Source organism: Lactuca serriola, chromosome 6 (assembly GCF_051521515.1).
Source record: "Lactuca serriola cultivar US96UC23 chromosome 6, Lser_US96UC23_V15, whole genome shotgun sequence".
Classification (NCBI taxonomy): domain Eukaryota; kingdom Viridiplantae; phylum Streptophyta; class Magnoliopsida; order Asterales; family Asteraceae; genus Lactuca; species Lactuca serriola.
Genome location: NC_136413.1, coordinates 192,952,059 through 193,096,237, shown reverse-complemented (window position 1 = coordinate 193,096,237; position 144,179 = coordinate 192,952,059). Strand labels below are relative to the sequence as shown.

General features: G+C 36.7%; 8 protein-coding genes, 1 long non-coding RNA gene and 2 pseudogenes across 11 annotated transcripts; 4 read left to right on the top strand and 7 right to left on the bottom strand.

The window, feature by feature from the left end:
- Nucleotides 1-3,371: 3,371 nt before the first annotated feature.
- On the bottom strand, nt 3,372-7,039 carry LOC145057676 (protein DA1-like). Of its 2 annotated transcripts, none has more exons than XM_079005545.1 (12): nt 6,786-7,039; nt 5,979-6,137; nt 5,698-5,785; nt 5,423-5,582; nt 5,226-5,346; nt 5,047-5,130; nt 4,854-4,973; nt 4,557-4,769; nt 4,267-4,329; nt 4,061-4,179; nt 3,916-3,974; nt 3,372-3,830 (listed from the first exon to the last, which is right to left on the bottom strand). In XM_079005545.1, the coding sequence occupies exons 2-12, from the start codon at nt 6,093-6,095 to the stop codon at nt 3,502-3,504; spliced, it is 1,473 nt and encodes a 490-aa protein (XP_078861671.1). In that variant the 5' UTR covers nt 6,096-6,137; nt 6,786-7,039; the 3' UTR covers nt 3,372-3,501. The 2 variants fall into 2 exon arrangements, with proteins under 2 accessions (XP_078861671.1, XP_078861670.1); XM_079005544.1 differs by having other exon boundaries at nt 5,698-5,788; nt 6,786-7,038.
- A 34,909-nt stretch (nt 7,040-41,948) lies between these two features.
- LOC145057675 (ESCRT-related protein CHMP1B pseudogene) lies at nt 41,949-42,988 on the top strand (annotated as a pseudogene).
- A 3,424-nt stretch (nt 42,989-46,412) lies between these two features.
- Nucleotides 46,413-48,337, top strand: LOC145057674 (cytochrome P450 CYP82D47-like). The gene is made up of 2 exons (XM_079005542.1): nt 46,413-47,481; nt 47,557-48,337. The coding sequence occupies exons 1-2, from the start codon at nt 46,516-46,518 to the stop codon at nt 48,187-48,189; spliced, it is 1,599 nt and encodes a 532-aa protein (XP_078861668.1). The 5' UTR covers nt 46,413-46,515; the 3' UTR covers nt 48,190-48,337.
- A 15,812-nt stretch (nt 48,338-64,149) lies between these two features.
- On the top strand, nt 64,150-66,079 carry LOC145057673 (cytochrome P450 CYP82D47-like). Its single transcript, XM_079005541.1, has 2 exons — nt 64,150-65,220; nt 65,291-66,079. Exons 1-2 carry the CDS (start codon nt 64,255-64,257, stop codon nt 65,921-65,923), a joined length of 1,599 nt encoding a protein of 532 aa, XP_078861667.1. The 5' UTR covers nt 64,150-64,254; the 3' UTR covers nt 65,924-66,079.
- Nucleotides 66,080-79,585: 13,506 nt separating this feature from the next.
- On the bottom strand, nt 79,586-81,598 carry LOC145057672 (cytochrome P450 CYP82D47-like). The gene is made up of 2 exons (XM_079005540.1): nt 80,562-81,598; nt 79,586-80,466 (listed from the first exon to the last, which is right to left on the bottom strand). The coding sequence occupies exons 1-2, from the start codon at nt 81,525-81,527 to the stop codon at nt 79,834-79,836; spliced, it is 1,599 nt and encodes a 532-aa protein (XP_078861666.1). The 5' UTR covers nt 81,528-81,598; the 3' UTR covers nt 79,586-79,833.
- Nucleotides 81,599-91,759: 10,161 nt separating this feature from the next.
- Nucleotides 91,760-93,611, bottom strand: LOC145059328 (protein JINGUBANG pseudogene; annotated as a pseudogene).
- A 7,387-nt stretch (nt 93,612-100,998) lies between these two features.
- Nucleotides 100,999-103,345, top strand: LOC145057670 (uncharacterized). The gene is made up of 3 exons (XR_013686159.1): nt 100,999-101,324; nt 102,223-102,284; nt 103,122-103,345. It is a non-coding gene; the product is annotated as an uncharacterized LOC145057670 (long non-coding RNA).
- Nucleotides 103,346-109,291: 5,946 nt separating this feature from the next.
- On the bottom strand, nt 109,292-112,896 carry LOC145057669 (putative E3 ubiquitin-protein ligase ARI2). The gene is made up of 6 exons (XM_079005539.1): nt 112,423-112,896; nt 111,682-111,714; nt 111,315-111,594; nt 110,767-111,247; nt 110,129-110,677; nt 109,292-109,601 (listed from the first exon to the last, which is right to left on the bottom strand). The coding sequence occupies exons 1-6, from the start codon at nt 112,558-112,560 to the stop codon at nt 109,496-109,498; spliced, it is 1,587 nt and encodes a 528-aa protein (XP_078861665.1). The 5' UTR covers nt 112,561-112,896; the 3' UTR covers nt 109,292-109,495.
- A 6,421-nt stretch (nt 112,897-119,317) lies between these two features.
- LOC145060518 (uncharacterized) lies at nt 119,318-121,428 on the bottom strand. Its single transcript, XM_079008166.1, has 4 exons — nt 121,290-121,428; nt 119,627-121,212; nt 119,378-119,530; nt 119,318-119,326 (listed from the first exon to the last, which is right to left on the bottom strand). The coding sequence occupies exons 1-4, from the start codon at nt 121,345-121,347 to the stop codon at nt 119,318-119,320; spliced, it is 1,806 nt and encodes a 601-aa protein (XP_078864292.1). The 5' UTR covers nt 121,348-121,428.
- A 1,340-nt stretch (nt 121,429-122,768) lies between these two features.
- RPS9 (ribosomal protein S9) lies at nt 122,769-124,227 on the bottom strand. The gene is made up of 2 exons (XM_079005538.1): nt 123,805-124,227; nt 122,769-123,314 (listed from the first exon to the last, which is right to left on the bottom strand). Exons 1-2 carry the CDS (start codon nt 124,153-124,155, stop codon nt 123,027-123,029), a joined length of 639 nt encoding a protein of 212 aa, XP_078861664.1. The 5' UTR covers nt 124,156-124,227; the 3' UTR covers nt 122,769-123,026.
- An 874-nt stretch (nt 124,228-125,101) lies between these two features.
- Nucleotides 125,102-128,044, bottom strand: LOC145057667 (F-box/FBD/LRR-repeat protein At1g13570-like). Of its 2 annotated transcripts, none has more exons than XM_079005537.1 (5): nt 127,849-128,044; nt 127,164-127,236; nt 126,225-127,067; nt 125,645-125,800; nt 125,102-125,525 (listed from the first exon to the last, which is right to left on the bottom strand). In XM_079005537.1, exons 2-5 carry the CDS (start codon nt 127,173-127,175, stop codon nt 125,241-125,243), a joined length of 1,296 nt encoding a protein of 431 aa, XP_078861663.1. In that variant the 5' UTR covers nt 127,176-127,236; nt 127,849-128,044; the 3' UTR covers nt 125,102-125,240. The 2 variants fall into 2 exon arrangements, with proteins under 2 accessions (XP_078861663.1, XP_078861661.1); XM_079005535.1 differs by having other exon boundaries at nt 126,225-127,070; nt 127,849-128,041.
- Nucleotides 128,045-144,179: the final 16,135 nt, after the last annotated feature.

Below are 144,179 nucleotides of genomic sequence, written 5' to 3'. Positions count from 1 at the left end.
AAAATATGCATGAAAATTAACTAGATTATGGATGAAATATGCTAAAATAAACTATAAAAAGAAGTAAATAAAATGAAACTATCAGCTGTGGATCCTGCATTCTTCTGTTATTAGCTGCTATTCAGAGGTATAAAGCTCTCATCTTGACCTCTTGTTTGTTAGATCCCATTTTTGGGAGCTTTTAGGGTTTTCTCTCAAGCATATTGTGTTCTTGAGCTATTTGGGCATGGTTTGAGGTTAGAACCTCATATCTGGACTAGAAAGGACCTTGAGGGTCCAAAGATTCGAACTTTTTTTGAGTTAGAGGCAAGTCCCCATGCACTTGACCTTCCTTGGAGCTTGTGATGGCATTATGGAGCATTTTATGCCATGCATGGTCATCAAGATCGAACCTTTACGTGACTTTTGGGTATTAGGAGACTAGATCTAGAGGTTGGAGTTGCAGATCTGATCTCAGGCGTCCAAATGAGACATCCAGATGAGTCAACTCGTCGAGTCTATGAGATGACTCGACGAGTCGGATCGGGTTGCCCCAACGATTTGTGACCCAGTGATAACCTATCGAGTTAAGGGTTAACTCGACGGGTTGTGTGAGACCCTTGGAAGAATTCAGAGGATACGAGTGGACTCGGTGAGTCACCTAAGTACACTCGGCGAGTCGGGTCAACTTTGGTTGTTGACTCATATTGACTTTTGTTGACTTGAGAGTGGGTCAATTAGGAACATTGAGACCATGAAGGTGTAAAATAGTCTTTTACCCATCCAAGAGAGTAGAAAGAGAAAAGAGGACTTTAGGTGTAAATGAGAAAATGAAGGATAATTGATTGTAATGTTTGTCTAATGCGTTAGGCGGAGGCTAGTTCGGGATTCTCGAGTACGTGTCTATTTCCTACTAGCTGCGAGGTGAGTCTTCTCACTATACCTTACCTAGAGTGGTGACTATGCATGACCAGAGGGTCTTATGTGCTTACATAAGTTACGTGATATTATGCTTCTGTTTATGTGATTTGTATATGTTATACCCTGAGCTTACAAAGCTAGGACCAGAAGGTCAACAGAGTTGTGACTGGAAGGTCAACAAAGTTAGGATCGAAAGGTCTACAGAGCTAGGACCGAAAGGTCCATCAGAGTTGTGGGACCGGAAGGTCTTACAAAGCTATAGCCTCGAGTGGCTAATTATTTGTGCGTGGTATTTTGGGGAACTTACTAAACATGCGTGCGTACCGTGTTATGCGTTATGTGTTTCAGGTACCTCAGAGGATCGCGGGAAGGCACCGGCATAATTGTACACACGCTATGGAGTTGGAATTATATTTTGTGGATCCTGGATTGTGAATAAATGTTTTTGAAAACTATGTTGAATATTGGTATTTGGAGTTTTTGAGAATTGTTACATGTGTTTTTTGATAATTAAAAAAATGAAAAATTGGTTTAAAATTTACGTCGTTACATTTATACAAAAAAAAACGTATTTTCACATAAAACATTGATTGAAATCCAAGATATCATTTCATTATTATGATCGAGCTTAACTTATTAAATGCCAACCATGTATTACACATCATTAATTATTTTATTAAATTATGCATTATAGATGTTCTCGATAAAATAGATCTCTCAATTGAAAGGTCATTGGTTTAGGTTTTGTCGAAGACATTGATTGTGATATATAGGAGTAGATTAGTTTGTCATTCAATATATATATATATATATATATATATATATATATATATATATATATATATATATATATATATATATATATATATATATATATATATATATATGAGAGAGAGAGAGAGATACAGATGTGTTGAATATTTCAACCAAACCCAACTTTTTTATTTAAATGGGTGGATATTTTCAACCCAACCCAACCTTTTAGATAAATGAGTTGTCACCGGGTTGACCCATTTATGTAATTTTCAAGTCAACCTGTTAAATAAATAGGTTAAACCTGAAACTAAATTAAATAAAGATTACACCACTTAAAATAATTCCAAACTTAAATAAACTTTGAAAATATAATAAAAGCACAATCTCAATTTACAAGTACAAAGAAATTGTTCAAATAACATTAAATATATGTAATTTCGAAGTATTTTTAAATAGTGACTAGTGTTGTTGACGCAAAGAAAAAAGATAAAAATTATGATTGCATTTTAAAAAAATAAATAACAATAGAGCATTGCAATATATAAATTAATACTTAGATTAATATATGGTAATATTCAAATAATTATTAAATTAAGTATATATTAAAGTTAAATAGGTTGTTGTGTTGAAAACAGATTGATAATTTTTACCCAACTCAGCCTATTTAATTAAATGGGTTAGACGGGTTAACTCATTTAACATAAATGGTTGAAATCTCAACCCAACATGTTAATTTTGGGTTGGGTTTGGGTTAGGTTGGTGGGTTGGATTGATTTTTGTCGGCTCTAGCCTTATGGATGCTTAGACATCATTTTCGGCATCATTCAGACTAGGTGGGGAACCCCTGCATTGTGGGTGTCGGATGCGACAGGTCTTTCAGCAAAATTGAAATATGAACAAAATAACTTTACATTTTAAAAATGACTTTTAAAAAAAATTAAATTCCTATTTTTTACGTATTCATTTTCACTATAGGATGTAAAAAGTTTGTTTTTTATATATATATTTGTTTTAAAAAACAAAAATTGCGCCTAAAGACGGATTTGAACACAAAATGACCAGGAAACCGGAACTATTCCCAACACGTGTCCGCACAAAATATGGGTACCGACATAAAATGACCTAAAGGCGGATTTAAACACAAACACATAAACAGAGGACCATTCTTGTCAAAAACAACATAAATTTACTATTCCTAAAAAATGTTCTCCTTTAATATATATATATATATATATATATATATATATATATATATATATATATATATATATATATATATATATATATATATATATATATATGCGCACTTGACGCCATTTTGGCCTTACATTAAGAAAGAATATATTTTCTCTATCTAGTGATTTGCATTCAAAAAAATTCTATCAATGTTGTTTATAAAATTCTACAAGTGAAAGCTTCAAACGATAGTATTATATATGATTTAAAACATGCAAATTCTTACACATAAAGCATGTAAACCACATAGAATTCTTTCAAGAAAACTATATCTACTTATTCATCCTAATTTGTATTTGCAAATTGCAATGAATTTTCTCTTCACACCCAACTTTAATTGAAAAAAAGAGAAACATTATGATCTTTTCACTTGGGTATGTCATATGTGATGAGTTTGGCACCATTCACATCTCTATGTCAAACCTTCAACAAAAGCATCATAAAAAAGCTGAATTGCAGCCAACAACAACAACAACAAATGAAAGAAAAAAAGAATGCGTGATTTTATTATTATAAAGACAAAATCTACACGTGGAAGAAAAAAAAATGCAATTTCAATAGTGGTATACATTCTCTAATCACAAAGAAACAAAAAAAAATGATCGAAATTTAGAAAGGAAAAGTCCCTGTCAATCGAATATGTTCCAAGGTTCTTGGAAGTCCGTACTTAATTACTGCCTGATTCCCAGCTCTAAAACCATTCCCATAAACCGGTGACATGTCAGATTCAATCTGATGCTTGAAAAACTCAGCAAGCTTTTTGTCAAACGGAGACCTTTTCCCTCCTTTCCTTGATGACGTGGCAGATGATGATGATGATGATGATGACGATGATGACGTGGTCCCACTTGATATCAAAGCTATTTGGGATCTTAACCACATGTGAGCCAACACTTGACATATTCCTTCTTCAACATCTTGACTAAGTGTTCGATACCCTTTAAAGGAAAACAAAAAAAAGAAATAATTTATTTGTCAAAAAAAAAAAAAAATAGTTTCAACGAAGAGTGCAAATAAAAAAACCTTGAAGTCGAAGCCACGCGTGCATCATTTCATGAGCTAAGATTGATCCAGTCAGCAACCTATTTACAAATTATGTCAAACTCAGATCTTATAAGGTAGCTAAATTTGACAATTTTATAAAATTAAAAAAGAAAATAAAAAATACCTTGGAAGGCCATATAAAATGAGAATGGCTGTAACCTCACAGCGACGTGTCAATTTATACGGTTCGGTTTTCATATCCGGGACCCGGTTTCCCATCCCCATCCTTGGTCTTCTCAAAACCTGCCACATGTCAAATCATGAATAAACTAATAAATTTTTTAAAAGGGTATTTAAGGAAATAAATAATTAGTAAAAATAAATACATACTGTGCTGACGGTTTGCTCCTCCGAGAGGCATAGTCCACGCGTCTCAGGCATGTGGTAATGACCCTGAAATAAAAAAAATGAGGAGGGTATTTTCGTCTTTTTCTTTTATAGGCGAGAGATTGTGAGTGTTTACGCCGTTCTAGGCGGGATTAAAAAGTTTACTTTTGTCTCAATAGTCTGAGTCATATCTGAGAGACTGACAACAGTGTCAGATTGACAGACTGACAACAGACAGTACAACCTGTCTTGTCCTGTGTAAGATTGAATGATGGAAAGAAATGTTGACTTACATTTCTCTCTCCATCCATGGCTTCATTAAGAGCTTGTCTCTCAACCAAAAGTAAAGGAATTTTTTGTTCCACTTTCATATTTATACTTTCATAAAACACTTGAATATCAAGATAAAGTGGTTGACATTCGCTTGTATCCATCACTGAAGAGTCAAGACACTCAAGGCATAGCTTCCTCCCATCATTAAGAGCAGCATAGCTTGTTTCACGTGGCTATAAAAAATAAATTAAATATTTAATAAAAAGAAAATCAAAGTAATTGTATTCAACTATTCATTATAAGTTTATATAACATACCTCCATTCGCTCACAACTACAACATCTAGGAGTTCCATCATGCTCATGAAATGGGCAATACTTTTGGGCCCAAAATGGATGGGCCCTATACTCGATAAGTCCAGCAGCATTTGTTGGAATCTGTAAACAATTTAAATTTTTTTAAAGAAAAAAAAATGGAAGTTTTAGTTTATAGTTTATTAATACTACTTACAAAGTGTTGGCAAACATCACATTTTGGATGATAGTGCTCCTTGTAGCAAGATTTGTGATAAGGATAATTTCCTGACATTGAAAACTGTAGAGAAAAAAAGTAGGATAAATTATAAATTATAATTTATAAATAAACAAAAGTAAATTACTATTTCTTGAAAATATGTATGAAATGAATACCTCATAATCAGCAATTGGTTGGTTACATGCATGGCATCTAAAACACTCTGGATGCCAAACTGCACCCATGCAACTTAAAAATCTTCCATGCCCAATTTCGTAATTACAACCAGCACATATCCTACAACAAAATGATAATACAATTTATACACATTTTTTTAAGAATGGAATTACAATAAAGAAATAAATAAAGTTACCTAAATCCTGTTGAATATGGGAATGGTATAGGTTGATAAATATTTCCATTTCCATTTCCATTTCCATTTACATGTCTATTTCTGGGTGGTGACTCGACTTTAAGACTTTCCTGTAATGCCCTTGCAAGTTGTTCATCTTCTTTCAGTTGAGAATCATCACCTAGCCAATGAATTTAAGAAACAAACAAACGACTTTTAGTATATATATTTGAATCTATAGTTTTACTATGAAAAAGGACAATATGAGCACAGATGATTATAATTACATCACTTACTAATTACATCATGTTTCCCTCTCCCTTCTTCTTCTGCAAGTGATATTGCAATTGCACGATCAATATCTTCTATCTCAGACTGTGGATCCTGCTAAAGTTTTATTCATGTAAGAAAGTAAGATTAAATTTGGACAAGAAAGATACCAAGGTGAAATGCTTGAAAAAAGGTCAAACATTGCATAGATCAATTTGAAAAGAGAAATGATTATCCTCCAAATTACAATATCAAAGATTGATTACATTGATATGTCTCAAAAAGGGAGTGAAAATATGGATTTTACCCAAGATGTAGAAGGGTAATTTCCTGCTGATGTTGTATTCTCTTCATATCTCCAGTTATATTCCCCTTCTGAAACTTCATGGTTGGAGCCTTTAAAAATTCTGCTAAGCCAACCCATGAATAGTAACTACTATCTGTACAGGTCCAAATAATACTCTACCTGAAGAAAGAAAGAAAAAAAAAAGCATAAAGAATAGGTAAGATCATGATATTCAATTGGGGATTTCTCATAAAGAATAGAAAAATGTGGCTTGACTCCTTAATGATAACAAGTACTATAATGGCTCTTCAGTTATGATAATGAGAAATTGAGATTAACGAGGACAAGTAACATAAATGGATTGAAATGTTCAAATGGGACGAATACTCAGTTACCAATGCGGTTCAGAATGAACTTACTAATGTTCTCTACTGATTATAGAGTAATAGAATCGAATAGCCACAGCTGGAAAGCCAGAGTATAGCTTGATTATAAGTTTAATAACCTTAAGGTTTCAAACAAATCGGATAGTAGAAGAATTGGAAGAATCCAGAGCTGCCGTATTACAACAATCAAGCTCATATAAAACGAACACACAGAGGCATAAATAAGATAAAACGAAATCAATTAGACTAATTACTCATACGTGATAAAACCACATAAAAGACAACATTGTTTCTGCAATTCCGAATTCACAAACATCCGGACTCACCAAAAACTTCTGGTTTTGTGCAGTTCATATGCAGCAACAGTGATGATCATTACGAAAATTAAGAACAATTATAACAACTAAAACACAGTAAAGTAAAGGCAATCGTGTGTTCTTACGATTATAATCAAGTCTTGAGCAAAATCGTTAATCCTCCACCAAAATCGAAAGCGAAAGAGGGTGTACGATTACAAGACGAAGCTTTAACAGGATCACGGACGTGAGAGAGAAATCGAAGATGTGTGAAGGGTTTAGGTTCGTGATTCTGGGAAATTGTTTTGACCTTGAAGAATTTGAGAATCACGAACCCAACACGGCATTAGCTTTCGCTTTAGGAAGATGTTAAGAATTCTACCAGGAAAAGTCAAAATTAAAATAAATACGCGTTCCTTAAATATTAAATAGAAGGATCTTATGTGTTTTATGATCTTATTTATTAGGTAATTTATACCTAGATATAACTCAATAAAGCATGTTATCATTTATGGGTCAATTTAATTTTAAACAAACTTCTAGTAAGTATGAAACTATATAAATATTAAAAATACATAAAAAGTATTATAACAAACTCTGAGAACTCATATTAACTAAAGTATATAAAAATATATAAAATTGAAATTATAAACTTCTTAATAATGAAATGTGTGTACTCTAGAACAAAGTCGACCAAGTCAATTGGTTTAAAACTAAACAATTAAATACATTTGACTTTTGTTTCAAATAATGAGAAATAAAAATAATATATTATGATATTAAAAGATATTATTGATTTTTTAATGTGATAAATAAATGTAGGTTTTGTTAACATCTTCCTATAGAGAAAGCAAAATCCATATTGAGATCTTAGAATTTTCTGCTTAGATGTAAAATCTTATCTTAACCTATTATTATACTTTATTATTTATTTTATACTCAAGTTTTCAAATCTTAGAAAATTTGCTATTTATGCTAAAAAATCTAATGTATTACCACAAAGAATATGCTCTTTCAAGTATAATTAATCAACTCAACATCGAGCATTACAAATCACTCTAAGCCTCGTCGAAAGTACAACTTTATCCATTCATCTTGAATTAGGCAGAAAATCGAGAAATGCATGTTAGTCTTTTTGTGATCATATTATATTTGAGGTTTTAAAAAGCTCGTCATGGAACGTCACGGCTCCAACGCTTGTAGTTGACATCATGATTTAACAAAATGTTGCCATAAGTCATATACGTATATAAAAATGAATAATTATGGAATGTATATATATATATATATATATATATATTATTTATATACAAAATCATTGCATTAAGTCACGCCTTACAAACAACATGGCTCGTCACGACTCGTAAAAGCTTGAAGCTAGACATTATCGCAAAAGTCACGCCTAACTTATTTAAAATCATGATTATATCTTTAAGAATATGCCCTCACTTTGTGTTTTGTTCGCTTTTACCCCTTCCACTCTCAATAAAAAAATATTGGCTCCTTCAAAACTTTAACTAGACCCAACAAAACCTGACACGACATGACAACCTGACATAACCCGACACAAATTTTAGGTAAAAGATTTCGACATCCGTGTTGTTGTTGTGATATTTAGGATTATGTGTGTGGTGGTATTTTGGGGGAACTCACTAAGCTTTGGGCTTACAGTTTTGGATTGTGTTTCAGGTACCTTAAAGGATCGCGGAAAAGTGAAGGCATGATCATGAACCTCCTCATGTTTTGTTTTATGATTTTGGGATTTCTCTGATGTAGAACTTATTTTGAAAAAAAATTGTAAACAATGATGGTTTTGGATTTGTTTAAAAAGTTTAAAATTTTCGAGAATTTTATGAGTGTTATAAGGCCCCGTAAGCAAATCGAACCTCACAAAGTGGTGGATGACATTGAGGTATTATCCAGAAATATACTCAACATCAAATTCTTAGTAGATGACCCAAGGCCACCCAGTTAAGAACCTAAGGATCCACTCTTGATCACTAGCTACATGTGTCGAATGCAAGTTCATCGTGTTTACATAGACAACACTAGCAACACTGACATACTCTATGTACATTGCTTCAGATAACTGCCTACCTCCTGGAAGGAGGTTCTGAAACCTCCGACAGGCGGTCTGCTCAACACACGCTAGAAAAGATAAAATCACATGAACTATCGAATTCTCAATGATACGTCTCCAACATTACATTTTGCATGGGCGACCGACACTTTTCCAACTACATGCCATACCGTCAACAATTCATGGTATTGTTAAGTTCAACACACGAGTCAGGTCAGCCACAATCGTTACCTCTAACTCACGCGTACACCATTGTCGTCAATTCATCGCCATACCAGAGCTGGTATGATCCTCAAAAAAATCAAAGGAAGATCACCATACTAGAAAAGCACATCATCTACCTGGGCACCCATAGCAAACAATACGAATAGGCGCCAACCTATCAGAGGAAGTCAAAGTAAGGTTAGTCACCCTCCTAAAGAAGTACTCTAAGGTCTTTGCTTCGCAACCCACAAATATGACATGATTCGATCGCGAGGTCATCGAGCATAACTTTAATATCATCTCGGGAAGCACCCCCATCATGCAAAAAAAGAGGGGGCAAATGGGTGACAGAAGCAGGGCAATCAATCTGGAAGTGGCAAAGCTGGTGGATGTAGACATTCTTCGGGATCAATTTTCCTTACCTGGATAGCAAATCCATTGATGGTGAAAAAACATGATGGGTCGTGGCAGATGTGTATTAACTACTCCAATCTAAACAATGTCTGCCAAAAGGATGATTATCCTCTCCCGGAGATAGACCCAAAAGTTGAGTCCTTGGAAGGATTTCAATTCAAGTGCTTCTTCGATGCTTATAAGGTTTATCATCAAGTTCATATGAGAAGAGAATATGGAGAGAAAAATGACCTTTAATACCGATCGTGGCACCTTTTGTTATCAGAAGATGCCATTCGGCCTTAAGAATGTCGGGGAAACATACCAACGCCTGATGGACAAAGTGTTTGGAAATCAAATTGTCAGAAATGCCGAAGTCTATGTCTATGAAATGGTTATCAAAAGCCATAATGAAGTCGCATTGCTTCACGACATTGAAGAAACCTTTCAAACTTTGACGAGAGCACAAATGAAGCTCAACCTGGGTAAATGTACTTTAGGGGTAGAGGAAGTCCAATTCTTGGGTTAACAAACAACCAAAGAAGGAAATTCGCCAAACCAAACCAAGATACAAGAATTCCTCGACTCTAAAACCCCTCACAACCTCAAAGGAGTACAAGAAATCAATGGAAGGTTGACGACACTTGGTAGATTCATCGCCAAGTTGGCTGAAAAAGCTCTCCCACTCTTCCAGATTTTGAAAGTTTGTATTTGTAAGAATCAATTCAAATGGATAGCAGAGGCTGATAAGACCCTGCAAAACTTAAAAGAAGTTGTAACACCTTGTTTAATTAAATATGAGTTTTGAGCTTTGGTTCGTAGAGCCTTGAGACTGTGACGAGTTCATAGAAGGGTAGAGCTCTCGTCACCTTTCCGTGGAAATAAGAATCGCTGGAATCGGACTTGGAACGGAGAAGCTATGATAGTTGGAAGATATGGCAAATTTAGTCCTTATTAAGAAATGGGTGGCAAGCGGGTACGCTGAGCATAAATATGGCTACGCTTAGCGTACCTATGAGCGTGGAATGGACACGAGGACTACTTGGTATGCTGGGTGTACCAAGAGGAACGCTTGGCGTACGAGGCTGTGAAAGAAAAACCCTAACATTTTAAATGACCCTATATAAAGAATGAGATGGCCTCATTCTTGGCCACCTTCTTAGAGAGAAAACCCTCTAAAAACCCTAAGTCTTCGTCCTTAAGAGCTTGTGAGTGCATGAGAGCCTTTGGGGGTGACTTTGTGAATCCTTGGAGTGAAGAAGGAGCATTAAAGGGGAAGGAGTTGGAGTCCAAGCTTTGGATCTGAGCTTTTATGAGAATGGAGCATCAATTGAAGGTATAAAGCTCAAAGCTTTCATCTTCCTTTTCATTTGTGCATAGTATGGTCTATTTTAGGGTTTTTGGCCCCAAAGCTTGAAGCTTTATGAGTTATTAAACTTCAGAGCCGATTATCTGTCCTTTTGAGTGTTTTTGATGGAGTGATTCCATAAAAATGAGATGTTGGATGAAAGAATCAATTCATGCATGAGATAAGGGCTTAATGAGAAAAGAGAATGAGTTTTTTGTGTGTTTGAGAACACATCAACCATGTAAAGGCTTAAAGTCCCTGACTTTATGGAATAAAAGCTATTAAGGAGTCTACATCCAAGAGATAAGTTAAGGTCTTAACGGGTTAAGACCAAGAAAAAGGACTAAAGCAAAGTTGGGTGTATGCCCAAGTAAATCCTAGTACGCCTCGCGTACTGGGTTAGTGCCCCGATCAGTCTCATGCATGGGTGTGTACATTGCGCGTACCAAAGGGGGTACACCCCGCGTAACCCCATTGTGGGCTTTTAGGCTAAGGATCGTGTTGGTCCTGGATTTTGGGCTTGATGTAATTAAGTTTTGGACTAGGGAATTGTATATTTATGCTTTGGGCCTTGGGTGGGGCTTGTCATTTAGTTTGAGAATTGGGCCTTATGAGGGCCCATTTATTATTGGGCCTTGGTGGGCCCAATGGGTTTAGGGCATTGATGGGCTGGTTTATGATCAGCATCTAGACCCAATGAGTGAGAGTTTGGACTTAGTTTCTAATTGAGATAACTGTGGGTTTGGCATAGAGTTAGTGGTCGGTGCATAGCAACAACGTTTATAGGGGTTGTTCATCATCCGAGGTGAGTCTTCTCACTATACTTTACCTTGTGTGGTAATTATGTGTGACCGGAAGGTCTTATGTGCTTACATTGAGTATTATGTTATCCTGCTTTACGTGTTATGTTGTGTATCATTTCTTTGTGAATTATGTCATGCGGAGCTTTATAGACCGGACCGGAAGGTCCAACGAGCTAGGGGACTGGAGGGTCCCACCGAGACACATCGACCAGAGGGTCCAATTGAGTTATAGCCTTGAGTGGGTAATGTACTGTGTGTGGTATTTTGGGAAACTCACTAAGCATTTATGCTTACTGTGTTATGTGATATGTGTTTCAGGTACTATCGTGGATCGCGGGAAGGCGCCGACATGATTCGTACACACTGGCAGAAGATTATGTTTTGAGATTATGAGATATGTTTTATTATGATGATATTTGATAAACATGAGATTCTGGGAATATTATATAAGTTTTATTGTGTTTGAAAAGCGAAAAATTGTTTTAAAAGTTTACGTAGTTACAGAAGCTTTCCACTATCTCCCAGCCTTGTCGAGCCCCCTACCAGGCGAAATCTTGAAAATGTATTTGGCAGCATCCGACGGGGACATGTCATCGGTACTATCCACCGAGAAGGATAAGAAACAAGTACCAATACATTTCGTAAGCAGAGCATTATAAGGCCTTGAGCTCAACTACTCGATCTTAGAGAAACTGGTGCTCACATTAATATACGCAACCAGGCATCTTAGGCGTTACTTCCATGCCCACAAGATTGAGGTTATGACCAGTTACCCAGTAATACAAATCCTATTGATACCATAAAAATTGGTACACCTAGAAAAATGGGCGATCGAGCTGGGAGAAAACGACATAAACTATCACTCATGCACCAACATCAAAGCCCAAGCTTTGGCGGACTTCCTATTCGAGATTCCCGACACACATAAAAATGTGCCAAAATCATGCCAATAGATCCCTCAAAGCCAAAGGCAAGCCAAAATATTTCGGAACTACACACTAACAAAGTTGTGAGCAAGGAAGGGTCTGAAGGCAAATCAGTTATGCCTTGGTTCACTCAAACACATCTCGTAATTGGATATTATAAAGGGTTATTCCATGTGTGATTCAATATGTGAATCATATAACTATGTAGTCAAAGTAATTTGTTCATTTTTCTCTAACAGGAAAAGCGATATCATTGGGCCCGTTGATGATATGATGTTGACTATATATAGTGTTGGGCCCAACCAAGACTAATTGATGCGTTCAATTTGAAGTCTAATATAGTCTTTACAAGTCGGGAAATCGAGAAACAAAATCTTGAAAATGAGATTGATTTTGATCCATGTCTCGTGTCCATACAATATCTTGTAGAACGAAGGAGTAGTTAATCACTTATCTTAAGTCCAATACCCGATTTGAATCAGAGTTTGGCAGTGGCTTTGGAAAACACCATTTGCTAGTTACTTCAAGGTTTATACTTGCAATTGTAGTTACAGAATTATCCAAGTGTGAGACTATTGGATTAAGGTATCTAAGCCAATAACTAAATTTGTATATTCTTGAATTAAGAGCAAAGTCTTTTTTGGATTGCCCTCATAATTAGTAACTGAATATAATGACTTTTGGAGAGAGGGGGTGACTTCTAAATTTATTATATGATTAATAATTTAACTAGAAATAAAAATAAATAATTTATTGAAATATTATATGATTAATATATTAATTAGAAATTATTTATTAATTAAGAATTAATCGAAAATTAATTAGAATTAATTTTTTGATTAATTATATTAATTGAAAATACATGGACTAAATGTGACAATGTCAAAAAGTTGAGCAATGAAGGATTCCAGAACCTTCACATATCAGGAGGGATGGTTTTTGGCGATTCCTAGGGTTGATAGGAAGCCTTAGGGGCAAGAAAAGAGTTAAGGGTTATCTTGAGTTACCTGCCTTATACCCTATAAATACCCCCTTAAGGGAGCCTTGATTTCGTACACTCCTAATCCCTCACAAGATCTGATTTTTTGAACTCTTATCCTCTATCATAAAAGAACTTCATGTGGAGGGAGGATCTCTACCAAAGGTACCTCACGGTACTGGAGATCGCCCTTGTACTTGCCCCACAGAACCATCTCAAGGGATAACACCCTTTCATTACCTACGAATACAAACAAGAAATGAATTAGCAACCCCTTTCGTCTTCTTAAAAAAAAGTAAAGGGGGGGAGGATAAGAGCACTTACCATCCTTGTCCACGTAAAACTGGGTCATCTTCCCCCGGGCCCACCAAGTGACACTCATTCTTGCTGATGTGAATATGTAATCCTACCAATCCTCACCGATGATGTAGATACCCTTCAACGCATATGCCATGATAGAATGGATCCCTATAGTTGTGGTGCCCAGTCAGATAAGGTGGACACTCAGGGATAACTAGAACCAACCATGTTTCTATTGACCCACAACCACTTGTCATGCCAGTTCTTCTTGGATTCCTTCTGGTTGATGATGAATGCGTGGATGTTTCATATATGAGAGAAGGTATGAACACCCGCCTATGTGGATGAGCTGAAGTAAGCCTTGAACACCCAGAATTGGGGAAAATGCCAAGGTATCAACAAGCCTGCTTTAAAGATTGGGACCAGGACTCCGCTTTGCCCGACAACGGCTGACTGATAATGACCCTCTTTCTCGGGAACTGCATTCCATGATCCGACATGAAACCGAAACGAAGTTGCAGAGCCTCAAACTCTTCTAGTGTCGGCTTAATTCTAGAACATGGTGTCATCGTTGATTTATTAGTGCAAATACGAGAAGGAAGAGAGAGAGAGAGAGAGAGAGAGAGAGAGAGAGAGAGAGAGCGAGAGAGAGTAAACAAAGAAAAATCGGAAGCAGTTACGAGCGAAAGATTAAAAAGAAAAGCGTTCCTGATAAGGAAGGTTTAAATGAGGAGCGAGAATATCGAACTGTTTCGATGATGAAACCGTCTGTGCTAACGACTCCATTACATCAACAAACGTCCAGACCATCTCCACCGAACATGTGTCCTGATCAAGGCTAGAACAACTCAGTTACGCTATGCCAATGCTGACGTTTGCTAGCCTAAGGGCCTTGTTAACATATCCCTCTAGGAATACGTTAAAGATAACATAACTGTTATCTTTAGGATGACCTAGTTAACAGTCGTTGCCCGACCTAGTGCTAGACCCATGTCCTCGCCCTCGTGGTCTCGCACTAGGACCTTAGTGCTTGGCGCTCTCGCACCAAGGTCCAATTCCAGGCGATAATCTTCGGTCTATAATAAGCCAAAACACAGTTGGTCACTTCCTAGGACAACAAGTGTAATGCTTAGAGTGTTGTCCTCTGTCTCCTATGCACCAATATCATATGACTACTAGTGGTCCACGATCCACCAATGGGACTCCTCCACATCCTGTCAGTCCAGACGGGACAAAGGATATTGTTGGGATCATGCTCAGAAAGAGACATGTATAAAAGAGATCATTCTCCTCCAGAGGAAGGGATCAAATTCTTCTAACCCAAACCTAATCTCCATATTCCCACATAAAAAAATACGAACTAGACCGTTATGAGAGTGAAATAAAAAAAGGTGGGATGTCAAGCATCTCAAGAACACCATTTGTCTAATATTTATGGTAGGATTTTGGTTAATTACGATTTTGGTTTCAAGTTGGGATTTTAGATTTAATTTAAGGTATGATTTTGCTTACTAGCTTTCATTTGACATGGTCATCGGAGGTGATTGTTTATGGTTGGCAGAAGGGACTGATGTAGGTTGTTAGCGAGGATGATATGGATGAGGAGTCACCAAATCTTTCAAAACGGAGGTAAGGAATCAAGGATAAAATGTAGGGGATGTTGAGGCCTCTTTTTAATTACAAATAATACAAAGTTAATAAATAAATAATACCGATAATATCATAATACATTCGTGACAAAGTTGCAAAAATGGTCCCCGTGGTATGCATTTTTTCCAGGTTTTGGTCTAAACCCTAACTTTTTTGGATTGGTGGTCCTTTGAGCTAGTTTGCTTATGGTTTTGGTCTAAACCCAACCTCTTTCTGTCTCTCCCTTTTTCTTTCTCTCTCTCTCTCTCATATACACATACACAAGAACACATATACACACACTTCATTCCCCTTGTTCTTCCCCCATTCAACCCAAACCCGCCAAAAAAACCATTTTTGTTCCATCCTCTGTTTTTTTCCTAAATCCGTGGAAGAATAAAGATATGGAAAAATTGAACATATCTGAGTAAAAAATAGGAGTGAGAACACTGTGCACTTGTTGCACCATGGATGTACATGAGCAATGATGCGTAATGTATATGTAACAACCCAAAAATACGACCCGAAAATTTCATTTTTTTTAAATATAACAAAGATCATAAAACTGAGTATCGCATAAAAATCATACGTAGTGTATCTCAAACCGTAATAAAACATTGTGAGAAAAACTGTATCACAATTGTATCAAAACATATCGAAGAAACTGAATCAACTCCCAGGACAAAAACTGAAGCTGTGGTGTGTGCGATGCCATCAACCTGAGCTCTTCCCTTTGCTTGCAGAAGTACCTGAAACCAAAACTGAAACTGTAAGCACGAAGCTTAGTGAGCTCCCCCAAACTACCACATACCATACAATACATATAAAGCACATACTGGGCCTTGCCCACTGCATCGGACCGAGGTCCGGACTAACTAGGGCCTTGCCCCCTGCATCGGACCGAAGTCCGGAAACTGACTGGGACCCCGTCCCCTGCATCGGACCGAAGTCCGGACTAACTGGGGCCTTGCCTCCTTCATCGGACCGAAGTCCGGACTAACTGGGGCCTTGCCCCCTGCATCGGACCGATGTCCGGAAACTGACTGAACATAGCATAACATAACATATCAACTAGCATAAACACATATATTGCATACTGCATCGGGCCGTTGCCCGGAACACATAACGCATAACACATAAATTCTGTCTGAGCCACGAAGGCATCAAACATACTAACTACTGCATCGGACCGAAGTCCGGAAACTACTGCTAACTGAACGGGCCGGCATTCAAGCCTTCAAGAATCCACACAAAGCACTTTAATCAGTCAAGGAATGGGTTTAGGGTTTCTCACAGCTCTCTGAGGGTGAAGGAGGCGAGTTTGGGGCACATAACACTGCTTAAATAGGGAGCAAACCTGGGGATTTAGGGTTTCTTCCTGGCAGGCAGACTCGCCGAGTCCCGAATATGGTCTCGCCGAGTCGCCGACTAACACGTGCTCGAAATCCCGTCCCTACTCGACGAGTCGGGCTATAGACTCGCCGAGTCCCTCTTGAAAACTTCTAAATAAATGTCATGGAAGCAACATACCAGAGACGGGTCGTTACAATTCTCCCCCACTTGTCTCAGACTTCGTCCTCGAAGTCTGCTACGGCTGAATTTGCAAATAACTCCGGGTAATGCTCTCTCATTTGCTCTTCAGCCTCCCACGTCCACTCAGACCCCTTCCGGTGCTGCCACTGCACCTTCACCAACTGAATTACCTTGTTCCTCAAGGTCTTTGTCTTCCGGTCCAGAATCGCGACCGACCTCTCGATATAATTCAGGCTGCTATCAACCTGAATATCTTCTAAGGGAACAACTGCTGACTCATCCACCAAACACTTCCTCAACTGAGACACATGGAAAGTGTTGTGGATTTGGCTAAGCTTTATTGGAAGATCCAACCGATAAGCAACCCGACCCACTAGGGCCAAAACCCTGAAAGGACCAATGAACCTGGGACCCAGCTTGCCCCTCTTTCGAAACTTGATGACACCCTTCCAAGGTGAGACCTTCAGAAGGACCATATCGCCCACCCGGAACTCCAAGTCTGAACGCCTCCTGTCGACGTAGCTCTTCTGCCGACTCTGCGCAGTCTGCAGTCTACTACGGACCTGCTGAATCAACTCGGTCGTCTTGAGCACCACCTCTGTGCTCCCAACGACCCGCTGACCGACCTCGCCCCAACAAATCGGGGTCCTACACTTCCTCCCATAAAGCATCTCAAAGGGAGGTCGATCAATGCTCGCATGATAACTGTTGTTATACGAAAATTCCGCTAACGGAAGATACGTATCCCAACTGCCACCGAAGTCTAGGACACATGCCCTGAGCATGTCCTCGAGAGTCTGAATCGTCCTCTTGCTCTGCCCGTCCGTCTGAGGGTGGAAAGCGGTGCTGAAATGGAGACGAGTACCCATCTCGTCGTGAAACCGCTTCCAGAATCTGGATGTAAAACGGACGTCTCGGTCTGACACCACCGATACCGGCACTCCATGACGTGCCACTATCTCACGCACATAGATATCGGCTAACTTTTCCGCCGATATGCTCTCTTGGATCGGTATAAAATGAGCACTCTTCGTCAACCGATCCACTACTACCCATATCGAATCTACCCCACGTGCGGTCCTGGGAAGCTTGGTGATAAAATCCATGGTGATGTCCTCCCATTTCCACATGGGGATGTCTAACGGCTGCATCTTGCCGTGAGGCCTCTGGTGCTCCGCCTTGACCTTCCTGCAGGTATGGCACCTCTCTGTTGGAATAGTGTCTAAGGCTGCAACTATATTAGGCAAGTATTTGACCCGGTTGTGCATGGTCCTTTTGGGTTGCCTTCACCATAGCAACTTGATAGGATGATTTATTAAGAGAGAATAAATATTATTAATATATTATGAGAATAATATAAAGAATAATATATTGTTATTTGATTAATATAAGTCATAGAATTAATTGGAATTAATTTGGTGACTTAAAGAGATTAATTAAATAAAGGGGTATAAACTGTCAATTGTTTGATAGTTAAGCTTTAGACTATAAATCCTTATAGATATATAGTGGACCGATTCTAGAAGCTAGGATAGCTTCAAAATCGTCCATGACTTATCTAAGAAAAGGATTTGGATAGCCTTAAGAGAAGATTATCCAATTAGGGTTTAGGTTGTAACCCTTAAGGAGTCTACAAGTATAAATAGACCCCATGGCTAAGGGAAATCGGCATCTCACCTAAAGTAATAGAACCCTGGCCGATTTCCTCCCCTCTCCTCTCTTCTAAATCATCTTCCTTGCTATTGGTGTTTGTAAGCCATTAGAGGAGTGACATTTGTGACTCTAGAAGCTCCAAGACTACAAGATCAACAAGGAATTCAAAGGTATGGTTCTAGATCTGTTTTAATGTTGTTATTTAACCTAATTAGCCATTAGAAGTCTTGGATTCAAAGCACGTTTAATTAGAAAGCCTAGATCCAAGCATTAGGGTTTTGCATGCGCACATAGGAAAGTTCTTATGGCTAAAACCCATCATTGGTATCAGAGCCTAGCTTGGTTTTCATTAAATTGTTGCTTGATTAACTGAAACAAACCTGCAAAATTCGATTTTTTTTGGTTTCTGAGTCATGGACTCGGCGAGTTCCAAAGTGGACTCGGCGAGTCCCTTTGTGCACTCGGCGAGTCCAAGCGTCAGGAATGGCCAGATTTGGGATTTTTTCATAATTATCTTATGGAAACTTACCTTAATCATAATAGATCAACCTAAATCCGATTTTTTGATATATATGACTATTATCTTGATCTAGTTAAAGGTATTTATCAACTAATAAAATATTTAATTTCCTTATATGATAATTAATTAATTATTTTAATTATTTTGGTAATTATCTTTCAAAGAAATCTTGAATAAAATCAAATATAGATAATTAGGATATTAATTGTTAATTGGAATTATTTGTTATTTGATCCTCCATGTTTTAAATGTTTAAAACTTGCCCTCAAGTTTTGAAATTTATATTTGTGATTAAAAGTTTTAATTTAGACAACTTAAATTTCAAACCCTAGATTTTAAAAAGTTTAAAATACAACCCTATACTAATATGATATTACTAGAATAATATATATATATATATATATATATATATATATATATATACTACTGGAAGCACAGGACTCGCACTTGGATCAGGGAAAGTCACAAGGTTACCAAGAAGCTAGTGATCGATTCCATTTTATTCTGGTATGTCATTACCATTGTTTCGGTAATGACTAGTAAGGTGGTTCTTGTTCCGACCCTAGTGGTCATGTTTAAATTGAGTCCGACTACAAGGAGTTTGTTACGTGGTTCATGGAACCAAGTTAGATGTAACATCTGAATTAAGTCAGAAGGTTGAAGTTAATGCGATTGATAGTGTCGCGCTCGTTGTTAAAAGAAGTTTGCAGGTAGAAATGCTACATGCTGAAATGTGATTAAATCACACTAGAATATGAAGGAAGGTATATTCCATTCTGGAATTTAACTTTATTAAAGACCGAGTCTAAGCGTCGCATCGTGCGATGAGAGCTCATTAGAGCACGACCCATCGGTTTGTTACAATAGATAAAGGAAAGTATTTATCCTGAGAAGAAGAAGGAGTCCACAATGAGAACTTATTTGGTAACTTGAAGGTTACGATTGAAAGTACAACATAGTACGGTAAGCAGATGCAAGATTGGGCATCGTCTGCGGTCAAGAAAGCCATAGGGTTAAATACTCTTTCGAGGAAACATAGAATTTAAGGTTATTACCAAGGATGAATAAATAACGTGTGGAATCATTATGCAAGTTCTATTTTCGTTGATGATTCCGGGACGTAATCATCCTAAGGGGGAGATAATTGTAACGCCCGTAGATCAGGGCTAGTCAATTTAGAGATGTTAGGCGTCAAAAATGAAATTTTGATGAAAGATTATTTAGAATGAATAATCTTAACTAAGTTGTAGTATATGTTACAAGGATTCCGTACATATAAAGAACGCCCAAATCTGACTTCGTATGAGGAAGTTATGATTTTTCGAAGTTTCAACTTAGCGATATACAGCGTGAAATACTCGATTTGAGATCGAGGGGTTTTTAGCCGAAGCAATCTAAATGAGAATCGAAGATCTCATTTTTGGTATCGAAGCGATAAAAAGTTAGGCGAGAACGGACGTCAAACGAAGAAGTTATGAATTTATAACGAAAGTTTCTGTCCCGGCCTATTAAAAATAAATAATAAAAAATAAAAGTCAAAATTAGCCGACGGAGTCTAAACGAAAGTTGTAGAGCGTAGTCTCACCTTCGCGTGGATATAAAGAACGTCGAAAACGGAGTTCGTATGAAGAAGATATGAATTTCCGAAGTTTATTAAATAATTTGTATTTATTTTTAATCTTTAATTCGGAAGCATTATCCGAAGGAGTCACCGGTCTGATCCGAGGTACGCGCCGCGTACTCCGAAAGTGTCGACATTCGCAGCAAGTGGCTTCGGATGACGAACGCCGTGACGCATTCGGGCCAGTACGCCCCGCGTACTCCGAGGCTCCAGCCTCCTATAAATGGGATGCGAGGGCAGCCGAGTTCTTTTGCTATTTTCTCTCTTCTCTCTCCCGTTTTGCATCGATTTGCGTGCCAGAAATACCCCGAAGCCCCGGTATTATTCTCTAGCCCCGAGGCAAGTCCCGAGATCCCGAAGATCCCGAGAAGTGCGGTTCCCGAGCCGAATCTCTGCCCGCGAGAAGTTCGATTTTTGAAGAGATCTTCCAGATCTGCTGAGGATTACTACTTCTGCAAGTCGTAGTGTTGTCCGATCATCTTCTGATCAAGTGAGTGTATACAACCTTTCATAAACACGATAATAATACAAGTATGGTTCGAGTGTATTAAATATATTGTTGTTTATATGTGTGAGTGTGTGGTTACTTTCTTCTAAACGCATAAGTATGAAGTATTTGCTACGAAATACGTGCTAAGTGTTTATATATTGTTGTTTATTTGAGGTATTGGAGGAATGGATGAACTATATAGATTTTTAATGAGTTAAACTATATGTGTATTTTATATCTACGAATATGTTGGGTAGGAAATGGGTAGATGAGATCCGTGAGTATGGATCAGATCAAGAGGTTAGTTTTTAGATCCGTGAGTATGGATCAGGTAAAGAGATAAACTTGCTATTAGTCCGGGAGTATGGATTAAGACTAAGTTAATTGTCCTTAGTCCGAGAGTATGGACTGGGTACAATTATTGATCCGGGAGTATGGATCAGATCAGGATTAGGGTATAGATAATTTTCCTTAGTCCGGGAGTATGGATTTGGGTACAATTATTGATCCGGGAGTATGGATCAGATCAGGATTAGGGTATAGATAATTGTCCTTAGTCCGGGAGTATGGATTTGGGTACAATTATTGATCCGGGAGTATGGATCAGATTAGGATTAGGGTATAGATAATTGTCCTTATTCCGGGAGTATGGATTGGGTAAAATTATTGATCCGGGAGTATGGATCGGATCAGGGGTAGTTTTAGATCCGTGAGTATGGATCAGGTAGTTTTAGATCCGTGAGTATGGATCAGGTGAAAAGAATAGTTTTAGATCCATGAGTAGGGATCAGGTAAAGAGGAAAATATTTGATGCGAGAGTTTAGATCGTGTCATTGTGAGGATCGATGGGGTAGGTTAAAGAGTTGCCTCTATATGGCGAAATTGTGCAAGTTTGAATGTTTTATATTTATAAATATATGATATAACATTGTGGGATGAAAACCCTATATGCTCACCAGGCTCCCAAGCCTGACCCACTCAGTTTTCTTTGTATCACAGGTATTAAATACGAAGACATATTTCACAGAGAGATTTAAAGGAGATATAAATCAATTGTGTAATTAAATGTAAGTTCTGCTTATGCTTATATGTCTGTATCGGAACATGACATCCCGAGGTTTTATTATTGAATGAAAATACATTCTTTTTGAGAAATGTTTTGATAAGTTATTATCATATCTTGTTTTGGGAACAAATTCCGCAACCGTATCTTTAAAAGATTACTCTGATTTTATATAAAAAAAAAAGCATAAGTAAAGTCGGTCTTTTCTGGCCGTGAAAATGGGGATGTCACAGATGACCTACCACATGAACAAAGAAGAGGTCACACTAAGCAAACTCCAAGGTCTTTTGAGGGTCGCTGAGAGCAACTTCAAAGACAAGTCTGTTGCACCAACTCCCAATCCGACTGCTGCTCCTGTCTTGGCTATTGGTCAAGGAAAGGGAAAGAAGAGGAAGGCTTCATCGAAGAACTATCACAAGGTTAAAGCCCGAGATGGTGCCTCTTCTAGTGGGACCAAAGTTGATCCCGCTAAGCCCTGTCCTAACCCGAAGGAGGCAGAGTGCCACCACTGCCACAAGATAGGACATTGGAAGAGAAGCTGCCCAGAGTACCTGCAAGCAATCAAAGAAGGAAAGATCATGCCATCTTTCGCAGGTATATACACAATTAAATCTAACGATTCTAATCATGTTATTTCTTGGGTTCTTGATACCGGTTATGGTTACCATATTTGTTCTAATGTGCAGGGACTAAGAAGAAGTAGGGATGTAGAGCAAGGAAGGATCAATCTAATCATGGGGAACAGAAGATCGTCGCCTGTGACCAAGATTGGAGTGTATTCTTTAGTGCTTAGGAATAATTTGGTTTTAGATTTGAACAATTGTTGCTATTTGCCAGAAATGGCTAGAAACATCATTTCATTTCATGGTTTATATAGACAAGGATTTAGATTTTCTTTTAATAATGAGAAAGGTTCTATTTTGGCTTATCTGAATGGTGTCTTTTACTTTGAAGCTATACCATGTAATGGAATATATGAAACTGTTATGATTGTTGATAACTTAGGAAATGATGTTTTGAATATAGATTCTTCCACTAGTATGGATAAAGCATCCTTGTGGCATTGTCGTCTTGGACATGTCAACAAGAAACGCATAGCCCAACTCCAAAAGGATGGAGTGTTGGAGTCATTCGACCTTAGGGAAGATGACACATGCGAGTATTGTTTACTTGGAAAGATGACTAAGTCACCCTTCACGAGTACGTGTGAAAGGGGTGAGGGTCTATTGGACCTAATACATACCGATGTATGTGGACCGTTTAGATCAACCATGAAGGATGGGAACCGTTTATACGTGACTTTTACCGATGATTATAGTAGATATGGGTATTGTTGGGTTTTGAGCATTCTAACACTCCTATGGTGTACATGCAACCCTATAAACCTTGGATCTATGTTTTCTCTATAATACATGCAAATAAGAACTTTCCAAGGCTTTAATCCTAACTAGCATATTATGAAGTTCTTATACTACAAAGTACTAGTTAGATGACATACCTTTTGATGTAGCTTGATGTCTTCAAGCTTTAAGAGCTTAGCCCCAATAGTGTGGAAGCCTCAAATGGAATCACAAATCACCAAAACACCTTGGAAGACTTTAGAGAATATGGATACTTGGTTCTCTCTAGTGAAATTGGCTAGCCCTTCTTAGTGTACCACACACTAGTGCCAATTTCACCAACCAAGGACATATTTATATAGTATGGAGGATTAGGGTTAAACCATAATACCCATGACCTTTCATTTCCTAGGATCCATGGGTTAAACACTCCATGGAATATCCATGAAAGCTTAGCCCAACCTAAATGAACTTGGCCCATTCCATATATATAAGAGTCCATATTTAATTAGTTCCTTTTGATCACTTAATTAATTATAAATTAATTCTTGATCAATACTAATTAAATAATATGATTCCATATTAATATATTAGAACTTATAATATATTAATATTAATCATAAACATACTATTCTCAAAAGATTATCCATATAAATTATGTCGGTGAAGTGTAACCCAAATGGACCATGCCGGGTCGGGTCAAGTACATACCAAATATAGTTATGGACTTAGACATTAATCCAACATGTATATCTATTTAATCAAGCAAAAGTCAGAAACCTTTGAAAAGTTCAAAGAGTTCAAGAATGAAGTGGAGAATCAATTGAACAGGAAAATCAAGATGCTTCGATTCGATCGAGGAGGAGAGTACCTGAGTCTTGAATTCCACGATTATCTCAAGGAGTGTGGAATAGTTTCGCAATTGACGCCTCCTAGGACACCGCAGTTGAATGGTGTGGCAGAAAGGCGTAATCGAACCTTATTGGATATGGTTCGCTCTATGATGAGTCGTGCTTCACTACCTATCTCTTTTTGGGGGTATGCCTTAGAGACTGCCGCCCATATCCTTAACCGAGTCCCTACTAAGAAGGTTGCCAAAACACCTCACGAGATTTGGACAGGGAAAGCTCCCTCGTTGGCACATATCAAGGTTTGGGGTTGCGAGGCTTTCGTAAGACGAGATACTCACGACAAGCTTGAACCTCGAAGTGAGCGATGTATTTTCATCGGCTACCCGCAGACATCCTTTGGATATCTCTTCTATAGACCGAAGGACAATGTTGTCTTCGTTGCGAGGAGAGGAGTTTTCCGAGAGCGAGAACTCATAAGCCAAGGAGACAGTGGGAGGCAAATCGAACTTCGAGAGATTCAAGAGTCGATAGATGAAGGAACCTCTACCGCTGGCACTCAACCCGAGGAGGAAACTCCGGTTGAACCGATTGACGAGTCCTTACCTCTTAGACGTTCCGATAGAGTTAGAGTTCATCCCCAATTTTATGGTTTTCATATTACTACCGAAGGGGACACATATATTAGTGATGGTACACTAGTAAATCTTGATGAACCTCATAGCTATAAGGAAGCCATGGCAGGCCCGGAGTCTGCAAAATGGAAAGAGGCAATGGATAGCGAGATACAATCCATGTATGATAACCAAATTTGGAATTTGGTTGATTATGTGCCCAGACGTAAGACCATTGGGTGCAAATGGATCTTCAAGAAGAAGACCAACGTGGATGGAAACGTGCACACATATAAAGCGCGATTGGTTGCGAAGGGCTTTACTCAAACTCCCGGAGTTGACTATGATGAGACCTTCTCACCAATTGCAAAGATTAAATCTATTAGAGTGATGCTAACAATTGCCGCATTTCATGATTATGAGATTTGTCACACCCCCAAAGGGGTGGAGGACTTCATGTACAGTATCACAACAACATGTATAATAGTGCTCAAAGTAAATACAACCATCATAAATATAATTGAAAAAGTTACACCAAAGTATATGTTTACATGTTTCAAAATCAATTACATTGCGATGATAAAAATAAATTGTTGACGGTTTAACGTCCCATCCTCAAAGCGCTGAAGTTTTCCTGTTTCACTAATTTCCTGAGAATACAAGTAGTTTTGAAAAGTGTCAACAATTAAGTTGGTGAGTTCATAAGAGTTTTGTTTGGAGTAGAAACCGTTTTCCTTTTTAAAAGCGATAGGATATGTATCCAGAAAATCCAATATTTTCTTAGTTAGGTGTAAACAGAATATTCTTATATGATGTGTTGATGAACCCTAGATTGACCCGTAGATTTCCTCTATAATCATCCAGCGTATATAAGTTATAGAAGATTTAAGTTAGATAAAACGTCGAATGTAATGGGTCCGCCCTAGGTCCACAACCAAACGAGGAACAGGAGATGAGGCGGGCACCACCAATTCTAAGCCAATCCAGACTAAATTCTTGTATGACTCAAGCATATACGCTTAATGATTATAGTTGAAGTCTAACAATGCGAACCTTTAATGTGAATATAACCTATACATACCATAGTTCACCGGGGAGTAATAGAGATTAGTGAACCTGAACTATGCATATGATAGCTTATCAAAAGTGATGGTGAATATAACCTATATGATGTGTTGATGTATCCTAGATTGACCCGTAGATTTCCCCTATAATTGTCCAGCGTATATAAGTTATATAAGATTTAGGTTAGATAAAACGTCGAATATAATGGGTCCGCCCCAGGTCCACAACCAAACGAGGAACAGGAGATGAGGCGGGCACCACCAATTCCAAGCCAATCCAGACTAAATTCCTGTATGACTCAAGCATATACGCTCAACGATTATAGTTGAAGTCTAACAATACGAAAATCTATTGTGAATATAACCTATACATATCATAGTTCACCGGGGAGTAATAGGGATTAGGGAACCTGAACTATGCATATGAATAGCTTATCAAAAGTGGTGGTGATGGTGAGTGTAACCTATACATATCATAGTTCACCGGGGAGTGATAGGGATTAGGGAACCTGAACTATGCATATGAATAGCTTATCAAAAGTGGTGGTGATGGTGAGTGTAACCTATACATATCATAGTTCACCGGGGAGTGATAGGGATTAGTGAACCTGAACTATGCATATGAATAGCTTATCAAAAGTGGTGGTGATGGTGAGTGTAACCTATACATATCATACTTCACCGGGGAGTGATAGGGATTAGGGAACCTGAACTATGCATATGAATAGCTTATCAAAAGTGGTGGTGATGGTGAGTGTAACCTATACATATCATAGTTCACCGGGGAGTGATAGGGATTAGTGAACCTGAACTATGCATATGAATAGCTTATCAAAAGTGATGGTGAATTCCTTTCTTGTAATTAAGTTCCTAGGGTAGATGAAACATAAACTATACCTATTATAGTTTATTACTTTGTTTGTAATATGTATTTACCATAACTATACCGATTATAACTAACGCGTTCGTTTGTGGGGGTATAATGGCTTAACTATACTTATTATAGATTATCTTAATCGTCCATAGCGGCAATAACTCTTTTGTAAGGGTAAGACCTTTAATATTGTGTTTGTTATATGAATAACCCTAAACTATACCTATTATAGTTTATCGATTGATTTCGTGGGAAACGAGCATAGGCTTTACTTGTCATAATTTATCAATGTTTATATTTTAATGGATATAGCCTCGTAATATCGTATATATATATATATATATATATATATATATATATATATATATATATATATATATATATATATATTTGTCATACTTGTGAAGGTGTAAATCCATTTGTTTTCTGATGTATGTCTATGTAAGAATACAAAATTTGTCATATATTGCAACTACACACAATCACATAACGATGTATACCTTGCTCAACATGTTACAAGGTGAAATGAAATTTATTGTGTTTTTCTGTTAATAACATTTTCTGTAACTGTTATTGGAAAAATTGAAGAAAAATCATAAAATGTCCAAATCAGGTTCTGTAACTTCTGAGAGTTTGGAAAATGAGTCTAGTTTGTTCATAATTTTATTATAATTTTTAATGACCTCTAACTTGGGTGAAAAAGTCCATAATCACAGACTGGTCCGGATTGATGTTTGAAATGATAGACAGTTTTGTAAAAATCACCATAAATTGTAGAAAAATCGTATGGAGATGTGCAAGTAGTCATTTTAAAGCTGAGAAGTGGAACTACATGCACCTAAAACAGTTTTGAAAACAAAAATATTTAAGATGTCCAAAACAGTCCGTGAATGGAGTGAAACTTTTCTGAAGAAAGCTGTTAGGAAAATGTAGTTATGTTCTAAGTATTTTAACTTGTATTCCCCCCCTAAAAACTTGAGAAAACGTGAAAATGTAGGGGTATGAACTCACCTTAAGTGTTTTCAGTAGGTAAGTGTTGAAGAAGAGAAGTGTTCAACCCAAGAACACTTGATGAATCACTTGAAGATTCGAAGATCTAACACAATTATAATGGAGTTTGTGTAAGATATCCATGATTTGAGTGGAAATAATTGAGATAATCATAAAGAGAATGGATTATTCTTACCAAATGTGGAGGAAATCCAAAGAATCAGCCCTTAAATCTCGAGTTCTAGAGAGGGAAAATGAGAGAGAAAAGAGTTTGCTCTTTTTGGTGAAAAGAGAGGAAATGAGAGAAAATGAGGAGAGAGAGGGTGCATATTCAGCCCTCAAAAACGTGGGGATGGCTTGTGAGGGAGGTAAAAGGTACAAGGTATGGTGGAAAGGAGTGTGGGTGGTCATGGAGTGGGTATGGGGGTTGCTTGCGTCATAAAATAAGGTAAAGTCAACACTCTACCTTTGTACTTTACCTACTCTTATTTGGATAAGATTTTACCCTTAAAATATGATTAAATTATTAATTTAGGGGTCTTATAATTTAAAATAAAGTTTTGGGTGAAAATCCCATGTTAAAATAATTAAAAACGGGCTTAAAACGCAAAATTACTCGAAAACGGGTGAAAAATGAACTTTCCAGCGAGACCCTTCGGATCTCGGCCGAGGTTCGGTCAGGGGAGGTGCTAGTCTTGGAAGCGAAGGCGCGAGCCAGGAGAAGGAGAGAAGGCGAGGTTCGTCCGAAGGCTCGGTCCGATGCGGAGTCAGATGCGAAAGTCAGGGGGTTCGGTCCGAAGTGAGGCTAGAACCGAAGGGACTGTTGTGAACAGTAATGAACAGTACTTTCGGTTCGGATTTTCCTTTCTATGCGAGGTTCGGTTCGGACCTTCCTTCTTTGCGTGGTCTGGTTCGGATGAACAGTAGTCTCGGTTCGGCTCATCAGTCAACACCTCGGTTCGGATAATGAACAGTACTCTCGGTTCGGACCCTCATGAATAGTGCTTTCGGTTCGGTTCATGAATAGTACTTTCGGTTCGGAGGGTTCGTTTCCTTAAGTCCGTTTTTCGCGTAGACTTCCGTTCTTGGGCTATTTTCGCCAAATTCGGGGGTCGGAATGCCCCGAGTGATTATAGAAAGTTGGGGAGAGATTTCGAGAGAGATTTGAGAGACATTCCACATACTCAGAGAGATTTGGGAGAGATTTGACATACTTGGAGAGGTTTCTCATACAAAGAGATATGTGGGAGAGATTTCACATACTTAGAGAGATTTGGGAGAGATTTGACATTCTTGGAGAGATTTCACATACAAAGAGATATGTGGGAGAGATTTCTCATACTTAGAGAGATTGGGGAGAGATTTGACATTCTTGGAGAGATTTCACATATAAAGAGATATGTGGGAGAGATTTCACATACTTAGAGAGATTTGGGAGAGATTTGACATAAGAAGAGATAGAGTGAAAACGATTGAGAGAGGTTTCATGGGTGTCCTTTTTGAGTGTCCGGCTACGCACTGCAAGGTCCGTAAATCCTGTTACGCCTTGTTTAAGGATCTTGCATACTCCCGATGAGTATGCGACATTGTTTTATCGGTTTGGCTCGCCACGTACCTCAGTTTTAGGTTAAGGAGATCTAGGTGTACGCACTTTTTGATTTTAGGATCCCTCGTTAGAATAAAGAGTCGCTTAGGAGTTTCTTATCATAAGCTCTAGCACTTACGGCAAGATGAGTGGACCGGTTTGACTTGTTGACTTTCGTTGACTTTGACTTGACTGAAAATTGACGGTTGTCACAAGATTTGGCAAATGGATGTCAAGACCGCTTTCCTTAACGGAAAGTTGGATGAGGATGTTTACATGGCTCAGCTAGAGGGGTTTGTGGATCCGAAGCATCCGAATAGAGTGTGTAAGCTTGAGAAGTCCATTTATGGACTTAAGCAAGCGTCTCGTAGATGGAATCATTACTTCGATGAGAAAGTCAAAGAGTTTGGATTTGTACGAAGCGAAGACGAATCTTGTGTATATGTCAAAGCCAGTGGGAGTATAGTAAGCTTCCTGGTTCTATATGTCGATGACATATTACTCATAGGAAACGACATCCTGACTCTGCAGGAGGTTAAGTCATGGCTCGGGAAGTGCTTCGCTATGAAGGACCTCGGAGAGGCTTCTTACATTTTGGGAATAAGGATAGTAAGAGAAAGAAGTAAGAGACTAATTGGACTTAGTCAGAATACTTACTTAGAGAAGGTACTAAAACGTTTTAGTATGGAAAACTCGAAGAAGGGAGAATTACCAATACAAAGTAATGCCAAGTTGAGTAAGACTCAAAGTCCGAGTACCGAAGCTGAAATAGCAGAAATGAGCCGAGTACCATACGCTTCCGCCGTTGGCTCAATCATGTACGCTATGACTTGTACTCGCCCTGATGTAGCCTTCGCTTTGAGCATGGTTAGCAGATATCAAGGGAATCCTGGCAGAGCACATTGGATTGCGGTGAAGAATATCCTTAAGTACCTTCGGAGGACGAAGGAATGGTTCTTAGTCCTCGGAGGGAGTGATGACTTGAAGGTGCGAGGGTATAGTGATGCCAGTTTTCAGACCGACAGGGACAACTACCGTTCGCAGTCGGGCTGGGTCTTTACCCTAAATGGGGGAGCAGTGACATGGAAGAGTTCCAAGCAGGAGACCGTAGCTGATTCAACGTGCGAATCAGAGTATATTGCAGCGAGCGAAGCGTCGAAGGAGGCAATATGGCTAAAGAACTTCATCGGTGATCTTGGAGTTGTACCTGCCATAAAGGAGCCCATGGAGATTTTCTGTGATAACGAAGGAACGGTTGCCTTGACTAAGGAACCGAGGCATCATGGTAGATCAAGACATATCGACAGAAAATATCACTTCATTAGACATCGTGTAGAAGAAGGACAACTCGTAGTGAAGAGGATATCATCAGAAGATAACCCAACAAATCTGCTTACGAAGGGACTGAGTAGGGTTAAGCACTTGCAGTATGCTAGGAGTATTGGGCTGAAGGATGATATTAGCATAGATTAGATAGTATTAGAAACATGTAATAGATAAATGTAATTGACATTTGATGATTAAATAAAGGAGTTTTATTTATGAGTAATGTTACTGTCTTATGTTAATTGTTTAACTATTGTTTCACTTTGCATGTTTTGACTTCCAGAATAATTGAGTTTATTAGGAATAATCGAATTGTTCAAATTGTCCACAATCGTTCATATGTTGGGAGTAGATATGAATGAATATTGTCATGAATTGGTGTGTAGATTGTCTAAATAGTGTTAGACATAGCAAAGGGTTGCTGCAACGTTCATGAGTGCTTATGAACTAGTTTTGAGCATTGGAACAAACCCGTGCTTGCTGGAATCACCTTATGGAATACGATATAAAAGGTGATCGCAAGACGATAATATCATATAGTCTTAAAACCTAGATATATGGTTTGTTATTTGTTAATTGATTGTACATTGATAATGCGAAAACGCATCAGTAACTCGGTGTTATAAAACACATTGTTGTGTATAGTTGGTTAATGAATAAGTAAATGCATATAAGTCGAAGTTTATCTGTAACTTTTATCTAAGAAGGTAAAAGTGATATCTCGGCCGCTCGATGATTTGATTTGACTTATGAGTCGGGCCCGGTCAGAACTGAATTGATGTGTTCGATTAAGTTCTATGTCAAATAAATCAGAGATCAAGAAACCTAAATGCTTGACTAACCATTCCATAGGATTGTCAACATGATATCTAATAGAGGACTGTACGTTCCCTTATCTAAAGGAGAAGATTGATTAGATCAGAGTTTGACAGCGTCTTTGAGAGCTACGATTGCAAACCGAATTGTACTTGTGCATATAATTACTAGACTTATCCAAGTGGGAGACTGTTGGAATAGTGTCTAAGCCTGCAACTACATTAGGCAAGTATTTGACCCGGTTGTGCATGGTCCTTTTGGGTTGCCTTCACCATAGCAACTTGATAGGATGATTTATTAAGAGAGAATAAATATTATTAATATATTATGAGAATAATATAAAGAATAATATATTGTTATTTGATTAATATAAGTTATAGAATTAATTTGAATTAATTTGGCGACTTAAAGAGATTAATTAAATAAAGGGGTATAAACTGTCAATTGTTTGATAGTTAAGCTTTAGACTATAAATCCTTATAGATATATAGTGGACCGATTCTAGAAGCTAGGATAGCTTCAAAATCGTCCATGACTTATCTAAGGAAAGGATTTGGATAGCCTTAAGAGAAGATTATCCAATTAGAGTTTAGGTTGTAACCCTTAAGGAGTCTACAAGTATAAATAGACCCCATGGCTAAGGGAAATAGGCATCTCACCTAAAGTAATAGAACCCTGGCTGATTTCCTCCCCTCTCCTCTCTCCTAAATCATCTTCCTTGCTATTGGTGTTTGTAAGCCATTAGAGGAGTGACATTTGTGACTCTAGAAGCTCCAAGACTACAAGATCAACAAGGAATTCAAAGGTACGGTTCTAGATCTGTTTCAATGTTGTTATTTAACCTAATTAGCCATTAGAAGTCTTGGATTCAAAGCATGTTTAATTAGAAAGCCTAGATCCAAGCATTAGGGTTTTGCATGTGCACATAGGAAAGTTCTTATGGCTAAAACCCATCACTCTCAACATACCAGGCGACATCCCGCTTCATGCAGGGCTACCAATAATCGGGTCGAAGATATCTATACATCTTCGTCGCCCCTGGGTGGATAGAAAATCGAGACTTATGAGCCTCGTCCATCAACACCTGTCGTACTCCGCCCCAGTACGGTACCCACACTCTCCCATGAAGGGTCAGCAATCCCCGACTATCATAATCAAACGAAGCTACTCGGTCCACTATCCTCTCACACTTCTGCCTCTCCTCCTTGAGGCCCTCGGCCTGAGCCTCCCTGATCCGTTCCAACAACGGAGTAATCACTGTCATCCTCAGACATAAGTCTCTGATAGGGGCTGCTGTTACCTTGCGGCTTAGGGCGTCGGCCACTACGTTGGCCTTCCCTGGATGGTAAAGGATGTCACAATCATAATCCTTCAGCACATCCAACCACCTCCTCTGTCTCATGTTTAGACTCGGCTGATCCATAAGGTACCTCAAACTCTTGTGATCCGTGTAGATAGTACAACGGACCCCATAAAGATAATGTCTCCAAATCTTGAGGGCAAACACAACCGCCCCCAACTCTAAATCATGGGTAGGATAGTTAGCCTCGTGAGGCTTCAACTGTCTCGAGGCGTAAGCTATCACATGGCCTCGCTGCATCAACACTGCTCCTATACCTATGATTGAGGCATCACAGTAGACTACAAAGTCCTCTACTCCCTCTGGCAAGGTAAGGATCGGAGCCTCGCACAATCTCTGTCTGATGGTCTCAAACGCTGCCTGCTGCTCAGGCCCCCAACGGAACACCACCGACTTCTTGGTCAGTCGGGTGAGCGACACTGCTATCTTGGAGAAATCCTGAATGAACCTCTGGTAATACCCTGCCAACCCTAGGAAGCTCCGAATCTCGGATGGAGACTTCGGGACCTCCCACTACATCACAACCTCTATCTTGGCCGGATCTACCAAAATACCTTTCTGGTTGACGAGGTGACCAAGGAACTGCACCTCGCGCAACCAGAACTCGCACTTGGAGAACTTCGCGAAAAGTCTCTCCTTCCTCAAAACTTCTAGCACCTCCCTCAGGTGCTCCTCGTGCTACTCCTGCGTCTTGGAATACACCAAAATATCATCTATGAATACTATCACTGACCGATCCAACATCGGCCTGCACACGCGATTCATGAGATCCATGAACGCGACTGGAGCATTGGTGAGCCCAAATGGCATCACCACAAACTCATAATGACCATACCTGGAACTGAAAGCAATCTTCTGCACATCCTCATCTCTGACTCACATCTGATGATACCCGGAACGTAGATCGATCTTGGAAAACCAAGACGCTCCCTGAAGCTGGTCAAACAAATCATCTATCATCGGGAGTGGGTAACGGTTCTTCACCGTTACCTTATTCAACTCCCGATAATCTATACACATACGGTGCGACCCATCCTTCTTCCTCACAAACAGGATCGGCGCTCCCCAAGGTGAACTGCTCGGCCGAATGAAACCCTTGTCTAGCAGCTCCTGCAGCTGCGTAGACAACTCCTACATCTCAGGGGGAGCTAGGCGGTACAGTGCCTTGGCTATCGGAGCCGCACCAGGAATTAGGTCGATCCTAAGCTCGACCTGCCTCTCAGGAGGTATTCCCGGTAAATCCTCGGGAAATACATCCGGGAAGTCTCGCACCACCGGAACCTCGTCAGCTGTCGTCTTGCCCTTCTCCCGGGCATCCAAGACATAAGCTACATAACCGGCGCAACTCTGCTGGAAATAGCGCCTCGCTCTCGCGGCGGAACAAAAGGTTGGTCCACGTTGTGGCCTCTCGCCCTGAATCACTAACTCTCCCCCACTGGGAGTACGAACCCTCACTAGTTGCAGCTCACAATCAATCACTGCCCCATTGGGACTCAACCAATCCATGCCTACTATAACCTTATTCCCTCGCAGGGGAATAGGAACCAGGTCCACCGAAAACTGCTCGTCGAACAACTGAAGAGAACACCCTCTATGCACTCTGGCGACCCTCACGGTCCTGTCATCTGCTATCTCAACCTCTAGTGGACAATCCAGCTCCCCTGGAGCTCTACTAAATCTCTTGCTAAGCGCTAGCGATACAAATGATCGGGTAGCCCCCGAATCAAATAATACAGTAACAGAAATGTCGTTCACAGAGAACGACCCTATATAAAACATATAATCATAAGAAATAATCAATCAATAATAATATAGAGATGAAGGGAAGATACATACCCGTCACCACATCAGGAGTCGCTCGGGCCTCCTCTGTTGTCATCTGAAAAGCCCTACTCTTCGCCACTGGCGCCTCGGCTCGGCCCTGCCGGCCATCTGTAATCCTCAAAGTAGCAGGGGCAGGTGCAGCCACCTTCCCTACTGCAGCTAAGCTCAGACACTGGGAATTTTTATGTCCCCTCTGATTGCACTAAAAGAAAATCAGATCTGATGCTGCAATGGCAGTAGCAGGGGTCATACAATCCCTGCTCAAATGCCCATTCCGACTACACTTGAAGCAGCCGGAACTCCCTGCCTTGCACACCCCATCGTGCATTCTCCCACACTTGCCACATCGACCGTGGCTCTGCTGAATCCTGGATCTGAAACCTTGGGATTTTTGCCCGAACCACCTGTACCCGAAACCGCCTCCGGTTTCCTCTTCTTCTCCATCTTAAGATCAATCTCCCTCTCCCGAGCCCTAGCAATCATGTCATCCAGCGTTTTACAGCTGGACCGGCTCACAAACTGGCGGATATCGCTCCGCAACATCTCATGATAACGGGCTTTCTTCATCTCCTCATCATTTGTATACTGAGGAACGAGAAGAGCCCTCTCCCTGAACTTGGCGGTGATCTCCGCCACGGTCTCTATAGTCTGGGTGAGGTCCTGAAACTCTCTGGCTAACTGCTGCACCTCAATAACCGGTGCAAACTCCGCCCTGAACCTGGTAGAGAAATCAGCCCAGGTCATGGCATCTAGCGCTGCATCATCTCCAATGGTATGTCCGACCTCTTCCCACCAATCCCGTGCCCTGTCCTTCAGAAGACAGGATGCCAATCTAACCTTGTCCCCCTCGGGACACCTGCTCGTGCGGAAAGCGTTAGCCACATCCACCAACCACCTAGTACTCGCTATGGGGTCCCGCGCCCCATGATAATCTGGAGCTCCACATGCCCTGAACTCCCTGAACGTAAGTGTGCGCGACCCCATCATGGCCGCCACCTCGGCACGGAAGGTGCCCAACCTCTCATCCATCAGCTCTAGGATACCCTCCTTGATCGAACCGAAGATCACATGAGTCTGCTCCAGTATGATACGAGTAATCTCTGAAGAAAGAAACTCTCTGGTCTGCTCATCCATACGCTTGTCCCCCGAGCCTGATCCTGATCCCTCCCCGGCACCTCCACTGCCGACTGCTGGCCTCGAACGTAAAACCACCATTCTGAAACACATCATAGCAACATCAGAAAACTGAAATATCTCAAGGGATCATTGATGCTACTACTAGCTTCCTGGTCTTGTCTCAGCCTTCCTTGATTCGAGTACGGATCCTCTGCTTTCAGTAGTACGGGCCCATACTACCTTCCACATCTATCCGTACTTTCCTCAAGAACTGCCTTGACTCCACCAAGTCACTTCTACTACTACTGATCTCTGCTACTCTCATCCTAGGCTTGCCCCAGTGAAATCTCCGACTCTACTCAAACCAGTCCTCAGGTGCTGAAGGCCTCCTTGTAATGCTAATTAGCCATCGCCTGAATACCATCACATGTGATGAGGCTCAGATAATCCTTCGAGTAAAAGACTCGTCCCTACAACGGTTAGACTCAAACAAGAGTTGCGCAATAGGGCCAAATCCAACACTCTAAGATTATTCAACCCTGATCACATGTGACGTGACGTATTCACCTAACGGCTAACTCCCATCACCAAGAGTTCTACAAAGCACGAAGCAAGCAACATTCGAACACCGTAAACTACTCAAGCAAATCTATTCTCACAACGAGAAACTGTACTAGCATACAATGCTAAGCTCGCGCTACCAGGCATAACCTAAACAGGCTATCCTACTGCTGTTTAATCAATACTAGCATGCAATTCTCATAAAGCTGAAACATATATAGCAGACACATAAGGCATCCTCCTAGATCCTTAGTCCTATACTAGCATGCTGTTCTACTGAAACTGGAACAATTAATCATAATAAAACTTATATGGGTAACTTGGGAGTACTTACTTGAGCTCGGCTGATCGCATGCACCACACCCTTATCTTGTTTTAAAAAATTCTTTTCTTTCTAAGTGCTTTTCAAAATTTCCTTCGAAAACATTTTTTTTCCTTTTTGAAAATCTTTTTATCTTTCCCTTAGTTCGAGTTCAGATACACCCGGAGGTGTATCCGAATCCCTCAAACCAAGGCTCTGATACCAACTTGTAACAACCCAAAAATACGACCCGAAAATTTTATTTTTTTAAAATATAACAAAGATCATAAAACTGAGTATCGCATAAAAATCATACGTAGTGTATCTCAAACCGTAATAAAACACTGTGAGAAAAATTGTATCACAACTGTATCAAAACATATCGAAGAAACTGAATCAACTCCCAGGACAAAACTGAAGTTGTGGTGTGTGCGATGCAATCAACCTGAGCTCTTCCCTTTGCTTGCGGAAGTACCTGAAACCAAAACTGAAACTGTAAGCACGAAGCTTAGTGAGCTCCCCCAAACTACCACATACCATACAATACATATAAAGCACATACTGGGCCTTGCCCACTGCATCGGACCGAGGTCCGGACTAACTAGGGCCTTGCCCCTGCATCGGATCGAAGTCCGAAAACTGACTGGGACCCCGTCCCCTGCATCGGACCGAAGTCCGGACTAACTGGGGCCTTGCCCCCTGCATCGGACCGAAGTCCGGAAACTGACTGGGACCCCATCCCCTGCATCGGACCGAAGTCGGGACTAACTGGGGCCTTGCCCCCTGCATCGGACCGATGTCCGGAAACTGACTGAACATAGCATAACATAACATATCAACTAGCATAAACACATATACTGCATACTGCATCGGGTCGTTGCCCGGAACACATAACGCATAACACATAAATCTTGTCTGAGCCACGGAGGCATCAAACATACTAACTACTGCATCGGACCGAAGTCCGGAAACTACTGCTAACTGAACGGGCCGGCATTGTGGCCTTAGACCCGTTCCTACTGGAAGGAAACTCACCTCGTGATCTGGCTGCTGAGTGTATGGCTCTGGAAACTATCTGCTGTTGCTCCGGTATCTCCCCGGCTACAATTCCACAAATACACTCAATCAAATACTAATAACTACGTTGGGGTAAAACGACTCTTTTACCCCTGGCTAAAGTCAACTCTCCCGGTCAAAGTCAACCTACAGTTGACCTGACTCGCCGAGTTGGGCCGCCAACTCGCCGAGTCTCTATTCTCACTTATCGACCCTACTCGTGGCTACTCGTCAAGTATGGCATCGACTCGACGAGTACCCTCTCGATTCAAGAACTCAGGCAATCTGCATCCGACTCGCCGAGTCATATGAACAACTCGACGAGTTGTTCTTGAGCAAAGAAGATTGTCTTGGACTCGCCGAGTTGTATGAACAACTCGTCGAGTCCCTCCATCACCGAGTCTGACCTCCAACTCACTGAGTCCACTCTACTACTCACAGGTCCCCACTCGACATCACTCAAAAGGGGGAAAAATCGGGGACTCGCGACTTGACTCGCCGATTCGTTCTTCCGACTCGCCGAGTCGCATCCATGCAGCTACTCTAAACTCGATTCTGCTTGAATCCAGCGTCTAAAACTTATAGATTTGGGCTTCCTTAGATCGATTAACACGTAAAGATTCTATCTTTATGTGTCCATAAGCATCCATGAAGATTATAAGGCTCAAAAAGCCTAATAAATGCTAGATCTAGGGCTCTCATGCAAAGTAACTTCAAAAAGGCAATAGATCCGGGCTCTACAACTCCTAAATGAACAGATCTAGGGATATCTCGACCTATTAAGGCCTCCATACGACTATAAGGTTGGAAAATACATCAAACTAGCCCTAGAAATGTTTTAATGGAGGTTTTAAGCATAACACAGAAGGATTCCGGGAAATACCTCAATGAACTTTGATTTTGACCTTGGATCTTTGCTCTACACCTCTTCTCTTTGGTCCTTTCTTCTTCTTCTTCTTCTTCTTCTTCTTCTTCTTCTTCTTCAAGCCTTCAAGAATCCACACAAAGCACTTTAATCAATCAAGGAATGGGTTTAGGGTTTCTCACAGCTCTCTGAGGGTGAAGGAGGCGAGTTTGGGGCACATAACACTGCTTAAATAGGGAGCAAACCCGGGGATTTAGGGTTTCTTCCTGGCAGGCAGACTCGCCGAGTCCCGAATATGGACTCGCCGAGTTGCCGACTAACACGTGCTCGAAATCCCGTCCCTACTTGACAAGTCGGGCTATAGACTCGCCGAGTCCCTCTTGAAAACTTCTAAATAAATGCCATGGAAGCAACATACCAGAGACGGGTCGTTACAGTATAACAGCCTCCACAAACCGCACTGAGCCATTTTAGTGCCTAAAACATTGAAAATTCATGTTAAAAAACACACACTTTGAAGTATGAACAATTTGGATGCCATTAAAACTGAAAGTTTGATACTAGGAGGAGGAGGAACATAAGTGAATGCATTGCAAACTGCACAACATGCTAAAGTTGCTCAAATAGGGTATAATAGATGATTTCAACATTCTGAACACACTAGCTAACTTTAAGATAATGGTTCATAATTCTTTCTGACATTTAATCTTAGAAAAAAACGTATCTAAAAACTTTAGATTGAAAGAAAAACAGAGCACCCTATGCTATGTTTTTCTGGCATTCTGAGCATTCTTCGTGCGTCAATTTCAGAAATCATTTTGTTATATAGTATATAATCATGGAAAAACATTTGGGGTTCTTTATGAAATTTCAAATCTTGTTGCTTTTGATTCAATTTCTGTTTTTGCTGAACATATTAACTTGTTGTAGTCCATATTTGATGGTTTCAATCTATAAACAAAAAAAGAGAAAATAAAAGAATTTAACCACGAAATTATTGAACTAATGAGGATAATTGATAATCTAGTAAGAACTGTGCAGTTATATCGATGATAGGGGTTGTAAGTGGCCTAGAAGGAGTTGGATATGGAGCTAGAGAAACTGACATCTGTAAATATGTGAAAAAAGTATACTCTTTTCACTTTCAAGATCTAAAGAATATTACAATTCTTGAAGCATGAAGTACAAGTCATTCCCTTCCTTTCTCCTCATATACCTAAGAAAACCAAGAAAAGAAAGACATATGGTTGATTTTCCAGTAGTGATGGTTATTGTTTTGTTGCTTGTTGGGTTCCATTTCCTTCCATTTAATATGTGAACTTGGTGTTAAAGGTCACATAAAAATGATTTTGTATGCTTTATATTACTGGGAAGTTATAGGTATACAATTTCCAGCAACAATCATTTTGTAAGAAATTGTTCTATGTAAAATTTTATAGTTCAATAAAGCATATATTAATTATTTGTTTCTAAAAGTTCATCTCTTTACACTTTTAGTACACTCATTTAGCATATATATGATTTTATTTTGAAACGTTGATTTTAATTTTATAGAATCCAATTTTCTAAATAACAAAAGGGTTAAAATGTAATTATATATAGTCATATGGATCAATAGGTTAATAAAATTAAATGTTTTTTAGCCGTTTTATCGGGTATATCCAAATTCTTTTAAACCCATCTAATACCTGACTTATTTAAATGTTAGGTTAGGTTATCTGATGATCCGAATTTCCGAACCCAATATCTAATTTACCCAACCTAATCAATCTGAATTCAAAATGGATCGGATTGAATAATAGAGTAACAATAGATATTTTCAACAGACCTATTACACGAACCGAATCACAAAAAATATAAGGGATAATGACTTAAAAAGGTAATATATTTTTCGATTTGTACACATTTGGTCAATAAATTTTTTTTTCGTCCACATTTACCCCTTCAACTTGTTAAACTGTACACATCCAGTCATTATGACCGTTTACTTCAGGTTAGCCAGAAAATATGACTTATTAGGGTAATATATTTCTCATTTTGTATACATTTAGTACTTAATATTTTTGTACACATTTAGTCCTTAATTTTTTTTTTGTTTCAACATAAGTCATTTTTTGTTTCTATATCAATTCGGTATTATGAATGATTTATTTAAGGTTTTTCTCACGACATCTAATATGGGACTATCATTGATGACAGGGACGGTTCTCTTTGGGTGCCCGCAGTGGCACCGACAACCTCTGCTTTTTCTGTACGCAGTGTAAATTTTTCGATATTTTTCTTTTTTCTACTTACCGGCAACACCTACTACGGACCGGCAACACCTACTACCAAATCCTACGTCCGTCCCTGATTGATGAGGTGTTTGGGACTGTTGATGTTTATGTTCATCGCGACCTCGACTGCTTGGTTGCATAGGTCTTGTGGTTTGGCTTAGATTTTGTATTCTAAACGTCGTAACTTCTTCATACGATATCTACTTTTAACGATCTTTATGTTTACGTGTTCGTTTTTTAAGTCTGCTATAACTTTCGTTAAGATTACTCCCGTTAAAATATAATATGTTTTTACTTACGATTTTACAAAAATAAACATCCATAAATGCATTCATAAAAAACGTATGGATATAAAGATCGTAATTAAAAAATATATTATTTTTTAACGGAAGTAATGAAAGTTGTAGTAGACTAAAATACAAACACATAGATATAAAGATCGTTAAAATCCGAGATAGAATGAAAAAATTATGATGTTCAAAACACATGACTTAAGCAACCAAGTAGTCGAGATCGCGATGGACATAAGCATCAAAAGTCTAAAACACTTCGTTAATGATTGTTCCATGTAAAATGTTATGAGAAAAACTTAAAGAAAACATTCATAAGTATTGAATGAGTACAAAAATAAAAACAAAAAGTTTATTTTGCAACAAAAAAAAATTAAGGACTAAATATGTACAAAAATATTAAGGACTAAATGTGTATAGAATAAGAAATATATTACCTTATTAAGACATTTTTACCGGTTAACCTGAAATAACTGGTCATAAGGACTGAATGTGTATAGTTTAACAAGTTGAAAGGATAAATATAAAAAAAAAAAAAAACTTAATAAGAATATATTATATTTTTAAGTCATTATTTCAAAATATAAATTAAAAAACCATCCACATAAATTACCATAAACTCCCGAACCACAAGGAGCATTTTGTTCCCTTTACTCTTTTATTCTTGTGAAAAGTGAACTATTCTTTGTTACCTTTTGTACAAAACGCGAAACGCACAAATTCTTCAACCTCATATCACTCTTCTTCCCAAATCGAAAGACCCTTTACTTTCTCAAAACCCTAGATACAACAAAAATGGGAAGCCGACAGGCCGAGAAGCTTATGAACCAGATCATGGAGCTCAAATTCACGGCCAAGAGCCTCCAACGTCAAGCAAGAAAATGCGAAAAAGATGAGAAATCCGAAAAACTCAAAGTAAAAAAGGCAATAGAAAAAGGTAACATGGACGGAGCTCGGATTTACGCCGAAAACGCCATTCGTAAACGCAACGAGCAGATGAATTACCTTCGTTTATCCTCCCGATTGGATGCTGTCGTTGCCAGGCTTGATACTCAGGCGAAAATGACCACGATCAGTAAATCCATGTCGGGGATCGTCAAGTCCTTGGAGTCAACGCTAGCTACAGGGAACTTACAGAAGATGTCGGAAACGATGGATCAGTTCGAGAAACAGTTTGTGAATATGGAGGTGCAGGCTGAGTTTATGGAGAGTTCGATGGCTGGAAGTACTTCGCTTTCGACTCCGGAAGGGGAGGTTAATAGCTTGATGCACCAAGTGGCTGATGATTATGGTCTTGAGGTGTCGGTTGGATTGCCTCAGGCGGCTGGTCATGCTGTGCCGGTGAAGAATACAGAAAAGGTCGACGAGGATGATCTATCCCGGCGTCTTGCGGATCTCAAAGCTCGTGGGTAATTATCTATATTTCAACCATACGTTCCGATGGATCTTCTGCGAGGTAATCATCCAGAATCATGATGTTATGTAAATTTGAGTATATTACTTATTATCTTCAATATTATAAGTGTATGTCCTTTACAGTTTAGAACTTTCAAATCCTTATGATCTTGTTGTCCATGTTCTTGAATTGGTACATCTGAAGTTGATGTATTTGAGTTTGACACTGAATTCGAATTTGGAACTCATATTATGGCTAGTTATCTTTCATGGCTGCCCATTGTCGAATTATGTAACATTTTGTCATTTCATCTCTGTTTTCTGGCCTTCCGTAGTTCCATTAATTTGTTTTACTGCTCAAAAATTTTCCAGTTACTATTCATGTCCCATGATACTGGATAGTGGATAAGTATACTTATCTTCATGGATGGATTCATATACAGGAGGATTCATTAGATATAATCATGTCACTTGTTACAAAAAACTACAAATTTTCATCCACTGTATTGGAATGCCGTGATTCTTCATTCAACCATCTTCTGTAAGAATTGTCTTCTGAGAATTGCAACAGTTGTTATAATCAAGTAACTCATATATTATGTTTTCAATTTAGTTTTTGTAATGTAATCAAAAGGAGGCTTACAATGAAGAAGTTAACAAAAAGAGACAGTGTTCAAAACAAATGCATCAAAGTGGAACGAGTTTTTGAAGACCAGAAAGTAAAAGAGTTATTTAAGTTAATAATCTTCGCATTGTTGGTTATTTTGATAATCAGAACATAATAAGCCGAAGCATAACATTGGATTTTTATCTTGAATCTGGTTAAAAGAAAACTCAACACAAGAAGTGATGCATACCTTGTTCCATTCAGATTTTCAGATCAAAATAACCCTATTCTAGTATATCACATTTAGGGTTATTAATTTATTAATCAAACAATAATAATAAATGATTTCTTTTTTGTTTTTACTACATGTTGCCTACTACAAACACATCAAACACTACCATTTTATCATTTCACTCAATCCTTAAATATGTATCGTAATTCAAGTAATGTATTCATCATTTAAATGAGATGATGAATGTTAAGGGGTCGTTTGATAGTTACTAACTGGGTCAGAGCTGACTGAGTTAACTTTTGATTGAAATTTGCTGTTTGATTTTGCATTTAACTGACTGTACAAAATGACTATTTTACCCTTGTAACATCTGAAGCACAACACATATTGGAATTAGCATAAAACTCTATAACTAATATTAATCACAACATACTTTCATTTATTTGAGAATTATAAAAATAAATACAACATTCAAGATCTTGCTTTTCCACCAACACTTGTATTAGCTATTCCACTGACCTTCAAACTTTTGCTATCAACAAATCGTCATCTTGATATAACAATCCAAAGACCATATCTTCCCAAAAATAAAAAAACAAAGGGATGACAAAAAAACCCAATTAAACTCGATAAAGAACAGAAAATTTGAAACCTTTATGACCAATTGCTTGTACATCTGTGCAAGTCTATCACTTACTAATCGAAAAATATAATTAGAGGTAAAAAACAACACATTTATGAATCAAAATCACAATTCACTGAGAAGAAACAAACCACAAACAACCTCACCAAACTTTCCAAAGCATTGTTTAAGTCCTTCATCGGCTGTATGTTTGCTAAGACCTTCATTTAAAAGCAAAATCATAGTAGAAATACAAATCTCAAAAGGCCTGAAAGTATTAAATCACAAACAGCTTCGAGAACAAGTTTAATTCAAGAACATGTTCTAACGGTAATTCCAAAAATTGAATCAAAAATCAATAATCAAATTCAACCCGCTTTTCAAGTTCAACCCGCTTTTCAAATTCAATCACATTTGGAAAATGAAAGCTTGCCCTGGAAAATCAATTTGACTTTCAAATTTAGTCACATCTGATTTCACCATTAGCCAAGTTCGGGTCGCCAAAAATTTCTATCAAACTAATGAATTCACCAATTCCATCCATAAACAAGAAATAGAAAATCAATCAACGATTTTTCAGATCAAACTTTGAAGCAATTAAAGAAAACTACCACGTTCGATTACAGACCTTACCGGAGGAGATGGAGGACAAGGTCGGCTGATAATCTGTGATGGAGTCGTTAAGGTTGCGTCGCTGGGTAAATGGTGAAGAATGGTTGTGCTGGTGTAAGTGGAGGGGGAGGGATGCACCGACGATGACAGAAGAGGGAGCAAACTCCAGCGAACAGAGAAGCGAGAGAGGAAGAAAAGGTTGGGTCGTTCACGATGGAGCGTTGAAAGCCTGAGGGCAATGTGGGAAATGTTCCAGTCAGCCTCTTTTTTTTCCTAAGACCGAATCAGACATTTTCTCATGACCCAATCAGCTCATTGGACCGGATCAGACATAATTAGCCCTTTATCAAACACGTTGACCGGACCGAGTCAGCAAAAAGAGCTTACTAGACCCAGTCAGCCACACATCAAATAGGCCCTTAGTTAATCACATATTCTATTTGGAATTGTATGTTTGTTGTATGAAATATTATTACTTTAGTGAACATACTCATTATGTAAATAAAAACTTATAAAATAAATGAAGTCGAAAAATTTAATGCTTTCATTTATACATAATGGAATACAAGAAATCATAAACCCCAAACCATAATCGTTAATGGACAAAACCCCACTCAATGGAGTAATTTCCGATGCTTCTTTCTCTTAAATATGTAAGTCATTAACCATGACTCGCCTGACAAGTAACCCCATGCCCTAAGCGCTAAACACTAATTGACTATGGCAAACCCAATGGAGTTAGTGACTTCATCCTTGATGATATACGTAATTAAGGTCTAGAACCAGGATTATTGAAACAAACACCAATTTAAGTACCTTATATTAACAAAACAAAAGATAAACCGACTAAAAGTCATAAACAAAGACGTTGCTTTGATGCATATATTTTTTCAAGAAATCTAAAAAAAAAAACACATCAATAATACTTATTTTGAGGTCAACATCATAAAGCTTAACATATAGACAAACATATATAACATATTTTATTGTGTAAAATTAAATATTTAAATGTGAAAAATATCATAAAACACGGTCGCTGGAACTCGGAATCCGATGTATATGTTCGGAATACGTTTTTCGGAGTTCGATGAACATGCTTGAAATACGTCTTCTGGAGTCCGATATTCTTGTTTTCAATATAAATTAAGCTAATGATATTGAAAAGAAACTTACAAAAACGTAATTAAATCTCGATAAAACATCATAAAAGCCAGGATGTAATTTGTCTAGAAATATTTCGCTGAAGATATAATTTTTGTTCTCTAAAGATTTTTTAGTGAAAGACAGAAAGAGTTGAACTTTATATGCCTAGTTACTTCAAAAATATCTCATTTCCGTAAAAACTTAACTTAACCGTTTTCAATAATATATAAGAAACATTTGGTCTTTTTTATGAATATTCTTCGATAAGTTTTGCTGTAATTAAAAGAAGATAATATAACATCTAACCTCTTTTTTTATACATTTTTTTTTAAAACTTAGTTGTGTTGTGCCCCTAGAAGGTTTTTTTTGACTTATTTCCTTAGTGGCTAGGTAGCACACGTATTTCCTCAAATGTCACTAACATGGTGACACGGTTTTTTTTTTTTTTTTTGAACAGCGGAATCACACGTGTTTGACCATCTTACGATTAAATGTTGAAAAACGAACTAACAAGAATCATTTATCTAGTGGTGTATGATAGGGTCCCCAGCTATCAACTAGCATTACAATCGCCTCAAGTTTCATTACTTCATCCATATCACTCCAAAAAGATAATCATGGATTTACTTCTATCATTCATAACCTTTACAGCAACTATATCTTGTTTCCTGTTTTTTGTTCATCTGGCGTGGATAAGAAGTGGAGCTAATTACACGAGCAGCAAAGGATTAGCAAAGACAGCACCTGAAGCACCAGGCTCATGGCCGATAATTGGTCACCTCTATCTTTTATCTGGTTCTCAAGTTCCTCACAAACTCTTAGGCTCTATGGCCCACAAGTTTGGACCAATATTCACCATCAAACTTGGGGTTAATCGAGTCCTAGTTGTGAGCAATGCAGAAATGGCTAAAGAGTGCCTAACCACAAACGATAGAGTCTTTGCAACCAGACCAAAGTCAATGGCAACTGAGCTGATGGGCTATAATTATGCTAATTTCGCCCTTTCACCACATGTATCATACTGGCGTGAGATACGGAAGATAGTTGTTCTTGAACTTGCCTCTCATCATCGCCTTCAAATGCTTTCACAAATCCGAGCCTCCGAATTGAAGTCATCCATTACAGACTTGTATAAAGATTGGAAGACAAATAAAGGGTCTTCTGAAACGATAAAGGTTGATATGAAACAGTGGTTCGGAAACTTGATTCTAAACATGACTATGAGGGTGATCTTTGGGAACCGATTTTCACATGGCGAACAAAAGGAAGATGAATTTAAGATTTCCATTAGGCGGTTGTCAGAACTATTGGGTGCGTTTGTGCCATCTGATGCCATTCCATGGTTGAGGTGGATGGATATAGGAGGGTATGAGAAGAAGATGAAGAAGACAGCTAAAGAATTGGATGTTGTAATTGAAGGATGGTTAGAAGAGCATAGAAAGAAGATGAACTCAACACAACATGTAGATGAGAGGGAAGAAGAAGAAGAAGCCTTCATGTCCGCTTTGTTGTCTCGTGTTAAAGAAGTTAAAAAGGATCTTCCTGGCTTCAGCACTGATGTGATTGTGAAAGCTACATGTTTGGTACTATTTTTCGGTAATCCTTAAGTTACATATATATCAAAAGATACAGTTGTGAGTTTTTGTTGCTTTTCTCAGGCACTTTTAGCTGCAGCAACCGATACTACAACAATTACTCTAACATGGGGTTTAGCTTTACTAGTCAACAACCCTGTTGTGTTAAAGAAAGCCCAAGAAGAGATCGAGAAGCATGTAGGACGAGATAGAATGGTTGAAGAGTCGGATTTGAAGAACTTGGTCTATCTTCAAGCCATTATCAATGAAACAATGCGACTTTACCCAGCTGCGCCACTTTCTGTTCCTCATGAGTCTACACAAGACTGCATCGTAGGTGGTTACACTGTTCCTAAAGGGACTCGACTTTTGGTAAATATTTGGAAGATTCAACACGATCCTGAAATATGGGAAGATCCATTTGAATTCATACCCGAGAGATTCTTCACAAGCAAAAAGGATATCGATATCAAGGGTCAACATTTTGAGTTGATTCCATTTGGTAGTGGTAGAAGAATGTGCTTGGGAATCTCGTTCGCTGTAAATGCTTTGCAATTGATATTGGCCAATATCATACATGGATTTGAGTTCAAAAATCCATCATCTGAAGCGGTTGACATGACTGAAAGCCCTGGATTGACAAATCTCAAAGCCACTCCACTTGAGCTTTTAATTGCCCCACGGATATTGCCGGATTTTAACTTAGTGCCACCATAGGCCTCCACCACTCCACTGAGCTCTTTGTTGTACAGTGATTTGAGTTGGATGCCTGTCATGTAGCGTTTATCCCTATTGTTTTTATACAACCAACCATATTATAATTGAGGTATGCACAATAATTAAAAAGAATTGCATTTAGCATCAATATACATTTGTAGATTATTTGAAATTAAACTCACTTGAGAACGTTTCGAAGAACAAAAATTTGAGCAAATCCCTCCAATACCTCAAACTACTTTACCTGAAACAAGGAAAAAGAATGGTCAAGGGCATTCAAAGAGAGTGCTATTTTTTGATTTGGTTGCCACAAGAAAACTTGAAAGATGTAAAAGAAAAATACCAAAGGGCCGGGTAGACATTATCGGCGAGTTCCTAGGGAATCCAATGTATGAATCTTTAAACGAACGAATCTTCGATAAATATGGATCGCGAGGTTGTTGGATATGTACAAATTTTACCCTTTGAATTTCTCATGTACTTTTTTTGAAGCTTTTAACCAACAAAAAAAAATATTAGTGAATTAAATCATGCATACCTATTTGATCACTACTTTGTGATTTGTGCACAATAATTTTTAGCCATACATAACAATTTATGCTTTTACACAATTGTACTGTACAACTATATAAAATATAATTTGTTGTGTATGAAAAAATGTTGTGTATGGATAATAACCCTATTTTATGGGTGTTTGATTAACTAATGCAAATTGCAATTCTTAATTGCATGTCTTGTTTGTTAAAGACAAAATACCATTACTTATTAATTATATTATAAAGTAGTAATTCATCTGTATATGTGTCGTTACATTTTTAAACATGGTGAACTGTACTCTAGTTACCATAATGCATGATACAATATTCTTGTTTAATGTCCAATTTTGATAAGAAGTTCTTCAACCAAATAAGCTCTTTGCTAGCATAGCCATTTACTTAACTTTTGTGTTCGATAGAACAAGAATCTTAGTACAGATAAAAACAACAATCTTAGTATGGATATCGAACTAATGGTTGTACTTCCAAGCAAACACATAACATGTGGTGTTTTGCACAACCTCTAAATCTGTGCATTAGGGTGGTGGGAATGGAACCATCCCTTAATACCACATAGGCCCCACATTATTTTTTTCTCAACCCCCATCCTACACTACTTTTTATATTAAAAATATTTTAAGAAAATATTAATTAATTTTAAACATATTTTACATATCCCTCTTTTAGTTTTTATAAAAAACAGACGTTGGCCTCTTTACCTATACAAATACTCATTGATACCTTCATATTTTAACACATCCCTCTAATCTCTTTAGTATTATTATATATATATATATATATATATATATATATATATATATATATATATATATATATATATATATATATATATAATTTTTTAGGTATTTGTTTCTATATTTTATTTGTTTAATTTATGAAAAAAATGTTTTTATTATTTTAAAGACATCCTAACTTCACCTTGATCTCTACCAAACCTCTCACCACCTCAAACACACCTATGATACCCCATACAACCTTGTGTACTAGTGTTTTGGTGAATGCTCCAAACCGTACCCATGCCTGCAACTTTGACCCATGCGATACACTGTCCGATTATCCAAAAAAACCACTAGGTCGCGCCCTTGAGTTTCCTTCAGAAAGCCAGCCATTTGCCTTCTTACGAAAGCATATCCGGATGACAGTTGGCTTTGGCACCGAAGGCTCTCGCACTTAAATTTCAAGGACATCAACAAACTTGTACTTGACGATCTTGCGTGAGGACTTCCTCTTCTGAAGTACGACAAGGAGCATCTGTGTGCAGCTTGTGAACTAGGCAAAAAAGTCGAAAAAGTCACTCCATGATTATAAATACCAAAATCATTGAGCCACTTGAACTTCTACATATTGATCTTTTTGGCCCATCTGCCATTGAGAGTGTTGGTGGTAACATTATATTTTGGTTATTGTAGATGATTTTTCTCGATTTACCTGTGTTTATTTTCTTAAACATAAATCAAATACTACCTTGAGGTTAAAGGATTTTATCAAGCCGGTCAAAATTCAATTGCGAAAGCCAGTCAGGAACGTTCGCAATGATAACAGTTCTGAATTCAAAAACCAAGTGCTTGAAGAATTCTTGACTGAAAAGGGAGTTGCTCACAACTTCTTTGCTCCTTACACTCCTCAGCAGAACTGAGTCATTGAAAGACGAAACCGATCTCTTTGTGAAGCTGCGAGGACCATGCTTTAATTTGCGAACTTACAGCTGTATTTCTGGGTTAATGCAATCCGAACAACCTGTTTTACTCAGAATCGATCCTTAATCAACCAAAGATTTTCAATTACTCCTTACGAGATTCTTTATTAACAAAAACCTAACGTTAAGTTCTTTCATGTTTTTTGGTTCTAAGTGTTTCATTTTCAACTCCAAAGAGCAAAGGAACAAATTTGACGTGAAAGCAGACGAAGGAATTTCCTAGGGTATTCTCTCACTTCGAAGACATATAGGGTTCTAAACAAGAAATCCAAAAAGATAGAAGAAACCTACCACGTCACGTTTGACAACAACTATCTCAAGAAGCATCAGAAGTCTACCAGTCCATCTGAAGAAAATTTCCCATCAACTCCCTCACAAACGATTCATCTGCTGAACTTGTATGAGGAATTCATGAATTTATTTGATGAGTCTGAGAAAGCCATCACTTCCGAATGAAAGGCTAAGGATAACCAAGAGGATGAGTTAAAGAAGATAATAAATGACTCCGTAAAAGATCTCGAATCCGAAAGGGAAAGTCCGAAGGATCCAAATGTTAACAATGATTACGAAGACTTCTGAAGTTCCTCCCCAGATACAACCTTATACTACTACATTCCAGGTGGAGGGTTCAACTTCAACCTCCATATTCGAAACATCTGTTGAGGGGGAGAATTCAAACCCTGAATTCAGTACTATCCAGGGGGAGAATCCTATTCCGAACATCGAGTCACATGCAAACTCCCAAGGGGAGCCTGAGAATGAAAATAATGACTCCGACGCTCAATCAGAATTTGAAGATGTGAATGCCGAATTGGACCCAACTTATAATCCAAACTACCCACCATTAACCAAATGGACCAAAGATCATCCCAAGACTCAAGTTATCGGAGCACCAACTTATGGAGTTGTCACGAGAGCTCAACAAAAAGCGAATCAAACTACATTATTTTCAAAGATGGAATTTTGCATGTTCAATTCATTCATCTCCAAAATTGAGCCCAAGAATGTAAAGATTTCTCTTGATCACTCTGATTGGGTGCAAGCTATGCAGGAAGAGCTTAACGAGTTCGAATGCAACAAAGTATGGAGACTGATTCCAACTCCAAATGATGCTTCTGTGGTTAGTATGAAATAGGTGTTTCGGAACAAGCTTGAAAAGGAAGGAAATGTCATCCGGAACAAAGCTCGGTTGGTTGTTATAGGATACTGCCAAGAAGGCATAGACTATGAATAGACATTCGCTCCGGTTATGAGGCTAGAACCTGTTCGCATTTTCCTCGCCTACGCAGCTCATAAGAACTTTTAAGTCTATCAGATGGATGTAAAATGTGCCTTTCTAAATGGTGAGTTAGAGGAAACGGTCTATGTGGAGCAGCCACCGCGTTTTGTAAATGAGAAGTATCCAAACCATTGCTACATTTTGGATAAGGCTGTGTACGGTTTGAAACAAGCTCCTCGAGCATGGTATGAAACCCTTACCCGATTCTTAAAACAATCAAAGTTTAAACAAGTCTCGGTCGACCCAACCTTCTTTCGTAAGAAAGATGGTGACCATATGATGATCGGCCAAATATATGTTGATGATATCATTTTCGAATCAACCAATCCTAGATTAACTGCTAAATTCCGAAAGTTGACAGAGACTACATTTGAGATGAGCTCAATGGTTCCTATTAATTTTTTCCTTGGTTTAAATATTAGACAGAGTTCGGAGGGGATTTTTATCAACCAGGAAGCCTACACCAAGTCATTATTTGCGAAATTCAGAATGGTAGGAGATTCACGAGTTAAAGTCCCGATGGCATTCGGAACGTGGCAAATCATCCTTGGACAAACCTACAGCGGATATTACTCTATATAGGTAGATGATTGGATCATTAATATATCTAACATCCATTCGACCAGAAATAATGTTTGCTGTTTGTTATTGTGCTAGATTTTAGGTGAATCCTCGTGAACCTCACATGACTGTTGTGAAGAATATTTTGACATATCTGAAAAGATCATCTTCTCTCGGAATATGGTATCCGTCAAACTCTGGATTCTTTGTAAGAGCATTTTCGGATGTTGATCTAGGCGGATGCGGTCTCGATCGTAAAAGCACTTATGGGGGTTGTCAGTTTCTAGATGGCAAACTAGTAAGTTGGCAATCAAAGAAACATACGTGTGTATCCCTATCAACTGCAAAAGCTGAATACATCGCAACTGCATCATGCACTTCGCAAGTGGTCTGGACGCAAAGCCAACTTCAAGACTATAGCATAACAATGAAGATGATTCTACTCTATTGTGATTTAGAAAGTGCAATTCGGATTTGTCAGAACCCAATGCAACATTCCAAGACGAAACATATAACACTTAGGTATCATTTGATAAAGGATCACGTAGAAGATAGTAACGTCGAAGTACATTTTGTAAGATCCTCTGATCAACTTGTTGATATCTTCATGAAAGCCTTGCCTGAAACAACCTTCAATCGTATTCTACAAGGCTTAGGAATGATAGAAGCAGAATCTATGCCAAAACCATCTTCGTAATCGAAATGCATCACTTAAGTTCCAAACCGATCCAAACCCTCGGAGGTACTCGTATCTCATTGTTCACACTTCGAACGGGTTCGAGCGCTCGGAATGACTCGAAGTCTACTGTTCATATGGAACCCGGAACTTCATGTATCCTTGTATAATATGTATTTTCGGTATTTTCTTTTCTGGTTTTATTTTCTTTTAAGAAACTTCAAAATACAAAAATATTTTTCTTTTATGTTTTTGTTTCTTTTTCAAGAAAATCCAAAATCCAAAAATATATTTACTTTCTTGTTTATGTTTTGTCTTTTCAGAAAATCAAAAACTCCAAAATATTTTTTGTTTTGTTTATTTGTGTGCTATTTTTTTTAAATATGTGTTATCTTAGGTACTTTATCGTCACTACAATTCAGAATGATGTATATAACTCCGATTCTATGTAATAGCTAAGTGTCCCTAGAAGCATGCTGTTGCATGTTGACCAAAGCCTCTAAGACTCTATGATTAAGCCTTAATGAAACTTTCACTCCGAATGTTTCTTCACAATCAGGCTAATATTCACATAAGTCGTTGAGCTACCTTACTCTTCTCATATTGAGTTAAGAGTAGACTGCTTAGTCATTCGCAATATAACAGAGGTACATTTTTATCTGTGGAACCACCTTTAACAGTTCTATATATTACATTCGCTTTCACACTAGACTCTCAGAGTTTACCACTGATGTTTATGGTTACATAACTTCTATGTTAATGATCTTCGAATTGTTATTACCACAATTTGAGTGAAACCCAAAATCCGAATCCTATCTATGAATTGACATTGAACATTTAACAAGTTCAATATTATTCACCATGGAATTAACGAATATCAACCTTCATGGTTTTGTACCTTGGAATCTCATTATTTTTATTTTTGTGAGATCTTAATGAAATGTTCTCGTCCTAAGACATTTCTTCCCAATAGATCCAATTTTTATTTTTCCTTGAGATTTCCAAATTATCTAGCCACTCAAATAAATCCAAATCATACTTGTTATTATGGTTACACTGGTCAGACAAGTACTTCTTCCATACTTTCAGACTTATGTTGAGTTTCGGAGTTTGGTTGAAGCTAATCCACCCTTTAAAGTCTAATGAACAAAAGTCTTTCACTATTTCTCAACAAATAGTTGATCGTATTTCAATGGAAAGCCATGCAAGCACTTCCGAGTCTCTATTGACTCCGAAGGAAGAGATCGTTGCCCGGGATCCATATGCTTTTGTGTTAATTTTTAAAACTGACATGACAGAATCCCAAATATATATATTTTTTTATTTCTTTATCTTTGGCACACTTATGCACGAAAATCCTCGTGATTTTTCAACTGTCTTGTTCTAACTTCCGAATGATTCTTTCAAATCCGAGAACCGGTTCTGGTGAATTATGTTGAATTACGAACGTCCAAAACTGAAGCGACGGTTTACAAGGGATAAGCTTTCAAATTAGGCGCGAGAATTTTCGAAAACCCTGACATCATAAACGTGGGATCTAGTTGATCCGGTTCTCGTTTCAGCCGATTGCTAGGGTTTTCTCAAGCTAGGGATCTAGTTGATCCGGGGTCAATATCTTCTTCTGCAATCCTGGAGATGTTCTACCAGATGGGTTATGTGGGAAATCTCTCCATTTTATCCAAGTTCAAGAAGCCCAACCTACTTCCGATGTGGAATGGACTCTTTACCATTCTCTTCAAAAGTTTTTCAGAGCGGTCACAGGCTCGAACTGTGGAAGTAAGCTTTTTTGCACTATAATCTACGAACTTTACCATGGAATCAAACTATATTATGGTTCCATCCTTTGGGCACAACTAGTTTAGAGTACTCTTTCCACAACATGTCACTCAGAGATTTCTTGTGCTTGGTTATGGTCCATCATCGTCCAGAGAGCCATTACTAAGCTCAACATTCTGGTGACTGAGGGGTGTATAATAGTAGCTATTTCGATCTTTCACACTTTGAACTTCATCGTGTCTGATCCTATGAAGTTTTCCTTTATTTGATCTCTTCTAGAGGCAATGCTCAACTGTGTTCCAACAGACAACGAGCTTATCAACAAGTATAAGAAGAAACCTAATCATGTCCTCACCATTTAACACCTGAGATGCACAAGGCTTTGGAGGAAGCGAACAAGGCTAAAAAGGGAGGTAAGCGAAAGACGAAAGTTGGACCTTCCGAACCAACTCAAGTTCCGAAGAAGAAAGTAAAGAAATCGGCTCGCAAGCCAAGGTCTCCTACTCCTGTTGCTGAGGGGATTTGGAGTCTCATACAATTTCAAAAATTTAGCAAATAGTGCAAGTCCAACAAGAAACTGAATATACAACTACTCAATCCAATCCACATGTAACTTTTTTGATTCCCACCTCTGTTCCATTAACAGAAGATCTTTTTACGTGGCTTTACTCCTCTATCTTCTCCTACTACTACATCTACACCCATCTCTACACCAATCACCATTGCTCCATGTACAAATATATCTGTGGGGGTCTCGCAACCACATATCTCCATCACTCAAACCACTCCTCTTTACACCCAATTCACCGCCACAACCACCATAACCACTAGTACACAACCAATAACTGTTAGCGTATCTGATATGAGGGCTGGTGCTTCTGGTGTTACAATCAGTCCTAGTTCTACCCCAATCTCACCTTTACGCGATGATGATCCTGATATGATTTTTGGTGACGATTGGGATGATTTCCAAGACTTCCACTACAACCCATTCAATATTCAACCACCAAAGTGATGACGGAGATGAACCTATGACGAAGGGGCAATTCAAAGCCCTCAATGAGAAGTTGGATACTTTAATTGAGTCTTCCAAATCATCATCTGGAAATGACTACACCTTTGAGTCTGTCAAGGCATTAATCAAGACTCTCACCAAGGAGCATTCCAAAAATCTTGATGCCTCTACAGAAGCTATAGAAAATTCAAAAAAGACCGTTCGTGATGCAACCGAAAAAGTCGAAAAACTAGTGAATGATGTAACTGAGTTTATGGTGGACTTTTGTCGATCCTCGGAAAAAAACACTGAAGCTGCGAATGAAGTCATTACGAGTCTTGGCTCGACTCTTTAAACTGACAAAACTGCTCTCTCAAAGGTTTGCACTGAAATTCAGGCTGATAATGCTGAGCTGCAAACTTCTATTACTTCCCAGCTTGATAAGCTTCAAGAGGACCTTGCTATCGAGTATTCACTTATGGATAAACTTGCGGTGAAAACTAAGAAGATCAAAGTTCTTTCTGTGCAACTGTCGCATGCACAACAACAGAATGATGAGTTCAAGTCTGAAAAGGCTGTGATAAAACGTTGTATTGGAGATGTTAACCAATACTTACTAAATCTCATTGACACTCGTGATTCTTTACTCATGGTCTCCGTTTTCTAACATCTTGCTGATAAACTTAAACCCGTTTTCTCAATGCTCAATCTTTTAGAGGATGTTTCAGAGTCTAGCTCTCTTCTGAAACAAGGGGGAGAAGAAAAGCAGGCATCTGGTGAAGAACTCAAGAAACCAACTGGTGGCTCTGATGAGCATGAGCAAAAACCAAATCCAAACGATCCGAAGGGTAATGAAGCTTCTGGGTCAAAAGGAAAAGGAAATTTGATCGATGACGATGATGAAGAAGAAGATTTATTAGAAGAAGATCAGCTTAAAAAGAAAGAAACATGACCAAGAGCTTGACGAAGCTTAACTTATTGCAACGGAAGTTGAAGCTCATAAAAGAGAGGCTCGTGATGCCCAGGTCACTCTCAAAACTCAGAAGTCTTTATTCCCTCCTTGGTCTATGGAGAGGATTCTGAATGAGGCGATAGACAATTCGAATGTATACTAGTTGGAGCCAATTACTTCGTTTGAATTGGAAAATACTTCGGAGTCTCAACTTGACTTTCCAATAACTCTGAAAGCTTTCCTGTTTAGAAGCTTTGACAGGATTGTGAGAGCACTTGATTCGGACAACGATGTTCATCAGATGCTTATCTCTTTTTATCTCAAGCACGGAAAGCCTCAATACCAATCCTGGAGTTCAAAGAAAATTACAGCTGTGAAAGTCATCGGGCCAATTGAAATGGAAAGCTTTATCAATGCTAAATTCAAAGTTTTCCATGGAGCAAAAAGCTTAGTTTTTGAGTTTTCACTCGCAGACTTGCCGTGCCTTAATCCATATGATTGGATTTACTTGTTCCATCTCTTATTAAAGGATGAACAAAAATTCGAACCCATCTTGGCACATCTAAAAAGGATGCTGATATGCTACATCCAAGAAGTTGGTAAGATTGATGTGGAGATTGCGAACGTGCTCCGAAAGAAACCCATAGTGCTGCCTAAAGAAGCTCCGAAAGACCTTGACAAGATGAAGCTGGGAAGGATTCTAAAGGATAATTGGAGTATGACATTCGAAAAACGAGATAGAGCTAGTGAGAAATTTCAGAAATATTGTTTCTTTCTGCCTGACAAGCATTTGTATTCCACTTCGTGTCTGGAATATGTTTTTGGATTAGCAGAAGCTTACAAAGGGAATGATGTTGCGGATAAGAAGTGCTTCGCTGATATGATTAAATGGTATATTTTGATTCGCAAAACCTTGCGTGGTCTAATGCTGAAACTTTTCAAGGTTCAGAAGCGTATCCAACAGTGAAGAATTTTCCTTCCTTATTGACACAAAGGGGGAGATTGTTGGGATATTTATGGTGTTGTGTCAATATTGATTATGCATGTATATAGTATTTATTATTATTATCGGATTGGGCCTGTCCATCTGTCATTATGATACTAGGGCTAGACCATAAATATAACATGCATGAATCGTTTTAGGGTTAATGTTTTTGTAGCTCTACGTATCCTTACAGAGAAGTTCTATCGAACTTTTCTAAGATATTGATAATTAAGCATTCGGCACTCTTTCAATCACATTCAATCTTTGTTCTTATTGTTTGATTCTTCTAAACTGTTTTGAATCTATTGATCATTGTTTTATTGTTTCAAAACTTTTGAATAACTTGTTTTAGGTTTCAAATTGAAAGGCTTCTTGAAAAACTTTTTCACTTTATTATTTGAATAAAAAGCTATTGCTTCATCACCAACATTCACAATTATTCCTTCATCTTCCGAACTTTCATTCTCAGCAAACTCAATCTCAGCTTCTTTGTTTGTCACCTTAGACATCAATGCTAGGGGACCACCCAAACTGATTCTAGTTTCCTTAACAATCTCATTTACTTCCTGTTCTTGAGTTTTCAACTCAATGTAAAGATCACTAAGAGAAAGATTGTTGAAACATTGTTGAGTTTTTATCATCAGACCAACATTGTGCCACTCCTTACGAAGTCCCATGAGAAAAGTCACATTGTACTGCATTGTTGATCCGTTGACTCCATACCTGCTACACTTGAAGATTAACTCATTCAGACGATCATAATAGAGCTCGATTTTCTCACCTTCTTTTTGCTTGAATTCACCTAACTCAAGCAAACATTGCTTAACAGAACTCTTCTTGGTTTTCTCGCTTCCTTGATACTTTTCCTTTAGTGTATTCCAAATTTCCTTAGCAATAGAACATCCACAGACATAATTGTACACTACAGCTGGAAGCAGCAGATCCAATATTTTGTAACGAACTCGAACATCCGACATCAACAGTGATACATTTCTAGAGTTCTCCATCAATTCCATTCAGACAGTCTTCCATCCTATCCACCCATTGATCATAGGTACTCAGGGATCAACATAAAGATTCTGGTTGAAGAACCAAGGAGATGTGAATAAGAAGTAATTGTTTTCATATTGAAATTCGCCATTGTTGTACGAATGAGTTTTGGAAAAAGCTTTAGAAATTAAGATCTGATGGATGAAATTTGCAGAAATCAAACTCAAAACACTCGATTAACAAATTAAGAACATAATCAAATCAAATTAGATGATCTGAATAGATTTTCAGAATCACAAGTGCGGAAATTTTGAATCTAGAATGAGATTCAAAAACTTTTGAAAACCGGAGAAAATCAGAGATCAACTAAATGCATCCTGCTCTGATACCAAATGTAGTTGTTATTAATTGAATGTATGAAATGAAATCTGAGTATGAATTAAAAGAGAACACAAAATCGTAAATAATTCTAATTTGGCTCAATATATTGCTTTTGAAGATATAGAAAAAATAGAGTACAAGTAGCAGTGACTTTGAAAAATACACCAACTCTAATATCTAACCCCTATTTATAGGGATGACAAAAGTAACCAAAAAAGTACATAAGGGCTTATACATTCACGCTTTGACATTACAATATACCTTTATGCAAATAAACAATACTGACTTTGATACTAACAAAAGACATAAGACACTTTGACACCTTACAACTATTTCGAACCTAACAATATACCTTAATGTACGTGAGAGATGGAAGATATCTTTAGGATCTTGAGTTAAATCGGAAATTCAACCCACATAAAGTAAGTGAATATCTTATAAATCGGTCTATCAACAATTTATATTCTTACCATAATAATCAGATTTAATGATAACATTATATATATTTATGAAGTGGTTCCATATTTATCCAACACACATCTCCTTGGGAACACTCTTCAAATGGAACAAGTTTTTAAAACTACCCTACCATGGCAATATACCACCACCCTTATGGAACACCTTGCAAACACCCTTATGACACTAGACTTGGCAAACAAAATCTACAAACGATTTCTTATATGATATGAGCCGATGTGTTCTTTAAGGCGCAACTTAATTAATGATTTCGTTGTACTACTTGTCTACTTCAGTCTAAATGCACGAATATGGTAAAAATGCGTTGATGAACTGGTTACCGGGGGTATGTAATCGAGCCGAGTACTGCCAAGCTCGAAACTCGACTCGACTAAAAACTTGGCTCGTGTTCGACTCAGCAAGCCTTAATTTTTAAGCTCGAGTTGAAGCTTTATGAAGTAATCTTGACTTTTGCGCTCGACTCGACTCGATTACCTATTAAAAAAACAAAATTATATTAAATTGCAATAAAGATACTATGTTGTTCGACGACTCTATAATATGTAAATAGGTACTTATAAAATAAAGATTAAAAGTCTAAATATAAATATGCTCGATTAAGCTCGCTAATATCACTAGCCGAGTATTCCAATACCCGAGCTTGGCTCGATAATGTACATAGGTAGCTCGACTCGAACCAAATCGATTTCAAGTCGGTCTCGAGTATCTCACGAATTGTCTTGACTCAGTTACAACCCTATCCCTACCGGTTACCAAAGTACACACTAAAGATTTCACAGTATTATATGCTTCAATAGATAAAGTTGGTATCTACTCATTTAAGCGGAATATGCAAGGCAATAAGTACATGGTTATGCTTATATATGAAAGTGAAATATGGCCCTATTCTAGTATATCACATTTAGGGTTATTAATTTATCAGAATTATTTATTTATCAAACAATAATAATAAATGATTTGTTTTTCGTTTTTTCTATATGTTGCCGACTACAAACACATCAAACACTACCATTTTGTCACTTCACTCAATCCTTAAATATGTATCGTAATTCAAGTAATATATTCATCATTTAAATGAGACGATGAATGTTAGTTAATCACATATTGACTAATATTCTATTTGGAATTGTATGTTTATTGTATGAAATATTATTTGATGTTTACAAACCTAACAATGCGGTGTTATTTATTTAAATATGTATGGTACTTTAGTGAACATACTCATCTTAAATATTACTAAAAGAGAAACCTTATGACATCATCTTAAATAATCTGGACCATTGATTGTATTTTAATCTTATTTTTTCTACCTTTAGATCAAATTGCTGACATCATCTTCCCCATATGGAATGTATTTAATTTCAATAAATGCTTTCCAATCATCAATCAATAACATACATTCGTTGAAATGAAATGTATTTAATTCCAATAAAAGCTTTCCATATTTTATATCTTGAATTTTCAGTTATGAAGATTTTAATATGGTCAATTTTAAAAACATATCACTAAAAAATCATTTCAATCCAGGCCTTAATATCAACCATTAATATAAATCTGTTTATATTAGTAAACCATTAATATAAAATCTTTTTTTATTAGAAAATCATTAATACCGGAAAATCATATTCAAATTATCACATACATATACGATTCATCATTGAATCCGCGACTCACATTTATTTTCAATCGTTTGTTTTCTTCAAAACTTCTCCTACAACATCATTAATATTGCTTATAATTTCCATCATCATTCTCTGCTATAAACATTCGCTCTTGTGCGCTAGAAGGTCAGTACCTTCTTTCGCTTTTTGTATTTTTTTTTCGATTATTTTTTGTTCCTATATCAAATATATGTATTCATATATTTCGATTTTCTTTGTCACAAATTACATGAAATCAGTTAACTACTTTTCTGAAACTTTTCAAATAAACATGAAAAGATATTAGGTACTTTTAACAAAACAAAAATTAACTATCTTGGGAATTGACATTAATTACGAAAATGTTATTTTTATATATTAGAGATGATTATGATTTTTTTTTTTAATTTTTATGTCATAAGAATCCAATTAATTTTGGCATGATTTTAAAATATCATTGAAATTATTATGTTTTTGTATATCATATCAACCTACTTTTTTTATCTTTGTATAGTAACAATAAAATTTATTAATTTACACAACAAATATAGATATTTCAAATTTTGTAATATTATTATAACTTACAAAATACAACTCCCTCCAAAATAAATTTTCGTCAGTAATTTCATGCATAATTTCAACAAATTTAAATTTGTATTTTCTTTATATAAATTTTTTTTAATGATCCTAATTTTTTTTTTCTCTAAAAGTATATCAAACATTTACGTCTTAGATAATGCTGCCCTATTATAATTATTATTTTCCAAAAATATATCCGTTTAATGAGGAATTTGATATAATAAAAGAAGTGAATGTTAATTAAAATGATATATATATTCCATAATTATTACATGAGTTTATTCAAAAAATTTATATAAAGGTGTAAACATTAAACATTTTTAAAGTGAAATTTCAGAATACATACAAACGATAATGTTGTACAATGAAATATAAAATTGAATCGACTGAAAAAAAAATTATTAAAACAGTCAATCTTGAAAATAACATAGTTATGAAAAATTATAAAGTAAGATACAAATTATAAGATATTAGGAGATTTGTAAAAAATACATTTAGTAAAAGCGTTACGATTATTATAAAAAATAAGACAGTTAAGATTAGTGACAATACAATATATAAACTAAATTATCACAATAGTAATGAAATGTCATTATTTGATATTTCATATAATTGAAAGATATATCAAATTACATTAATGATATACTAAAATTATTCAAAGTTGCGCCAAAACTAATGCAAAGTTCTTGCGAACACCAAATAAATAAGAGCAAACATAAAAGCTAGCATTTATATTTATAATTAATTTAAAATAAACCAATCATGATTTAGAAAAGAATCTCCATTGATGATATACTAAAATTAAATCTATATAACATTTAACATTTTATAAATTATATTACATAACTTTATTTGAATAAATGAAATAGTTGTCAATATTTAATGCAATAGAAAAAACGGTATATTGGTTGTCAATATATGTTTAAATTAGGTAACATTATTATGCAAGGAACGACTAATTAAAATGCTTATAAATATATAAATATCATAACTATATGAGACGAGGAAAGTCGTTCAACTAATAAAACAAAAAATGATGTCTACAAAGAGATCTTTCAGTGATTATATATATTTATCGTTTTCAATGTATTTTCTATACATTTCAATAATACCAATAACCATATATTTTTTTATAATCATTATACAATATCTATAAACGATTATATGTTTTTTTATGCGTTTCCCGCGTTTAACGCGGACTATAATCTAGTTATTTATTTAAATAAAAACTTATAAAATAAATGAAGACGAAAAATTTAATGCTTTCATTTATACATGATGAAATACAAGAAATCATAAATCCCAAACCATAATCGTTAAACCCCACTCAATGGAGTAATTTCCGATGCTTCTTTCTCTCAAATACGTAAGTCATCAACCATGACTCGCCTGACAAGTAACCCCATACCCTAAAAGGTAAACACTAATCGACTATGGCAAACCCAATGGAGTTAGTGACTTCATCCTTGATGATATACGTAAGGTCTAGAACCAGGATTATTGAAACAAACACCAATGATACCAATTTTTTCAGATCCCTTCATGATAAGCAGTGACTCTTTTAGATCCCTTACGCTTCAACTTTAAGTACCGTATATTAACAAAACAAAAGATAAACCGACTAAAAGTCCTAAACAAAGACGTTGCTTTGATGCATATATTTTTTTCAAGAAATCTAAAAAAAAAACACATCAATATACTTATTTTGAGGTCAACATCATAAAGCTTAACATATAGACAAACATATATAACATATTTTATTGTGTAAAATTAAATGTGAAAAATATCATAAAACACGGTGGCCAGAACTCGGAATCCGATGTATATGTTCGGAATACGTTTTTCGGAGTTCGATGAACATGCTTGAAATACGTTTTCCGGAGTCCGATATTCTTGTTTTCATTATAAATTAAGCTAATGATATTGAAAAGAAACTTACAAAAACGCAATTAAATCTCGATAAAACGTCATAAAAGCCAGGGTGTAATTTGTCTAGAAATGTTTCGCTGAAGATATAATCTTTGTTCTCTAAAGATTTTTTAGTGAAAGACAGAAATAGTTGAACTTTATATAACTAGTTACTTCAAAAATGTCTCATTTCCGTAAAAACTTAACTTAATCGTTTTCAATAATATATAAAAAGCATTTGATATTTTTTATGAATATCCTTCGATAAGTTTTGCTGCAGTAATTAAAAGAAGATAATATAACATCTAACCTCTTTTTTTATACATTTTTTTTTTAACTTAGTTGTGTTGTGCCTCCAGAAGGTTTTTTTGACTTATTTCCTTAGTGGCTAGCTAGCACAGGTATTTCCTCAAATGTCACTAACATGGTGACACGTTTTTTTTTTTTTGAACAGCGGAATCACACGTGTTTGACCATCTTACGATTAAATGTTGAAAAACGAACTAACAAGAATCATTTATCTAGTGGTGTATGATAGGGTCCCCAGCTATCAACTAGCATTACAATCGCCTCAAGTTTCATTACTTCATCCATATCACTCCAAAAAGATAATCATGGATTTACTTCTATCATTCATAACCTTTACAGCAACTATATCTTGTTTCCTGTTTTTTGTTCATCTGGCGTGGATAAGAAGTGGAGCTAATTACACGAGCAGCAAAGGATTAGCAAAGACAGCACCTGAAGCACCAGGCTCATGGCCGATAATTGGTCACCTCTATCTTTTATCTGGTTCTCAAGTTCCTCACAAACTCTTAGGCTCTATGGCCCACAAGTTTGGACCAATATTCACCATCAAACTTGGGGTTAATCGAGTCCTAGTTGTGAGCAACGCAGAGATGGCTAAAGAGTGCCTAACCACAAACGATAGAGTCTTTGCAACTAGACCAAAGTCCATGGCAACTGAGCTGATGGGCTACAACTATGCTAATTTCGCTCTTTCACCACAAGTATCATACTGGCGTGAGATACGGAAGATAGTTGTTCTTGAACTTGCCTCTCATCATCGCCTTCAAATGCTTTCACAAATCCGAGCCTCTGAATTGAAGTCATCCATTACAGATTTGTATAAAGATTGGAAGACAAATAAAGGGTCATCTGAAACGATAAAGGTTGATATGAAACAGTGGTTCAGGAACTTGATTCTAAACATGACTGTGAGGGTGATCTTTGGGAACCGATTTTCACCTGGAGAACAAAAGGAAGTTGAATTTAAGATTTCCATTAGATGGTTTTCAGAACTATTGGGCGCGTTTGTACCTTCTGATGCCATTCCATGGTTGAGGTGGATGGATATAGGAGGGTATGAGAAGAAGATGAAGAAGACAGCTAAAGAATTGGATGTTGTAATTGAAGGATGGTTAGAAGAGCATAGAAAGAAGATGAACTCAACACAACATGTAGATGAGAGGGAAGAAGAAGAAGAAGCCTTCATGTCCGCTTTGTTGTCTCGTGTTAAAGAACTTAAAAAGGATCTTTTTGGCTTCAGCACTGATGCGATTGTGAAAGCTACATGCTTGGTACTATTTATTGGTAATCCTTAAGTTACATATCAAAACAACAGTTGTGAGTTTTTATTGCTTTTATCAGGCACTTTTAGCTGCAGCCAGCGATACCACAACAGCGACTCTAACATGGGGTTTAGCTTTACTAGTCAACAACCCTGTTGTGTTAAAGAAAGCCCAAGAAGAGATCGAGAAGCATGTAGGACGAGATAGAATGGTTGAAGAGTCGGACTTGAAGAACTTGGTCTATCTTCAAGCCATTATCAAAGAAACAATGCGACTTTACCCAGCTGGGCCACTTTCTGTTCCTCATGAGTCTACAGATGACTGCATCATAGGTGGTTACACTGTTCCTAAAGGGACTCGACTTTTCGTAAATATTTGGAAGATTCAACATGATCCTGAAATATGGGAAGATCCATTTGAATTCATACCCGAGAGATTCTTCACAAGCAAAAAGGAAATTGATGTGAAGGGTCAACATTTTGAGTTGATTCCATTTGGTAGTGGTAGAAGAATATGCTTGGGAATGTCTATAGGGCTAAAATCTTTGCAGTTGATATTGGCTAATATCATACATGGATTTGAGTTCAAAAATCCATCATCTGAAGCGGTTGACATGACTGAAAGCCCTGGATTGACAAATCTCAAAGCCACTCCACTTGAGCTTTTAATTGCCCCACGGATATTGCCGGATTTTAACTTAGTGCCACCATAGGCCTCCACCACTCCACTGAGCTCTTTGTTGTACAGTGATTTGAGTTGGATGCCTGTCATGTTATGTAGAGTTTATCCCTATTGTTTTTATACAACCAATAATATTATAATTGAGGTATGTTCAATAAAAAGAATTGCATTTAGCATCAATAGATAAGGTGATTGTTCATGGTTCTTGAAATAAGAAAAAAGTAGAGGTGACTACTATCGACCTAACCCGTAACCCAACACTGACGACCCACCTCGAAAATCGACGGGTTTGGGATGAGGTTTTTGATCCGCCAACCCGTCAACCCGTGTAACGTCCTAAATCAAGTACGAATTGAAACCCTCGAAGAATTTCTATTTTGGCATAAATGGTCCCTTGAGTACGCTGGGCGTACTTATGAGTACGCTTAGCGTACTCTACATGAAGGATCGCGGAGGAGTCTTACGTACACTGGGGTACGCCGGGCGTACGCAACAGAGGGCCAAAACCCTAAATCTCGGACTTGTCCCCTATTTAAACATCTTTTATCCTCTTGGACCAAACCCTATCAGTCTCTTTAGCCTCATTTCGTCTACCTTCAACTGAGATATTGTGTGAGGGGGTTTTGAGCTTAAGGAGTGAGTTTTGTGGCCATTTTATAGTTCTTTCAAGGAGGAATTGCTAAGCAAGCTTGGGACAGTTTGGTGCTTCAAGAATTTGCATCTAACATCTTGGTCATCTTTCAAAGCTTCTGGAGGTAAAAAGCTTGCACCTTTCCACTTAAATCTCTAGATCTAGTTAGGTTTTTCTAGTTTTGTCCCTTTGATTGATTTTGGACCTCCATTTGTGAGTTAAGCAACTCCAGAAGATGGGAATGACAGATCTGAGGTCCCTTGGTCCTTTAGTATCATAAAAATGGAGTCTTGGTGGAAGTTTTGGCCTCATGCATGGGTTAAGGACCTTGGAAAGGTCTTAATGGAGGTGTTGGGTGTATATAAGGCATGCAAAGGCATAAAGTTGCCAACTTTATGCCTTAGGACCTCTTAACAAACTTAGATCTGGCTTTTGGACGCAAAGGAATAAAGTATTAAGCACTTAATGGAGAAAGTGCTTAATTTGGTTGTACGCTGGGCGTAACCCAATGTACGTTGCGAGTAGTCCCAAGACCCCAGTACGTTGTGTGTACCTGGATGGTACACCAAGCGTACGCATCATAGTTGGGCCCGAATCTGTTTTGGGCCTTTGAGCTATTGGGCCTCATTTGGTTATTAGACATGTTTGTATTCTGGGAATTATGAGTCATTTCATCTGTTATGGGCCATGTATATATTGATTGGGCCTTATTGGGCTAAGAGGCCCATTAATAATTTTGGACAGGAACTTTGGGCCCATTAACATGGGAAGGATAATTCGGCCTCATGGAAAGGTTTGAAGTTTGGGGTTTCCCTTCGATTAAGTAAAGTGCTAACATTGATTAATAATATTATTCAGTACGGGAGGCTACAAATTGTTAGGAGAGCAGCTTTCGCGTTCAGCAGATAGAGGTGAGTCTCCTCACCATACAAATGGGTCGAAGGCACCAAGGCCGGCCCATTAATTGTTACGTATATGCTATTTAGATTACTTGATATGCAATGTACTAGTTGTTTCTGTGTATCGTGTATGGAAGACCTCGGGGGGTTCTTGAGGCACTTAGGTATAAGACCGTGGAGGGTTTCTACGGCATCCTAGGTCAAAGACCTCGGGGGGTTCCCGAGGCACTTAGGTGTAAGACCTTGGAGGGTTTCCTTGGCATCCTAGGTCAAAAAACTCGGAGGGGGGGGGGGGGGGCTTCCCGAGGCATTGGGCTAAGACCATGTGGGGGTTCCCATGACACCCGGAGTAATATCCTGGAGGGTTTCCGGGGCTTCCTTATATGTTGGTATGCATGGCTTATGTGTTTTGTATAACTGTTTAGCTAGTATGATATGTTATACGTCTTTGTGTGTGGGTATGCTCTGGGGAACTCACCAAGCTTTCATGCTTACCGTGTGTGGATTTGTTTCAGGTACTTCTGAGCCCAAGGGAAAGGGCAAGGTGTGATGGCGCGATGTGCACTCTATCTCTATTCCATTGATATGCTTTGGGACACTCTGATGTTTTGAAATAAAATTGTAATGATTGTGGATTTGAAAACAATGGTGTTGGGATTTCATGATATATGCAAATGTGTTTGATTAATTAAAAATGAAAAAAAAAATCTTTGAAAATTTGGGTCGTTACAACCCGCCAACCCACCAACCCGTTTATTTCATGGGTTGGGTTGGGTTATCTGTTTGGGTTCGCGGGTCAACCCGCCAACCCGGATATATTTAATTATTAATTAAATTTGATTTCAATCCTTATTCGTAATTTTCCGTATCATTGTATTCCTTCCGTATTCGTATGTGACTAATCTGCATTTGAGGTTCGTTAATAAAAAAAAACACACATGTCGTTATTTCACGAGTGACAAACAAAGAACACATCCACTTTCTATGAATGTTTTCATTTTTCCTTTTTATTTGGATGTTATTGACTTTATGAATTTATGTTGAAAACCTTTTTATTATGTTAATTACTTTAATCATTTTATGAATTTATGTTGAAAAAACCTCATTTTTTAAAATGTGTTGTTTATTTATTAAACGGGTTACATGGGTTGGATTTGACCCATTAACCTGTGAACCCATATACTTAAACAGGTTATATAGGTTGGGTTGGGTTGAGGTTTGCAACTCACCAACCCGTCAACCCATATATTATATGGGTTGGGTTGAGTTTATGTTTTCTGACCCGTCAACCGTGACTTGCCAACCCGAACCCAACCCAATTTCCAGGCCTAGAAAAAAGGCTTCTACTAACACTGAAAATTATACATTTGTAGATTATTTGAAATTAAACTCACTTGAGAACGTTCGAAGAACAAAAATTTGAGCAAATCGTTCCAATACCTCAAACTACTTTACCTGAAACAACGAAAAAGAATAGTCATGTGCATTCAAAGAGAGTGCTATTTTTTTATTCGGTTGCCACATGAAAACTTGAAAAATGTAAAAGAAAAATACCAAAGGGTCGGGTAGACGTTATCGGCGAGTTCCCAAGGGAATCCAATGTATGAATCTTGAAACAAACGAATATTTGATAAATATGGATCGCCACGTTGTTGGATATGTAGAGATTTTACCCAATGATTTTCTCATGTACTTGTTTTGAAGCTGTTAACCAACAATAAAAAAACATTAGTGAATTAAATCATGCATACCTCTATTTTGATCACTACTTCTAGAATAGTGATTTGTACACAACATTTTTTTAGCCATACACAATAATTTATCTTTTACATGATTGTACTGTACAACTATATAAAACATAATTTGTTATGCATGACAAAAAAATGTTGTGTATGAAGAATAACCCTACTTTATGGGTGTTTGAGTAACTAATGCAGATTGCAATCATTAATTGCATGCTGTCTTGTTCGCTAAAGAAAAAATACCATTACTCATTAATTATATTATAAAGCAATAATTCATCTGGATATGTGTTGTTACACTTTTAAACAACTATACTCTAGTTACCATAATGCATGATACAACATTCTTGTTTAATGCCCAATTTTGACACATCTCTTTTTTAAATCTCTTCAGTACTATTATATATATATATATATATATATATATATATATATATATATATATATATATATATATAGGTATTTGTTTCTATATTTTATTTGTTTAATTTATGAAAAAAAAATGTTTTTATTATTTTAAAGACGTCCTAACTTCACCTTGATCTCTACCAAACCTCTCGCCACCTCAAGCTATATAACCTATGTACTCGTGTTTTGGCGAATGCTCCAAACCGTACCTATGCCTGCAACTTTGACCCATGCGATACACCATCTGATTATCCAAAAAAACCACTCGGTCGAGCCCTTGAGTTTCCTTCTACGAGATTACCATGAAGAAACTTCCCCTATCGCACTATGTGTGAAATGTTTTGCTTTGTAATCGATCATAACCGTTGAAATAAACACATAAGCCACAAATCCAACCCACGACCCGTCTACTTTTCCAACCATGTTGCACTTGCAAGCCTGATCTTTCTGACGATTGGAGACTATAATCTTCGTTCTTTTAGCAACACTACACCTTGAACGAAAAACTCAACCCACTATAGATCATTGTTCAATGTAAACATGCCAATTTACCATGTGAAGAACGCCCTCCATGCTGTCAAATAACCAAGACCATTGCAACTTTCTTCCACCAAATTACTTTTGACCTTTGACCTAGTGGCTTCGTTCTTCAACTCCCCTTTCTTGATTAATCAAACCTTGTGAAAACCTTGATCGACTAACATCTGATTTCCTCTAATTCAACCATTTGATCAACCAAGCCCAATAAGAACCAAAACACCACTTTATTGATTGAAAATCCATAGTAGATAACAAATGGATCTCCACCTAATTGAAACCCTTTCACCCTTTAATCGATTCCTTTAAAATGACAGTCATACCCTTGTTTTTGAACCCTAATAACACCACTGGTCCTGTTTGACAACTTTATCGAACATTTGGCGTGCGACCTTTCAGCCACAAATCGAACCCATGACCCGTCTACTTTTCCAACCATGTTGCACTTGTAAGCCTGATCTTTCCGACGATTGGAGACTATAATCGTTGTTCCTTTAGCAACAGTACACCTTGAACAAAAAACTCGACCCGCTATAGATCATTGTTCAATGTAAACATGCCAATTTACCATGTGAAGAACGCCCTCTATGCTGTCATATAACCAAGACCATTGCAACTTTCTTCCACCAAATTTCTTTTGACCTTTGACCTAGTGGATTCGTTCTTCAACTCCCCTTTCTTGATTAATCAAACCTTGTGAAAACCTCGATCGACTAACATCCGATTTCCTCTAATTCACCCATTTGATCAATCAAGCCCAATAAGAACCAAAACATCACTTTATTGATTAAAAATCCATATTAGATAACAAATAGATCTCCACCTAATTGAAACCCTTTAACCCTTTAATCGATTCCTGTAAAATGACAGTTATACCCTTGTTTTTGAACCCTAATAACACCACTGGTCCTCTTTGACAACTTTATCGAACATTTGGCATGCGGCCTTTCAAACTCCACCTCAACACATAATTTCTTTATTTAGGGACCCCATTTTAAATTCAAATCATCAAAACAACTACAACTCAACCAAAATGGAAATGAATGTGCCTATCTTATAAATTAGATTTGTAATTGGAAAATTTTCCAAAATGAGAAAAAAACTGAACACCACTGTCTTTCTTGTTGATCTTTTCTTGATCGAGAATCGCATGTGAAGGCCAATTTGGATCAACATCCAATTACATCTTACACTGACGTAGGTCACATGTAATATGTGTTGGAATAGTGTCTAAGCCCGTAACTATATTTGGTATGTACTTGACCCGGTTATGCATGGTCCTTTTGGGTTGCATTCTCCAAAGCAACTTGACAAGGTAATTTAAGGAGAAAGAGAGAGTATTATGATTTATTAATATATTATAAGAATAATATATTAAAGGAGAAATCATATTTATTCAATTAGTATTGGTCATAAATTAATTAGGAATTAATTTGGTGGTCAAAAGAGATTAATTGAATAAAGGGGTATAAACTGTCAAATGTATGATAGTTGAGTTTTTGGTTAAGGAAACCTAATGGGCTTAAGGGGGAACGAAATTATGATGGGTATCCATCATATTTTCGTCCAAGGGCCTTATTCCAGAAGGTTCCATGGGCTGCTTGGTGATTAAGCTGTCCATTAGGGTTTAGAGTGAAACCCTAGTAACCTGTAAGTATAAATATGACCCCTAGGGCATGAATTCGGCCACCACTTGATTCTAAGAGTACCCTAGGCCGATTTCTAGCCTCTCTCTCCCTCTCTCATATTGCCTTCTTGCTTGTGGGGTTTGTGAACCATTAGAGGAGTTGCATTTGTGACTCTAGGCTCAAAGGAAGAAGATATACAAGATCTAAGCCAACCATTGAAGAGGTAAACATCTAGATCTGATTCTATATGTTATTTCAGTTGTTTATATGCTAGATTAGGGTTTGTAAGTCTTGGAATCAAAGCATGTTCAATACTGAAACCTAGATCCAAGCATTAGGGTTTGTATGAGCACATAGGAATGTTTTTTATGCATAAAACCCATCAATATGGACCCCACTTGCAAGTGTCTTTCACCCTAACTATTATATATATATATATATATATATATATATATATATATATATATATATATATATATATATATATATATATATGAAGTTACTTAGTCTGTACCCCCATTATGTTTGACACAACTTTTTTTGTTGAAAGAACCTTAAGAAAACCTTAAATTTTAGATTTTTTTTTCTTATTTTCAATATTTTTATTATGGACCCCATTAATGTTTCACCTGGATTCACCACTACCCCCTTTTGGCTCTTCACTCGATCACTAGGAAAAAAACCCAACCAATAACTCATGACGTTCGATAAAAAAATACACCCACCAGCTCTAATATCACTTGTGCAAACGGAGAAATATAACCCAATAATTAGGAAATAAATAGAGTAAATCGTCAAAAATTAGCTAAAACCAGAAATTATATCATTGATGGTTTATGTGTATGAAGGAAGAAGTCAGTTATTTCCATATTTACACTAATGGCCCCTGCATTATAGCCTTATTGACACATTAGACCCCATCCTTAGTTTATATTTAGTGAGTTCAATGAGAGAGTTGAATAAGGTGACAAATCCATGTGTCATTCAATGGATGGAACTCTATCACTGTGAGATACCACCTTGGCATTCAATGGATTTGAAGTTTAATGACCATTGAACTCTTCAATCGGAAAAAGGAAAATTTTTAATTCATAAATATTTATTATAAATTACATTTTGTAACATTCTATTGAACTTTGCAGAGTTTAATACATTATAAGAAAAAAATTATAGAGTTGTATGAATTGTAGAAAGGTAAATAGCACAAAAGACACTAAGTTTACACCAAAATTCTAATTTGAAACTGTGTTTTTCTCCTCAAATTTGACAGTGTGTTTTCCAATTTTTTTCAATTCTGACCACTTGACCGGTTAACCCGGTTACCTGCTGATGTGACATGATGACGTGTCAGTTTTGATTATATGACATGCTGAGGTGTCAAAATTTATTTTTTTCCCACAAAAGACACTAAGTTTTCACTTTTTTTAATTTTGACACTAAGTTTAATTTTTTCTTTCAATTTTGATACTTTGTTTTTTGTTCAAAATCGAACTTCATTTTTTCCAATTTTGTTCAATGTTGACCATTTTTCATTTGAAACCGTATAAATATTTTTAATACATTTTAAACTGTATAAATATATTTTTTTCATTTAAAAACCATATTTTTATATAAATACAAAGTTTCTTTTTCTTGTTTTGTTGTTTTTTGTAACGTTCATAAAAATCATGCCAAATTTAAACTTTTAAAAACATTTCAAAACCAATAATTATGACAAACTTTTTTTAAAAATAGTTCAGAGTATCCCATAATCAAATCATGAAACATAAGGAGGTATACGATGACGCCTTCACCTTCCCGCGATCATCAGAGGTACTTGAAACAATAATTGATAAATGTGAGCTCGAAGGCTTAGTGAATTACCCCCAAAATACCAACGTCATACATATATAACCATATCATATAAACAACAACATGCATAGTGAGCCTTCAGCCTGACTGGACCACCTCGCATGCCTTTAGCCTATCTGGACCGCTCTCTAAGCCTTCAGCAGGTCTGGACCGCCTTTCAGGGCCTATAGCCTATCTGGACCGCTCACCGGGCCTTCAGCCTGACTATTATACCCTAACCGGGTCTGCAGTCTATCTGGTCCGCCCTGGGTATCTTGGCCTACAACACAAAACAGTACCTGCCTCAACCCAATCCTCCAAACCAACAAACACGTGCATATAAATATCATATGCTAGCTAGCATGTACAAATCTAACAGATCACTAACATGGAAACCATCCTATAACCAGGATACCGATCTAACCGATCATTAACAAAGCAACCATCCTATACCCAAGATACAGATCTAACATATCACTAACATGGCATAATCCTATAACCAGGATACCGATCTAACATATCACTAACATGGCAACCATCTTATCCCTAGGATACAAATCATAAAGCATAACATGCAATAAACCCGGATACAAATCCGAAAAGGGCCGACATTGGTGCCTTAGACCCTATTGATATAATAACGAGAACTCACCTCACAAGTAATGCAGAACTGGACTGAAAGTCTCCGACCGCTGTCTCACCGAAAATCTCGAAGTATCCAAAATAACGAATACTAAGTCAATAATTGGGATCTCAATATTGCCCAAGGGTCTCGCATAGAGTAATTGTCCACTATTTCCTTTTCTCTAATTTGGGCCAAGGCCCAAAGCCAAATCCATGATCTTAAAAGTCCATATATCAAAAGCCCATTAATAGCCCAATTTTCCCAATTGGGCCCAACTCCCTAATTGGGCCTTATTCTAGGATCCATTATCAAAACTGGCCCAAAACCCAATTATTCAGAACGTCCAGCAAGGCCCAAGTCCAACTAGTCCAAAGGCGGCCCAATCCTGAAGCCCAATTCGTCAAAAGCCCAACAGAGGGCGTACACATGGCATACTCCTCTGGTACGCTCAGTGTTCTAAAAGGTGCGCCATGGCGGGCGCCAAGGCGCGCCATGGCGTGAGGCGCGGCGTCGTCGTTACGAAAAGCTTCATAACGTTGCTATTAGGCATGGCGCGCGACAAGGCGTGATATGGCGTGCCATGGCACGTTATGGAGTGTTATGGCGCATGTTTTTTCGTTTGAGACACGTTTTTTTGCTCTTTTTTGTACCTTTTCTAATCGGACATACAAGTATTGTGTTTTTTTATTAACTTTTGGTTATTAGTTCTTGACATAACACTTCTAAAAACTAGGTATATTTGATATAAATTTATATTTCTGCGGTAATATAATTATAATTAATACAAAATCGCCGCCTTACATCACGCCTTGAAAAACGCCATGGCTTGCCATAACTCGTTAAGCTTGAGGCTTGGCCTTGCCGCCACGCCTCACGCCTTTTAGAACCTTGGGTACGCTAGGCGTACTTCTGGTTTGCATTGACCACTATCGGGGTGGTTGACTCAGTATGTTGGGCGTACAAAAATTACGCGGGATGTATGCGAGTTTTACCAAAACTCTAATAAGTGCTTAATGACTTAAGCACTTAAGCCCAAATTCCAGATCCATCGACCAAATGTGTCTTTGAACCATAAAGTCTCGAGCTTTAAGACTTTGGACATCTAGAAAGTTCTTAATACATGGTCTTAACCCATTAAGACCTTCATTTTAAGCCATTGGGACATCATTTTTATCACTTAGGACCGTTTCTAGGGTCTGAAAGGACAACTTATTATGTTCAAACCATAACATGCACCAACTTGGGACTTTTGGGACAAAAAAGGTTTCATAAAGCTACTAAGGCTAGATCTACATCATACACACATAAAGGTTGGAGCTTTTTACCTTCCGGAGCTTCTAGAGCACAAAGAAACTTAAAATCTACAAGCTTTTCCTCCTTCTCCAACTCCTTGATACAACACCTTCTTCTCCAACTACTCAAAGCACAATCTTTTATCTCATACACTCAAGAAATAGGTTAGGGTTTGGGGAAACGACTCAAATTTATGGAGGCTAAGGTGATGGAGGGGTTTGAGCTCATAAGGATGTTTATATAGCACTCAAACCCTAAATATTATGGTTTCCACCTGACGTGAGTACGCTCAGCGTACACAAGTGTACGCCCAACGTACTAGGGCACACCTAGTACGCTCAACGTACCTTATGTACACTTAGTGTACTCTCTTGATCCCAAAGTTACAACTTTAGCCCTCATTCTTCTAATGACCTCACTCTTCCAACCCCAGGGACTATAAATGACAAAATAAACAGAGAGGATTCGGAATATCTGCAAAATCTCAGGATGTTACACTTTTTATGCTTTTTTTTTACATTCAAACCATAACTTTATGTATAAATATGTATTAGTTATATAAAAACCGTTTTTATGTTAAATACACAACTTCAAAATGAGTTTAGAGGTTTAGAGGTGTGTAGTCGATCAAGGCCAGAGGTCAGGTTTGCAACCCGTGAAATTTTTACATCTTATTCGAAGGTTATGGTTAGTTTGGTTCTCATGATATGACTAATGCACATTTATGCATAACATTATGCTTTGAATGTCAAAAAAACCTTGTATTTATATAAAAATGTGGTTTTTAAACGAAAAAATGTATTTATATGGTTTAAAATGTAATAAAAAAATATATTGCAACACCCCGAGATTCAGGTGCATTTCTTTCACCCTTATTCTTTATCAATTGGTCATGATTAGTCCTTGAGTGGAGGGAATATAGCAAGTGAGTACGCTGGGCGTACCAGAGGGGTACACTGCGCGTACTCATGCGCTTAATTTGGACGCGGAGTCGCCAAGGTACGCTGGGCGTACCCAGAGTTACGCCGGGCGTACCCGGCCCAGGTGCAAAAACCCTAATCCGTCTTGTGCACTATTTAAAGGGTGCTAAGGCTCATTTCTCAGCCTCCATATCAGTGAGTGAAACCCTAAGAGAGAGCCTCCCATCGTCCTTAGTGTGTGAGAGTGTTGTTGGAGCTAATTGTGCTTTGGTGACTTAGTGAAGAAGAAGGAAAGGAGCTCTTGGAAGCTAAAGCTTGAGGTGCCATTTTGGATCTGAGATCTACAGAGAAAAGGGCTACACTTAGAGGTATAAAGTTCAAAACTTTCCTCTTCTTTTGGTTGTTGTTGCATGTGCCATTTCTAGGGCTAAAAACCCAAAGGTGGAGACTTTATGAGTGTAAAGTTCTCCATGGTCCGAGATCTGTCCCTTTTCAGTGGTATTAGTGATTTAGAACCATAAAGTTTCCATCTTGGATGTTAGTTTGAGGTCATGCTTGTGTAATAAGTCTTCTAGAGTTAAAGGATGGAACATTATGGGAGTTGGTGGCTTGTTCAGCCATGCAAAGGCTTAAAGTCATCAACTTTATGGATTAAGAGGCTTAGATGTGGTCAGATCTAGAAATTGGACTTCGGTCTTAACTGTTTAAGACCTCAAGAGCTAAGGGGCTGAAGTTGGGGAGTATGCCGGGCGTAATCCCAGTACGCGCCGCGTACTGGGTGGCGTTCCCCGATTCTGAGATGCAGCCGGGTACGCTCAGCATACACATCTGGTACGCGCAACGTAACCCGAAAAGTTGACTTTTGGTTGACTTTTAGGTTATGGTCTATTGTGGGGCCTTTTGAGTTATGAGAGGGGTAAAATGGTCTTTTACCCTTCTGAGAGTGTCATAAGAGGACATAGTCTAGCCTTTGAGAGTTATATTAAATAGAGTATTTATTTCATATGATTAGGCGGAGGCTAGGCCAGCGTTTACCGAGTCATAGATTTACCGAGATACCAGAGGTGAGTCTTCTCATTATACTTTACCCGGTGTGGTAACAGAGTTATGTGACAGAGTACTATAAAGTTATATGCTAGTGTATTTGCGATATGTGATATGCATGATTTAGAGTTACAGAGTTGGGACTTTTGGGTCCCTAGAGTTAGGGCCAGAGGGCCCACAGAGAGTTGGGGCTGGAGGGCCCCACCGAGACACATTGACCAGAGGGTCGACAGAGTTACAGCCTCGAGTGGCTATTATGTGTTAGAGTGGTATTTTGGGGAACTCACTAAACTTATGCTTACAGTGTTACGTGTTATGTGTTTCAGGTACCAGTGATGACCGCGGGAAGGCGCCGACTTGATTCGTACACACACATGGGATTTTATGTATTTTGATCTTGTGAGATATTTTGTGAAACAAAGACATGATACTATGACATTTTATGAATGAATGAGTTTGTAAAAAAATGTGTTTGAAAATGCGAAAAATTGTTTTAATTTTTACGGTGTTACATATATTTATACGGTTTGGAATGGAAAATGGTCAACATTGAACAAAGTTGAAAAAAATGATGTTCGATTTGAAACAAAAAAATAGAGTGACAAAATTGAAAAAAAATTAATTAGTGTTAAAATTGAAAAAAAAATAAAAACTTAGTGTCTTTTGTGGGAAAAAAATTCTATTTCGACACGTCAACATGTCATGTCAGCATGCCACATCATCAAAACTGACATGGCATCAGACCACGTCAACAGGTAACCGGGTTGACCGGTCAAGTGGTCAGAATTGTAAAAAATTGGAAAACCCAATATCAAATTTGAGACAAAAAAACACAGTGTCAAATTATAATTTTGGTGTAAATTTAGGTGTTGTTTGTTTTTTGTCTGCAGATCTTCTTGGCATTTTCTGTTTGCGTCGTGCAGACCACACGCAAACATTAGGCTTCGCAGACTGTTTTTTTTTTTTCTGAAGACTGCTGATCTAGAAAGTCTGCGTGTCCTCTTCAAACATCTTCTAGCCTAAAAAACAAGTATATCTTAGTTTTTTTTTTTTTTTTTTTTTTTTTTTTTTTTTTTTTTTTAACTTAGATTTATTTTAACTTTATCTATGATAAACAGTTTGAAAGAAGAAGTTGCAATACTTAAGGAAAAAATGTTCGATGACACAATCATGACTTTTATGACAAATTTACAAATACAAATTTAATTACAATAATGGTCATTAGAGCTGTTTATATAGATCCCGAAAAAACCAAAAAAAAAAAAAAAAAAAAAAAACTGTAATATCGTTTTATATTTTTTGTGTCAAATTTCATAAAACATTATTTAATGCAATATCAATCATTTTTTGGATAAATATTTATAGATAGTTTTTAATTGATTTAATTGAAAAGGTAAATTGAAAACTTTGAAATTTTCATTTAAAATCAAAGTTTATTTTCATCTATTTTACGTGTTAAATTCTTTTATCCTTAATTACAATGTTTAGGTATATCTTTGCGACTAAAATTTGTTGGTTTTTATCAAATATATACGTTAATTCGTACTATTTATTTTCGTATTTTATACAATAATACATAAAAGTCGATCTACATTTGTTAATTATCTATAATAAAGTAATAAAGTTATTGAAAAACTCTTTTAAATTAAAAAAAGAAAATTGGTTTAATTAGATTTTAGTTTATTATAATAGTCTGCAAATGTTAAAAAACAAACAATCTTTTTCTTTCTGACTACAGAGGTTTGGTCCATGCTATACCGACGACACCTTTACCGACGACATTTTCGACTTTTAGCGACGGAGCTATACCGACAACTTTGTACAGACCACATGTCGTCGGTAGAGGCTTTAGCGACGACAAGTCGTTTGGACAGGGTTTAAAGTTGTCGTCTGCATAGTGTACGATCCTTGTAGTGAATGCAGAGGTCTGTAGTTATGGTCTGCAGACTGCAGACATTTTGCCTCTGGAAAAACAAACAACACTTTAGTGTCTTTTGTGCTATTTATCCATTGTAGAAAGATGATACGACAATTTATTAAACTTTATGAAGTTGAATGCATTATGGATGGCTAAGCCAATTTTTCCTATATAGTCTACAAAATCCTATCAGTAAAAAATTGAAATCTCTATCGCTATTATAGACAAGTAGGCTTGATATTTAAATTTTATAAAACATACATGATACATGATCATAATGATCGTTTTACATGCCATATCCATCCTGTTTATTATGTTGATAGTTAAATAATAACAAGGCTAAAGGCCAACCAAATCACGATAAGGATCTAACTTAACGCATAGCATAACATAGTGAACAGAAGTCTGTCGGAGGCTTACAACTTGCAAACTAAGTTACTAAGGGCAGCCAATCAGGGTTGGAGGACTAAGGTGACACACGGTAAAAATCTGTCAAAAAGCGCGGCGCAACAAAGAGCTCAAGGGGAGTGGCTTTGTGATTTGTCAATCCAAAGCTTTCAGTCATGTCGATCTTCTCAGACAATGGATTGTGGAAATTATATGCATGTATTACGTTTGCTAATATCATCTGCATAGCTTTTAGAGCAAAAGAGATTCCCAAGCATATTCTTCTACCACTTCCAAATGGAATCAACTCAAAATGTTGACCCTTCACATCAATTTCCTTTTTGCTTGTCAAGAATCTCTCGGGTTGGAATTCAAATGGATCTTCCCATATTTCAGGATCATGTTGAATCCTCCAAATATTTACCAAAAGGCGAGTCCCTTTATCGACAGTGTAACCACCTACGATGCAGTCTTGTGTAGACTCATGAGGAACAGAAAGTGGCACAGCTGGGTAAAGTCGCATTGTTTCTTTGATAATGGCTTGAAGATAGACCAAGTTCTTCAAATCCGACTCTTCAACCATTCTATCTCGTCCTACATGCTTCTCGATCTCTTCTTGGGCTTTCTTTAACACAACAGGGTTGCTGACCAGTAAAGCTAAACCCCATGTTAAAGTCGCTGTTGTAGTATCAGTGGCAGCAACAAAAATTGCCTTAAAAAATCACAAATTAAGTTAATTCTCAACTGTTTATGAATGACGCACAACAACAGGGACTAAGAACATAGGGATTAATTACAAAGTAATACCAAGCATGTAGCTTTCACAATCGCATCAGTGCTGAAGCCATAAACATTCTCTTTGAATTCTTCTTTAATTCGGGACAACAATGCAGCCATTAGAACTTGGTGTTCCTCCTCATCTTCCTGTTGCGTACAACTCATCTTCTTTCTGTGCTCTTCTAACCATCCATCAATTACAACATCAAATGCTTTTGCTGTCTGCTTCATCCGCTTTTCATAGCCTCCTAAATCTAGCCATCTCAAGGCTGGAATGGCATCAGATGGCACAAATGCACCGAATAGTTGTAAAATGCTTCTGATAGTATTCTTAAGTTCATCTTCTTTTTGTTCACCAAGTGACAAGCAATTCCCAAATGCCACCCTCAAAGTCATGTTTAGACTTAAGTTCCCAAACCAGTGCTTCATGTCAACCTTTACCGTTTCAGAAGACCCTTTATTATTTCTCATCCAATTTTTGTATATGTCTATTATGGATGCCTTCACTTCAGAGGTTCGGATATGTTCTAGCATTTGAACGCGACGTTGAGACCCCAATTCAAGAACAATTATCTTCCGCATCTCACGCCAGTATGATACATGTGGTGAAAGGGCGAAATTAGCATAGTTGTGGCCCATCAGCTCACTTGCCATGGATTTTGGTCGGCTTGCAAAGACTCTGTCGTTTGTTGCTAAGCACTCTTTAGCCATCTCTGCATTGCTCACAACCAGGACTCGATTAACCCCAAGTTTGATGCTGAATATTGGTCCAAACTTTTCTGCCATAGAGCCCAACAGTTTGTGAGGAACTTGAGAATTACCAGATAAAAGATACAGGTGACCAATTATTGGCAATGAGCCTGATGCTTCTGGTACTGTCTTTCCTGTTGCATTTCTGCTCCTGTGAACTCCAGTTCGAATCCATGCAAGACGAGCAAAGAGCAGAAAAGAAAACATACTAGCTATTAAGGTTATGAATAGTAGAAGTAAATCCATGATAATCTTTGTGGTGCGAATTGCGATGGATTGTTTACGGAATCTAAAGATCTAGTATAGAGGGGATTGAAGGGTTTTATATTTATCATAGACGTACACCACTAAATTATTAAGTACTGTTGATAAATTGACCAATCAAGTTTTTGGTTGTTTTCCTTAATTTTTCAAGATTTTATGATGGCCAAACACGTGTGGATATGTTACCCTACTAAACAATAAGTCAAAAGAATCTTGTACAACTACAAATATTATTTGATCCTTACTTTTTTAACTTTGTGCAAAAATTTATAGAAACCACACTATACACTCGGAGAAAGAGAAATTAAATATCTTCTTACTTTTAGTTCTTATAAATCATTCTAACCAATTAAATCATGACATATGTAACATTTAATTCTTATTTAATGAAATTTAAAGATATTTTAGGATACTAATATCTAACATATTATTATTTTTATTGTTGTTTAGTTCGCCGTTCAATCAACCCTCCCCTTCGGTTGCTCTAGCTGGCAACCAACGTAACCAGAAACCCATGAAACACCTATGGTGAACTCTACTCTCTTACTACCTTTTAGCACCACCTTCATCTTGTTGTATTTCCGACTTGGTACACAAACAATTTGGTAACTTGTATTGCATGCTTACTTCAAATTGAGTTAGTGAAATCCAAAGCAATTGACAAATAATATTGTGAATTATATGTGGATTAGTCGCAAACAATAAGTTCAGTTATTTTCATCTAAAAATTAATTTAATCGTTTGTGATTAAATCTGATTGTAAAAATGTATAAAAAGATTATCTCGTTGTCAGGCAAATTAAAAATGTGACACAAAAATCAAAACCATCCTTGATTTTTTCTTATCGCTAGTCTCTAGTATAATAGTTGAAATTGCACATAATGACTCCTATCCTTAAAGGTTTCTACGTCGCTCTAGAGATGTATGTTTCAGAGTAAAACCTTAGGATTTAATACATATTATCGCTCTTTCCAACATCTATGGAAGAACTGATAAACACAAAACAAATACTCAGAAATGTGGAATTGCTGAAATCATTGAGAGAAGAGAGTAGATCTCTATATTGGGGGTGAGGTATATAACTCTTACGAGAGTTGTATTTAAAGTCGCGGAATCCCTAAGAAACTCCAAACAATCCAAAATTTTGACGACGACAGACCTTTCACATCTCGCCACGTGGAACACAAAGTATATCCATATATGCGGTAGCTTGCTCTCACAGAAAAGCGTTTCTGGAGGCTTCTAGAAGTTTCCACAAAGTCAACACTAGTCAACATGCCGACTAGGTCAGTCCAACCCGATATGATCTGATATGTTTTTTTGTGCCTAAATAGCACCATTTCGCGAACCTCACGTCTCACATCCTCGACATGTGTGTCAGATTTGCCCATCCCTTATCCTTCACTAATGACTTTGAAGGCTTACTAAGAATAATATTCTCATGAAGACACTTTATGTTCTTCCCCAATAATGTGGTTCAGTGGGAAACTTGCTTACTTGCAAATAACCCATTAATTTCCAAAAACCCCTTTTGGATCGGAAGGTTTTTTTTTTTTTTTTTCATTCAGACATATGATCTCATATGGGTGTCACTGAATTTAAACACATGTTTAATAAGAATAGACAAGAAGAGACTGATTCAATGGTATCTTATACATTTAAACCAAGAACCTAGTAATGATATGATCATGCACTATAAACCATTTTCATGACCCTCTAGAAGATAGGTCTGAAAATTCTTGACGCGATCCGTGACACGAAATAAACGAGTTTAGATTGAGTTTTTCAACCCGTCAACCCGTTTATTAAACAGGTCATATATGGGTTTCTCAAAAAATATACGAGTTGACCCACCAACCCGTTTAGAGATTTAATAAAAAAAATATTTTTTAAATGTATTAAGTATTATACACTATAAACTTTATACTTTATACTTGGATAGAATACCCGATACCTATGACCTTTTGACGTTTAGTGTTTTCCCTAAATAATCTCTGTATCTTACAAAAAAATTGAATAACCCCTCTCTCGCTCTCCCCTCTGTGATGAACGACAGAACGAACTCATGAAGAACGACAACATGAATGAACGACGTCGACGCCTGGATGTGAACGACGAACGCACAATGTAGTAAACAATTAATTTGTTGCGATCCAACCCACGAACACACGAACCCAAATCTGATGTAACATCCATAAAATTTCATTAAAATCTAAACTTTCCAAAACAATCCTTTATCAATAGAAGTGTTTACAAAACCGTTGTTTCCAAGACATTTATTTAAAACCGGAATCATAAAACATTCATATTATCAGAGTTTCCAAGAAATCATAAGTCCAAAGCACGAGGATGTGTACGGTCACACCTTCTCCTTGCCAAAACATATGAAGCACCTGAAATAATAAACTGAAACCGTAAGCATAAAGCTTAGTGACTTCCCCCAAAATACCAACACCATACAAACCATAACCATATCATAACAAATAAAACATCATGCATATAGAGTCTACAATATGACTGGATTGCCCTCACCGGGCCTGTAGTCTATCTGGCCCACTCTCAGAACATTCAGCATGTCTGGTCTGCCCACTCGGGCCTTCAGCCTGTCTGGACCGTTCTCCGGGTCTTCGGCCTAACTGGTATGCCCTAATGGGTCTGCAGTCTATCCGGTCCGCCCTAGGTCTGTTGGCCTTCAGCACAAAGCAGGTCCCACCTCAACCCAACCACACATATATAATCAACATACATATATCATACACTAGCTAGCATGTACAAACAGTCAAACCGATCTAACATATCACTCATCATAACATCATCCTATATACCAGGATGCCGACCTAACCGGTCACTAACATATCATTATCCTATATACCAGGATACCGACCTAACAGGTCACTAACATAGCATTATCCTATATACCAGGATACCGAACTAATAGGTCCCTAACATAACATCAACATGCAATAACTAGGATAACAATCCAAAAAGGGTCGGCATTGGTGCCTTCGACCCTGTTAGTATATTGAGGACAACTCACCTCACAAGTAGTGTTGAACTAGACTGAAAGTCTCTGACTTTTTTCTTACCGAAAATCTCAAACTATCCAAAATAACGAATACTAAGTCAACAATTGGAATATCAATCTTGACCAAGGGTCCCACATAGGGTAATAGTCCATTTTGCTCTTTCTTGAATTTGGGCCAAGGCCCAATTCTATATCCATAATCTAAAAGTCAAAATATAAAAGCCAATCATTGGCCCGATTTTCCCAATTGGGCCCAACTCTTTAATTAGGCCTCATTCTACGATCCATATCCAAAACTGGCCCAAAACTCATTTATTCAGAAAATCCAGCAAGGTCCAAGACAAACTGGCCCAAAAGTGGCCCAATCTTGAAGCCCAAATCGCCAAAAGCCCAACAGTAGACGTATGTTGGGCGTACTCCGAAGCTACGCGGGGGGTATGCGGCCTCGTGTTGACTGGAAAGCGGGAACGTTGACTACGTACGGAGGGCGCACTGATTTTATGTGGGGCGTACGCAAGCTTTACCAAAACCCTAACAAGTACTTAATGGTTTAAGCACTTAAGCTCAAATTCCAGATCCACCGACCAAATGTGTCTTAGAACCATAATATCTCAAACTTTAAGACTTTGGTCGTCCAGAAAGTTTTTAATGCAAGGTCTTAATCCATTAAGACCTCTCTACCACTTGCATGAGACACTTCTAGCCATTGGGACCTCATTTTTATCACTTAGGACCCTTCGTAGGGTCTGAAAGGACAACTTATCACGTCCAAAACACAACATGCATAATATTGGGACAAGAAAGGTGTCATAAAGCTATTAAGGCAAGATCTACATCATACAAGCATAAAGGTTTAAGCCTTTTACCTCCTGAAGCTTCTAGAGAACAAGATAACCTCAGATCTTCAAGCTTGCCTCACTTCTCCTACACCTTGATGCAATACCTTTTTCTTCTACTCAAAACACACACTTTTAGCTCACACACTCAAGAGAGGGGTTAGGGTTTGGGGAAAACAGCTCAAAGCTATGGAGGCTGAAATGATAGAGGGTTATGAGCTCATAAGGACACTTATATAGCACCCAAACCCTAAATATTAGGGTTTTCTCCTGACGTGAGTATGCCCAACGTACACAAGTGTACGCCCAACGTACTAGGGCATGCCTAGTACTATTAACGTACCCTTATGTATACGCAACGTACTCCTCCTTGCCCAAAATTGTGTTATTTGCCATTAGGGAATCCCTTTGCCACTTCTTTCCAAACCAAGGGCCAAAAATGACATAACTCAAAGTCCAAGGGACGAATTTGAAGTTACTTAAAAGATGAGGTGTTACAACTCTCCTCCAATTAATTTCAATTTCGTCCTCAAAATCATTTTTTACCATCCCCAGCAGTCCAACATCTTGAGGGGCACATCCACAACCATGACATACGACGATCTTCTAGGGCGACTAAACTCAACATAAAATTCCAATCCGAAGCAAATAAATCCATAATCCCACGCAGCCAATCCACCCTACATCACCTGAAAATCTGCAATCCAGAAACTTGAAATTTGTCTGACTCCCCAACAAACCGCCCATACTAACCATCACTAATTCTATTCCCTTTATTCCATAAACGGACTACTCAACCCTCGAACCTGAGGTTCCTACCAAAAAACAGAACCAGGGATCATACTCTGCTGCCGACAACTCTTTACTGGACAAAATAGATTCGATAAACCTTCCAGGGAAAGCTAATTCTGATGATAGAATTTCCTAGGATATGATGAACAATGAGAGACAACTAGGAGATGAACCTTTTTGTTCCGACTGGCAATGCTTCTTTTAATTCCCGAACCAATATATCCATCATTTCCAGCTCATAACCACCAACACCCATGACTGGCGTGATCAGCCTCGGACTGGAATACCAATATGTCGAATCCAATCAACCATCGAGTTGTAATTCTCAGGGTTTGTAGGCTTACCGCCTCAACCCTACCGCTCCCCCCTGAGCCTCCGTGCCTACGACTTACAGTCGGTCCACACTGGGTATCTTGGCCTACTGCATAGAGCAGGACCGCCTCAACCCTCACAACACAATGTGTCGCCATAGACAATAAGGAGAAAGATCTAACTCGGTTCCCAAAACCTGAAAGACGGGGACATTCTAACCCAACAACCCTCGATTCCACCATTGACGACATCACACCTTTCTCTTGAAATCCACGACTCGCACCGCCAATCAAAAGATTCCCTAATTACCATACTGACTTCCAGGATGCATGCCTCACACAGATATACTCACGATTTCCAATGCGATTTTCCACTATAAGATATCTCGAAATGGCCATCCATGAATCCACCCTAAGTTTCCGATTGGAGATACCACAAATCATACTAAAAAGATCCTCAAACAGGTTGATAGTGAACTTCACCTAGAACCAAATCGTATGATGTACTAATACCTAAATAATCCTTGACTCTTGGTTTTTCCATTACTATCCACTACTGTGACGAGCAAAGATGATCAACCAAAAATTTCCGCGTTACAACCATTTCTATCAGCTCAGGTTTACCCCCACCAAAATAACCACTCGGGACATCATAAAGAGCTCTATGACTTGTGACCTCATAAGCAATTTCCAATATTGAAAGTCAAAATCCTAACAACAACTTGCGAACCAATAGAAATACGGAGCAATCATTCCACAGATTCATTCTGATACCTGACTGGCACTCACAACGGCCCTTGACTGTTTCCTATCCATGCCAACTGATTTATGGGTTCTCCGACCCATCCACGCATCACTACCGTGAGTATCACAAATAGATTAAATGAATAATCCTGACCATGTACGATTCACTTATAGAACAAGTTGTTACCCAAGCAAAACCTTACGAACCCATGGTTGCACCTAACCTGAGGATAGGATAATGGTCGAAATCTTGACCTAATTCGAAAGCTATAACCTAACATAACCATGCATATTCTTAGGGAAACCCAGCCCTCATCCAAAAGGAAAGGTTTCCCGAGATAAAGCAACACACCACATCCATCAATAACAGAAGACGTCCACATCATCGATCGAAACAAGATCCCATACTTGATCGAGACTTCATGGATCCTACCCCCACGAAACTTAGCCCGAGAAGACTTACAAGGCAATCTCAAAGGTTGCCAAACCCGAGTCTGCTATGAATAGAAAATCTAGTCTACCACTGAGGGCGAACTTGCCTAAGGACCAAGGGAAACATAAACACACTGTATTGGAAGGTGGGTGACACGTTCCTTGCTTTTAACTATTGCCTCTTGAATCCTTCGAGGAATTCCCACTAAAATACGACTCAATGACCAATGGTTGATGACATCCTAGCACCTAAACTAGAGAATCACAAACCCGCCAGGAGCTGAACATACCCGCTTTTAGAGAGGTTCACTGATCAATATCTGCCCAATAATCTGAAAACAACAGTCCGAACAACAACCGAAAAATCCTTCAATGCCTGACACTCAACTTGAGAATTCCCAAATCTTCCCCACTCAGGGTTCTAACTACCACTCAATGGCTGACAACTCAAACCTGCTCACCAGGTACGATCATTCCTAACCATGGAATGAATAACGTACGCAAAATGATCCTCCCATTACAAATCAATCGGAACCCAAGAGAAACCTGAATTTCTACTGAAGACTTTCGTTATACATAATGGCACATAATAACCTCCACTCACTCAAAAATAGCAGGAAGTCAACTTACCCAATCCAGCAAACCTCCAACACAATACATGTAACATCCCAAAATTCTTGACCAAAAATTTCATTTTTAAATAAGTTGTTATAAAGACCAATAGTATAAAAACGTTCATAATATCATCCCATGTCAAAATCAGTATATAAATAATCAAAACATGTTATCATAAAACAATATCAAAGTGTAATCCCAAAGATCTCATATGTGGAAAACATAGTGTGATGCGCTGCGATCGAGCCGGCTCCTTTCCTTTGAAAACTTGAAACCAAAATTGAAAACTGTAAGCACGAAGCTTAGTAAGTTCCTCCATCATACCACATACTATACAATAAACATACTGCCAAACATATCTGGGTGCCCGACCTACCCTGCTGAACATATTTGGGTGCTCAACCTACCCTCGTCAGGCATACTAGGGTGCCCGACCTACCCCTGTCAAGCATTGCTCGACCTACCCTGCCAGGCATATCTGAGTGCCCGAACTACCCTCCGGTTTATTTTAATTGGTTGCAGGGACTATTTCACCCCTACCACTACCATATAATAACATAGCATAACATACTTTCAAGCATATCTGGGTGCCTGACCTACCCTGTCGATTTATCTCAACCGGATCCGGGGACTAGTCCCCTTCCTACCACTATCACATAATATCATAACATACTAGCACAAATAGCATAACAGATTGTGGCATGCGATATAATTATCACAAAGAAAATCATCTCTACTATAATCAACTAGTAGTGGGTCGACATTGGTGCCTTCGACCCACTCCTACTGGAAGATAACTCACTTCACACTGCTGCAGTCCCGCAGACAAAACTCTAGCTGTTGGATGACAGATTCCCGAACTGCCAACATCAAAATAACACCCAATTAATAATTAGTCATGTTTGGGATAAAGGACTACTTTACCCCCAACTTAGCTTGATTCAAGCCCAAGGCCCAATCTAAAGGCCCAAAAGTCAAACAATGAAACAAAGCCCAACATGTGGCCCAATTTTCCAAATTGGACACAAACCCTTACATGGTCTTACCCTAAGGCCCAACCATTTATTCTAGTCCAAACATTTGGCATTCCAATGGTCCAACATCTCATAATCATCAAGGCCCAGTTATGGCCCATCTATGGCCTAATTTTCTATATTGGGCCCAAACCCCTCACATGGGCCTTACCCTAAAGCCTATATAATTATTCTAGTCCATATGCTTGTTCTTGGATGGCCCATCATTAGCCCAATCACTAAAACCTAATAGTAAGGCCCAACTCAAGGCCCATGCAAAATTAAGGTTTTCACATAAAATAACGATTAGGGTTAAGTGTTTCTTACTTAACCCATTAAGGACTTAATCCATTAAGTCCATCACTCAACTAGATAAATCATATGGTGTGATCGGGTGTAATTCATAATTCAATTCCAATGGCCCAAAACATGGGTCCCGATAAGTCCAAATTAAAATCTCCAAGATTAGTGTTTTCTAAACCCTAATTAGGGTTTCCAACCCAAAACACACCAATTAGGCCCAAAGGGTAAGTCTATAGACCACTTAGGGTTTCATTAGGTCAACTAGGGTTAAATGAGTCGGGCACCACCCACTACCACCTCGGGTAGTGGTGGTCAACGACGGCTTATGGCGGCGGCCACCACCTCACGGTGGTGGTTATCGTTCTAGTCTAATTATGTCCAAGCATCACAAAAGCAAACTAAACACAAGCAAAAGCACACCGCCACCCAACATAGCGGCAGAAGGCGGTAACCACCACATTACAGTGGTGGTTATGAATTTCTTGATTATTCTGGTCACCAATTACAATAATACAACATAATTTCCATAAAATAAACACACCCAATAAGTTAACCCCCCCCCCCCACACACACACACACACAACCACCCTTGTGGTGGCCGGTAGTGGTACAAGGCGGCAGCCACCACCTCACGGTGGTGGTGGTGGCTTTTCTCGCGAATTCCGGCCAAATAACCCTACACACCACACACACTCATAGTAGAAACACACACACACGTTTTTTGTTTGCAAAATGGACCTAGCCACCCACCTGGTGGCGTTTAGCGATGGCAGTAGCATGAATGACGGCAATATCAGTGACAAATGGTGGTGTTGATGGCGACAGCCACCATGGCCGGCTGCCATGGTGGTTATTCACGACTCCTAATCGACAGAAAGCCTACACATACGCACATCCACATCGCAAGCCACGAACACTACCACCATTTCACAGAAAACACAATGAGCTCGTTAACCCACGAGACGGCAGGCGGCGGACGCCGGTTACCTGCTGTAGAGAAGAAACAGAAGGGAAAAGGCGAACGGAACAAGAGCAGCAGCGCTGCCATGCGCGGCTGAGAACGGCGACAGAAGAAGAAGAAGATTACGTTATTTAGAACCTTGGTTGAATAAGATGATGATTATGATTAAATATGAGTTGAATAAGTTATATATGATTACATAGAGTAAAGTTGAATGGATAGAAGGAATAAAATGATAACTATGATTAAATTGGTGTTTAATACGTTGTGGGTATTGTTGAATGTAATTGATTTTCTAAAAATTAGGATTAAATATGATTAAATAGCTCCCGTTATCTATGAATTGATTTTCTAGTGCGACAACTTGTTTCCGACGTACCGTGTTACATTACAAGTTAGCAATAGGGGTGTTCAAATGCGGATATCCGAAAATTCGGATACTAGATATTGATATCCGTATCCGTATCCGAAATTTCGGATACGGATTCGGATAGGTGTACGGATATCCGAAAATTTTATCTTGCTATTATTTCTCAACCAATAAACCAACTATAAATAAACCTTTTAGCATAAAGTAGACTAATTGTATGAACTTAAACAGTATATAAACTCAAAAATACTATACACATAAAATGTTAATGTTTTTCTTCATCATTAATGCATAGTATCCAAAGATCCATTTATCACTACAAAGCTTCCAATCGTTTCCAAACAATTTTGGTTAATTTTCAAACATTTCCTACCTTTCACTAAATAAACTTCATGTAGTCAATGAAAAACCACTTTTAAAATGCTTACAAATAAATTGAATATATAACAAAGCTACGATTTGTGAATTAAAACTTACTTTTAAAATATGTGTAGTGAATTGAAAATGATAAGAGGTAGTAATGGATTCAGTATGAATTTTTGCACCGAAGCTCTAGTCTATTTAGTCCCTCCTTTTTAAATATTACTTTAAATTAAATTAAAAATATATATAATTAAAAAATAATTTTCGGATATCGGATATCCGAACTATCCGAAATTTATTGAAATCAATATCCGTATCCGAATCCGAATTTCGGATATCCGAAATTTTCAGATAATATCATATCGGAGTTTTAAATTTTCGGATCGGATATCGGATATCGGATTTTTTTGAACAGCCTTAGTTAGCAAGGCATGGGGTTATATGGTTGAGCTAGTTTTCTATTATTGTTCACATTATAATAATACATATTGTATATAGATACAAGTCCAAGCTATACGTTTTTAATTCATGAGAAATAGAATACATTCACTCTTGCTAAAGCTTTCTACTCTCTAATTTGTAATTCTTTTCACCAGCAAAGAATCCAAAATCCTCGATTAATCATTTTGTTTCCTCCTTGCATATAACCCCAGGGTATTCTCTTACGTTGAAATTCATGTATGGAGATTAACCACTTAAACACTTAATGACTTAACACAACGGAACCCCATGAAAACAAAAAATACAACACTCAATACTTTGCCGATGGTATATGATCCAATGAAACGTCTCCATTCATGAGAGCCAATGTTTGCATGTCAGGTGCAAGCTCTGACACACTCCAAACTTTGACCGATTTATCCAAACTGCCACTATAAACCTTCCATCTTCCCTTACCGCCGTCTGACTCCGCCTCCCGCACCACCGCCAGACACTTCACCGGTCCAGAATGGCCAGTCAGCACCGACAAGCATGTATGGATAATCCCCTCACTCCTCCATACACATATCATTTTATCAGCTGATCCACTGAACACCAGATTACCAGCAGCCGAAAGACACAGAACCGCTAACTTGTGTCCATTGAGGACGCCACCATGAGCCAACTCGTTTCCTCCTTCCCAGAAGTTCACTATTCCGTCCGATGTCCCGCAATACACAAACGAGCCTGTACTAGACGCTGTCAATGCCGTCACAGCACTATCTTGATTAAATAGAGTCTTCACGAAGATATGCTTCATCGATCTTCCTTTCCCTTCACGTTTCCAGACCTTCACGGACCCATCTGCAGATCCCGTGAACACATACCCTTCTACGGTGGAGATAACAGAGTTCACTGCATCATCATGCGCCTTCACGGTCTGTAAACATCTTGAGTTTGACGTTTTCCATACTTTAAAGGTCCTATCCCATGACCCTGAATAAAGCAACCCTGCTTCTTCATTCATGCTAAGACACGAAATGGCATCACAGTGTTTGACCCAAACTGCAGTGTGCCATGGGTTTACTGAACTTTTAAGGATCGCAAAGAACGATGGGTAGGTGCCTACACGATTGTAAAGGGTTGGCTTCCTACGGCTTGGTTTCCATACACGAACTTTTCCATCTTGATGTCCGGTGAAAATCTTTCCATTGGATATGATAATCGCCTTCACCAATCCACTGTTGGATTTAAAAGCTGCAAACTCGTTCATGTTCTTCCATACACGGACATTCTTGCTGTCGGAACCTGTGTAAAGAAGATCATCACAGGCTGCGAGTGAATAAATATGGCCTTCTTCACGTACCAAGGAGCCAACAAGACCATTTTTAGGACAATTTGGATCATCAATGTTAGAGCTTGACCATGCAGATGGAAGGAAAGGAGTACCCTGGTTCCAGGGTGACTTCATCATTGGTGAGCCCTCAATGCTTGTTCGCTGGGCATCATAGCCGGAAAAGTCGCTACGCCGGCTGTTGAGTTCTTCATCCGTGTCTGAAAATGAGAACGAGAGGTTTGGATCAGAAAGCGTCCTTTGTTTAGGTAACCCTCCCGTACCTCCAACTCCATAACTTGTTTTCTGTTCTTTCATTATCTGTGAATTATGACTATGATTTCTTTTATCGATTTATGAAGATTCAGGTTTTTGAATTCTAACAATGGAAATCGAAACGATGAACAAAACTGAACAAATGCAATAGGAAAGATGGAACCGGTGGCCAGGAAAGAGATGGAAGGTTTTTTTGGCATGTATACGTACGTACACTTGCTTCTTACAATGGATGGGAATATGATGACATGTGATAATTTTAGGAGCTAAAACATTATCTAACGTTTGGTGAATAGAGAATTCCGGGGCTCCTTGAATTTGAGAAAAGAATCTAATGAAATAGAAATTGTTAGATACAACTTATATACATTTGTATTAAGGGTTAATGAAAATATCGTCCATTGAACTTTTTGAAATCGGTTTAAAAAGTATTTTTTTCTATAAAGTGGATGTTGACCCGACATGTTTTTTTTTCACCTTTATCTAAAACAACCGACATAGTATGTCATAACTATATTTGAAGCACATTGCATATGACACTCATATCATAGTTGATGTGGTGGTAATTGAATATGTGGTTGCCCATGTGTAATCATAAGATAATCCCTGCACGATCTTGGTATCGAAGGTGTTTGATGGAATAGGCTTTGCGGCATGGAAGAGAATCTCTCACTCTTAATTTCATGTAAGAACAAAATCGGTTTTTATTAACGGTTCTATGAAAAAGCCTACTATGATTCTAATCTATTTCAAAATTGGAACAGAGAAACACTATTGTTATTAATTAGTTGGTTACTGAATTCAATGTCCATAGACATTGTCGAGAGTATCTTGTTTCTATCAACAACCAAAGAAATCTTGTCTAAAAAAAATCAAAGGTATGAACAAGCTAAAGGAGCCTTGATTTATCAATTTCAGAAACAATCGTTTTCCATTAATCAAGGATTGGAAAATTTCCCCACTTACACCAAAATAAAGAAACTATGTGATGGATAAGAATGATTCAAGAAATACCTAACTATCCATGTCTTCTCTTCCTTTTAACGTGTTCTGCACCTAAGACGACAGTAACATTTCGTTCTATGACATCGGCCCTTTCATTCACATAAAGACATTGAAGATACATAAAAAGGATGTTAACGATATGTTTGTTCATCCATCTGGGAAGTTGGTGTTGACAGCGGGGAGAGATTCGTGTTTAACTATGGTGAATTTGGTAAGAGGAAGGAGTAGTTTCTGTTGTTGGTTGGGGAAAGAAGCTTCCTTTTGAAAATTTGAAATTTGATTGTAATGGTGACAAGTTCTTTATGGAATAGATGAGAAAATATACATGCATGAAGTAGAGGATGCAACCTCGTTTCTTGAATTGGAATCTAAGAAAAAAGTTATTGGCATGTGGCTTATGACATGGAAAGGATAACTTATTTACCCCTTCAAAATCTCCATGGATCTTTTAAACCCCACAAATTGCACCTTATACTGCTAGAGCCAGAAAACAATAACTCGAGGAGTTTTTAGAGAAATGAATTATGAGGCCAACGAAGTTTCCAAACAGTTCAAAAAACCACAATCATGCTATGTTTGTTCAGAAAAACCCAACAAATTTAAGATTTGTCTAAAAAAAACTCAACTATGTTACATTTTTATTCAATTCTATGGAAGTTATCATATTGGGAAAATGACTTATAAGACCAACGAAGTTTTAAAACCGTTCAAGAAACCTCAATCATATTTTGTCTGTTCAAAAAAACTCAAAGAATTTAACATTTTGAACAGACAAAAAATGATTTGTATTTTTTGAACGGTTTGAAAACTTCGTTGGGTTTTTGTAGACAAAAGGTTATGTTCATTAGGGTTTCTTGAACAGACAAAATATGATTAAGGTTTTTTGAACGTTTTGAAAACTTAGTTGGGCTTGTAAGTCATTTTCTGGGAGTTTTTAAACCAATTTGAGACAGTATGACGGGCAACAGTGACATTAATTATGGTTTTCCTTGGCTCTAACTAGTATCATGTGATTCAAAACTCATCGATGTATTTCTTGTTCTGAGTGTGTTTTCCTTGGTTGAGAAACTATTTTGAAGAACATTTTAGGGTTTTCCACTACTAAATAAAGAGCTCATTTCCAATGAATATTTTCATCAGAAATCTGTCAATAAATGGTTTTTTCAATGAATTTTCTTAGGAACTACAGACAAAATTTTTCGTCAAAAATTTACCGACATACATAGATCACCAGTGGACTTATTATCAATAGATTACCAAAGAACCTGATTTGGCTACATTTGACCATTTACAACTGAGTTATTTAGATCGCCTTTGACTATCTCCATCATGTGTAATCTAGGTTGACAAATATTGAATTTTCCTACAGATTTTTGAAGGACTTTTTTCAGTTTTTAGTGTCGGATTTCAACCAGTTTAGCAACTAAACTGACTTTTTAACAATAGTTTTTTTTTAAGAAAATATATCCGAAGTTTTCTACTCAAAATGCAGAAAAAAAAAACTCAATACGTTAAACATATAATAATATTCATTTTCAACCACAAAACTAATAGAAAATACAATAAAAGTTGTCTAATAGATTATAAATGCCAAATTCAATGAAAAATGTTTAACTAAGTGTTTAAAAACATAAAACTAAGAATTATTTGGTGGATTACCAGATGAGTTGAATTATCGCATAAAGGTCATCAATTGTTCTCTAATTTGAGTAAGACTCTTATCTAGTTGAGCTTGTTATTGGTGCATTTGCAAATTTTGCTGAGTTTGTCTGCATTCTATCTCATTTTCCATACCAAGTTGAGTTTGTTGGATGGTTTGTTCCAAGCTTGGAACTTGTTCTCACAACTTTGTACGTAAAAAATGGTTAGGTAAATATAAATAGTTAGTAAATCTACCTCACTTTTAAACCAAAATAGGGGTATAATTTGCTTTATTATAAAAAAAATATTACCAATCGATCCATAATGACAACATCTATTACCAATCGAACCATAATGACAACATCTTTACTTCTTATCAATTATATAAATCAATTGTACTTTTTTACATAATAAAAACATAATTTACTTTTTATCCATTATAGCATCGTACTTTACATTTACGATTCATGATAGCAATATTATACTTTATTTTTCATCCATATTAGTAATGCTCCTTACTTTTACTATATATATTAGCAACACACTTTACCATTTATCTATTATAACACTATATGTTATATTTATAATACATATTAGCAATGTACTTTAACCTTACTATCCATAATAGCAAGTTAGCAACATAAGTTAATTTTCAATCATAATACCAATGTACTTTTCCTTTAATATCCATAATATCAACATAATTTATTTTTCATCCATATTAGCAATGTACCTTACTTTTACTGTCTATAATAGCAACATATTTTTGTTTTTATCCTTATTATTGCATTATATTTTCATTTGCAATCCATATTAGCAATGCACTTTACCTTGTTTTCTATAATTGTAAATAATTTAATTTTCATCCATAATAGTAATGTACTTTCCCTTAGTATCTCTAATACTAACATACTTTAATTTTCAACCATAATAGCAATGTACTTTGCCTATAATATCTTCAATAGCAACATACTTTATTTTTCATCCATATTCGCAATATACTTTACTTTTACTATCTATAATCTTAGAACCCCTAACCCTAGCATCCCTATTTTTCATCCATATTCGCTTTCATCGATATTCATGATCATTATGCCTCCATCACCCTCCCAAGCTCAGAACCCCTAACCCTAGCATTCATTGTTGAGTGATGAGCTCTTTGTGGTGTTTTGTTGCATTTTGAAGGAACAAGAAAAAGGTGTTAGCCCAAGGATCAAGCAACAACTCATCTCCATCTTCGGAATCACCCTCTGGACCATTTGTAAGTCCTCATGTTTCCATCTTGATAATTGTTTGGTTGTAGATCTAGTTTCTTAGCATATTTTGGTCCAGAAGAAATGGTTGTTGGGTTTGAAGTGATAAAGGTTGCAACTTTATAACTCTCGTGAGTCCTATGAACAATATATCTTGTAGATCTAGAGTTTGGTTAAGGTTCTTGATCTTACATGAGTTTTTGGTCACTTTTAGCTAATTTTGACCTAAAATGGATTCTAGACATGCATTGGACATGCATGTCTATAAAGCACCCACTTTTATGCTAGATCTGGTACTCGAAACTCTTCTAGAGTGGTTTGGTTATGGGCTTTTCGAATTAAGGGATTAATGGTTAAGTCCTTGTTGTATTTTGCTTTATTTCGACCTAAGGTTTGAGATCTTTATCTCTTTGGGTGTCCTAATGGATAAAGTTGGAAAGTTTATCCATCTAGAGCATGGGAATCACCAAATATGAGCTTCGGAGCTCCTGGGATTGAAGGAACAACTTAACCCATTAAGTTGTTAGAAACCCAGTGCTCACGGCATGGCCTTAGTTCGCTATGTCATGATGATTGGGAGATGCCACATGTTTTATTGAATGAGGGCCATGGTGTAGTCATGGATGGCCACGACATGGCAGTTGATTAAAGTCAATGTTTACCATTAACTTTGACCATTGACTTTTTGACTTGAGTTGACTTTTGGTGAAACTCCTAGATTTGGAAGAAAAGCTAAGGACTTACCTAGTATATATGTATATGTGGCACATAGCATCGGGGGTCGAAGGCACCAATGTCGGCTCACTGGATTATGTTTGTAGGATGCTAGCTATCTTTGAGACTCTTACATGTTATGTATTTCGGGTGGCGCCTGTTAGTAGGGGGCCCGATGAATACAAGGCAGGGACCGATGAATATCGGGCGGGGCCCGATCAATGTCGAGCGGGGCTCAATGTATGTATGGTATGTGGTATTTTGAGGAAATTACTATGTTTTGTGCTTATCATTTCATGTTTATTTTTTCAGGTACTTCTGGTTCTAGAGGGAAGGGCATAACGTGATCGCACTGCATCCACTAGAGTTTATTCTGCATTGACTATTTGTGATTTTTACTCTGATGTTTGAGAAAACTCTTACTTGAGTAACTTTTAAAGAAAATGAATGAACGGTCTGATTAAATAAAAATGAAATTTTATTATGAATTTTTAGGACGTTACAAGTTGGTATCAAAGCCTTGGTTTGAGGGATTTTGGACACACCCTCAGGTGTGGTTGGATGCAAATTGAGGAATTAGTAAATTTTCAAAAGAAAATGACTTCCAAAAAGGTTTTTTTATAAAAGAAAAGGGTGTGTGATGCATGTAATTAGCCGAGCTCAAGTAAGGGGTGAAGAATCGTTATCCACTCCCGAGGATCGGTGATTTGTTTGACCAGCTTCAGGGCGCATTGTGTTTTCCAAGATTGATCTGCGTTTAGGTTATCATCAGATGAGGTTCAGAGACGAGGATATGCAGAAAACGGCCTTCCGAACTTGTTATGGTCATTACGAGTTCATGGTGATGTGTAACACCCGCAGATTTGGGCTAGTCATTTTAGAGACAATAACAATCAAAAATGACTTTTTGATAGAAGTTTATTTAGAGTAAATCATCTTAACTAAGTTATAGTATATGTCACAGGGGTTCGATAAATATAAAGAACGTCGAAATCCGAGTTATAACGAAGAAGTTATGGCTCGTCGAAGTTTTACGGCAAAACCAACATGACACCGTGAATCGTAAAAAGTGAATTTGGGATAAAATACTTTTTGGCCTTATAGATCTAAAAAAATTTAGTGTATGCTAAACCGAGAACGTACACAAAAAGAACGTCTAAATATGACTTCGTATGAGGAAGTTATGATTTTTCTAAGATTTAGCATAGCAGTGCACAGCCCGGAAATCGAATTTTAGATCGATCGATTTTTAGCCGACACAACCTAAATGAGAAACGAATATCTCTTTAATAAGAGCTCAACTACATAAAGACAGTCAAAAACGGGTGTCGGATGAAAAAGTTATGAATTTTTGACGGATTTTTAACTGTCTAAGTCTATTAAAATATAACTTTAAAAATAAATTCAAAATTAGCTGATGGAGTCTAAACGAAAGTTATAGATGCCATTGATACCTATGCGTTGATGTAAAGAACATCAAAAAAAGTGCTCGTATGCAAAAGTTACGAATTTTAGAAGATAATTAGTTTTTTGGGTAACCAGCAAGCGACACGTAACGCGATCTGAGCCACTGCTTCCTCACCATGGCTTGAAACGAGATTGCGACACCTAGACGGAGTACGCCCAGGGTAACTCGAAGTATGCCCAACGTATTAATGTTTTGGCCATTACACCCAACTTAATTCTTGAGTACGCCCGCGTACTCGATGCTGACAACCGATAAATAGAGCTCGTTTTTCACTCGTTTCTCCACACTTTCTCAACCAACTCTCTCCCAAACACACCCAAAGCCGCAAGGATTTTCTCTAGCCTTTCCTAGGAGTTAGTAATGAGTCTCTAAGCACCAGAAGGATCCAATAAGAAGAGCTTTCAGCTCAAAAGTTCTGTCCACGCAGAGCTCGATTCTTCGCTAAACTCCATTGTAAGTGAGTTATGCTTACACTTCTTTAAGTATAGCTTATGTTTAAGTTCAATATCGTTATTAGGAAATTATAAACAATATAAAATATAATATACAAATTGTTATTATAATATCTTTTAACTACTTGCGGTATGGGGAATCCGGTTTGAAGGGCCGCATATGGTTGTTGGATTTCAAAAGCGCTATAATGCCAAAATGGTCCTTCCCTCCGGTGTTTCATGTATGGCCTGTGTCTATACATAGTGGTTGAAAAGTATTGTTTTAACACTTATAAAACAATATGGCTCATAAATAGTCGCGATAAATTTTAGATTAAAATCTAGTGGTAATAATACTAGGTTTTGTCGAAGGAAAATACAATCGTTAGAAGCGAAGCGCTACCCGAGTTGGGAATCATCACTTTAATAGGCGAGTGCATAGTCCCTTTCATGAACATGATTTTAATACAAGTATTGATTAAGGTATTAAATATATGTTTGTGTGTGAAATATTTGTTATTGCCTGAAATACGTGTTAAGAACATATCTGATAATATATGATGATTTAGGATACATAGTAAACCTAAATTAATTAAGAGGAATATTGGGTAGTATCTCCTTATGAGTACGAGTGAGATATACACGAAGGGTAGAACTTTAAAACTTGTCATTGATCCGATAGCATAGATTAGACTTAGTCATTCGTCCTTAGTCCAAGAGTATGGAGAGGACATGGTTATTTGTCATTAATCTGGGAGCATGGATTGAGACATAGTCAATTGTCCCTAGTCGGAGTGTATGGAATGGGCACAGTTATTGATATGAGAGTATGGATTAGACATACTTAATCCGGGAGTATGGATTAAGTAAAGAGGTTAATTTTAGATCTAAGAGTATGGATCGTGTCGTTGTAAGGATCGACGGGGTGGGATAAGAGTTGCTTATATAAGATGAAATTGTATATTTTGTGAGTTCATATATATATATATATATATATATATATATATATATATATATATATATATATATATATATATATATATATATATATATATATATATATATATATATATATATACCTTAATAAGCATTTAGCCTCAAATGCTGAATTTTAAGAGGTATGCCCCTTAAAGCACCATTTAAAACAACTTTATGCAGAAAAATCAGATGTTATCTGGTCAATAAGTGAGTCAGTTAAAGTTGAGCCCGCATTCCTCAAATTCAACCAATTGAATTGGTCAAAACTAATTGAATCAGTTAAATCCATATTATATAGCATCTCAGTCTTCTTCAATCTTTGTGTGTGTGTGTTTGTTTGTTTGTTTTGTGTTTACAGGTTCGAAGCAGCCATGTGTTCTGGCTTGAATCAGTCACCGCTCTCAATCATCCACCACTACAAACAACCCACTATTCTTCTCTTTCCCCACTATTTTATATCGCCGCCTTTTTATCTCAAGAATATAGCATTTGAAGGTAAAAAATACATGCGCTTTTTCTCTTATTGTTCAAATTTTCATATTTGTAAGAAGTATTCAAGTTTCTCTCTGCTCCTTTATCTTTTATCTTGGTCTCTACTTCATTCACTTCTCTAATTTTAACTTTCTTTCTTTTTCCAACTTCCGGGAACGAGGGTTTGGAACGATGGTATTATATTAATCAATTTTTATGTTCTTGGGTTATGTCATCATCGTGTTGTGTTTCTGATTGGCTCTCCTTCATTTTATATGGTTATCCTCGTATTTAATTTTTGTTTTTGAATAGCTTGAAGAAAAGGGGGATTTTCGTGTTCCTCAATCATCACAAGTTGAAATCCATTTACCCTTTGCCGGTTTAGTCGCAATCCCTCCTCTCCCTTTTTGATTTATATGTTCTTTTGTGTTTATCTAATCTAATTGAATTGAAATTCATCTCAACATAAATATGCGTAATCGACAGTCACATCTCCTCTACTATCAATAATATTTGCAGTTTTCTGTTATACTGAATAAACCATCTAAACAAGGTTAAGAACTTGTTTAATAACAAGTCTTTTGATAAGTTGGATATCCTTGCTTATCAAAACCATTTAAAGGAATTGACCAATATACCCCTTAACCTGATAAACATTTTACAGTAACACATATCACATACACCTCTATTCTATCAATTGTTGTTGCTCCTGTCATTGCCTCCTATATAAGTTAATAAGCTATAACTTAAAAAGTTAAAAGCATTTTTAAATAAGCTTAGCCAAACACCCTCTAAATAATCATCCCTCTCTCTGAAAATCCCTACACCCACCAGTTTACCCTTTCATTTTTATTAACAGAATATGGTTCAAGATAATTTCGATGAGCTAATTTGTTAATTCTTTATCTCATTTAATTTTCAGGGGTGTCATTTTTGTTGTTGTCTAAGCCGACCTTCTCCTCACTGGTAGAAAGGCTTTCCAAGGTAAAAAAAAAAATATATCCATCTCTTTCTTTTTGTTTAACCACCACCACTGCCACTTTGGTTCTTTCTTTATATCTGTGTGTATGCTATATATTTGTGTGTATATTTTTTCACCATTTATGTTTGTTTTCAAAGATCGTTTCATACATTTTTTTAATTGATTAAGATGATATGGAAAATAAAAAGATTTTTTATTGGTGAGAAAAGTTTGAATTTGTTTATCAACATTCGAAAGTGATCAACTAACAAGACAAGTTTGGTGAAGATTATCCTTATCCACACATACATAATGTAATATCTCACTTCCTTTTTGCTTACATTATATTTCCATCTGCCCATCACGAAAATTTTATGGGTCACCCTGCTTGTATCTTAATTTATTTCTCATGTAGAATACTATGCCAGTGTAGAGATATAGCAACCAAGTGCTTAAAATACATAGATATATAACCTTTGTGGGGGTGAAAAAATGAACATGTCTTCTTTTCTTACTTTCTAGGGTGAAAAATATGGTCGTGTACCAAGTAGAGTTCGAGTCTGTGTTATAATTGTATAAAAAAATATAAAATTGTAAATATTTTTTTAGTTAAAAGCCTGACTACATGTTGCATCAAGTTTATGTTTCATTTTTTTCTTATATATAGATATCTTATGGAAGTTAAACGGTAAGAACTTTAATATAAGGCACTTCAAAGAAAAGAAAGCTAAAGAAGAAAAAAAAGACCAATATGTCCCTAAGAGAGTAATAAGTGGTGTTTTGCTCTTCTCAACTTAATAATTTTACCATACGGCCCTTACATGTATCATGCTTACTCACTCATTTGTTTTCAATTGCAGAATTTTTGGAAGGACATCCCTAGTATTGCATTTTAATAAATTCGAAGGCTTTTAGGGAATGATTGAACAAGTTATAGGGGTTAAATGCATAATTATTTTAGTTTTATTCATAAATTGTATATTATGTTTCTTACTGGTGTTTTAGTTTTTAACCCACAAATTTTGGTTGAAATTCAAAAGTATTTGCATTATTATAGCATATCAATGGAAGGTTACAACTTTAATTGTTTTGCTTCTTGCATTTCCCATTTCCTTTTCTTAAGTGCTTTTAAAATTCACTTTAAAAAGCTGAAGCAAATCTTCATTTTGTTTTAAAAAAAATATATTTTGAAATTCAAATATAATTTTAAATCCCATTTGACATAAATAGATGAAGTAATGCCAATATACTAATTTTAATATTTGATCATGCAATGTATCTTTGCTTAAATTGTAATGAGTCCAAGTTAGGCTTCTTCATCCATTAATACAAGCTTAATAACAATCATTCAATAAAGAGTTACAAGGCAACTAAATTCATATGACGATCTAAATGTAAATATAAGAATTAATGTGTAGTTTATAAAAACAGTTTACCATGCATATGGAACATGAAAAAACAATTTTTTATAGAAATGATATTAATTTAAAATTTGAGTAGTTTGATATTTAAAAGAATAATAATTGTTTTGAAACGTCCCAAAAATACAACCCAAAAATTTTGTTTTTAAAACATTATCAAATCATAAAATCATCTAACGTTTAATAAAACTACGAATCACATATCTCAAAATGTAAAAGCGAATGTATCAATTCCACTGTTGTCAAAACATATCAAAAAATATCAAAATAAACTCCCAGGATAAACTGAAGCTGTGGTGGGTGTCATGCCATCATCCCGAGCTCTTCCCCTTACTAGCGGAAGTACCTGAAACCAAAAACTGAAACCGTAAGCACAAAGCTTAGTGAGCTCCCCCAAGCTACCACATACCATACAATAACATATAAAGCAACTATCGGGCCTTACCCACTATATCAGACCGGAGTCCGGAAACTGCATTGGACCGAAGTCCGGAACTAACCAGGGCCTTGCCCTCTGCATCGGACTGAAGTCCGAAAACTATATCGGAACGAAGTCCGGAACTAACCAAGGTCTTGTCCTCTGCATCAGACCGAAGTTCGGAAACTGACTGAACATAGCATAGCATAATCATAACTACTATCATAAACACATATACTGCATACTACATTGGACCGAAGTCCGGAACACATAATACAAAGACATGCTTGAATCACCAAGACATAAAGAACACTGAACTACTACATCGGACTGAAGTCTGGAATTACTGCTAACTAAACGGGCCGACATTGTGGCAGTAAACCCGTTCCTACTGGGAGGAAACTCACCTCGTAACGCTAGCTGTTGAGATGTTATATCTGAAACTGGCTGACTGCTGCTCCGGAACTCCCTGGCTACAAATCCCATAAACACTAAATCAGATACTGATAACTACTCTCAGGGTAAAATGACTATTTTACCCCTGGTCAAAGTCAACTTTCAGTTAACCTGACTCGCCGAGTTGGGCCGCCAACTCGCCAAATCCCTAACATCCTTTCTAATACTCTACCCGCTTCAACTCGTCGAGTCTGGCAAAGACTCGACGAGTTCTTCTCTGATACTAACATTGAGTCTAACTTCATCTGACTCGCCGAGTTGTATGAACAACTCGTCGAGTTCTCCTTCATCGTATGAACACGTCCAAATTGTGACTCGCCGAGTTGTATGAACAAATCGTCGAGTCTGTTCTTGAGGCAAGCAGATTGCCTTGGACTCGCCAAGTCTCATGCATGCCATTACTATACAGTTGATTCTAGTCGATTTCAGTGCATCCAGTTCATAGATCTGGGCTTCTAGGGTTGGTTTTACACGTAAAGTTTCCAAATTTACGTGCATGCACAAGAGAATGGGGGCTTAAACACCAAAATCATCCAACAATAAGCACTTAGGGTTTGGAACAAGGCTATATCTGCATAAAGGTAGCTACATTGAGCTCCTAGAGCTCAATAACATCCAGATCTATGGTTTCCATCCTAAGGAGAGTTCAGTTCTTGATTTTGAATCATATAAAGTTCCAAGAGAACCATAAACAAGCATAAAAGAGGGTTTAATGGAAGAATGAGCAATGTAATAACTTTATTACCAGAATATGTAGCAAATGGAAGCTAGATTATGGATCTCCTTTTCTCTTCTATTGATCTTCTTTCCTTTCTTTTCTTCTACAACTTCCAAGCTAGCACAAAACACTCAAGCTCAACAATGGGGACTAGGGTTTACAGAGAAATGCTCTGGAGGTGCTGGAGGCTGGGATGGGAGGCTATAATGACGTTTAAATAGGGTACAAAACCTGGGATTTAGGCTTTCATCCAGACTGGCGGACTCGCCGAGTTCGGGAAACGGACTCGTCGAGTCGCCCACCAAAAACACGTGCAAATCCCTTCTCTACTCGTCGAGTCGGGCTGCAGACTCGTCGAGTTCCTCTTACGAAAGGAAAATACTATATTTAAATTACATACCAGAAATGGGGCGTTACATGGTTACTTAAACTATTAATTAAAGGACAACTCGTAAAACAAAAAGAAAGCTTAAATTGGGTTATAGTCAATGATATCCAAACTTATAAGAGCGACACAACACGTTAATAATCATAATTTTGTAAACATTGAAATTGAATTTTACAAATATGATCATCCTACAACCCTTTTAATGGGTTACAAAAAATCTATAAGGTTTACAAATTGTGAATTTGATATGGTATGACAAAACCAATGAAAATATAAAATAGTATAAATATTAATTTACAATTTTATAGGTCTCAACTCACAATTTTATAGGTCTCAACTCAGGATGGTGGTGCGACCAATTATTCAGAAATCCATTATATGTTATGTTATCGAAATAAAATCAATTCACCGACAAAAAAATTATTTGATGTTAGCTGAAAAAATAAATTGTCGAATATAACATATGCAGTGACATAAACAACTCTTTATGTCACGTGCAACTTTTAGGCCATTCATCGGTTTCATTTTTTAACTAAGGATATTAATATTACCAGTTTTATCCCTTAAAAATTATGAGAGTGGTAATCAATCATGGTTCTCAGACTTTCTATTATGTGTCGGTGATGGAGTTGAAGTAACAGTGTACGGAAATTTTATTCGCATCCCTGATGATATGGTGATTCCCTTCACTGTAAAAGAAAAGTCATTGAATGCTTTGATTGATGCAATCTTTCCATCCTTGGAAATTTATAGATTTGAATCAAGTTATATTATTCCACATGCAATCTTATCCACAAGAAATGATAGTGTCGATGAGATTAATAACTATTTGATCGGTCGATTCAATGGAAAAGAGAGAATTTACTATAAGTTTTGATGAAGCCATAGACGATATAAATAAATTCTCTCTTGTGGAATTCTTGAATACACATAGTGTTACTGATTTACCTCCATAGTAACCTACGACTTAAATTTGGATGCCTGATAATACTATTGTATAATGGCACTCGATCGATATGTAAAAGTTTTCACCACAATGTTATTGATGCATGAAATAGTTGTTGGTAAACATGTTAGAAAGAGGGTATTTTTGCCAATGATCCCTCTATTTCCATCTGAAGATGACATGTTTCTCTTCTAGCTGAAGCGAAAACAATTTCCAATTCAATTATGATTCACAATGACAATCAATAAAGCTCATGGACAAACAATTCCAAGTGTATATATCTATACTACAAAATTGGTTTTCTTGCATTGACAACTTTATCTGGCATTATCCAGAGGGATATCACGTACCAATACAAAAATATTAGTGAAGTCTAACAATCAATTCAATGGTAGTGAAGTTTATAAATCAAATCTGGTGTATAAAGAAGTGTTATACGATTAATAATATACAATCAATCATGTACTCGTACACATTTGTAAACAGTCTGAACTCTTCTTTTTTTATTCTTACTGATTTCGTAGTTACTAACATAACTCTTATTGATAATTGTTCAGTAGTAGTAAAGTATTTGCGCAAAAAAAAAAAAAAAAAAAAAAACGAATCGCCTTTAGAAACTAATTTTTGAAAAAACTATTTACACTCGTCGCTTAACACGGGTAAACGGCTAGTATGTTTGTGTGTGTGTGTGTGTCTATATATATATATATATATATATATATATATATATATATATATATATATATATATATATATATATAATATATATATATATACATACAGGAAAAGTGAATATGTAGTTGTTATATACCTAATCTTAGGTATAGAACCTTTTAAACAAAGTAACTTTAAACAAAACAAAACAAATTTCATTTTCTCTTACTTTTGTTTTAATAGAATATCATTGAATTAAGTTCAATTATGAAATGAAAAAGATCAATTAAATATATTTTTATTGCAAATAATTATTGAAGTTTATAGAGAAAATAAAAAACCAATATTTTTTTTAATATAAATGAAGCATTTTGTCTTTCAATTGAAAACTATATCCAATAATTTTGTGAAAAGCTTGATTAAGTTATGACATGTTCTTTTATCTTTTATTCTATTAGTTTTCATTTACAATTTAGTAGAGTTGATTAAATGGTCACCACTTTTAATGCTTTAAGTTCTTAGACACAATGAAAAAAAAACATAAATTTGATGAATTTAGTAAGTCACATGATTATGTAATAATACCAAAAGATATATCATGATTACTTTGGATATAAATGGATCAAAACTACATTGTTTGGAAGGTTCTATATATAAGCTTAGGTACATAACAGTCACATATTCCTTAAGCCCATATATATATATATATATATATATATATATATATATATATATATATATATATATATATATATATATATATATATATGTTCAGGTTCATTTGAGACCATTCTAATTTTGTGATACCGTGAGACCAAATCTAAAAATAATTTTAAAATGCAAAATAAATAGAAAAATCCGAAAATTCTTTTTCTAAATATTATTTTCGGAACTTGAATTAACTAAAATAAAATAAAATAAATTCCGTTTTTTTTTTTGAAAAATATGTGAAATATTCTAATAGAATATTACACTGATATATTCTAAAAAATAATTTTAAAATACAGAATAAATGGAAAAATCTAAAAATTCTTTTTTTAAATATTATTTTCGGAACTTGAATTAACTAAAAAAAATAAAAATAAATAAAAAAATAAAATAAAAATAAATTCCATTTTTTTGAAAAATACGTGAAATATTCTAATAGAATATTATACTGACATATTCTAAAAAATAATTTTAAAATTCAGAATAAATGGAAAAATTTAAAAATTCTTTTTTTAAATATTATTTTCGGAACTTGAATTAACTAAAAAAATAAAAATAAATAAAAAAATAAAAATAAAAATAAATTCCATTTTTTTTGAAAAATACGTGAAATATTCTAATAGAATATTATACTGACATGTTCTAAAAAATAATTTTAAAATGCAGAATAAATGGAAAAATCTAAAAATTCTTTTTTTAAATATTATTTTCGGAACTTGAATTAACTAAAAGAAATAAAAAAAATAAAAATAAATTCCATTTTTTTTGAAAAAACCGTGAAATATTCTAATAGAATATTAGACTCTACATATTCTAAAAAATAATTTTAAAATGCAAAATAAATGGAAAAATCCAAAAAAAAAATTTTAATATTATTTTCGGAACTTGAATTAACTAAACAAAAATTAAAAAATAAAATAAAATAAAAAAATACGTCTCACGGTCTCACAAAATTAGGCCGTCTCACATGAACCTAACCTTTTATATATATATATATATATATATATATATATATATATATATATATATATATATATATATATATATATATATATATATATATATATATATAATCTTCAACAAACATTGTTTACACCACTATAACTGCATACAAAAAACCGTGTATAATTTCTATAATTGTTGGTAGATAAATAGAGTGAAAGATTCTAACCTCTACATGTTTATTTATTGAAATATATATTCTGAGAGGAAAGGATATATATAAATTATAAAGTTCATTTTATTCCTCTATGCATGTCATAACCACAAATAGATATTGCAGGGGACCCAAATATAAACTGTGATATAAAAGCTTACGATATAAATAGATATACCCTATCTTCATTCATCTTATATAATTAAAGCAAAACTAGATTCAAAACCATATAACATCTTAAATAACTGTATGCAGTCATGATCATATGAGCGATAAAGAATATAACTTGTAAAAAATAAAACCTTATTCTCCTAAAATTAGCTTCCAAAGTAGTTATGAACAAAAAGTTTGGATGAAGTAAATATCAAGTCATTTATCAAGCTCCACAGCCTTATCTGCACCCATCGATCTATAAGGCGCTATGTTGATCGTTGTTCTCAGATGAAGCAGTATCTCATTGTCAATGCAATCGTACCTGAAGTCAACAAACCAAAAGTCAAAACATGACACATCAGGTTATACTGTGTTTGACACGCACCGGACTAACACAAGACAATGAGACAAAAATTGCAATTTTTGTCCCCCCCCCCCCAAAAAAAAAAAAAAAAAAAAAAAAAAAAGGTAGAAACAAGGTGGAGCATGGACTCACTCTCGATCTCTGGTGTGTGCAAAAGACATAAATGCCCCTGTCATCCTCCTCATCGAAATAGTCGTAGAAAACTTGTCTGGTTTTGTCCACTCGGGTCTTTATTAACAAATGCGGTACGCTGCATTTGTTACAAGATGACCGGACCGGACAGGACAAAACCAGACAAGCTTTCTACGGCTATTTCGATGATGAGGAAAACAGGGGCATTTACGTCTTTTGCACATACGAGAGATCGAGAGTGAGTCCATGCTCCACCTTATTCTACCTTTTTTTCTAGGGGGAGGGGGGACAAAAATTGTAATTTTTATCTAATTCACATCAGTAGACAGTAGATAGTAGACAAATGTACTCACAAATTCTTGCAAAGGGCATCAGTAACCTTGGAAAGCGCAATAATCCGCATTCTCGAATCCATAACTTTGTCCTCGGAAAACTCCTCAAACTCTTGTTCCAAAAAATGTGATAATTTCTCAACATGCCCTTCAAGTTGCTGCTGCTGATCTTCAAACAAGTTCTGTTTAATATTCCTTTCCAAATTTGTCAATTCATCGCTAAGAAACGTGTCACTAAACATGTAAAACGCAAACGGATACGAATAAGAAAGAATCCGCCTTGATCTAAACAGCCTTTTAGCCCCATTTCTCACCCAATCATAATCCTTTATTTCCAATTCCCTGGCTTCCATTTTCACTATTTTCCTCTCTAACTTTTCCTTCATAATGATTTCAGCCTTTAAGGAATCTGTATGTGCTTTGAATCGACTATGATAATGAGAATAACGCACGATTTCTATTTTTGCACGTTTTGTGTTTGCTATTTGCTCTTCATTGAACCTTCCACATGTGTGGTTTGCTATACTATCCCATGTGTGTTGTATACCCGTTGCTCCACCACATAGCCAGCTACAAAATCAAAATCAAGCTTCTCTTGTTACTTATTTTTTTTTTTAGGGTTTAAATGTAAAAAAAAAAAAAAAGGAAAAGATTCTCACCAAAATGGTTGACCACATATACATCGAACAAGGTTGCATCCACCATTTTTTTCAACTGGTTTATGACATTTTGGACAAGTTTTTGTATTAACTGTGATCCAATTACATGTCTCTGACTCATCTTGACATTTTTTTGACCAAAGTTCCCACATTTGACATGAACATGGAGAATGTGCTTCTGAAGAACAACTAAAACAAAACTGAACACCACAAGCACATTCAACCTCACAATACTCATCATCTTCAACACGAATGGCATTTCCACAATGTGGGACACTCGGACACCATTTTACCCTTTTGTTATCTTCAATATATGACTCCAAAAGGTATCTTTCAAACTTTTCAGCCAATTTAGGATCCTTTTTGCTCACATAATTTCTGATTTTATCCTCATCACAAACCACACTGCATCTAGAAGCCATGCAACTAATTCGCCTACTCTGCCCCTCGTTTATCTTCACAACAAAATGCTCTGTCCAACCTTAAAAAGAAAAAGTAAATGTTACTTCCCTATTAAATTCTTTTGGGAAAGAAAAATTTGTACTTACAAGTGTTGCAAAAATAATGGCCACAATCCATTGTTGTCATTTTATAGAAGGGGACTTCCTCCAAGCATATTTCACAAAGTACAATGGAAGATCGATTCTTTGAAGAAACATTGGAATCATTGGATACCATTACACATGCTTCATTATAAAGCCTATCTTTTCCATTTTCTACAAGCACTTGAAAGACTTTATCAACATCCCATCTATGATGTATAAGTAGAGTTCTTGCTTGATGTTCCCTTAAAGATAACAAGTCCATTACTCTTTGTAGATCTTCCCTCTACACAATGTAAACAACAGAATCACAAAATTACTAAAAATCACCATGTGTAGCCAATTTTAAAATGACATAGATAACATGCCTTACCTGTGCAGTCGATACACACTCTTTTGTGATAACCTACATGTTGATCAAAAAGAAGAATTACATTTAAATTTATAATAGAACAGATGAGGATGAGGAGGGCAATTATGTCTTTTGCAAAGAGGAGATCAAGAGGACAAAAGATTGCAATTTTTGTCCCATTGACATATGTACAACCTAATATGTCCCTTCATTTTTTCTAAACATAGTTTCCTACAATATAGACAAAGACCTACAACTTTTCACTATGAGCAACTTCTTCATATTGAAAATGATCAAACTTTTTGTGGTTTTAGAGATTGATAACTGCCTTAAACTTAAGGCTTAAGCTAATCAATATGTTTATGGAAATATGATGGAGTTCACAAACTAAACTTTTTCGGGTCAATTTTTAAACTTTAAAAGTATTAGATAGAACACGATTATTCAAAAGTTGACTGCTTTTCTTCGGAGAAAGTTGATCTATGTACACCGATTGCAAAACGTATGAGTGATCTTAGTTACTTTTTTCAAAAAGAATCAAAATTTCATGGGTTTAATGAAGCAATTCCTACCAGAATCACAAAACGTTAAAGGGTAAACACGACAAACCCTAAACTTTGATTCTTAGGTTTCACAAAAACAGGGGATTAGAAAAGAATGCTGAAATAAAAACCTTTATTTTCGTTTTTTATTTCCATTGAATGAAAGAATCTTCACAAATATTATAATAAACATAAGATAAAACATTAGCTGGTTGATTACCTTACAAGACGAACCATTGCGGCTCGTTAAAGCAACATCTGCACGACGATCACAATCATCATGGTGATCAAACTCATAGTAATCGTCCTCATCGCAATAATCGCCATCATCGCAGTAATCGCTATCGTATGGATCCATTTATATGTAAAATATAGTTTTTTACAACGACCACGTCAATTTTCGTGCAGAAGGGGAGGGGAGAGAGCTTGGTATGGAAGCAAGAAGCCAGAGAGATTTAAGGGAAGCTGTTGCTTCTGTTTTACATCTTGCGATTGGATTGTTTGAGAAACAAAAGAGGCAATGTGTGTAGTGATTAGGAAAAGGGGTAGGAGGTGGAAGAAGATTTAGGGAAGTGGGGATGAATTTCGGCACTTCTTTTATAGGTTTAGATGAGTGTGGTAGACCCCCATTGGAGAGTGGAGACGTCGAAGTTGTGAGTTGTGAGTTGTGAAAGTTGTGATCGCTTAATAAGTAGAGACTAGAGAGCTGAGAGAGTCACCACATCAAATCAAATCATCAAATAAATCGGTTGGTTTGTTTGATTTCTACCCCAACTGGTTTTCTTATTTCCTTATAAAAAAAATAGTGTTAAATAAGAAAATTAAAAAACTATTTTATATTCAATTAGAGTCCAAGAAAAAATATTTTATTAAATACTATGTCAATTAAATTCCTTTCTTTTTATAAAATGATTAACCTTGTTCTCTTAAAATTTACTTCTATAAAATGTCTATAATATATTGTAGTTTTTTCAAGGTGTTGTATTTAATGTGGGGGGTTTGGCATTAAATATAATGTTTTGTATTTAACTATAATATTATAGTATCTTTTTTATTATTATTTAGGCTAATATCATATTTTTGGTTTTTCGTATTAAATCTTAATTTATTTTTCCACTAAGAAAACATCTTACATTTTTTTAAATTTGGTCATTTTAACAGATTTACCATTAATCTTCTATTTTAGAAAAAAAAAAAATTCAGAAAAAGCCTCAGCTTATTTTCTCGAAAAACCATCATGAAACATTTGTTTTTTTAAATGTTGTTTCCAATTATCGTTGGCAAAATTGCATGATGCTTAAAGACTGTAGTAGCCGCCTAGCAGTTGAAAACAAATGTCTAGTCTGGTTTGACAATGTTGTCAACATAGATAACATGAATGCTTAGATTAAATTCCAAACATAGATTGACGTTTGAAGTTGTCTTTTCTCTTTGGTTCTTAAAACAATCTAAGATATCAAGTCAATTTAGATCGTGTATGTACTTGTTACAATCTCCGATCACCCTGCAAATATATTTTGGTATGTAATTTTCCAACAAATATTATATATAATAGTTTTTCTTTTTGTTTCGAACAAATAAAATGTTTATTTAGGAATTAATGCTAAAAACCATTACGAATATTATAAATACCAACAATAAGAACATGAAAATTATAAGTACAAATAAAAAAACTGGTTTAAAAAGAAACAAAATTGAGTTTCAAAGAAAATATTAAGATTATTATGGATCAAAACATTTTTAAGATTAAAAATGTATATCTATAGAAACATAAAAGCTAAAATTAAATTTCAAAAAAAAAAAAAAAAACAAATATAAGAGGTTATTTTCAAAAAAAAAAAAAAAAAAAAAAAAAAAAAAAAAAAAAAAAAGTTGAGAGTTTTCGAAGAAAAAAAAGTTAATGGTTTAAAAATTGTACATGTGAAAATTGGCTTAAAATTTGTATTTTGATAAAAAAAAAAAAATAATAAATAAATCTTTAGTTCTATCCTTCGGTAGTTATCAATGGATCTTGTGTGTGTACCAATTAAATACAATAAAAAGTAAATAATTTAACAAAGTAAAATAAAAATTATTTATAAAACCATTTTGTGTCATTAACCCAAAAAGGTATCCAGACTTATCATTGTAATAAACATATATACTTGAACAGAAGTGATTCCTTGTTGAGATAGCTTTTGCTTGACGAAAGCCTTTGATTTTTCTTTCGTGTGACTATGTATTGGTTTGTAGACGGTTTAGTATTTTTTTATGGATTCGTTCCCCATCGCGTCGTTAATAAAACTTAGTCTTCAACATATAATGATAAAATTCTAAGAAGTTGCATGTTACTTACTTTATCATTTTGGCAACATATATTCACAATGATTGGACCAACATTCTTGAATAAATCTCAATTTTGGTTTTTTTTGGTCAAAGTTTGATTTTATTTCATCAAAATTTCCGCAAATTTGGTATTTCGCCTTCTTTTAGTCCTTTTAGTCTCGGTTGAGTTTTGAAGGTTAAAAGTATTTTAAAATTCGTAGTAAATTACGGATTTTGAAAACTCGATTTCACTAATAATAATCAAGTTTTTCATTATTCTTTATTTTTTTTATACCTAATACCGGTTATATTATTATGTTATGGAGTTCTTGATAACATCGTTGAAGAGTAATCAAGTTTTATAGTTATCTCATATATATATATATATATATATATATATATATATATATATATATATATATATATATATATATATATATATATATATATATATATATATATATATATATATATATATATATATATGTTCTGTGATGGGAGCTAATAGTTAAAAAGATATTTTTTTGCATAAGAGATCAATGGTTCAAATCATGACATGTTTAAAATATTGTTATTACATTGTGATTAACGTTCTCACGTGAGCTTTAAGGCGGGTTTTATATAAACTGCTCCTATAATTCGATTTACCATTTTTTTTATATATCATTTATTTATTTATTTGTTTGATAAAAATAAATCAAACAAATTCATAATAATCAAATAAAATTAATATTTAAGTGTTTAAACCTATTAAGAAAGTTTAACTGGCCTAGAAAAAATAATAAAATAAAAACTGGATTCCTAGTTAATGATATTAAATATTAACCCATTTTTTAAAACAAAATATTTTGTAAACTTTTTTAGAATGTTTGGGCTTTCGCTCTCTTTAGGTGCCCAATAAAAAGAAACAAATGGTGAAGACCTAACTAATTCACATCGTTAAGAAATTGAGCCAAACATACAACAATAATTGTTTATTTATAGACTACTTCCCTACAATGTTTTAAAAACTGGTTTTTTAGTTGAACCGGTATGGTGGCCGGTTTCTGGTTCAACCGGTTCGACCGACGGGTCAACCATTTTCTATTATTTTTATTTTTTTTCTTATTTCCCTACACATATACACATATAAATCATGAATTTTTTTGACGTTTACAAGTTAAAACATTAGAAATATACATAAAAATAAGTTATTAATCAATCCAAATACATTAAAATAACACATAACAATAAGTTTTAGTGTTTACATCAATTCATATACGTCAAAAAGAAAATAAAGTATAATATCGAAATAAAATATAATTTTAGATGAATACAAACATATCAAAAAACTTTATAACATTTACCATATGTTTTTATTTGAGAAAATTAAATAGATTTGAAAAAAAAAATCATCAAAGTTTATTATGCAAATAGTTATTGTCTATGTGTTTTTATTTGGTTGAACCGGTTTATTTTGACCGGTTCAACCTGGTTTTTCTGAAAACCGGCCGATTCAATTCGGTTCAAAAATCAATGTAAAACCGGTGATTGTTGAACCGCTCCCTCCCCTGGTTCCCGGTCCAACCGGCCGGTTCAAACCGATTTTTAAAACATTGTTTACCTATGTTTGCTTTGGAATGTGCCCCTACTTGGACCAAGTCCTCGCTTAGGGAGGAGGGAGTCGTTCTCTCCTAACCCACTGAACCCACTGTCACATCAATTTTTGTCTCTTCTTTTTCTTCATCTTTCCCAACCCACAACACACGGAAATCATATCTTTCTCAGCCCACTCAATTAAAAAAGATACAAAACAACTAGTATACAAGTTTTAAAATACATGGTACAAGAGAAAATGAGAGAAAGAAAGTAGTGAGAGATGATGAAGTGGGTTAGTGAAACCAACTAACCACCTCGTTGAAGCGGAAGTGGTACCGTCAGTAACTCTATTGCTAATTATGATTTTACCTTTGATTGTTTTGTATTGTTTTTTTAATTGAATGAGTTGAGTGGGTTCAAAATGATATAGTTTCCGTGTGTTGTTGGGTGAGAAAGATGAAGAAAAATAAAAGAGAAAAAGTGATGTGGCAGTGGGTTCAATGGGTTGGGAGGGAATGACTCCCTCCTCCCTTATATTGAAATTTTATTTTATTTTGTGGTCCGCATCAATCTAACTAGAACATATATACAAATAATATACAATTAGAGGACTTTTAATATGTCTTTTAGTGGGTTTGATAAAAAATTGGATCTGACTTCATCAGATTCAAGCCGTTTGATATCATAATTAGAAGCATTTGATTCAGTCATATAGCATCTAGAGTAAATTACGCGAATGGTCCCTGTGGTTTAGTGTAAATTACACGCTTGGTCCCTAATTTATTTTTCTAACTCGGACTGTCCTCAACTTTTAATTGTGTAACCCGCCTAGTCCCTATTCTCACATTCCGTCAATTGTTTCCGTTAGACACCCCACGTGCCTTGCACGTTGGGGGTATAAAAGTCTTTTCACATTTCCAACAATCTTCAAATACTAATTTTTCATCAGGATCGAACCTAATTTAGAGTTTCTTTCAATCCTCCATCGTTTGAAGCGGTTACACCTAAGGATGTTCAAATCAAGGATGGTTCAATGCGATTGTGGGCGTGCTGCTGTAATTCGGACTTCAACTACTAACAATAATCCAGGAAGACCCTTTTATGCATGTCCAATTAAGGTATGTTGTAGTTGAGAATTTTGTAATCGTAACCCTAGATGGGGATATCACTGTATGCGATTATAGGTATTGTAACCGTGGCTTTTGAAATTGACAGGAACCACGTAAAGGATTTATTGCTTGGGTAGATGATGATGAAAAGGATCATGGTGACAGATTGACAATCTCCTGGCTTGTGAGGTTGAACAAGAAGCTGAAAAATGAAAATCTTTTCTTGAAAATATGTTTATTTATTAGTTGGGTATTGTTCTTGGTGATACTTGTTTACAAGTTGTAAGGTGGGGATGAGTTGTTATTGTAATGGTAAAGTCTTCTGTAATGGTTAGGTTGTAGCAATGTATGTGATGGTATCATTATCTGTAATGGTTAGGTTGTAGCAGTGAATGTGAAGGTATCCTTTTCTGTAATGGTTAAGTTGTGTATGTATTGTAATGCAGATGGTTAGGATTTTTAAGATCAATGAAAATGGTGTTCATGTATTGGTTAGGTTGTCTATGTATTGTAATGCAAATGTACTGTAATGGTTGTAGCAGTGTTGTATTGATTATGTTTTAAAGTGATGTATAAGCAGCATATTGACCTTTAATTAGTACCAAACTATAACAGGGCAATGAGGGTGACATCATAAGAAGAATATAACAATCTAATTTAGTACCAAACTATTATGGAAAATATAAATGTAAAAATCAATATAAACCAAATTATTATCTACCCAATGGTGTATCATAAGAAGAAAACATTCCATTAATTAGTACCAAACTATTACATGGCAATGAGGGTGACAAACTAGTTCATCCAAAAGTGCCAACATATTGGTGACAAACTAGTTCATCCAAAAGTGCCAACATATTGGCTAAAACAAGTATCAAAATACTGCCCCTATTACAAACTATTCATAAATAATGTACCAAAATATTAGCCCTATTACAAGCAGTAACATAACACAATCCATTCATATTTAAAGTAACAAAAGACTAGCCCTATTACAAACCATCAAGTGGTTGCCTTCCCTTTTCCTTTTCCTTTGACTTGTGATTGTCCACCACCCCCACCAACAATTGGTCTTTGCCCTTTGCAGGTTCTTGCATTGTGACCAACATTGTTACACTTCGTACATGTTACTGATCTATGGGCCCTCGATGCTGTGTTTCCTCTAACAAAGTCCTCCTTTTCCACAATTGATATTGTTCTCTTCTTCTTTGGTCTTCCTATGGGAACACGATGTTTTGGAGGCAACAGAGTTGTTGGTATAGCTGACTTCTCCCACATGGACCTTCCATTGATTGGACTAACCTTAAAAGAATACATCTCTTTCCAGGTTGATAACCAGTAACATGGATGCACAAATGATTCTGGGATTCCCACATCTTTGTCATTCCTCCCCATGTCCCAAATAGCAGCCACACCATGTTTGCACGGAATTCCTATTAATTCCCACCTTTTGCACGTGCAACTTTGTTGACCTACATCCACAATACATTGATCTTGCCATGGTCCAGCAACTTGATATTTTCCAGCACCACAAAATGTTGCAACATACTGTTCTGCCTTACTCTTTATCTTATCCAATATTGTTGTAGCTGTAGGAGTCAAAGGACCTACAACTTTCTGAATTTCCTTGTCAACTTTGACTATCTTCTTCATAATGTACTCTCTGATGAACTCAATGCAGTTAATAATTGGTGCATCACGACCATCTTCTATCTTGCTGTTGAATGCTTCACACAGGTTATTAGTTAGAGCATCACAATGTGCTCTCCCTGAACATAAACAACTTCTATGTCAGTATTCAATTTACCTTCTTTTAAAATTATTAAGTAGAGATCGAAAGTCATTATACCAGTAAAGTGGGAGCGAGCCCAACTTTGAGGAGGTATTTGTTTCAGCCACTCATAAGCATCATTGTTAAGCTTCTTTAGTTTTTCCATTGCTTGATGAAAGTGTTGTACATTAGAGGTCGTGGCACATTCCCAAAGAAGATCCTTGAACACCTTTCCCCTCCAGTTCTTTTTCATGTTGTCGTGTATGTGACGAAGACAATAGCGATGCTCTACACATGGAAATAGTGTTGCAATCGCAGGCAACAAACCATAGCAACAGTAACATGTTTGTATGTTAGTATAACTGCATCAATAGTATAAAACTATAAAACCTAGTTTGGATAGGTTCCAATACCTTTTGTCTGTCACTCATAAACGTGAAATTGGAATTTGTTCCCAAACCTAAGTCATCACCCAAATTACTTAAAAACCAAGTCCAAGAATTCAATGTTTCTGATTCAACCACAACATAGGCTAAAGGATATATCCCATTATTACCATCCAATGCCTTTGATAAGAAACATAAATTACCAGAAAACATTGGTCAGTTAACACTACTTAAAATAAAGAACATACAATACAAGAAGAAATAAGAAGATCTTACCACAGCAGACAAAACTTGGCCTGGATATGGACCTTTCACGAAGGCTCCATCAAGTCCAAGAAAGTCCCTTCTTCCCGCTGCAAAACCTCGCTTCAAAGCTCCAATGCAAACATAGATACGCCTGAATGTTCTTGTCTCAACAGTTGGATTCGCTTCACTTTCAACATCAATTTTAACCGTAGTATCTGGGTTACGTGCTTGTACCTCTAAAACATAGTCCCTTAACAACCTGTATTGGCTGGCATAATCTCCTTGAACATGCTTTAAAGCTTGCTGCTTTGCCCTAAAAGTTTTCATATGCGAAATGTCCATCTGGTACTCACGTTGGAGTTGCTCTCGTAAAGCCCTAATAGGAATCTTTGGGTTTGTCTCAATAACTTGTACTATATGCTCTGAAAGGAACTTATAGTCACATGCTTTGACTTTCCTTGTTTGTAGACATCGATGCTCCTTTGTGTATGTCTTAACCATCCAATCTATGTCACGCTTCCACTTACTACAATATATAACCCATGGGCATTTCTCTTCTTCATTAGTAGCAAGATTTGGTATAGTGCCCTTACACACAAACCTAACCCTATTCTTATCATTTTTCTCTAATTGTATTTCCCTTCTTGTCCTTATGGAATGTAGTTTCACTTGTGTCTTAAAGTCCTTAGATGAACTGAAAGTTTGAAAAATGTAGAAGGGCTCACTAACCAAAGCTGCATCATTTTCATAAGCCCTCTGTATGGCCCTAATAGTTTTCCTTCGCTTACCATCATTTGCCTCATCTGATGAAGACCCAGACAACAAAACCTCTGTGTTGATCACTTCTAAGTCACCTTGTTGTGTATCTTCAGGTACATTACTTTCAGAAGAACCTCCAACCCATTCTACATCCTTGTCAATGTTCATATGGAAATCTTTCATATCCACATCAACATCATGTATGAGATTGTCCTCATCAATAAAAAAATCACTATCTTCACTCTCACTATCATCATCAAACTCATCATTTCCACTGCCATTGTTGTGTCCACTACCATCATAATCATCCTCATTCTCTACATTCATTTCAAATTCAATATGGTCGACCAAAGATGGTTCTTTGTCCAAATGACTATCATTCTCAACTTCTGTTAGGTCTGGAACACTCTCATGCTCAATTGGAGAGTCATTCCACTCCAAAAACAACTGTTTGGAGCAAGCTGGTGGCTCTTTAATTTCAACAATTTTAACCTTACTAGGGTTGGGGGACATAGAATAAGTATGTAAATTTGTTTTCCCATGCTCAATATATACATCTATTAGCTTATGGTTAGCAACATACGTACCCAGATGATGAACATCCTGATCTGAACCCAAAGCAAATAACCCAAAATCCAAATCGCCAAATGGTCTCAGGAAATGATAATAGAGTAGTGTTTCGTCTGAATCAATATGCCCAAGTTCCTCCATAATCTCGTCAATGTCGTGAATGGAAAAGGTGTCAATGTCTAGTAAATCAACATAATTTTGCTTGCCTTTGATGTACTTTCTTCCAGGGAACTTTGTAAACTGTCCACCATGGTGTAATCGGACAGAGAATATCGTCGGATGTCCGGCTGTATATTCACGGAAAGATTGGTTAGTCACATTTTTCTTTTTAAGTTACTAACTGATTGAGGGAGTAAACACTTACCATATCTACGAGCAACGTCAATCTCGTCCATGGTAGCACGTATCCTCCAAGGCGCCATCGTCGTTTTCAAATGTAGGGTTCTTTCGATCAAGGGTTTTCAAGGGTTTTCAAAGGGTTTTCAAAGGTTTTGTCTGTGAAGCTTGTGTCCGATCACGTTGATCAACGATACGTCCTTTTTTTTTCTTGGCGCTATAACATTGGAAATGTGAAAAGACTTTTATACCCCCAACGTGCAAGGCACGTGGGGTGTCTAACGGAAACAATTGACGGAATGTGAGAATAGGGACTAGGCGGGTTACACAATTAAAAGTTGAGGACAGTCCGAGTTAGAAAAATAAGTTAGAGACCAAGCGTGTAATTTACACTAAACCACAGGGACCATTCGCGTAATTTACTCTAGCATCTAATATATTTTTACCGTGTCAGATAAAATCAACAACTATCAAACAGAGAACACCATTTATTTTGTTTTTGCTAGACTAAAACAATAATAATTTGTGGTATAATAAAAGAAAAGCTATTTGTATATCATGTTTGCAACAAAATAAATTCTTATGTGCTTAACTAAAGTATAACTCTCCTTGGATATAAACTTTTCAGAAAATACTAATTTTTTTTTTTGGAAAAAATAACATTTTTTTATCATGTAATTGTAAAATACTTTTTTTAATGAAGGTTACATTCGTAAAATGCCTCTTATCAAATAATATGTGTCAAAATATTTTTTATTGATTGTTGACAAAATATATAGTCATAAATATAATGTTAAAAATGATATAACTATAAAATATTGTGTTTTTTTTTTCTATGTTAAAGGAATAAAGGAAAAAAACTAACGAGAAAAGGCATGTTACAAGGACAATGCTTTATTGAGTTGGAATATCAACTTTCCATTTTTGGTATTAAATCATCATAAATATGCTCTTAGGGTTTTCAGTAAAAATAAAAAATCAAAGTTTAAGCTAAAAGTCAAAGTTTTTGACAAGAATTTAAAGTTTCACAGACTTTATCTACACCATTATTTTGTTCCGTACAATATTAACATTCCAGGAAATTGCTGGGTAATTTAATAAAAGTGATGTACCCTACAACGGAATTGCTGGAAAATTCTTCGGTTATTGCGTTTTTTCTCAGAGCATTTTATAATTATAGTTATAAGGGAATAGAAAAACAGAAAGTTAGAAATTAGAAAGAAAAAAAAAAGATCCAATAGTTGAAAATTTGTCACAAAACCAAAGAAATAATAATGAATTGTTCAAATAATCCAAAGGGAAATGTGTTTATTAATTTTAATATACCTAGAAAGATCCTACAATATCGTTTTATTACATTTGATAGATCGCCAAATTTCTGAAAATTAAAATCGACATCAGATTCATCTAATTAACCTCCTAAATAAAGAGAGGAAAAACATAAAATCAAAGAAACGAACGTTCTGCCATTAAAACCGAAGAAATAAAATAAATAACTAAGCCAAAATTACAGAAATGGTCCTTGCATTCAAGACAAAATTACAGAAATGATCCATCTCGCCACAAAGCACAGGCTTAAAACCCTCTCATTGATAGAAAATCAGCAAGTTTGATCAATAACTCTAGCCATGGTTTTAAATTGATAGGAGGTACAATTTATAACAAAACTACCCTACAAACCGGTATTTGACAAGACCCAAAATATCCGAATGCAACAAAAGATTTATAACAAAACATTGATTGGAGTAAATGTCGAAAACGCCCCTCAACGTTTGGAGAATTGTGGGGCTTTTCGTGCTTTATGGAGACCAGCTTTCTTCCTTTCAACTCTTCTTGCATCTCTAGTAAGCAGACCTTCCTTCCTCAGAGGCTTTCTGTGGTCTTCACTCACTTTCAGAAGGGCCCGGGCAATGCCCAAAGAGATTGCTTGTGCCTGCCCGGATAGACCACCTCCATGTGCCTTCACAAACACATCATAACTTGTCTCGTATCCCAATGTTGCTAAAGGCACTTTGATGTATTGAAGCCACAAAGGATTCCCTTGAAGATATTCCTGTATAATAATTGAATCCCCAATCTTAAGCAATGATTCACACTCGTTTTGGGAATTTAAACTGCACAGTCTTTGTTAATTGTTATCATCAACAACTTACTCCTACTTTGATTTCACATTTGGTTATCTCAAATACTTGAAGAAGTAATTCTTCAGTGAGACAAGAACTGAAAGAATCTGGACTAATTTAAAATACCTTTAGTTTGGTTGCAATGCAGAATTGATGAAGCCAAATCAGTAAAACATTAAGAAGAATGTTGCAAGTTTCATCATCTCAAACAAAAAAGATTCTTTGGTTAACAATTTGACAACAATAGGTTTTGATGTAATTTCTGTATCAATTATGCGTTTGATAGCTCTTCTTGGTTGCTAGATTAGATAGACTAAAAAATTCAAGTTTTACAGCAAGAAACAATATCAAAGCAAAAGGGATTTTTGAACAAATGTAGATAAGACGCAAAAGCATAACAAGTGGATAATATGGAACTACCTGTGCATCACGGTAATTGATTATGAATTTTCCAGTTCCTTCCTGAATGACAACCCGCGCAATGGCACATTTCCGGCGACCGGTGCCAATCAGCGTCTGGGCAGCGAAGCCACCGGGGAGTCTCGATTTGACGTACTTCTCGATGTTCGTAGTCTCCAAATCTCCGGTGAGAGGCTCGGCGGCGACAGTGGCAAGTATGGTAAGAGATTGGGGTTTGTTTGTGGAAAATTGAGATAAGCGAAGTGATTTTGAGGAGGGAGCGAGAGAGATGGAGTAGGGTTTTTGAGAAACTTGTGAGGAGAAAGATAAAGAAGAGAAGGATGAGGTGAGCGAAGAGATGGACATCGCCATTTTCGTTCTCTTGGTCCTTCTGGATTTGGGGATGAAATTTTGGTTGGAGAGTTTATGAAGGTGGATAGCGTACTACAGGATAACGTAGTTGTCTTTGTCCAGAATGCCCCTTCTTCGTTACCAAAAATTATTATTACATCATTAAGTTACAGTTTTTGTTACTATGGTATATAAACATTTTCACACATTTGATTCTAATTTTAAAAATTTGACATTACTGTTATTGTAGTTAAATCTTGGGTTGATGTAAACCAATACAAACAATGGCTTCTTTATGTTTGTTTCTTTAAATTAACCGAATAAAGAATAAAGGAACTAACACGAACATATAAACAAATAAGTTTTTTTGTATTTTTTTTTTTCGTTTAACCAATTATATTGTTCATCTTCATTTGTTTATATTTATGAACATGCCGAACAAATATAAACAAACGAACATAAACAGACACAATCAAACATATAATATAATAATATTATATAAAAACAATTTAACATTCGATTCATTTACCATTCTAGATAAATCCATTATATTTGGTCCCCCCTCGGTATCAAATTTCCAAAATATAACAAAAACAATAGAAATATATACCACATGGGCCAAAACCGTAACTTACTATCATTACATTATACTTGGATAAATTATTACATTATAACCTAACTTTACAATTTTCTTAAGCTAGTTTCTTTATATTAAACCAACAAAATTTCATTTAAAACAAACCTAATAAAGACCTAGATAATAAATCAAAAATAGCTACAACAAAACTACATCATGAGACTATGACTATATTGCAACATAGGTCGTTAGGTCCAATTAAGACTTGTATATTGTGATACATGTTTATTTTATAAACCAATGAAAAAAAGTTAATTGAATCACCTACACATGTACTTCACCATGCATTTATACTATGTTAACAAACCTAATAAAACGGTGGAAGGAATATAAGAAACGTGGCACAAAATAAGTCTTTGTAGCAAAGTTAACAGATTCTTTCGGGTTAACATAGAAAAAAACACAAGTGTTGGTCAAGCATTAAAACTAAAAAGCATGAAAACACTGATGATTTAAAGTTTAAAGTGAATCATGGATCGAGGTAAATGATTTCAGCATGCACAGAAGATCGCCTAAACCTTAACAATTCTTTGAGGAGGTCCCAACCACATTCTTGAGAAGCAGGCTTCACAGTCATTCTTTCAAGTACAGGCGTATTCGCAAGCAAAAAGTTAATAAAATTCAGCTCTCGAGCCACCCCAAAAATCCCAGCAATTTTCACAAACCGCAATTGGCTAAAAAAGCAATTCTGGAAGTCTTCTTCCACTAAGTTCTTTGCAACTGCCCTTGGAGCTGCCTGTTCATCCGGTCGTGCCTACACCATAATAAAAAAAAATTCTTACACATAAATCACTTGTACTGTGTTTGACATGCACTGAACTCACATGTATACTTATACTGTGTTTGACATGCACTGGATTGAAAGAAACTCACCAACAACTCGAGTTCTAGAAGGTTGGGTGAACTCCTAAGAATGCAAAGGGCTGCAAGACACTCCTCCATGTCATTGAAATTTATACGTAGTGAAAGGTAATTCAATTCCATACATGGAGTAGGCAACCTCCTTGGCACCATATCAACTGCCAAAAACTATATACATGCAACCAAATAGACCAAAATACCCCCCAATTAGTATTGTATTAAGGTCCCATTTGTTATACAATACAAGACATACAAAACAGGTTGCACTGCGTTTGTCATGCATTAGACATTAGACTAAAATTAATGTCAATGGACAAAAGTTGCAATTTTTTGTCTCACTTTTTTGGGTGTTGCAACTTTTCCAAAAAGGTGAGACTGGGTCTCACGCTTTTTGGGTGAGACAAAAAAAGTACAATTTTTGTCTCATTGAAATCAGTCTGTGTAAAAATATAGTACAACCTGTTATGTTGTGTCTTATTATCCTGTGTAACAAATGTATTAAAAATATAGTACAACCTGTTATGTTGTGTCTTATTATCCTGTGTAACAAATACAAATACAGAGACAAACATGGCCTTGATGGGTTTTTTACCTTTAAAAAGAAACTTTGAACTTCGAGTCTTTGAATACTTGGCAACGAAGCAAAAAACTTGGTCAACTTGCTCGTAGTTCCAAGGGTCAACTCATGATCATTGCCAATATTGACATACAACCCAATAGAAACAGTAGAAAGATGAAAAGTGTTCTCAAACACAACATCTTCAAAAACACCTCCAATGTCAAAAAACGTAAGTTTAGGAGCATGAATCTTAAGATTTGCAAATCCTTCAAAGTTCATCAAAGTCAACCTCTCAAGCAATGGACACCTATGTATCAAATCCTCAAAAACATCTTGATCCATTGTAATGTGTTGAAGATCAAGACTAGTCAAGATCTTAAACCCATTAAACCCCAATGGAGGTTTCAACAAACAGTTGAAAAGCTCTAAATGAGATAACTTGTCACACAAGTATAGAGAAGATGGTAGCTTGTAGCGTTGACCTTTCCAAATCTCAAGTATAAATTCTTTGACTGAACCTCGTGAAAGAAACAGAATCCATCTATCAATGTCACAAACACCTTGAAGGTCTCGATGTGAAAGCTTGAATTTGTGGATTAGACCATTGTGAAGTAATAAAACATGATCCACAATTTTAACCATTTTGTTTTTTATGATTGTTGGATCTTGAGATGAGACTAGAACAGATTGATTATCGAATACAAGACTTGTGAGATTTACCCATTTGTATCTCCATTTGCTTGATAAGATGCTTGTTCTTACTGCATCACGCAGGGTTAAAAGAGACAAGATTTTGTCTATGATGTGTCCTGGTAAGTTGCTGATTCTATCAACCTCTGCTTCCATTTGGCAAGGAACCTTTGGTTGCTCTCTTGGCTTCTGAAAAAGATTTACAAGAGTTATCATGATACTATAAGTTGCAAAAGGAGCATAAAAATGAGAAGATGAATGTTTTGTGGAGAGATAACTTACCATACTACTCATCAAGAGGTGTGATTATTGAAGTGTATTGTTGAATCATCATTACTCAGTTTCAGCCATTTTCCTACAAAAAGATGAAAAGAAAACAAGGAGATGATGAGAATAAGTTTTTCTCTCATGTTCTCCCCTTTATCTAGAAGAATGCTTGAACATCAAACTTTGATGTTCTTACATAAAAAAACAAAATTGTTTTCAACAAATAAACACTGAAAAAGGAACGATTGATTCAATTCAACAGTGTGTAAAAGCAATAACAAATAACAAAAATCTGCAATAACATAATAACTCCTTGAAATCAAAATAACAGCAGTGTCTAAAAACTGAATTTTGAAATCAAAAGTGAAAACAATACCTAATGTCCTAATCTAAAATCTGCAACAAAGTAACAAACTAACAATAAACAATCAACATTGAATTGATTATTGATTCCCAAATCACAACAACTCAACAACAAGTCAACAAGTCAGGAGCATTTGGATTTTGGCAGTCCTAATTCCTAATCCAAGAAATTGCGTACAGGAGAAATGGCGTAAATTTAAAGTTTTTGGGGGTCTTGGTAGTGTATGAACATACCTAATTGTTGAATTAACTATTGATTCCCAAAACCCCAATAACTCAACTACAGGACTACGGCCTAAAGGAGAACCGGAAGAGAAGAAAGAATGAGCTTACATACCTGATTTGAGTGACCTTCCGGTGACAGCTGATTTCCGATGAATGGCGATTGTCGATTGGCGATTTTGCGAGACCAGCCGGCCACAGGCGTCCAGACTCCAGCGAGGCAGCGAGCGACGATGAGGGCGGAAGATACGATCGATTTCACATTCGTTTGGTTTGGATTTTGGAAATTGGACTATGGACTATGGACTATGGACTATTGAGAAATCGGGAGGGGCCACAGCCCAAATTTGAAACTATACTAAATTTTTCCAAGTTATATTTGCTATTTGTTATGCTTCCTGCGTCTTATCTACATTTGTTCAAAAATCCCTTTTGCTTTGATATTATATTGTTTCTTGCTGTAAAACTTGAATTTTTTACTTTATCTAATCTAGCTACCAAGAAGAGCTATCAAACGCATAATTGATACAGAAATTACATCAAAACCTATTGTTGTCAAATTGTTAACCAAAGAATCTTTTTTGTTTGAGATCATGAAACCTGCAACATTTGGCATCATCAATTCTACATTGCAACCAAACTAATGGTATTTTAAATTTGTCAAGATTCTTTCAATTTTTGTCACACTTCAAGTATTTGACATAGCCAAATGTGAAATCAAAAGTTGTGATATTCATTTATAGGAATAAGTTGATATCAAGATGTATTATGAAACTCATCTTAGTTTATTTATTGTAACAAAGACAGTATTCAAAATCGGCAGTTTAAATTCCCAAAACCAATGTGAATCATTGCTTAAGATTGGGCATTCAATTATTATACAGGAATATCTTCAAGGGAATCATTTGTGGCTTCATTACATCAAAGTCCCTTTAGCAACATTGGGATAGGAGACAAGTTATGATGTGTTTGTAAAAGCACATGAAGGTGGTCTATCTGGGCAGGCACAAGCAATCTCTTTGGGCATTGCCCGGGCACTCCTGAGAAAGCGAGTGAGGACCACAGAAAGCCTCTGAGGAAGGAAGGTCTATTTACTAGAGATGCAAAAAGAGTTGAAAGGAAGAAAGCTGGTCTCCATAAAGCACAAAAAGGGATAATGACTTAGGAGGGTAATTACCTATTAGCGTTGTTCACATATTGGCAACTTGTTTTTTTTTGTACCTAATAAACCAACTAACTTGTTTTAACCGTTTACATTATAACAATATTACCGGCTAACCTCCATTTTAACCAGTAAATGCAATTAAATCATTTAAATGAAAAGGAAAAGAAAATACGTGGCTTATGACGTGGCTATTTCACCCTTTGTCTGTATTCGACTTCATTTAAACAGGTGTTAGGTGTATCGATCTAATTTATTTAGGGTTCTTAATCTTAACAACTACTCCCAAATCATTCCCCAAATCGATCCCGGTTACTTGAGTTTTCTCAAAATTCAGTCGATCAAAGCAGTAGGAACTGAAGTTGGGACTTGAAATCGTCTAACGATACGTATCTCACTACAATGGAAGCATCTAACGGTAAGTATCTCACTATAGATTTTCACTTCAACGACATGTTTGCACCAAACCCGTTAGTGTACTTAGACCCTATGAGAATGTCAGTTCATGATGTGGATTTTGGTGGCATGGACTATAGAGAATTTGTGTTGTGGGTTTCAAAGCTGACAAGACGAAGCTGTGAGAACTTGTACTATTGTAGTACTCATGAAAGATTGGCAGAGGGTATCAGAAGAATCGACAATGATGCTGACTATTTTGAGTTTATTGAAGATGGTTACATAGATAAGCAGGAGCTAAGGATGAATGTGTACTTTGACCACAAAAACGAACCCATTCTTGACTGGGCCGATAAGGAGTTGTTAACAGGTGATGAGCTATCTGACGTAATAGAAGATGATGATACAGAGTCACAAATTTCAGATATAAGGGAATGTGAGCATGAACCTGATGAAGAGGTGCATACATTTGACAAAACAGATGATGATGAATTCTTGAACAAGTTGTGTGGTAAACCCATTCTCAATAGTATTCGAGAAGAAGTAAATGATGCTGATGATGATGAAGATAGTGATAAAGATGATGAGGTTGTGTTCCCTACCTTTGATAAGAAGCAAGAATGGGATAAAATGGTCCCAGTTTTAGGTATGCAGTTTGCCAACCCTCTTGAATTGAAGCTTTGTCTAACCAACTATGCTGTCAAGAATGAGTATGACTTATGGTTTGAAAAAAATGATCATCAAAAGCTGTTGGCAAAATGTTGTAAATATAAGAAGAACAAGAAGAGTAAGAGTTGTCTCTTTAGGTTGTGGGCAACCTGGATAAAGAATGAGAGGTCTTTTCAGATTAAGTCATTAATTGATAGGCATAATTGTGCAAGAGTTTTCAAATTTAGGTCCATTGTAAGCTACAAATGGATTGGAACTCATTTCATGAATGATATATTACAGAAACAAAAGATGAGCATTAGGAAATTGAAAGCTAAGGGTAATTGGAGTAGATGGTTGTTTCTTAAAGGGCATATGCAGAGGTCAGTTGCTTGTAGCCATTGGGAGGGATGCAAACGACCACATATATCCTGTTGCATGGGTTGTGGTTGCAGTAGAAAATAAAAAATCATGGAAGTGGTTTCTTGATCTTCTAATTGATGACATTGGAATGGGAGTTGGGCATGGACTAACCATAATATCAGACCAACACAAAGTAATGTTCACACTTCAATTATTGTTATTTTCCATACTTATTTTACATACTTAATATGTTTTTGCTTATGTTGTTTATGTTTTGATTATAGGGATTAGTTGAAGCTGTGAAGGAAAGGGTTCCAGTTGCAGAGCATAGGCAATGTGCTAGGCACATATGTGCTAATTTCCAAAAAAGAATTAAGGGGCAAATATTTAAGAAACTGTTTTGGAGAGCTGCTGGATTACAGTTCCAAAAAAAATTTGAATACTATATGAATGAAATCAAGAAGCTGGAGCCACTAGCTTATGAACATTTGATGGAAAGGGACCCTAAAACATGGTGTAAAGCATTTTTTTCAGGTTAATAGGAGTTGCGATGCATATGAAAATGGTGTTTCTGAAAGTTTTAACTCTGTGATTGAAGCTGCTAGGAAGAAACCACTTATTACCATGTTAGAAGAAATCTGGATTTATGTAATGGAAAGGTTGTGTATATACAAGGCCAAGGGTCAATCTTGGGATTTAAGCATATGTCCTTCCATAAGGTTGAAGTTGAATAAGCACAAGGAAACACAAAGGTAAATTCTTATTGCTTATATGTTTGTCATTTTTAATATTTTCTAATTTGTATATGATTATGGATAGGTTTTGGCAAGTGGTACCTTCTGGGTATATGCAATTTGAGGTGAGGGTGGGGACTGAAGGGTATGCTGTAGACCTGAATACTAGGCAATGTGGATGCAGGGCATGACAGTTAGCAGGGTATCCCTGTGTGCATGGATATGCTACCATTTCAAGCCTCAATAGGGACCCTGAGGAGTATGTGTCAGAATGGTTTACTACATCAATGTATGCAAGTTGTTATAGGTATAACATTAGGCCACTAAACTGTAGTGCTATGTGGCCTGAAGTGGATTACACCAAACCATTGCCCCCCTAAAAAAAAGACTACCTGGAAGACCAACAATGAAAAGGAAAAGGGATCAGGGTGAGAGAGAAGCTAAGGGAACAAGGCATACAGTCTCAAAAAAGGGAATGATCATGAGATGTACCATTTGTAGGGAAAGAGGACATAACAAATCAACATGTCCTCAAAGACCAAATAATGTACCATCTACTTCAGGTTCTAACAAAAAGAAACCTAAGAAACAAGGTATGGTGTTAAATTATCTAATATATTATACTTGTGTGCCATTTCTGATTTTTTCCCCTTTTACAGGTAAAGTAGACCTTGAAGCTGAATTGGAAGTGGAACATGTTGTCATGTTTGAAAGTGAAAGTGATAGTGACTTTGAAAGTGAAAGTGATGTGGAAGCTAATGTTCCTGAACCTGATGTGGAAGCTGAAGTTGATGTTCTTGAAGTTTATGTGGTACCTGAAGTTGAAGTTGATGTTCCTTTAGTTCAAGATAAGCTTGTAGGGGGGATTCAAGATGACATTCAAGTTGATGCTAACATTGAAGTTGATGTTCCTGAAGTTGATCTGGTACCAGAAGTTGAAGTTGATGCTAACATAGAAGATGAGATTCAAGCTAACATTGAAGTGGAACATGAAATTGAAGTTCAAGATAATGTGGAACAGGAAATTCAACACAATGCAGAAAATCAAGTTAGGAAGAGGACAAGAAAAACTTCAGAAAGAATCACAAAGATTCGGATTAGGAAGAACATAAGGAGGAAGGAAGGAAGCAGTATTGACCACCCACTGGAGATTTGAATTCAATGTGTTGTTTTATTTTGCATGTTTTGGAATCTTGGGTCTTGTAATATCGTTTGGCACAATAGGACAAACTTGGCACATCTTTTGGAATATTTTGATACTTTAACATCTTGGGTCCTGTATGTTTGGGAATATTTTGGTACTTTAAGTACATGTTAATTTAAGTACATGTTTACCCTCCCAAGTCATTATCCCTAAATTAAGTACATGTTTATTTATGTGTTTGTATACATTACATGTTTACTGTCTTAATACATCAAACTCCCAAGTTACATGTTTACTGTCTTAATACAGGTTTATTTATGTGTTTGTATACATTACATGTTTACTGTCTTAATACATCAAGTATTAAACATCAAACTTTAGTCATAACTTTCATTGCATTCAAAACTTCATGAAGTACATGATTTAGTCAGAACACATCAAAGAAGAATACATCAAACAACAGTACATCAAACAAACTTTAAAAAATACATGTTTAACATACAAGAAAAATAACACAAACAATGCAGCTTTATGAGTAAACAACTTCCACTTCACTTTGTCCAGCTCTTGTCTGAAAACCAAATCAGAGTTCTTCTCTTCTTCCAACTTCTTCCTGCAATAACTAATTTCGTTTTCCAAATTTCCAAGCTTGAATGTTAGGTTGTAGATTTGTCCCAAATCACTGTTCTTTTGTAGTTGGTACTCATCGTCTTCCACCCATTCCCAGAAATTAAATCTTGGAGTTCTTGCACTCTTCATGAAAGAATAAAAAAAATTAAATTGAAGAGAAGATGAAGAAGAAGATTCAGTTTCGGGTTGAATAAATAATACATATTTACCAAAGAATTTTGACAAACTCGAAATTTTCTTCCTGGATTATCGGGTGTTCTTGAAATCTTCACACGAGATGGCATGTCGCACTTACATGGATGGTCAGCTTGGAGTTCGACATTTCGTTTGGAAGAAGCAGATGAAGCAGAAGAAGAAGCCATTGTCGATCTAGGGCTTCAACGACAAACACCCTCTATATAATAAGTGAGGTGTAAATAGACACGTAACATGCCACGTATAATCTTCTAGAGCCACATATTTTCTTTTTTACTTTTCATTTAAATGAATTAATTGCATTTACCGGTTAAAATGGAGGTTAGCCGGTAATATTGTTATAATGTAAACGGTTAAAACAAGTTAGTTGGTTTATTAGGTACAAAAAAAAACAAGTTGTCAATATGTGAACAACGCTAAAACCACTTGGGTTGTGGTGACTTGGTAAGACATGTGGAAGATATGGTGGATAACCTATTGACCCATGTTCAAATCCTGGCACTACTCAGCCCTTGTGGCCATGGAGGTTCGCCTGCAGTGACTCCAGGGCATGCGGCAAAGTCTCATGTTTGCAGCGGGGGATTAGTCGGTGCGCGTAAGCTGGCCCGGAAACCCTCGTTAGAGAAGTTCCCTTTCCAAAAAAAACAACGCTAATAGGTAATTACCCTCCTAAGTCATTATCCCAGCACAAAAGCCCCATAATTCTCCAAACATTGAGGGGCGTTTTTGGCATTTACTCTAATCAATGTTTTGTTATAAATCTTTTGTTGCATTCGGGTATTTTGGGTCTTGTCAAATACTGGTTTGTAGGGTAGTTTTGTTATAAATTGTACCTCCTATCAATTTAAAACCATGGCTAGAGTTATTGATCAAACTTGCTGATTTTCTATCAATGAGAGGGTTTTAAGCCTGTGCGTTGTGGCGAGATTGATCATTTCCGTAATTTTGTTACATATGGATCATTTCTTTAATTTTGTCTTAAATGCAAGGACCACTTCTGTAATTTTGGCTTACTTCTTTATTTTATTTCTTCGGTTTTAATGGCAGAACGTTCGTTTCTTTGCTTTATGTTTTTCCTCTCTTTATTTAGGAGGTTAATTAGATGAATTTGATGTCAATTTTAATTTTCAGAACTTTGGCGATCTATCAAATGTAGCTCCCTCAATATAAAACGATTTTGTAGGATCTTTCTAGGTATCTTAAAACTAATAAACACATTTCCTTTTGGATTATTTGAACAATTCATTATTATTTATGTGGTTTTGTGACAAATTCGTTATAATGCAAAAAACAAAGGAAAACCTACCATCAGGCATTCAAAATACGATAAAAAACCCAATTTTAAGGGTTCTGTACAAAAACCCTATGACATAGAGTAATTAGTAATTTAACGATAATCCTATAAAACGCGCCTATAAGTTTATGTCAAAAAACCTAACACCATTCAAATAAAAAGCCGATACATTTTGTCCATAATTTCACGCTATCAACGTTAGAATTATTGACTGTAGTTTGGAGCTTTCCATCAAATTTCAAAGAAATCCTATCAATTCACACATACATTTCTAAATACTAAATCCGATGGTGATACTGAATGGTAACAAACACATACACGATAATTTTACCGGCTAACATCTAGCAAATTTTGACAATTCAAATAATTAAATGAAGCAGAGGAAAGGAGAGTCGTGGAGATTATATGTGTAAAAGGTCAGAATCTTCTTCGTCGGTGATCGGTGTGATAAATTGTTGCAGAAAGGTGGATTCTAGAGATATAGGGATGGCAAAAGAAACCGAACCCGGTGATAAAAACCGACATATTAGGGTCGGGTTTGGGGTCGGTAAATCGGGGCCGGCATCGGGTTTGGTATGCTTTTAAAAAAAATTTGCGGGTTTGGTTACGGGGATAGTAAACAAAATACCCGTCTCGAAACCGAAACCAAAACCGAAACTCGTTACCTGAAACCGTTCATATATATATATATATATATATATATATATATATATATATATATATATATATATATATATATATATATATATATATATATATATGCTTGCATCACTAAGTCTAATGATTTTGTGTTCTCATTGCATCAAAATTATTCTTAATTTGAATGTTAAAAGGGGATCCCCGTTATCCCGTTGGGATACCTGTAACACCCTGATCCTCAGGTATGGTTTAAATAAGATTTCTTGGGTTAAGGCCTACTCGACGAGCTGGTTCCCCCACTCGTCGAGTAGCAACGGGGTGGGATCGCGTGATAAGTGACCTACTCTATGAGTCCATATTAGGACTCAGCGAGTAGGAGCTGACAGATGAAACCCTAAATCTCGGGGTTTTACACCCTATTTAAAGGAACCTCAGGCTCCTTTGGGCCTCTTTACAGTTCTAGAGAGCTCTTGTGAGACCCTAATCCATGTGTGTGTGCCCCTTTGTGTGTTGAAGCTTGAAAAGAGGATCTTTGGAGGGAGAAGGCTTGGAGGAGAAGGAGATTGGAGCAAGTAGAGTGTGGGAATCAACACTTATCTCAGTTATCATTTGCTAGAGGTACCCAAATTGCCATTTCCATGTAGATCGCTTCTATTGGTTGAGTTTTAGGGTTTCTTTTATGGAATGTTAAGTTGATAAGATGAGCTATGGGCTAGATCTGAAGTTGTAACTTCAGATCTGGGCCCTCCTTGGATTGTAGAAGCATAAAGTTGCAGTCTTGGTCATGATTTAGGTCCCTTTTGGGCATGAAGCTCCATGAAGAACTTAAAATAGGCATTTAGAGCCTTTATAGCCATGCATGCACGTAAAGTTTGCAACTTTACGTGAAAAGCATGCCCTAGAAGCTTGGATATGTGATTTGGAGCCGCTGCATGGCTCAAAACAAGTCTGTATGGAAAAAGGACTGAATGGACTCGGCGAGTCGCAAGGTTGACTTGGTGAGTCATATGAAGATAGTCGTGGACTCGACGAGTAGGATGAGCAACTCGGCGAGTCCGATGAAGATTGCCATAGACTCGACGAGTTGTATGAACAACTCGGTGAGTTGGATGAGCTTTCCCCAAGTTATGAATACGTGTGTATCCATTGTGTTGCTAGAAGGAAACCCGAAGAGTAGCCTTTAGGTTTCGATCGAAAATCGTAAGAACTCGGCGAGTTACCCCGGTGACTCGGCGAGTGGGAATGAGTTTCAAGGAACTCGGTGAGTAGCCTCGGGTACTCGGTGAGTCAAGGTCAACATGGACTGTTGACCTTGACTAGGGACTTTGACATTGATTAGGGGTAAAATGGTCATTATACCCTCAGTTCGGTTATCGGTATCTGATTTAGTGTTTATGGAAATTGTAGTCTGGGAATTCCGGAGCAGCAGTCATCCAGCTTCGGATTTAGCATCTCAACAGTTAGAGTTACGAGGTGAGTTTCCTTCCAGTAGTAACGGGTCTACGGCCTCAATGCCGACTCATTTAGATAGTAGTTTTGGACTTCGGTCTGATACCGGGAGGGTCCCGAGAAGTAGATATGTATGCTTGTTGTCTTCGTGATTCATGCATGTTATGTTCGGTTATGTTATGTGCTATATGTTCCAGACTTTGTTCTGATGACGGGCGGGGCCTGATGTAGTGGGAGGGGCCCAAGCTAGTTCCGGACCTCGGTCCGATGCCGGGCGGGGCCCAAGTTAGTCCCAGACTTCGGTCCGATGCCGGGCGAGGCCCGATGCAGTGGGCGGGGCCCAATATTTGCTTATATGTCATTGTATGGTATGTGGTAGTTTGGGGGAGCTCACTAAGCTTAGTGCATACAATTTCAATTTTTGGTTTCAGGTACTTCCGCTAGTAAAGGGAAGAGCTCGGGATGATAGCATCGCACACACCACAACCTCAGTTTTTTTTATCCTGGGAGTTTTCATCAAAAACTGTGATATGTTTTGATACAGTCGTTATGTTATGATCTTTTGGGATACTTGTTCCACAGTTTTGTTGGTATGTTATCGATGATGTGATTTTTAGTATTATTAAAACAAAATTTTTTGGGTCATATTCTTGGATGTTACAATACCCGTAGTCCCGATAGTGTTTGGTAAACGAGTACCTGTTGGGATTCAGGTCGGTGATGGGATCAATTTTCATATTTGGGGATGGGGACGGGATTACCAAAACCCGTCCCAAACCCGCCCCGTTGCCATCCCTGTAGAGATAACATTGAGAAAGGAAATGGTATTTGGGATTGAATTGGGAAGATTGGCCTGCAACCTACAACCTTCAAACTTTGGAGCCTACGCTACTTACTTGGCCTAGTGTCTTAATGTTAAGCACGACTACGACGTCTCAGTTGGGCATTGGGTTGGTGTGGTGGTAAGTGGTAACACTTTGACATCAATTTTAGGGTTGTACACAAAAAACAAATTGAATCAAAATCAAAAAATAATAAATAAATAACTTTTGCTTTTAGAAATGAAAATTTACATAACACCCCTTTTAAGTTTGGCAACTTTTTTTTTTGAACGACAACCAGCAAGACGCTAGCAAAAGTTACAAATTACAAGCATGCAAAAGGGAAATATTCCCCTTAAACCAACGTAAAGAAATAGATTTAGAATGAAACTTAATCCAATTAAAAGTCACAAGTTGGATGTCATCCGCCGTCTTAAAAAAAGAACACTTTCTCTTGTTGAAAACTAAAGCGCTTTGAGATTTCCAAATACCCGAGTAAACCAAGGCAATGTGAAGTTTACTCTTCTCCTTTCCAACATCCGAACCAACTAAAGACTTAGAAAAGTTCCTCTCTATTTTTTTGGGGGCACCAAAAGAAAACTTGTCTAACCACCGAACCAACTCCAAATGCAACCAGAAAAATGACATTTAAAAAAGGAGTAAATTACTGAAATCGTCCCTGTGGTTTGGTCAAAATTCCACGTTTGGTCCCTAACTTTTATTTTGCACTCGGATCATCCCTGTGGTTTGATTTTGTTGCATTTTTCGTCCCTATGGTTTGGTAAAAGTTGCATGTTTGGTCCCTAACTTTATGTATGTAAGGGACGAAAAATGCAACAAAATCAAACCACAGGGACTAAAAACGCAACAAAATCAAACTACAGGGACGATCCGAGTGCAAAAAAAAAAAGTTAAGGACCAAACGTGCAATTTTGACCAAACCACATGGACGATTTCAGTAATTTACTCTTAAAAAAGACATAATTAACCTTTTCTTCATCCAGATTACAAAAAAGGGAAAATAGAGGAAGGTAAAGCTATTCCTTTAGAAGAAAGATTACTTGCCACATGAACCCGGTTTAAGAACATTCTCCAAACAAAACAATTAGACTTTAAAGGGATCTAACTAATCCATTTGAAAGAATTCATGCTCTATATTTAATTGCATTGATTATATGTACATTATGCGTATGTATAGGGACCTTTTTGGTCAATGGTATGCCGAATTACGTTTTGTTTGACTCAGGAGCTACCCGATCATTTGTGTCTCTTGCGCTTGGCAAGAAGTTTTGGGATGCGCCGGGAACTTTGGATTCCCCGCTCGAGGTAGAGATTGCAGATGACCGCACTGTGAATGCTGAAAAGGTGTATCGGGACTGTGTCCTGAACGTGCTTGAAGAAAGGTTTCAGGACAATCTAGTCCCAATACCGTTGCGAGGTTTGAAGGTGATTATCGAGATGCACTGGTTGGGGGGCAATGGTGTTGGAATAGTGTCTAAGGCTGCAACTATATTAGGCAAGTATTTGACCCGGTTGTGCATTGTCCTTTTGGGTTGCTTTCACCATAGCAACTTGATAGGATGATTTATTAAGAGAGAATAAATATTATTAATATATTATGAGAATAATATAAAGAATAATATTATTGTTATTTGATTAATATAAGTCATAGAATTAATTGGAATTAATTTGGTGACTTAAAGAGATTAATTAAATAAGAGGGTATAAACTGTCAATTGTTTGATAGTTAAACTTTAGACTGTAAATCCATATAGATATGGATTGGACGGATTCTAGAAGCTAAAGGATAGCTCAAATCGTCCAAGAGTTATCTAAGGAATGGATTTGGATAGCCTTAAGAGAAGATTATCCAATTAGGGTTTAGGTTGTAACCCTTAAGGAGTCTACAAGTATAAATAGACCCTATGGTATAAGGAAATCGGCACTTGATCTAAAGTATAGAATCCCTGGCCGATTTCCTCCCCTCTCCTCTCTCCCAAATCATCCTCCTTGCTAATTGGTGTTTGTAAGCCATTAGAGGAGTGACAATTGTGACTCTAGAAGCTCCAAGACAACAAGATCAACGAGGGATTCAAAGGTATGATTCTAGATCTGTTTTAATATTGTTCTTATTCCTAAATAGTCATTAGAAGTCTTGGATTCAAAGCATGTTTAATTAGAAAGCCTAGATCCAAGCATTAGGGTTTTGCATGCGCACATAGGAAAGTTCTTATGGCTAAAACCCATCAGTGGCATCAGAGCCTAGCTTGGTTTTCATTAAATTGTTGCTTATTTGTTTGAAACTAAACTGCAAAATTCGATTTTTGGGTTTCTGAGTCATGGACTCGGCGAGTTGGCTTGACTCGGTGAGTCCCTTTGTGCACTCGGCGAGCCCAAGCGTCAGGAATGGCCAGATTCGGGATTTCTTCATAATTATCTTATGGAAACTTACCTTAATCATATTAGATCAATCCTAATCCGATTTTTTGATATACATGACTATAATTTTGATCTAATTAAAGATATTTATCAACTAATAAAATATTTAATTTCCTTATATGATAATTAATTAATTATTTTGATTATTTTGGTAATTATCTTGAAAGAAATCTTGAATAAATCAAATATAGATAATTAGGAAATTAATTGTTAATTGAAATTATTTGTTATTTGATCCTTCATGTTTTAAATGTTCAAAACTTGTCCTCAAGTTTTGAAATTTATATTTGTGATTAAAAGTTTTAATTTAGACAACTTAAATTTCAAACCCTAGATTTTAAAAGGTTTAAAATACAACCCTATACTAATATAATATTACTAGAATAATATATATATATATATATATATATATATATATATATATATATATATATATATAACTAAAATGCTAGTCTTACCGTTAGTAGGCCTCATTCACGAAGCCGATCTATAAGGTGGGTATAAGGTTGCGGCCTATAAAATGGCGCTTAATGGGTGTACACTCACACCCGCCGCTTGCTTGATCGCTGGAGGGTCGTTAGCCGAACGGGTAGGATAGGGCAACCTCATCCTCCCATTAAAAGTATAATAAGTAATACAAAGTAACTACACATTTTTTAAAAAAATTTCCCAATCTTAGTTACTTTAGGAAAAGTGAATTGATGCAATCCCATGAAATTACACTTTGCACCCTTGCTAAGAAGTTAGTGGAGCGTGTGTGGTTTACCGGCACACTAATTGGTTCTAAGAAAAGGTGGCAAAGGGTGATTCATTGTTTATCATAGTTCGATGGAGCGTGTGTGGTTTACCGACACATCGAATAAGTGATCGTTACAATGAAGGCACCATGTGAATTTGCATGGTAATTCACACCCGCTTTGTGATCCTCGGTATCCCAGTCACAAACTAGAGGGGCATATCGAGATTTAAACATGCCATTGAATAGTTTCAATGAATCTCATCCGAACCTAGGAATTCTCAATACATTTAGGGCTTATAGTTAGTTTTTATGGTGGAGAATTAGTGAATCGTCATTCACTTACCTTCAATTTATTTGCATGTTAGATTACGGCATCCCTTTTCTAATATGTAAATGTTGTTGTTAGATCCTAGCCCTAATTTTTCTTATTGGGTGATAATTAGGGATTCTCATTCTAATCTATCTTTGTCCTTTCTATTTGTAGATGTCGAACGCAAACAACGCTGCTGCTAGTTCTTTCACGTTGATGAGCCTTTGCCAAAAGGTCACCTTCGATGGAACGAACTTTAGCGAATGGATAAGATACATTCGCACCATTGCTCGCTATGAGAATAAGGAGTATGTCCTCGATGAGAAGCTCGAGAAGATCAACCCTGTAATCGCTACTCCGGCTGAAATTACCGCTTTTGAAACTCATGAGCGAGATGCAACGAAGGTACATTGCATCATGATAGCCACCATGAACTCTAAATTCCAAAAGTCCTATGAGGACATGTACCCGTACGAGATGCATCAAGACTTATTGGAGAGATACCACCAGAACGCGAGACAAGAGCGTTATGAGATTTTCACTAACATGATTTCCGCTAAGATGGGTCATGGAGAATCTCTTACCGTGCACCTGCAAAAGATGCAAAGGTATGTCGACCGCCTTCGCAAGTTAAATGTTGACTTTGGGGAAGACTTGGCGATCGACATGGTGCTTCACTCTTTGCCTCCGATGTACAATCAATTTAGGATGACCTACCACATGAACAAAGAGGAGGTCACCCTAAGCAAACTCCAAGGTCTCTTGAGGGTCGCTGAGAGTAACTTCAAAGACAAGTCTGTTGCACCAAATCCCAATCCACCCGCTGCTGCTGTCTTGGCTATTGGTCAAGGAAAGGGAAAGAAGAGGAAGGCTTCATCTAAGAACTATCGCAAGGTTAAAGCCCGAGATGGTGCCTCTTCTAGTGGGACCAAAGTTGATCCCGCTAAGCCCTGCCCTAACCCGAAGGAGGCAGAGTGCCACCACTACCACAAGATAGGACATTGGAAGAGAAGCTGCCCAGAGTACCTGCAAGCCATCAAGGAAGGAAAGATCAAGCCATCTTTCGCAGGTATATACACAATTAAATCTAACGATTCTAATCATGCTATTTCTTGGGTTCTTGATACCGGTTGTGGTTACCACATTTGTTCTAATGTGCAGGGACTAAGAAGAAGTAGGGATGTGGAGTAAGGAAGAATCAATCTAATCATGGGGAACAGAAGATCGTCGCCTGTGACCAAGATTGGAGTGTATTCTTTAGTGCTTAGGAATAATTTATGTTTAGATTTGAACAATTGTTGTTATTTGCCAGAAATGGCTAGAAACATCATTTCATTTCATGGTTTGTTTAGACATGGTTTTAGATTTTCTTTTAATAATGAGAATGGTTCTATTTTGGCTTATCTAAATGGTGTCTTTTACTTTGAAGCTGTACCATGTAATGGAATTTATGAAACTGTTATGATTGTTGATAACTTAGGAAATGATGTTTTGAATATTGATTCTTCCACTAGTATGGATAAAGCATCCTTGTGGCATTGTCGTCTTGGACATGTCAACATGAAACGCATAGCCCAACTCCAAAAGGATGGAGTGTTGGAGTCATTCGACCTTAGGGAAGATGACACATACGAGTCTTGTTTACTTGGAAAGATGACTAAGTCACCCTTCACGAGTACATGTGAAAGGGGTGAGGGTCTATTGGACTTAATACATACCGATGTATGTGGACCGTTTAGATCAACCACGAAAGATGGGAACCGCTTCTACGTGACTTTTACCGATGATTATAGTAGATATGGGTATATCTATTTAATCAAGCAAAAGTCAGAAACCTTTGAAAAGTTCAAAGAGTTCAAGAATGAAGTGGAGAATCAATTGGGCAGGAAAATCAAGATGCTTCGATCCGATCGAGGAGGAGAGTACCTAAGTCTTGAATTCCATGATTATCTCAAGGAGTGTGGAATAGTTTCGCAATTGACGCCTCCTAGGACACCGCAGTTGAATGGTGTGGCAGTAAGGCGTAATCGAACCTTATTAGATATGGTTCGCTCTCTGATGAGTCGTGCTTCACTACCTATCTCTTTTTGGGGGGTATGCCTTAGAGACTACCGCCCATATCCTTAACCGAGTCCCTACTAAGAAGGTTGCCAAAACACCTCACGAGATGTGGACAGGGAAAACTCCCTCGTTGGCACATATCAAGGTTTGGGGTTGCGAGGCTTTCGTAAGACGAGATACTCACGACAAGCTCGAACCTCGAAGTGAGCGATGTATTTTCATCGGATACCCGTAGACATCCTTTGGATATCTCTTCTATAGACCGAAGGACAATGTTGTCTTCGTTGCGAGGAGAGGAGTTTTCCGAGAGCGAGAACTCATAGGCCAAGGAGACAGTGGGAGGCAAATCGAGCTTGAAGAGATTCATGAGTCGATAGATGAAGGAACCTCTACCGCTGGCACTCAACCCGAGGAGGAAACTCCGGTTGAACCGATTGACGAGTCCTTACCTCTTAGACGTTCCGATAGAGTTAGAGTTCATCCCCAGTTTTATGGTTTTCATATTACTACCGAAGGGGACATGTATATTAGTGATGGTACACTAATAAATCTTGATGAACCTAATAGCTATAAGGAAGCCATGGCAGGCCCAGAGTCTGGAAAATGGAAAGAGGCAATGGATAGCGAGATCCAATCCATGCATGATAACCAAGTTTGGAATTTGGTTGATTATGTGCCCGGACGTAAGACTGTTGGGTGCAAATGGATCTTCAAGAAGAAGACCGACGTGGATGGAAACGTACACACATATAAAGCGCGATTGGTTGCGAAGGGATTTACTCAAACTCCCGGAGTTGACTATGATGAGACCTTCTCACCAGTTGCGAAGATTAAATCTTTTAGAATGATGCTAGCTATTGCCGCATTTCATGATTATGAGATTTGGCAAATGGATGTCAAGACCGCTTTCCTTAACGGAAAGTTGGCTGAGGATGTTTACATGGCTCAGCCAGAGGGGTTTGTGGATCCGAAGCATCCGAATAGAGTGTGTAAGCTTGAGAAGTCCATTTATGGACTTAAGCAAGCGTCTCGCAGATGGAATCTTTGCTTCGATGAGAAAGTCAAAGAGTTTGGATTTGTACGAAGCGAAGACGAATCATGTGTATATGTCAAAGCCAGTGGGAGTATAGTAAGCTTCCTCGTTCTATATGTCGATGACATATTACTCATAGGAAACGACATCCCGACTCTGCAGGAGGTTAAGTCCTGGCTCGGGAAGTGCTTCGCTATGAAGGACCTCGGAGAGGCTTCTTACATTTTGGGAATAAGGATAGTAAGAGAAAGAAGTAAGAGAATAATTGGACTTAGTCAGAATACTTACTTGGAGAAGGTACTAAAACGTTTTAGTATGGAAAACTCGAAGAAGGGAGAACTACCGATACAAAGTAATGCCAAGTTGAGTAAGACTCAAAGTCCGAGTAC

Coding starts and splice junctions, on each gene's coding strand:
- LOC145057672 (XM_079005540.1), bottom strand. CDS start 81,527: ATGGATTTACTTCTACTATTCATAACCTTAATAGCTAGTATGTTTTCT. Junction 80,467..80,561: donor TTGTGAAAGCTACATGCTTG/GTATTACTTTGT, acceptor TGATTTTTTAAG/GCAATTTTTGTTGCTGCCAC.
- LOC145057667 (XM_079005535.1), bottom strand. Junction 125,801..126,224: donor TTCAAAGTTTCTTTTTAAAG/GTAAAAAACCCA, acceptor GCATGTATATAG/TTTTTGGCAGTTGATATGGT. Junction 125,526..125,644: donor TTCTAGAACTCGAGTTGTTG/GTGAGTTTCTTT, acceptor ATTATGGTGTAG/GCACGACCGGATGAACAGGC.
- LOC145057676 (XM_079005544.1), bottom strand. CDS start 6,095: ATGGGTTGGCTTAGCAGAATTTTTAAAGGCTCCAACCATGAAGTTTCA. Junction 5,789..5,978: donor ATTACCCTTCTACATCTTGG/GTAAAATCCATA, acceptor ATAAAACTTTAG/CAGGATCCACAGTCTGAGAT. Junction 3,831..3,915: donor CGCGTGGCTTCGACTTCAAG/GTTTTTTTATTT, acceptor TTTCCTTTAAAG/GGTATCGAACACTTAGTCAA.
- LOC145057669 (XM_079005539.1), bottom strand. CDS start 112,560: ATGGATCCATACGATAGCGATTACTGCGATGATGGCGATTATTGCGAT. Junction 111,595..111,681: donor AGTGTGTATCGACTGCACAG/GTAAGGCATGTT, acceptor TACATTGTGTAG/AGGGAAGATCTACAAAGAGT. Junction 109,602..110,128: donor GATGCCCTTTGCAAGAATTT/GTGAGTACATTT, acceptor TGTTGACTTCAG/GTACGATTGCATTGACAATG.
- LOC145060518 (XM_079008166.1), bottom strand. CDS start 121,347: ATGGCGCCTTGGAGGATACGTGCTACCATGGACGAGATTGACGTTGCT. Junction 121,213..121,289: donor TGACGTTGCTCGTAGATATG/GTAAGTGTTTAC, acceptor GTGAATATACAG/CCGGACATCCGACGATATTC. Junction 119,531..119,626: donor GCCAAGTTTTGTCTGCTGTG/GTAAGATCTTCT, acceptor TTCTTATCAAAG/GCATTGGATGGTAATAATGG.
- LOC145057674 (XM_079005542.1), top strand. CDS start 46,516: ATGGATTTACTTCTATCATTCATAACCTTTACAGCAACTATATCTTGT. Junction 47,482..47,556: donor TTGTGAAAGCTACATGTTTG/GTACTATTTTTC, acceptor TGCTTTTCTCAG/GCACTTTTAGCTGCAGCAAC.
- LOC145057673 (XM_079005541.1), top strand. CDS start 64,255: ATGGATTTACTTCTATCATTCATAACCTTTACAGCAACTATATCTTGT. Junction 65,221..65,290: donor TTGTGAAAGCTACATGCTTG/GTACTATTTATT, acceptor TGCTTTTATCAG/GCACTTTTAGCTGCAGCCAG.
- RPS9 (XM_079005538.1), bottom strand. CDS start 124,155: ATGGCGATGTCCATCTCTTCGCTCACCTCATCCTTCTCTTCTTTATCT. Junction 123,315..123,804: donor TCAATTACCGTGATGCACAG/GTAGTTCCATAT, acceptor ATTATTATACAG/GAATATCTTCAAGGGAATCC.